The sequence below is a fragment of the Terrapene carolina genome, unplaced genomic scaffold, assembly GCF_002925995.2.
Source record: "Terrapene carolina triunguis isolate 2854851 unplaced genomic scaffold, T_m_triunguis-2.0 Scaffold67, whole genome shotgun sequence".
Classification (NCBI taxonomy): Eukaryota; Metazoa; Chordata; order Testudines; family Emydidae; genus Terrapene; species Terrapene triunguis.
The window spans coordinates 21,640,086-21,744,794 of NW_020664418.1; the positions used below are offsets into that span (position 1 = coordinate 21,640,086).

Below are 104,709 nucleotides of genomic sequence, written 5' to 3' on the forward strand. Positions count from 1 at the left end.
CAAATTTTGTGAAACTGAAGCACAGCTCTCAAGGCTGGCTGTTCCCCAGGCACCAGCTGAGATGGGGAATCAAAATTAGGGAAACAGGCATGGCTCAGGGTTGCTACAGCCAAGCTCCCAGCAGATATTGAGAACCAAAGTCAGGGAAACTGAGATGTGACCCAGAGAGGCTGTAGCCAAGATCCTAGCTGAAACTGGAGCACAGGCCAGTGTTGCTGCAGCTAAAACACAAGACAAAATTGGGGAAACTGAGGCATAGCATCCAAGATACATAGAATCATAGAAAATCATAGAATATCAGGGTTGGAAGGAACCTCAGGAGGTCATCTAGTCCAACCCCCTGCTCAAATCAGGACCAATCCCCAACTAAATCATCCCAGCCAGGGCTTTGTCAAGCCTGACCTTAAAAACCTCACTAGGTAACCCGTTCCAGTGCTTCACCACCCTCTTAGTGAAAAAGTTTTTCCTAATATCCAACCTAAACCTCCCCCACTGCAACTTGAGACCATTACTCCTTGTTCTGTCATCTGGTACCACTAAGAACAGTCTAGATCCATCCCCTTTGGAACCCCCTTTCAGGTAGTTGAAAGCAGCTATCAACTCCCCCCTCATTCTTCTCTTCTGTAGACTAAACAATCCCAGTTCCCTCAGCCTCTCCTCATAAGTCATGTGCTCCAGCCCCCTAATCGTTTTGGTTGCCCTCTGCTGGACTCTTTCCAATTTTTCCACATCCTCCTTGTAGTGTGGGGCCCAAAACTGGACACAGTACTCCAGATGAGGCCTCACCAATGTCGAATAGAGGGGAATGATCACGTCCCTCGATCTGCTGGCAATGCCCCTACTTATACAGCCCCAAATGCCGTTAGCCTTCTTGGCAACAAGGGCACACTGTCGACTCATATCCAGCTTCTCGTCCACTTTAACCCCTAGGTTCTTTTCTGCAGAACTGCTGCCTAGCCATTCTGTCCCTACTCTGTAGCAGTGCATGGGATTCTTCCGTCTTAAGTGCAGGACTCTGCACTTATCCTTGTTGAACCTCATCAGATTTCTTTTGTCCCAATCCTCTAATTTGTCTAGGTCCCTCTGTATTCTATACCTACCTTCCAGCGTATCTACCACTCCTCCCAGTTTAGTGTCATCTGCAAACTTGCTGAGGGTGCAGTCCACGCCGTCCTCCAGATCATTAATGTGCAACAACTGGGAGACTGTGGCCTATAACAGAAGACTCTTTACAGAGGTGACACCTCAGTCAAGGGACCCTGACTTTTAGCACACTTTGAGGCAGGGCAGAGAGAGGAAGCTGTCCCTGAAGAAGAAACATAGTGTTTACCCAAAAGAGGGAAGATGGTTTCCTCATAGGCACACAGCCCAGGGGTAGAGGCAAACCCCCAGGAAGGCGTGCCATAGCAAGGGATGGGGGTGGGGGGATGAATCCTTTCCTCACTTGACACTTGGTAATTAAAGCCCAGGTGTAAAAGCTCACTTAAAACCAGCTTTGCATGTGGAGGGCCACCTGAATACAGGTTTGTTTGGTTTGGTTTGGTTTGGGTTTTTTGGGGGTTTTTTTAAGCAAGTATGGATTCTAAAGAAGATACAAGCCTGTTGATTTTGTTCCACACTTGCTGATAGGTCTTTTGTTAGATTTGCTTGTCTGGAGACAAATTAGAGACAGGCAGGTGTGACCGAATGTACCCCGGTGTTCACACCCTACACACTATTGTAATAATTTTTGTACAAGGCATGTCTTGAAAGGTATCATTTAAAAACTCATTGTTTGCTGATCAGTAATATCATGGCAAAATGCACGTAGCAGCATTATATGTGAAGTTATAAACCTAAGGTGAGATCATGACTAGAAGTATGTTTTCCAGAGAAGTCTGGGAAGCCACTAAACCAGTTCCTCAGAGACAAAGAGAAAGTTGACACCTCAGCCAGGTGTAAACAAAGCTGATTGACCCTTGCCTGCTTAGTGGTCATTCTTTGATGGGAGAGGGGGCAAGGGCAAAAAAATCTACATTTTAGCAAAGAAAAAGCATGGAGTTCCCTTCCACGCAGACTGCCTGCCTTGCTCCCAGCTGGAAATGCTTCTCAAAGGGGGGAGAGGACTATAAAAAATGGGCAGACACCCGAAGAGAGCTCCTCTCTCTCTCTCTGCCCATTGATTCACTGCACCAGAAGGGACAAAGGAAGCAGCCATTGGATTGGGGGAGGGATCATGACCTAAGAAGTTTGGTCAGTAAGACTGCTGAAAGTATATGATGAGAAAACTTTGCTTTGAATTTAACATGGCTTTAAGTTAGGCATCAGTAGCATTTTATCTTTATTTTTGTAAGCATTTCTGACTTGTATGCGTCGTTACTTGTACTCACTTAAAATCTCTCTCTTTGTTTTGTTGTTTTATCTATTCCAGTGTTTTTAAATTGAAGGTGTCTGGGAAACTCCATTCTGGGGTGGCAAGTTGTGTGCATGTTACTCCTTTTAAAGAAATAACTCATCTAACTTGTACTGTCCAAGAGAGAGCTGGGCAGTACAGGACATACATTTCTGGGGGGGGAGGGGGGAATCTGAGACTGGGCGAGTGTTGGGGTCACCCTGCAATATAACCAGGGCTGGTGAGAGCCAGAGTGTAACCCAAGTGTGGCTGGCAGGCTGCAGTTACACACAAACGCTCAGGATGTGGCTGGCAGGCTGTTGAGCAGTCCAGGTGGGAGCTACTTCAGCAAGGCATTGTAAGGCACCCAAGGTTGCAGGGCAGGGATTACACAGCTGCTCATTAGTCTGGATTATACCCTGGTATGTCACAGCAGGTATCTCTATTTCGTTAATACACTGGCGGGATCACAGGGCTGCGCCCTAAAGGCAGTTTACTATCCCTGCTGCATTACAGCAGAATGCCATAGGAAATGCAGGACACTATGGTCAGCTGTCTTTAAATTTCCCCTCTGCGATCATAGAATCTGATAGATGTAAAGTAGCAGCGTGCCCCCAGTTAGAGACTCTCACCACTTACTCTGGGCTGCAATTCACAGGCAAACGTTCACCCCAGTGGAAATTAATGGGTGCACTGAGTGTGTATGTAACCTATCCCCAGCTAACAAGCTTGCAATCTTTTCTGAGGCATCCATGATTACTTTGCATGAATGAAAAGTTTCACCATCCACAATTTCAAACGCCAGGTGGTGCCCTGGGGTTGGGTGTTTTATACTTGGCTGTTGTCAGCCTCCTTCGAGCCAATTAACTGAGGGGAAATTAAAAGATGGAGGTTTTACTGAGTGTTGGACAATCCCTGAGACAGTACGATAGGGTTTCCTTGAAGAGAGGATTGGGTGCCAGAGTCAGACCTGAAAGCTGAGTGGAGCACAGCCCTGCGGGAGCTTTTTCCATACCTCATGGCGGTGATTACCTACAAGAATGAAGTCGAGTAAAGGAGGTAATTCAGGCAGGAGTTGGTAATGGGCAGTTCTTCAGTCACTCAGAGTATGAAGTGGGCAAAACTTAAGACTTGGTACAGGGAACCAGGGAGGAACCCATTCAGGTGCAGTGAAACCTCTGAGACGTCTGATTCTCTATTGACCGCTTTTGTTTAATGCAACACAACTAGCACCTTGAACATCCAGGGTTGTACTGGGAGTGTGGGAGTGACCCAGTACAACCCTGGAGCTATGTCACCATCAGGGGTAATACAGGGTTCAGCAAGGAAGCATTTAGATAGGGCTTTGGCATTTGGGGATCTGCGGGAGGGAGCTGACTTCCTGACTCTGAGTGCCAACAAACAAATTAAGGGATGTCAAGGAGAGTTATAATACTGCAAGACCATGAGAGAGCCTGGGATTGGTGTCAGATAGCAGTCAGACTTGCGTAGATACTACTCTTTTTTCATGGGCAAGGGAATCTCTTGCAGAATGAAATTTCAGTTCATGGCAATGTCTAAAAATGCATACCGTTGACGCTCCTCTGGTGAATTCGTTCAGGGTTGCACGGGCTACACCCCCATCACAACTTGGAATGGGAGCCTAACAAATCGAGCCTATTGATGGTAGCATCCCAATGTATACAAGGTTGAAGCCCCCTGTTGAGGATAATTCAGTAGTTTATGTGCTAAACTTTTCATGTTTATTCCTTCCTTCAGGATCATGTGAACAAGCCCAGGAGTTGGTGACTGGATGGGTGGGCATAATATTGTGCATTTGGCCCACAAATTCACTTCTGGGCCTCATTAGTGAGGCATCTCTGAGTTGGCATGGATGGAGGGGCACTCTACAAGAAGCAAGGGAATTAGTCGAGGAGGGGCATGCTCTGGGACCTGCTGATGCCCCTTGTACACTCTTTGGTAGGCCGGGAGCAGGCCCTGGATGTGATTATCGTTCACGTTGGTGAAAATAATTTGGGAAGGTGTAAGGGGGTTGTCTTGATAAGAGGGATTTGGGGCAGATCCAAGATTTTTCCGGGGGTGGGTGTGGCAACTATTTGGTCTGACATGTTACAGCGTAGGGTGTGTCAGGGAGCAGTGAAGCCTCCAGGGGTAGTGTTAAGACCAAGAGGTATACAAATAAGGAGATGGCTAAATTCATACATACCCAAGGGGGTTTGGTAATTTCACATCCAGACATATCTTACTTGGCAAGCAAGTTCTTCAGAGGATGGGGTACACCTATCCGACTGGGAAATGGGGTTATTTTTGTCTGCTATTAAGGAAGGAATCAGTGAATGTGTGGAGCCTGGTTGCAGGGTTGGGGGGGCGGGGAGGAGTTCACAGCCAAATAGAATTGCTGGCACCTCCTTGTGGCAGATGTTCAGGGCAGATACTCATTATGGAAGGGATATGGTTATTGGATAAAATGGATTGGAAAAGGATGTAAAATAAAGCATCCCTTTAAGGGAGCTGAGGAAATGGGGGTGGGTTCGGGCTCCTACGTCTGTTTTAGCAGGGAGCCAACACCCCCTCCTTTTCTAGCTCCCTTAAATCTCTTATGAGATGGCTGGGACCAGGTTGAGGATTATGTGGAAAGGATTAAGGGAACAATGATGACCTGCACTGTACAATTTATTGCCAGGTACACCCATATATTTTAAGTGGCTAAAGTTGCATCTAAATAAACCACATCCATGTTTCTTCTGCCATGGCCAGACAATGGACCTGCCTTTAAGGAGTTTCTTCCTAAAGCCAAACAGTTAGCATTGACTTTTGCTGAAGTACGACAACTTAAAATAATTTTAAAAGTTTATCCTATGCAGCTGTGGATAGACTTTTTATCCATATATCCATGTCTAGTCTTTTAGTTTAATGCTCCCAAGCTCTGAGTCTCCATTATGTTTTATGGCTATTAGTTCCACAGATGGCCTCTGTTATGTTTTTAAAAATAGCCTTTTATCAGTTTTATCGAATAACTCCTTGTGCATGTATTGGGAGAGGTAAATTAGTGCATGATACTGACCTTCTCTTATCCAGTCTTCATTTTCTAAAACTCTCTCATTTCCTCTTTAAACCATCTCCATCTTTTCAATGTCTTCTCATACAGAAGGTTTTCCATGCCTCTAATCTTTTTTTCCTCCCACCTTGTTTTTGGGCTTGTTCTATTTCTGTCTTTTTGGAGATAAGGTTACTGGAACTGAACATAGTGTTCCTGGTGAGGGTGTGTCGTCTAACTATAATATTGGCATTATAATATTGTCAGTAGTGCTTTAGAGCCCACTCTTTGTAGATCCCTATGTTTTGTTTACCTTATTGACCTCTCCCTCTATACATTGAGTAGATGTTTTCACTGTTCTGTCACATCAATAGCTGGCCCTTTCCTAACACTAGCAACGTGTATGAGTTCTTAAAATTATTCCTTTCAGTGTGCATTAGCTTGCACTTGACTACATTGAATTTCAATAAAGATTTATAGCAAAATAGGACAAAAGTTTTTTTGTTTGTTTGTTTTTGTGGTTTTGGTTTTTTATAAAATAAGGTTCTCCCTTAATATAGGCTTGCAATATTCTTCATTCTTTGTGAACTGCCTGTTATTCCTAGGATCGGGCATATAAAGTGAACTTGTCTTTATAGCAGAATAATGATGTTGAGATTACTTCTGAGTAGACTTTTGAGATTAAAGCAGAATGTGGTATGTTTGATGTTTGGAGTGATGTGAGATAATGGTTGTGTGCTGAATTTCATTTGATCCATAACAAGTTAACCAAACTTAGGGGTTTGAAATATATAATAGTTATGGTCTGTCACAATCTACTAGTATATATTTCTTCAAATAAATCCTTGGGAACACAATTCTCCAAACCCCAATTCTACAGAAACACTTCTCTTTTACCATTCATTATTTTAAAAGTTAATCTGTCCAGTCAGAGCCACATTCATCTGTGATGTGCACAACTTCAGGGCAGGAACCATGTGTTCTTTTATGTTTAACAATGCCCAGCAAAATGGTAATAAATAACAATAATAATAAATAGTAAGTCCTCAAATGAAGGAAATGGAGGTGCATTTGGAATGAGTTCCTTTGTTAACAAAATACAATCATAGGAAAGACAGGGAGGCATTGTTCCTGGTCTCATATGTCAATTGTACCACCGCCTTCCAATTGCCTATTGTTAGGATGAAGAAAGTATTGTCATAAAATCATGACTCTTTTTGTAATGTTCTTACTTTCCTCAATCTGTCTTGGGTTCCTCCACAGAAAAACGACTCTCCAGAGGTATTTCTCATGCCAGCTCAGCCATTGTCTCCCTTGCTCGATCACATGTAGCAAATGAATGCAGCAATGAACAGTTTCCTTTGGAGATGCCTATATACACATTCCAGCTGCCAGATCTTAGCGTGTATAGTGAAGATTTCAGAAGCTTCATTGAACGTGACTTAATCGAACAGGCAACAATGGTTGCTTTGGAACAAGCAGGTGAGTGAATGCTCTGGGTGTCAGCGTGATCTGACACTTGATTTAACATTCTTCGATCACACTTCATTACTGCAGCTGGACCATCCTGCACCAGAAATAAATATGAGTGAGCAAAAACAAATATTGTGTTCTTTGGAATATCGCATGCAGTTCCCAGCTCCATCTTTAAGTCTCTGCAGTAATTAGTGGCAGATTGGTTTACTAGAACAGGGAAACTGAGGTAGAAAAGAGGAGAGGAGGAAGAGGAGGGGAAGGAGAATGATAGGCCAGGAGAGTGAGACTGATCAGGTGGAGGATAAGGGGAGAGAATGTTGTAACCCATTGAATGCCATCAGTCAGTAGAGTTTGTGATCATTTATAGCACTATCCTCAGTTTCCCCATCTATAAAATGGGGATAATGATGTTTATTTGCTTTGTGAAGTGCTTTGAGCTATAAAGATGAATTGAAGCATAAAATAGTGAGATATTTATGATTTTATATATATAAATATTAGTTAAGCCCATATTAAATCTACATTTAAAAATTGCACGTGAAATTGAATTTAAAACTAGCAAAAAATGTTTAAGAACATTTCATTGTAAATGATATTTAATGAATGAGAGACTCTGAGATGGAAGTTAGATGGCAACTTCCTGTTGAAAGACAGCCAGGGTTTCAATCCTGGCTCTGCTGATGACATTTGGAGGTTGCCATAATTTGAGAGACAGTGTGCATAGCTGCGAACTCCAAGGAGCCCCAAAGACCACGCTCCTTGTATGAGCTCCCTGCATCTCCTGCTTCAAATGCCCAGTCCCCCCACCACCTTGTGTCATTCTTAGGCTCTAATGAGCTTCCAAGTAAATTGCTTCACTAGCCACAATAAGAGAAGTGCTTGCTCAAGTGTACTCCTTCTGCATTGGCATAAATAGAACATCCGTTTCACTCATTGCAGCTATGTCTCTTATCTTTCCTTAATCTTACATCAAAACCTTTACATTTTGAAACGCATTTTGTCAATTGGGTAGGATTTGCCCCAGAATTTAAAGGGCATTGTATCAGAAACAGTTAGTGTAACGTTTTTTCTTCTTCCTCCCCTACATTGAAAATTCTGTCATGCTTGATTTGCTTACATCGCAGTTTTACAGGGTGGTGTACATGGTGTCATGTCAGTTAAAAAATGTGTAGTAAGCCATCTGTTAAAATATGGAGTTAATTGATTCTATAACATGTGTGCACTAGAAGAAAATTACTTCTGAAAATCAAGAGAAATTACATGTAATAAAGCCTTGACCTTAAGAAAGCCTCGAATCTGCATTGAGCAGTACTGTCTTCTGCTGATACAGCACCTTTTGCATAACATAGTTAACATTTTCCCCAATACAACATTTTTTTATAATGGATCTATTTGCAATGACTTATTTTAAAATGCTATATTTTCATTTAATACACAGTTATTGGCTAGAGATGGAGTGAGCTGGAAGCCCAAATCCAAATAGTACAGGAGCGTGGGGTATATAAAATCCAGACCCAAACGTGGATCTAAATTTCACAATTACAGATGACCAAGTAATGAGCAAAACCCTGAATATGAACACCACTGAACTTTGGATGGGGAATGTTGAAATCCAGACCTGAATTTTGCAGCTCAGGTCCATGAATAGTTTTAACTAAAACTTAAAGAAAATAGAGATGGACAACCATTACAGTAGAATAAAAACTGATTCAAATTGTTGACCAAGAGTCAAACTGAATCCAAACTAAAACTGTTTTGTGAAGTTCAAAAGTATTTAACATGTATTTTTCTTATATCTCTGCACCCCTCTGGGTTTGGGCCAAAAGCAGAATTAAAAGTTCCAGTTCAATTTTTATTCAAGTGAATATTTGTGAATAATTCTTTGAGTTATTTCTCCAGCTCTAGTCAACCATAAAATCAGATCACTGTAATTAGAAGCTTCCATATGGTGCAAAATAGCAGCCATACTAAAGAAAGAGTTGCATTTCACTCATTGCATTCAGTACATTGGCTCAGTTAGTTGTTCATGACACACGTGGTATTTATTGGCTGCAAGAAAACAAATGATCTTAGAATATGCTCATCCTTTTCCACAGCTCCATTTTATACCTCTTTTTAAGTTAATATAGAAATTAATTATAATTAGACTGATGATTAAAACTATGTGCTACAACTTAATACAAGGGGCAAACAATAGAGGAATAAACAGTGATTTCTAGATGGACTGTTAGGGTTTTATGAATTTTTCTGTAGCTGTAGGAAATGTTTAACAAATAACCTGCTCTTCTATGGAAGTTGTGAGAATTATCTCTGTTTTCAATAAATTGTTATCTTTAGTATTATAATTCAATATATATGGTTTCCTGACAGCTTAAGCTTCATTGTGATCAAAGTACATAATTGTCCTCCTGGGTTTTTAAGTTCCAGAATAGTAATTATTTCCCTCGTTGCCATGGTGAGAGGTAAACAACGGACCCTCAAGAAACAAACAAATCATTCATAGTAGGCTTTAAAAGTCCAGGCCAGTCATTTTGTGATAATACCTAGGGCAAGGTCACAATCCTGCACTGAGTACCCGCAGATGCACCCCGGCACCTTCATAGTTCTCAGTGCACAATCAGGGCCACATTTGGTTCATATCAACCATTTGTGGAGGGGCATAATGAGATTTACTCACACAATTAAGCTTCCACGTCTCGTGATAAATCTATATTGTAGTGGGTCTTTGAGCCTTTCTTCTTGATTAATTCATGAAAGTACATCTTGAAATTTGGTCTTATTTTATGAGACAAGTTTATATATTTTTCATAGACTGACTATAACTTTGTCTAATAAGGAATCTAAACCTTGAAAAGCAGCATTTCATAACTGCTGTGGGGAAAAAATTAAATCTCTAATTTTAATTTTAATTTGACTGGTTTGGACTTGTAAGTCAGCCATGAAAGTCATTTGAAAAAATATACCTAAAGTAAATAATATACTGTGGGGTTTTTAATAAACACATTAATCTGATGAATGAAGCATGAAATGAGTACATCTGTACTGGTTCTATAATATTTAATTTAAACTTTTACTCAGATTTTAAATGAATGTAATGAATGTTTAATAAATATACACAATTTTATAGAAATATAGGTAGCATCCATAGCATCTAAGTACAATACATTGAAAACTACTGCAAGAGAAGGCCAGATCCTCAGTCCTACCACACTGTCTTTGCCCAACTCTGGTGACATAAAGGGCCCATAAAATCATTTCTATTTGCCACTTGACAAATACCCATGTATGTACAGCCACCACTGCTGCTCTGCACTATAATCATCTGCTGTACAAATTATATGATAATCTATTGTTGGATGTACATTTTCTTTGTTTGTTGTTACAGTTAGTAGGTAAGACAAGGGGAAGAGGAGGAGTGGGGTTATCATTCAATCAGTAGCAGCACTCAGAATTTTTGCCACAAGTCCTTCATGTGAATAAACAACATTAAATGGTTAAATAGCCTGCTTCCCTAGCCGAGTGTGGGTTGATTTCTAAGTACCAACTACCAGGGGAAGGGTAGGAAAAGCAATTTAAGCTGGCTCCTTCCACCATCAACTCCGTAATCCACCCAGTTCCATAGGCCTCCCATATAACAGCAGAAAACACCATTGTCAAACTTTCGCAGTGTTTCTTAGGCACTTTGTTTTAATTACTGTTTCTCTCTGAAAACCAAATTGAGACCCGGTGTAAGTCTATAAGTCTGGCCACAGAGTATAAAACCCTACATAGGGAACAGAAATTTGATGATGTAGCAAAACTCCCGCTGACCTCAGTGATGCAGCACCAGGCCCTCCAGGAGAGAAATAGATAAGGCCAATACTCCCTACTACAGATTAGTGCTATTCTGCCATACTAGAATGAGCTTTCCACTGTTCATATCATTACTTTCTAAACCCCACTCTCAGACAGAACTCCTTCTTTAAATCCTCATGAGACTTTAGGACTTCCTCGTCTATACTGCAAAAAAAGACCCACAGCAGCTAGTCGCAAAGCCCAGGTCAGCTGACTTGGGCTTGCGCTGTGGGGCTCAAAATAGCAATGTAGTAGTTCAGGATTGGGGTGGAGCCCAGACTCCGAGACCCTCCTCCTCTCGCCAAGTTTCAGAGCCCGGGCTCCATACTGAACCCAGATGTGTACACTGCTAATATTAGCCCCATAGTGCAAGTCCGAGTCAGTTGACCCTGGCTCTAAGACTCATTGCTGCAGAGGGGTTTTTGCTGTGTACCCTAGATACAAAGGTTGACATTGTTCTTCTATGTCTTATTAACTCAATTATTGTTTATAGGTAACTGCAGAATCTTATTTCACAAGTTTGGTGACAATTCACGCTCGTATGTTTGAGCGCAGGTCTAGTGCTTTATATTAAACAGTGGCTACATTGCGTTCCATTATCATTAAAGGAAATGGGATTTCTATCCTGAATTGCAGAAAAGTAGAACTGCAAACAATATGGAATATAACCCTGGAATATTTCTTTTGTTGCAGTCCTGAGTGCAAACCTCCAATGGCTGACAGTTTGGATAACAACAGCACTATTTTCCAAATGTGGACTAAATGATAGGAATCAGATTACACAACAAATGGAAGATTTTTCACATACAAACATACACAGATGCATACATGTGTGTGTCCGTCCATCCATGTCTCTCTCTATACCTAGGTCCCTTCCCTATTGGAGTAGGAGAGAATTGCTACAAAAACCACAACAATTCTTGTTATTGTTTCTGGGACCATTATTAGGCTGGGACTGAGACACTGAAATGAGGAAGGGAGTTACTATGGGGATGGGCTCTAGAGAAAACTGAAGATTGATAGGCAGGATAGTTAAGATTAATGTTTTTTAATTGAACAGAGGCAAAATATTTTATTACTATGCTTCACTATAACCGAGTATAACAACAATTTTAAACCCCTATGCAGGCCAAGATATCAGTATGCCTAAACTTTAATAACTCTTAAGTGCTGAGCCTGTGTTTTCTGTGAAGAGCCTAGCACAGTTATTTTGGCCTGGGTTGCAGTGCTCATATCCCAAGAGCAAAGCCCAAGGAATTCTGAAACTTGGTCCTTTCAAGCAGTTGATAAAAGTTAGTCTTCATTAAGCCAAAAATATAATTGTCTTTTGGAAATTCTACAATGTTTTACTTTTCTGGGAGCAGATTTATGCAGAAGAGTGTGCAGGGAGAAAAGCGAAACCCATTCATAATTCTGGGAGATCCGCATTCATTTCCTGAGTACCAGGCTAGAAATGCATACTTGCATAATTTAATTCTAATATGAATGATACAGTGATGGACAGTGCTGTAATTTCTTAGAAAAACTGATGTCTTAATTTTGTGAGACTGTATTAAAAAAAAAAAGCCGAAAAGCAGTATATGGCAACTCACATGTCAAAGTTATATGCAGCCGTTTGATCAAGGCAGATCCTCCTGCCTCATTTTATTTTTTTAACATTTTTGTTTTCATTTGCATTCTAGTTGCTGGATTCGCTGACTGTCTGTAGCGCTTATGCACCAGGACAAAAGAGAAACACTTAATTTGATTGTGCAGTTTTACGTGTTCCTTCATGCATGGCCCAATGCTGCACTTCAAGGACATAAGTAAATGATGAATAGCCTCTCAGGCACTGCTAGGGTGTGGATTTCATATCACCTAAAATAAAGGAGAGAGCTCCTGGGTGAAAGTCCTTTCTCTGAAGGACATAATGTATCTATGGATATACAGCACGATCACAATGCTGTGTCTGAAAAATACAACAGGTCACTTAATGATTAATGTTAGACTCTGGAAAGCTATCTTTTATTTTGTTTACATCAGTACTTATAGGTAAATATTTATAATCGGGAAGAACCAAATCTAAAAACTTTTAGATGCACATAGAATACACAATTACATTTCAAAACCTATAGCTTTACAAACTGAAGTATGTAGTGGTGGTGTAGCCATGTCGGTCCTAGGATGTTAGAGAGACAAGGTGGATGAGGTAATATCATTTATTGGACCAGTAGTTGGCTCTCTAACACGCTAGGACCAACATGGCTACAACAATACTGCATACTTTTGAAGCTTTTAAAGCTGTATGTTTTGTTATTACTTCACCCACCTTGTCTCTCTAAACTGTAGAAGTGACTGATGCAGAGTGGCTTTGCTGAAATTTGGATCCAACATGCCAGCTATTAAGGAGTGCTCCTAGCACATTGCATGACCCATCTTCTAATTCTTACGGGACTGAGTAGTTCCCCACTGATTTAAAGAGTTTGTACTGTACACATTTTAGAATAACTATTATTATAGGATTATGAAAGAAAGACAGTGATTGTTTGATCAAGTCCTAACTCTGCAGGTCTCTGCTCTAATTGTACAAGTAGAGAATTATCGTATTAATCCACTGTTACAAAAAATATTTCCAAAAGTTATCCAATCCCAGCTGCTTAAAACAGTCTTCAGACTATGAATTGTAATTGTCTTTTGTTTTTTCCTGTGTGTGAAGTTGTTCCCTCATTCTATGTGTATTTTAAATTGATCCACTCACCTAATCATATTTTAGAATAATGTATATTTTTAATCATGACAGAGTTTAAATTGGCATTGGCTCCTACTATCACAAAGATGAAAAGCATATACATATACAATAGGCAACATAACCAAATTTATTTAGGAGCAGAGCATCATCATCCTTCAAAATTCATAGCTGATTTGCATTCATCAGGAAATCAGATTTTCCCATATCAGACTATCCTAATTTTTCTGATTTCAGCATGTAGAGATTTAAATGATAAGAAATGGCACTTTTCAGGTCAGTTGTGCTGCAATAATAGAACTAATAGTAGGATGGGAGAGACTCATTCTACAAAGTATGAGCAGAGGAGGAGAGGTGATAATCCTTGAATTAACACTACTGATTCACTGGATAAAAAGTGAACCACTTCTGTACTGTCTCATCTAAGATTGAAGATGTCTCTCTGGACTGTTTTGGTTTGTTTTTCTAGTTTAAGAGAAAATCATGATAGGATTGGCTGATAGAAAGTCATAGAAAGGCTGCCAAAAAAGCTGGGGGACATTTTCAAAAAATTTAGGATTTTTACTGATGTCAATATTCAAAACATTCAGCCAGCTGTTGCTGTTTATATATAATCTTATCTAATGGGTAAAAGTGGTGGATGCCAGCATTTGACTTGTGTGCCAGGTCACACAAGAATTTGAAGAGGATTATCAGTAGTGGATGAGAGTCCTTTTGAGGCTGGGAAGAATGTCCAGTACTAGACTTGTTTTCCAAGCGAAAGGTATTATTTTGGGGCTTACTCTTTTGCAGGGGAAGGTGGATCACTGGAGAACTAACTTGTCTGGAGAAGTGAAAGGAAGACAGTTTTTTCATGGGGTGAAAGATCTACTATTGCAATGGTCTGAAGGGGCAGCCTAAAAGCAGATTATCTAGAAGTTTGAGATAGGTTGCTGCAAATATCACAAAGCAAGAGGGTTTATTAGCAGACAGTCACCGGTCAACATTATCTAGAATTATATGAGAATGCTCTAGACCAGTGGCTTTCAACCTTTTTTTCATTTGTGGACCCCTAAAAATTGTCAAATGGTGGTGTAGGCCCCTTTGTAAATCTTACACACAGTCTGCAGATCCCCAGGGATCCGCAGACCACAGGTTGAAAACCAGTGTTCTATGGTAACAACAACCTTTTGCAGCCCCCTTAGACGTAGTCTACGGACCTCCAAGGGTCCGCGGACCACTGGTTGAAAACCATTGCTCTAGACTGAATTGCCCACTTTTACCCCTCTATATTATTCTCCCTATGTACTGCCTGTTTCTTGAAATGGTTTGTATTAATTTGCTTACTGTGTATGTGTAGTGGCTTTACATATCTGGGAGCCCATATTTGCCCTGGAGGGACTCATGGTGCGATCTAGCTCTACTGTGAAACTGTGTCCAGCTAGGTTTTCCAGAGCTGTTGAGGGCACTTCAGGAGTAATTCCTCCTTTCCCCCTGCTGAGAGACATAATTAATAAGTGACTATGCATCAAGTCCATGCAAGCTGCATAAATAAGACTGTAAACACATTTCATTTATTGGAAGGTGAAACCAGAGCAAGAAAATATAAAATCAAGAATAAAATAGGGCAGGAACATGTAACTAAGGCATAGTGTACACACACGCACACACTCTCTCTCTCTCTCCACAGAGGTTCTTTAATATCACACATTCCAACTGTTGCATTGAATTAGGACTGCTCTTATGTGTAGCAATGACCTTGCAATAGAGTGGGTAAGGGATATTTCCTAAGTTGAAAGCAACAGCACATTAGTCTTTGTAAGGGACAGTCTTTTAACATAGTCAATTTTGTTGCCGATTTTGATCTTGTGTCTGCATTTTTATTGTAGTTTTGTATGAGAGGACATTAAGGATTATGATTACACATCTAATACATTCTTGCATTATGTAGTCTACAGTATATCAAATCATGGGATGCTTCTGTGGCCCAATCTTTCCAGCTTGCTGGCCAAACATATTTTTTCAGAAAGTTGAAGAGCCTCCAAATCAATACTGTGGAATGCACGCCCTGCCTTGTTCTGCATTTGCTTTGGACCACTCAGGCAGTGCAAATGAAGCTAAAACCATCCACATGTCTCCTGCTGCTGATTTCCCCTAGCAACGAGGGTCCCAGTAGGCACATATCTCGGACGTAGCTAGTCTGAACGTGTCCCTCTCTGCAGCCAATGGTGCAACGGGCATTTTGGAAAGGGGTGTGTTGGAGGTAAGAAGGCAAGGGGCCAAAGCACACTCAGACTATCCCTGGCCCATGTGTGTTCTCAGGGGTCAGTTGGTAGCTGGTACAAGTTAGAACAGTCCCCAAGCAACTTGTTATTGCTTCTCCTCTTTTTCCCCTTTACTCAGCTGCCTAGGATAGCTGTATGGGGAAGAGGTACTTTGCTAGTCACTCCTCTAGGGTGACCAGATATCCCGATTTTATAGGGACAAGTTCCAATATTTGGGGCTTTTTCTTATATAGGTGCCAATTACCCCCCACCCACGTCCCAATTTTCACACTTACTATCTGGTCACCCTACTAGGCTCAGGCAGAGGCAGTCAGTTCTTGTCTCTCTCTCCCTTGGGTGCCTACAGCCCAGCAAAGAATCAGGAACCAGAGCAGCCAGAATAGCCTTAGGTTATGGGTAGGGATTGCTTTTCAATTCATAGTCAAATATACCTTTTCTTCTTCACACAGTCAGCTTTGAGGGTTACAAGTGGTTGCTGGGCCACAACTTGGACACCTCTGTAATTCATATGATAAAATTTCAGGAATGTCACTGTGTGTGTGTCTCTGAAGCCTACAATATCTGTAGAGTCACCTGATCTGGTCCAGGGGCCCTGTGCTTAACCTGTCCACAGGGACCAGCTACCCTGTGACAGTTAGTATCCAAGATACAGTTTTAAATACATCTCTACCCCGATATAATGCAGCCCGATATAACACTAATTCGGATATAACACAGTAAAGCAGTGCTCCAGGGGGGCGGGACTGCGCACTCCGGCAGATCAAAGCAAGTTCAATATAACGCGGTTTCACCTATAACGCGGTAAGATTTTTTTGGCTCCCGAGGACAGCGTTATATCGGGGTAGAGGTGTATGTCATGAAATGAGCAACGGTCCTGTAAAGCTGCTACTGAGCTCTCTATCAAGTCGTGTTAACACTCAAGGAGTTAGTTTCCAAAAGAGCGGTAGAGGTATTGGTATAATTTTTGCTATTGCACTTCATCAGATAGAAGTTGCTTTTTAAGCAGAACTATTAAGCGGTGCTTTGTATCTTTAAAAATTAAATAATAAAAAGTCAGAGGCAAAAGAGGCAGGATTCCAGAGGCAGGATGACCATAGTGGCTGGCTACAATCATAGGTGCTGAAACTAGGGGGCTGGGGGGTGCTGCTGCACCCCCTGGCTTGAAGTGATTTCCTTATATACAGGGTTTACAGTTTGGTTCAATAGCTCTCAGCACCCCCGCTATAGAAATTGTTCCAGCACCCCTGGCTACAAGTGAGTCAAGTGTGCCACTACCACAGCATTTAACTGCCCCTCTCAAAAGCAGCAGCGTATTATCGCCTAGGCCAACAAGGCCTAGGCCTAGGGCGGCAAATTTGCTCTTGCCCCCTCCCCAACTCCGCCCCTTCCCCAAATCCCTGGCCCGCCTCCTGCCCCAGGCGCGCCGCGCTTCACTCCTTCCACCTCCCTCCCAGGTTTGCCGCGCTGGGAGGGAGGGAGAAGCGAATTGCAGCGCGCTCGGAGGAGGCAGAGCAGAGGTGAGCTAGGGCCCGCGGGCGCGGGGAGTAACAGGAGGCCGGGAACCGCTCCCCGGCCCGCCCCAGCTCACCTCTACTCCACTGCTGCCGCCATCCCCCAAGCGCGCCGCAACTCCCCTTCTCCCCCCTCCCTCCCAGGCTTGCCGCGCGAAAGCGCTGGGAGGGAGGAGAAGCGAGTAGCGGCGCGCTCGGGGGCTAGCGGAGGTGAGCTGGGGCCGGCGGGCACGGGGAGTAACTCTTGGGGGGGGGGGCAGGGAACCACTCCCTGCCCCAGCTCACCCCTGCTCCACTGCCGCCATCCCCCGAGCGCGCCACAACTCCCTTTCTCCCCCCTCCCTCCCCGGCTTGCCACGGGGGAGCGGAGGTGAGCTGGCGGGGGGAGGGGACGGCAAATTTGTTAATCCGCCCCTGCTCAGAAGATGTGTCCCACTGTGAAGATTTGAGAAAGGGGGAGCTGAACATCTAAAACATCTATTATGAAACCAATAAACTGTGAAGGTGCAAGTGGTGGCATCAGGTGGTGTCTGAATGGAAGACAAACTGAATATATTACAATAGAGAGAGAAAAGTCGAGCTTGTCCTTAATACTGTCTTGCAAAAACAGAAATAAACCAGTTTGAAAGATACCCATTTCCATATGGGACTTCACTTAAGCTGCTTTTCTAACTCCCTCCCCCAAAATCCATGTAACTGGTAGATGAATGTAATGGTTAGGTTGAAAGGGGGGAGGGATAGCCTGCTAAACCCAGGGTTGTGAGTTCAATCCTTGAGGGTGCCACTTAGGGATCTGGGGCAAAATCAGTACTTGGTCCTGCTAGTGAAGGCAGGGGGCTGGACTCGATGACCTTTCAAGGTCCCTTCCAGTTCTAGGAGATAGGATATCTCTATTTATTAAAAAAAAAAAAAGAATAGCAGTGCAGTGGTTTCTATGAAAGGCCACATGAAGCAGGCCTCTTTGTTGCCAATGCAGATGTGTCAATATTTTATAAACCACAGACTTGTTAATATCAACTGAAAAATCATAGTAGCCACAAGCTGGCTGAAAAGCAAGAGAGCACCTCGTGCTCCTAGAAGGAATGGCTATTGATGGATGGGAATGACTATCGATCCACAGAGATGTCCTCCTATGGTAATCAAATGCCCCTTGATCTACTGTAAACATTTATGAACACCAAGCGTTAGGGTTTTAAATTAGCGGTTTCCTGGTCTGTGTTGAAGTGCAATTGAGCCGTCCCTTAAGAAATACATAGGTCTTGCATGTTTTAGGTGTTTGTAAGTCTACTTGAAGTGCTTTAACTTATCACTGTTATATTAGTACCAAAAATATTCTGTACAAGGCAGGTGACAGGTTGTTATTTCACAGCCCATAGAAACAGGAGTTGCTAAAAACAATAACTCGTTATTTCCAATTTTATCTCTCCCAAAGCTATCCAGTGGCTCTTTAAATTAAGCTATTCAAATGCGTATTTAATTTTGAAAAGACTGGTTTGGGTTGTTAAGCATGTACCAACTGGCTATTGAATTCATGTAGTATTACCAAGTTAATTTAGTAATCGATCTACAGTACATTTATTGCATATTGTACAATAACTTTTAATCCTGAATGACTGTTTTAATTGAAATTTAATGAGACAATTATGGTCTGATAATGAAATAATTGATTATTAAAGACACATTTATTGATGCTCACCAAAACTATTGTATGTGGTGTTTGTATGCTTCTACTACTGCAAGCAAGCTTCAGTATATTTATTTGTAATAATAAGCATTAACAGGCAATAACAGTCTGATTACACAATATCAAATTTGTATTTGAGAGCATTAATTTTAAAGGCATTGCCAGCTATCCTAATACTATAGATATTTTTCATCTTCTCTTGCAAATGGATTGTGTGTATGTAGTATTTTTAAAGAAAGTTATTTTAAAATAGCTATACACTGTTATAACATGCAAAAATAGTGGTGTGGGAAAATCATGCCACTGATTTGTGCAAACGAATTTCCTTATCCAAATTGCTGCTTATCTCATCAGTATCATTTCCAAAAGGAGGCGAGGATAAAGCCAGGAAAAGACATTATAAGTATATGTTAATTGATTGATCAGCCACCAACTGCTGACTTCATTAACTATGGTATTAATTGCAATTTTCACAACTGACAGCCTTTCAAAAAGGATGTGGGGAAATGCACAAACTAAACAAACTATTAGTAATCACCTACCCCATAGTGTTTTTACAATAACTAGTTCTGATCCCTTTGTTTACATAAAGAACATAAAGGTGCCCATTTAAACGCAAAAGAAATAATATCTGAAAACATGCTCCACCCAGCTGGCACACACAAATCTGTGAGCCAGGAATTCTGAGTCTCTAGTCTTGGCTTTGACACTGACTCTCTCTCTCTCTCTCTCTCTCTCTCTCTGCTTTAATTAGCTCACTTAGGGGCAAATTTTCAAATTTTATGTAGGTCTCTAAAGATGCAGGTGGGTGCCTAGTGGGATTTTCAAAAGTGCTTGAGCAGGTGCCTAACCTGCTTGGGTGCTTTTAAAGATCACATTAGGAGCTTATGTATATTTAAGTGCCTAAATACCTTGGACAATATGGCCCTTAACATCTCTGTATCTCATTTTCACAATCTGCAAAATCTACCTCATAGGGTATTGCAGGGATAAACTAGTTAATATTTGTAAAAGGTGAAAAGCTAAATAAAAATACTGACCGTGGGCTGGACTCTGCTCTCATTTACAATCATTCTACATTGGTATAACTACTGATTTTAATTGACTTATCCTGATTTGCATTAGTATGAGAGAGAGGATAATCAGGCCTGAAAACATTCCACTAATTCATTCTCCAGTATTTAGTCAGAAGTAAAAACAGAACCTTTGTATATTGGAGCTGACTTACCTAGGATACATGCTTTGTCTGAGTAACACAAATGGAACGCTTTTGTCTTATTAGATGTTTTTTGTAACGATGTAGTCTGTCTTCTGTTTATATAGTGCCAATGATCTTTAAATTAAACACAGTATTTGAGAATAGCATAAAAAAAATTAATCCAAAGTACTCTTGCTGTCTTTCATTTCAGCCTTGGGTATATTTGGAGAATGTTTTCAATGTGATTTCCCCACCATCTCTTCCTATCACAACTGCTTCATTTCTTCAACTTCTGGTTTTGCGAGTAGTGTTACATGGGGAGGATGGACTTGCAATGGGCTCTGAAAACCTCCAGAGTTATCCATCATCCCTGTATCCTCCTACATATGTGCGTTCAACCTGCCTTAACACATACTCTCCTGTTTTAACAGACACTTTCTTTTCAGGTCGACTGAACTGGTGGTCCACAGTGTGTACAAGTTGCAAACGTCTTCTTCCATTGGCTACAACAGGTGATGGAAACTGCCTCTTACATGCTGCCTCATTAGGTAAGGGAAAGTCTGGATTAGCTGCTTCTGGTATATAAAACCTTTTATTGAAGGTTTGCTACTTTTCTGTATTTCCATCAAAGGTTTATGGGTGCAAAGGCCTTTTGCTAAAAGGGTGCCTCTTTGGGTACATCCACTCTGCAAATAAAACCCTGCAGCAGCTAGTCTCAGAGTCTAGGTTGACTGACTTGGGCTCACGCTATGGGGCTAAAAATAGCAGTATAGACGTCCCGCTTGGGCTGAAGCCCGGACTCTGAAATCCAGCAAGTAGGGAAGGTCTCTTTTTAGCCCCATCATATGAGGCCCCCAGCCTGAGTCAGTTGACCTGGACTCTTGAGACTCTCTCATTGTTTTTTTTCTTTGTTTGTTTCTGGAGGGGGGTTTTGCAGTGTAAACATACCTTTATATAAGCTTCTCTATTCTTCAGCTTCTCCCTGTAGCAATGTTTGCAATAAGTATCTATCTATACAGCTTGCATGATGAAGGTAGAAGTTTTCAGCTTGCTTTCTAAGGTGGAGTTGAAACAGCAAGATAAACCCTAGCCTCTAAGCTAGTGTACATTTTCTATAATCGGCCTGATCCTGCAGTCCTGGTGCAGGCAAAACTCCTGTTGGCTTCAATGGGATTTTGGCTGCATCATAAACACAGGTTCAAGCCCATAATCCTCTGATGTTTGTTAAATGTGCATCCTACTATCATTAAGAATACAAATGCAAATATTTTTGGTGTGTCCAGCCTTTGGGAAGGATAATTGTATGGGTGAGAGAGATTAAGGTAAATTATACTCTTTCCTATGTATTTACCATTGATTTAAAGCAATGTTTTGTACAACTGCAAAGTTTTGTACAAAGGGCACCAAAAGAAAGCCCTGCGACTACATACTTGAAAGTGTAATATGCTGTTTATTTCCTAATAATCACTTTTGTGCTGAAATATTGCACCAGTAAGACTCCAAAAAGTGACCTTTCTCTTAAAAGCATGGTTATTTTGTAATCATTTTGCGTCACTTTGTTTTTGAAACATAAAGTAAGAAATAACAAGAAAACAGATTTGAATACTCTCAAAGTATCTTTTATAAATAGTGTTGTTTATCCAATTCATCTCAGCTACAAGGGATTGTAAATTATTTACAGCAATTGGTCAGGGCATTTTGACTTGCACACTTTGGAACAAAAATATTTAATGCCAATGGCTGGCAGTATAATAAATTAAACATGGCTGCCTACGGGTGCTTGTCATGGTGAGATCTCTGATTCTCTTTTATTATAGGTTACTATTCTCACTTACATGAAGACGTATATTTTTGTTATCTTAAGAGTTTGGAAGCCTGTGGCTGCTTGTATTTTTAGGCTTCCAATAGTCATGAGTGCCTGTCTCTTTACTGGGACTTAGATACCAATGGACATGTATCATCTCTGCTGCATGACAGTGCAAGCCTGTGGGTGTCTGTGCTTGAGATAGCCACAAGTGCCTGTCGTTATCCTTAGCACTCTGATGCCTGCACATTCAATTAACTCTGGAGCTAAAATGAAGACCTGTGCATTGAATGTTCATTTCCTTAAAGCAACGTTGAAGTCATGCAAAAACAAAATTACCAGACAACTCAAAGCCATAGTCAATTCTTAACCAGACTTTAAACTTTGCTAGAATTCAGCATTATTCTTCATTAGCCTATTTATGCTGACAGTTTTCATTAGGAAAGCTTGAAAGTAATGAATAGGAATCATTAGCTAGTAAGATTTATAATGTGCACTGCTTTTTTTTTTTTAGCAATGTTATTTATGTTTCATGCAACTGATTGTTTCTATTTCATAACTGGATCTCTGTTACTCGGTGCATTTTTGCACTCTAGGGATGTGGGGATTTCATGACAGGGACCTTGTGTTACGTAAAGCACTCTACACCATGATGAGAAGTGGAGCTGAAAGGGAAGCATTGAAGAGAAGATGGAGATGGCAACAGACACAACAGAATAAAGAGGTCTGTGTGGCCTAGAGAGTTTAAACCATTGTGTAACTGATATCATTTAGGGCAACATTTTTATTCCTACCTCTGAGGTTCTATGAAAAAGCTTTTGCTCTTACTGAATTCCTTGTGCATCTATTTTGCACATGTAGACAAATATTTCTGCATGAAAATCAGGCATGTAAAAGCAGATGAATGTTTACACCCACAAAGTTACATATGCATAGCTTTACACCTACAAAATCTAGGGCTGGTTTGGGGCCACCTGAATATTTGGGGCTCCAAATTTAAATATATTCTTTATAGAGGTGTTAAATGATTAAAAAATAATCACAATTGTAAGATTTAAAAAAAGTTTGGTTTTTTTACATAACTGCACTCAAAAACAAAACAATGTAAAACTTTAGAGCCTACAAATCGAAGAATGAAGGGACATACGAATGTTTAGCACATCTGGCACATAAATACTTTGCAACACCAGCTACAACAGTGCCATGCAAATGCCTGTTCTCACTTTCAGGTAACGTAAATAAGAAGCAGGCAGCATTATCTCCCGTAAATGTAAACAAACTTGTTTGTCTTATTAGCTGAACAAAAAATAGGACTGAGTGGACTTATGAGAGATAAATTGAAAAATACTAGTTCTTTTGTTTCTTTTTTACATTGCAAATATTTGTAATCAAAAATAATAATATAAAGTGAGCACTATACACTTTGTATTCTGTGTTGTAATTGATATCAATATATTTGAAAATTTCAACATCCAAAAATATTTATAATAAATTTAAATTGGTATTATATTATTGTTTAACAGTGCAATTAAAACTGCGATTAATTGTGACGATTCTTGTAATCTAGTTAATTTGTTTTGTGTTAATCGCATTCATTAACTGTGATTAATTGACAGCCCTAATTATCTACTGAAAATTACATTACAAAAAAATGAAGACTGTAGATTAAATCACAAAGGAAAAGAAAATGTCAGTTAAGGACCAAATCTCTATGCTGAGAAAATTGACCCAGATTTTGAAATATGTATTTTTAACTGTAATCCTCAAGTAGCCTAAAATTAGACACCTCACTTTTTTCCCCAAAAAATTTCATATCCAAATATGTGTTGGAAAAAGCTGTGTTTGAGGGCAAAGCCTTCCCCCATTGATATGGAGGACCAGCCTGCTGCAGATCCTCTAGCAATGGGGCCAGATATCTGGAGATCTCACATGGGCTCCACTATTGCAGAGAGTAGGGGTGATCAGCAGTGCAGTTTGCCAAGGAAGGAGTAGGGCCTGTGTTTTCTGCAACTATGCAGATCCACCAGCTGTTTTGCATTCATACCTATACAGCAGAGGCACAGAAACCATAGGGGCTACTGCAGTCTCTGATGCAGTGGTTGCTGTTGAGCAGCTCCGCTTTTATCCCCTTCCAAAGTTCCCATGGAGCCGTTTCACACCCAGTGCTCAAACCTTTCCAGCAGCACCCAACTTAGTTTCCCAGGCTGTGTGCAGGAGCAGGGTTTGCCCTTTTGTGCATGTCTCTGCTCACCTGATCACAGTGAGGGGGTTCAGCAATTCCTCCAACATAGTCATTACAAATGTGAAATCATGTGGCCATTTGCTTTGCAGGCAGCCAATTGTTGAACACAAAGGTAATTGGTTTTAGGATTTAGTTCTTGCCTTTATCTACACACACCCAAAATTTTTAAATAGAAAAGCCCTTTCATTTAAACAAAAAGTCATTCTGCCTGTGGTAAGGGGATACAGAATTCTTCTTTTATACCAGCTCATAGGGGAGCTGCTGGCATTGCTTCGCTATCTGGAAAGCAGAGGGAAGCAGAACTGGATCTCACCAGCACCAGTTCTAGTTAGGCTGTTGAAAGAAAATACTCAAATTTCTAGAGTTTTCTTGATTAACAGCACCTTTGGATAGCTTAGCTGCTGTTGTATTCAAAGCTGTGATGTGCTGTTCTGAGGTTCGTTCTTCTTTTCTCTCAGTGTGAGAATTTATGCTTCCATCAACGGCAAGACATAGTGCAGATGAATTAAATCAATAATTTTCCAAGTACTCCAGCATAAATGCTGGCTGTACACAGCTAACTGAACATGACCAAAAAGCTTTGGCTGGTAGTTGTGCTATTCATATATGTATTTTCCCTGCTTGCTGTTGGCAGCAGCACTAATGAGAGCAGCAGAACTGAATTACAGCACTAATAAGCCCTTCCTGACCCTGTCAATGGGAGACAGTTGAGCTGTCATTGGCTGGGCATTCTCTAGTCTGCCTGAAAACACAATGGACTGAGGTGCCTACCTGCCCTTTGTGCCTTTGGAAATCTCACCCTCCAATCTCCAGGGGAGTGGGACAGAAGGTATCACAAGTACTGCTGTCCCCGGCCTATCAAGGAAGGTCTGCAATGTAGAGCAAGGGGGAAAAAATTCAATAATTTAGTCACCATGTCGGTCGACCCAAAACTATTTGCAAATTTGTGTCAAGTTCATGAAATAGTTTTGACCAAACTGAAAAAAATATTAGTAATGCTGAAACAAAACATTTCATTTTGACCTGACAAAAAATTTCAGGCATTTTGACAAAAGCAAAGGAGGACTAAATTCACAAAATGTTGGTGGAGGGAAGAAATTGGTTTTGGTACTCTCCGGGGATGTGGGAGACCCAGGAGTCAACTCCCCCTCCCCCACCTCCTTTGTCTGATATGGAGAAAGAATTTGAACTTAAGTATCCTATGTTACAGGTGAGTGCCCCCTCCACTATGAGAGATTTTGGTATGTGGCTTTCGCAGTCTCTCCTGTTAAAGCTGTTCTATGTTGTATCAATTATTAAGTAGTCATTGGCGTGAGGACTTGAAGTTGGATTTCCTATACACTAGCTGAATTCCTTATCCACCAAGCTATAGAGTTACTCTCACCCGCTCAGTCTTTCATTGGCCCAGTGAGCATTCATTGTCATCATGAATTACTATGAATTTCCACTATGAGTGACAGTGAATAGTCATTGCGTCAGTAATAAGATCAAAGATCCTCAATGGCACCGGAACCTGAGAACCAAAATGGAAGGAATTTCACATGCATGTGAGATGACTGGATGCCCAGCTACCCAGTTAAACAATTGCATAGGGCACTTTTGCAGAAGCAAATTGAGAACCTCCAGCTGAAAATTTTATCCAAAATGTAGTAGCCGTCTTTGATCTGTTTTGATAATTTGGTGCTGTTTGATTTGAAAAAGTAATACTGTAATAACCCAGGGCAATTGCATGTCTTATTCAAATAGCACTATAAATGAAACACAACATATGTTAGTAGGACATGATGTCTACTATCTGATACTGGTGATATTTTTAACATCATATCCTGAAATATACTCTTCTCTCCCCTAGTCGGGTTTAGTTTATACAGAAGAAGAGTGGGAACGGGAATGGAATGAACTGCTTAAGCTGGCTTCAAGTGAACCTCGCACTCATTTTGGCAAAAATGGAGGCACTGGTGGTGGGTAAGTTGCCTTGTAACAGATTCTTATATCCTTTGCTTCTGTAGGATGGTTATACTAGCACATGCCCTAGAGTAGTACAAATAAATGAGGAATTTCGTGGGACATCATTCATCTAACTGTTGCATTTTTCATGTTGTATGCTAGAATACTTACTCTGTAATCGTGCCCATCATTTTATTGCAGCCTCCGAGTACAATGATTGATTCGAGCTGGTCAGATAATTCCAAGGTACCTGTCTCTGCAGCCATGCAGAAGAACCAGGGCTCCACGAGCCCCAGTTTCTTGCTCTCTGGAAGTAGTGTGGTGGCAGTAGAGTCCATAGCCAGGGAGATGGAGGGTGTGTGCCTTTCATCATTCAACAATGACTTCCCTGGGTTATTAAACACCAGCCAGAAAGATAGCCATTACTGGGACCTTGGACTTGATGCATGGAAAGTAGAGGTGGGTAGAAAATAAAAGATCTTCAGGACTCCATCAGAGAATCCCTCAATGTTGTTTTAGAAGGTGGTAAAGTGGTGCTCATTTGTCATCTTTTCACAACTCCTTATGTCAGATTCCTAATGATAAATTTGTTTTACAGCAATGGCTTGTCTAATAAGTGAGATTATATGACGGGTTTGCCTGTGATAGCAGGGAACTGGACTCAACCCAGGAGGTGTCTTCCAGTCCTATGTCTTATGTTCCTATGTTTGTCCATAATACTGTGCTGTCCAAAACAGGGCAAGGCCTTTGACTTGCACAGAACTTGAACTAAGTGAGATTTGGATGTGAGAGGTGCCAGCTGGTTCAACAGGTCATTAAAGGGTCTTGGTCCTATAGTGCCCTGCTGAGATGGCTGATCTGGGGGAAGTTAGCCAGCACTTATGTAGGTTACTTTCACCACAAGCAAGCGTAATCTCATCAAAACAGTGCATAGGAGGCTGTTAATAGGGGAATACATTCTAATATGAAAATACCATATCCCTGCCACTAGGATCAGAGCCAGAAGTCAGAGTTACAGAGGACCTGCAGAGTGAACTTCTTGGGGTTTTGGGAAGTGGGCTAGAGAGCCTCGTTTGGCTGCCTATTTGCTGATGGAAGGAGACTGAATTTAATCCTATAGTAGTAAATATGAAAGACATTTGAAATGAACTTGGGATGCCAATAAAGGATAAACCAGTGTCCAGTACTGGCACATTTCTTCTTGCAGATCTCTCTTGCTTTGTAGCTCACAGGCAGCAAACCTTCTAAGAGCATTGTTGGTAGTGTACAATGGTCATTAACTGTCAACAGTGTCTACTTTTAGAACATTGCTTTTCTTCTAATACAGTCTATTTGGAAAGGAAATACCGAAATCAGACTGAACTTTCAGCTGTCCAAATGACATACAGATATTTTACATGTTCAGATAAGCAATGAACAATAGATTTTTTGGACATTAAATTTGTGTGTATTCTATACAATGCATGTCAGGCTAAATCCTTCCCTCATTTATACCTGTGCAAACTCCCAGTGCAGTGAACTGGGTTGCAGAGAATTTAACTCAATACAGCCATGTGCTATCACCAGGGCCGGCTCTAGGATTTTTGCCGCCCAAAGCAAAAACAATTTTGGCCGCCCCCTCCACCCCCCGTTTTTTAATTACCCCCCCCCCCGGCCCCGCCTCAACTCCGCCCCTTCCCCAAATCCCCAGCCCTGCCTCCTCCCCCCCAGGCTTGAGAGACTGGGAGGGAGGGGGAGCAGCGGCGCGTGAAACAGCTGTTTCTCGCACCGCGGCCACTCGGAATCTCCCCCCCCCCCTCCCGTGTGAGAGCCTGGGAGGGAGGGGGAGACTCCGAGTGGCCGCGGCGCGGGCGCCGCTTCTCCCCCTCCCTCCCAGGCTCTCAAGCCTGGGAGGGAGGGTGAGTAGCGGCGCGCGAGCGGCAGCGGAGGTGAGCTAGGGCGGCCGGGGCACATTTTTAGGGGCGGCATTCTGGCGCCAGCCATGCCGCCCCTAAAAATGTGCCGCCCCAAGCACCAGGTTGTTTTGCTGGTGCCTAGAGCCGGCCCTGGCTATCACAAATGAAGCAAAGTATTATTACAGAGCATGACACACTTTTAAAAATCTAATTATGTTCTGAAGGCAGTTGGGTGGCACAGGATATAAGCCAGGGGCAGAATTTGGCCCTACAGAGAAAAAGTCAGTTGTGACATTACCACAAAACATATTCCAAAGTACCCAGATTTTGGGGGTTTTTTTGGAAGAACAAAAGGATTTTTTTTGTGTGTATATAAGAAAATACACTACAATAGATAGTTGTAGTCTCATAAGGCCTTTTGAAATCTACACACTACTTGAACTTTGATTCCATGTTGTTGTGCATTGTGTTACCAAAAGCCCTCAATGAAAATAATGAACCTTTATATTGCAGAGCTTGGTATAGTTTATTTTTTTCTGTCTTTGTAAACTGTTATGATTCGTCTATAATATAAATAATATTATCAAGCCAGAAAATTATTTAAATATAGTTTTCTCAAATTGAAATTGATTCGCTCTTTGTTCTGTTGAAGTTAACAGTGGGATTGTTGCTAGAGAGGTCACATCAGAGCATACACATCAATTTCTAAGGCCTTATATGATCTTTCTTACCTGATTTCCAAGTCTGTTCCTCTGGATTCGTTCTGCAAGAATGTGGTAGATTGCAGTTACTTTGATTAAACTCTGGAGGTTGTAGAATGAAACTGTGTAATGTCAGATGGGTAGTTATTGGGAAATATTTTCATTACAAGGCAATGAAAGTGGGTACAGCCCTCACACTTTGGCTCCCTGGGTGGTCATCTCTGTCAATATAATTGTGTACATTTTAATTAAATTAGCATATTGGAGCATACTATGGTACTTGATGAGGTTTAGGGTAAGACCAATTTCTGTGTAACTTACTACGAGCATGTATTTAATTTGAAGTATAAAGAGGTCTCCGTAAAAATGGAAAGAATAAATTATATTTTTAGACATTACTTAAGGAAATAAAACCATATTGTTTGTATAATAATTAAATATCCTTACTGCACAAATTTAATTGGATTCCTTATAGCTTTAGGACTTAACATGAAATAGCACTGAACGCTTAATCAAAGTGCACTTGTTCATGAAGTGCAGTATAGTTTTGTTTGCAATAGACCGGCCCTGAGAATACAAGAACTTTAATTTTCATACCTGAATAGGGGGGTGTTATAACTAAAGTCATTTATTCTCTATTCATTCAGTGCATTCTTTTCTCTAGTTGCTGTTTCCCCTGGAGAAAATTGCATGTTATAAGTAATTAGACAAAGTGGAGGCGTAAACCACAGTAAGGATAAAATATCTTTAGAAAAAGTGTTCCTACTCTCCACTGTGCTGAAGCAGAATATGACATTTTCTCAGCATTTTTAACCTTTAGATGTCAGGACTAAGGATTTCCCTGACACAACATTTTTATTTTTATTTTTTGCAAAATGTTTACTGACCATAGTGTGTATATATATATTTGTCCTTATATATAGAAGATAACAAAGAATAATTTTGCTCTTTTGTCTTCTGTGTTTCCTCTAAATCTGCCACAGTCTTTTAAAATGTAGTTCAGTACACATTTCTACTACATGCAGGTACTCAACACCAGTTCCCACAATCTCATTTTGTCCATCTCATGCTGTATGTATCTCATGGAGCACACAGCTCCAATGTATTCGGTTAGAGATGTGCTGAAATGGTGGTGGTTGTATTTAACAGAGACACACACCCCTTTTAAAAATTCTCTTTTCAGTAAGCTTCACCTCCCTCAAGTTTTTTTTAAAAGAAGTCTAATACCATTTGTTAAATCAAATATAATTTAGTTCAAATTGTTGTTAAATAGTGACATGTACTAGGCTTTTCTCTTGTTGGGGATGGGAGAGTAGCAATAGGAAATGGTCAACAAATCAGATGTGAATTACAATCCTAATATACACATTAAAAGAATAGTGAAGACTAACCAAAACTAGCTGAAGAAATTAACCTGTAAAAGTGTATAATTTTAGTACTCACTCTAACCATTCCATTGCAAGGAATATTGACTGAATAAATGATTCTTTTCAATGTACCATACCAAAAATTACTTCTTAAACTAATGCATCATCTAAAAGGGAAAAGAACTCTTCAAAGAATAATATTTTTGTCTGACAGTGTAGTGTACTTACCAGTTATTTACTGTCCTCAAATAATGTGCAAATCAGCCTTTGAATTATAGATGAGGTAATCTCCTTTGGTGCCAGAACTAACTAAAGCATCAGAAGTCACGTACCCATCAAAAGAAAACCTCAGTAACAAATGTGTTTTGATTTGTCACCACATCCACCTGTGAGTTAGTTGTATTTATTTATTTGTTGTGAGTCAAATGCATTATAAGAAATCTGCAATTGTCTGTGAACCTCCAGAGGTTCTTTGAGAATCTTCTTTTTGTCAGAGCAGATGCTGAGGAATTGAAGTCACTGAGCAGGAAGAAGATAAAGAGAATCGAGGAAAAGCTATGACTTGAGTTCTTGCCTCCTACACAATGAATCCTGCAGCCAGTTTAAATAGGATAATTAACCATGAAACAGTCATTGTTTCAGAAGTGATTTGTACACGTTGTCCTAAGTGGTCCCAAAAGGAATCTCAGATCATCAAAATCGTTTAACCAAAAGCAATAGGACTGAATGGAAGATCCAAAAGGGAACTGCTTCAGTTTGAGAAAAGGTTCTTACATTTTTTATTTTATTTTTAAAAAGGCCCTCACTCCCCTTCTCTCTCCCCAGCCCCCACCTCCACCTAGGTGCCCCTTCATAGATAGTTTTCAGTTAAAGGGCTTTAGTGACTAATTGGATTGTTATTATGACAGTTCCTTCACGGACAGATACTGGGGCCAGCCAAACGCTTGTGATGTGATTACATTTTCATACCTTGCTTCTTGCAAAGGGATGAGAAGATAACCTGGGAGAAGTGTAATGATTTCTTTTAACATCTTCGTCTTTCCATGACTCAAGTAGATTTACACTTAAAGCAGATTCTGTAGATGAATAGTATTTTGGTTTTAAGACTAACAGGAATGTTAGCTTCTAATTCAAGACGTTGTGTGCTAGATATTGTTAATGTTTTGTTGTCACTATTCTATAAAACCAAATGGTTTTAAGGGGTTTTGTTTGTTTGTTTTTAATCACAACAAGATACTCAGAATCTTCCCATGTGTCATCTTCAACACAAACATGAAGAGGGAAAGTAGGGAAAAATCAGACACCTAGTTAGGAAATAATCCTTAATGCACAGATGACTCAACTCAGGGGGCTTCAAACTTTAAGTCCTAGGAGTATTTCATCAATGTATAGGATGAGCTGCTTGCTACAGCTCGACACATTTCATTTGAAATGGAATTAACCTGAAAAGGGTCACTAAAATAGAATTATAGGATTGGAAGGGACCTTGAGAGGTTATCCTTGCACTCATGGCAGGACTAAGTATTATCTAGACCATTCCTGACAGGTTTTGTCCAACCTGCTCTTAAAAATCTCCAATGATGGAGATTCCACAACCTCCCTAGGCAATTTTCCAGTGCTTAATCACTCTGACAGGAAGTTTTTCCTAATGTCCAACCTAAACCTCCCTTGCTGTAATTTAAGTCCATTGCTTCTTGTCCTATCCTCCAGAGGTTAAGAAAACAATTTTTCTCCCTCCTCCTTGTAACAACCTTTTATGTACTTGAAAACTGTCATGTCCCCCCTCAGTCTTCTCTTTTCCAGACTAAACAAACCCAATTTTTTCAATCTTCCCTCATAGGTCATGTTTTCTAGACCTTTCATCATTTATGTCGCTCTTCTCTGGACTCTCTCCAGTTTGGCCACATTCTTTCTGAAATGTGGCGCCCAGAACTGGACATAATACTCCAGCTGAGGCCTAATCAGCACAGAGTAGAGTGGAAGAATTACTTCTCATGTCTCGCTTACAACACTCCTGCTAATACATCCCAGAATGATGTTCGCTTTTTTTGCAACAGCGTTACACTGTTGACTCATATTTAGCTTGTGATCCACTATGACCCCCAGATCCCTTTCTGCAGTACTCCTTCCAAGGCAGTCATTTCCCATTTTGTATGTGTGCAACTGATTGTTCCTTCCTAAGTGGAGTACTTTGCATTTATCCTTATTGAATTTCATCCTATTTACTTAGACCATTTCTCCAGTTTGCCCAGAACATTTTGAATTTTAATCCTATCCTCCAAAGCACTTGCAACGCCTCCCAGCTTGGTATCATCCGCAAACTGTATAAGTGTACTCTCTAAATCATTATCTAAATCATTGATGAAGATATTGAACAGAAACGGACCCAGAACTGATCCCTGCAGGACCCCACTCATTATGTCCTTCCAGCATGACTCTGAACCACTGATGATTACTCTCTGGGAACAATTTTCCAACCAGTTTTGCACCCACCTTATAGTAACTCCATCTAGATTGCATTTCCCTAATTTGTTTATGGTCATGCAAGGTCATGCAAGACAGTATCAAAAGCTTTACTAAAGTCAAGATATAGGTCTACATTGACCTAGCTCTGACTGTACAGACTTTGACAAGACTTCTATGTGGCAAAACTACTTAGAAAAAATTGTAATAAAATACTGGTTCACAAACTTTTTCATTGAATGTCCACATCTTCATGGAGAGATTTCCTTGTGGCCCACCTTCCCTCCACACCCATAGTCTCATACCACTGTTATGACAACTATGGTAACCAGGAGCGCCGCCAGCTTTTCTGCCGCCCTAGGAGGTGGAAGGTCCCGCCCCGAAATGCTGCCCCCTACAGAGGTGGCGGAAGGTCCCGCCGCCAAAATACTGCCGCGGTCGCTGCCCCCCAAATTGTAGTGCCCTAGGCGACCGCCTAGGTCTCCTAATGGGTTGCGCCGGCCCTGATGGTAACTGCACACAGTGAACAATTAATATTAAGGGAATATTTAATATATTTGTAACTGTCTGATAATAAGGGAAACAATGAGGTGAGCCATCACCATATGATCAGCCATCCATGCACAGATCATCAGCAAGTGCTGCATAGACCACAAGTGACCTACAAATGCATTTTGAGGACCTCTGCAATAAAATATGTAGAGCTGGTCAAATGTTTTGACAACTTTTTCTTAAAAAAAAAAAAGTTTAATTTCAACATTTTTCTACAAAAATAAGTTCGGTTCTGAACTGTAAATACAAACACAGAGAGATTTTTATTTCCTCCCTAGCCTCTGCACAGGACTCCTGCACTATATCTGTGCCACCAGGCACTGAGGCACAGTGTAGGGCAGGCTGCCATAATCAGCCCTACGCAACTCCCTTTGCAAGCCCTGTCTCAGGGGGCAGGTGAGGGGAAAGGACCAGGAGGGGGATATTCCAAACTGCACACACACTGGAGATTCTACATGGCTCCAAACAGTGGATTGGCCTATAGGCAGACCTCAGGAGGCTACTATAAATTAAAGTACACTTAGTGTTGCTCTGATTTATATCAGAAGCAATCCAAAATCTCAAGGGTATACAGGTGACTTAAAGCCACCTTTGTAGCTTCTACCCCTTGGCTGCATGTACTTGCTGCATTTCCTGCATCTTTACTTCCTTCTGTGTAAATTTGAATAAAGGCTTCATTGGTGTCTAGGTTCCTAATAGTCACCAATTTTAGGAGCCAGGATAAGTCCATCACTAGGAAAGAATACACAAGTGATGTATTTGAGTAGCTTTAACAGAGCTCGTACTCAGTGTGAACACCCATCTCAATCCAGAACAGCAGCCATTTTTCCATTCCATCATTTCACATGTGCACATTTTTTAAAATTCAGGGTCCAAGCATTTCTTATGATTTTTCAGGACTTCTAGTCCGAGACAAAACAGGGAAGTGAACCAATCTTTTTTTTAATATGAAAATGTGGCAGTTTGATTTTTGAGAAAAGCTTAAGGTCATGTCTTATTTTATCAGAGAATTTTTCTCATCCACTTGGTTACACAAAGTTCTTAATTACTGTAGTAAATAATTATCTTTTTTATTTTAATTGAGGCATTAAGGGGCAGAAAATCATGAAGATCATGTTGGTTTGTTTTGTGGCCTAAAGTTTAGTTGATGATTTATTGAAAAGCAGTTTAAAAGCAAATCTATAAAATGTATCCACATATTTACTGATCTGAAGAATGTGACAGTCATGAAGAAGTGCCCAGCATATTTTAGACATAAAATATGCATATACTGTATGTCAGACTGAGTAAGAATCATTCAAACATCGCTGCAGGGAATTCTTGCATCCTCCAGGGTGACAGGATCACATACACAGCCACTTAACCAGGGTATTGTCAGTAGGAGTAGTAGCAAGTTGTGAGTTTAAAAACAATTTTTTTTTAACTTTTGTTGATGTTGAAGAGAAAACAAAGGAGTGTTTAAAAGTGTAGGTTAGCATAAGTGTTTTATGTAGAGTCAGCTCATGTCCTTTATTTATTCTGGAGAATATGATAAACATCTCGTCCTTCCCCAACCTCCTTTCCAAATTCTTGTATAAGTATGTCATATTATTCTGGTAATTTAAAAAGGACTTAAGGGGAATTATCTCATTGGCAAGACAACAAGACAGAGAGGTCACTTTGCTACAGTCCATGTCGTCTTGTTTAATTTGGGAAGTTGCCTCCTTTGTAATCGTGTGTGTGTGTGTGTGTGTGTGTGTGAGTGAGTGAGTGAGTGAGATATTGGTTTTCTCCATTGGGAGATGAAGACTCCCTGAAATGCTAAGTAACAATCCAAGCTATTAAAACCTCCAATACTCTTGCTGGTCAGGAATTATGTTTGCCTCCCACCCCTGTGCTCTAGCACACCTGGCATACCTAGCCATATCAGATGCAGTTTAAAGCAACTCAGCATGTTCTAGATTTAAATTTACTATGATTGATGTCACACAAGACATTTTTTCAGTTTTAGTTGAAAAATACAAAAAACTAAGTGATTTGTTAAAAAAAAATCACCATTGATGGACATGATAGAGACTTAACTCAGAATACCAAAGAATTTAGTAATCATGAGGAATTAAACAAAAAACTTGTAAAATAAATGCATCTTAAAAGAAATTTGGTGTCGAGTGTGTTGTCTATGAGGGTTTACATAATGGAAAGATCATTTGGATGTTCCTCTGTCATGTTCCTGAGAAGGCCAGCCTGGTAATGCTTCTGCAAACAGACACATTACCCTGATAATGGTCTAAGTATCCAATCATTTTTTAACTGTTAAATGGGGAGTGACCACAATGACCTTTGATATTTTTACATTTTCTTTCATTGGTCGGATTAGTTCTGTAATTCATACATATGAGTTTCTTTCTATCCCTTGGTATTTGGAGAGCAAATGCCAATGGGAGATTAGATAAAATAGCTTCAGAGGGAATAGATATTTTAGTGCTATATTGTATTTCCTAGGCACTACTGAAATTTGTATTTGAAGTTTTGTATTTTGCTAGAAGCAAAATTTATAAAACAATCTAATTATGGTCTGTTCAGTTTCCTCAGAAAATTATACACTTGATATTCTCAAAGAATACATGAACTTCATGATCTATATTAGTGACAGTAATATTAGTTGTATCCGGAGGCCTCACTCATATTGGAGCCCCACCGCACTAGGTTCTGTTCAAATGCATAAGAACCAGCTATGGCTCCAAAGCTATTACAATCTGTGTAATGTTAGAAATAAGATGCAGTAGAAGAAGCTCTCTCTTTGGAGGATGGAAATTTGGATCCAAACCAAGCAATGATGTACCCATGGATTATGGTCCTATTGAAACTGAGTTGTATAGTCCTGTTGTAGTCCCATGCAAATGTAAGAGTCTTTTCAGGATCAGGATATTGATTAGTAGGGTGTTGCTGTAAGTCACAAGATGTTGTCTTTCAGTTCACACTTATGGCTGGGCTGAAGTCTGTAGTGCAAGATCATACTCTGGCTTATACATTTCAGGTGGGAGGTTGGGTGCATGATGTAGATCTCACCAAGGACTCCATTTTGGAAGAATTATAGAAAAAAACATTTGCTGGTTCCTGTGGGTAAATTTGTCGTCATTTCTACACAGTCCCTAAACAGCTAGACACAGATCCTCGGCCAAGGCTGAGGAACACATAATAGAGTTTAGAGGAAGTGAGGGAGTGGACAAAGGTTGCCATTTAACTCCTCTGATTCAAGGCCAGCTGCAAGCAAGGCCACTTCCCTGGCATAATTTAGAGCAATCTGAAGGCTGAACAAAGTGATGCCAGCAATCAGTGATCCCCAGAGACCAATATGGCAGCCTGGAATCAGGAGAGCATTAAGAAGCTGTGCAGATGCCTTCTTATCAGCAGCCACGCCCCTTATGCTGGCAACAGGGGTGGATTGGTGTAGGAGCCATTACACTGGATGATCCTCCCAGGACAGTGCTGGCTGTAGGACCACTTTGCACCAGCAATTTGGCATAAAGTAACTGCAGTACAGCACAGGTGCCAGGTCTGAGGGCCACATGCTGTGCGGTTGCTGAGTGCCCTCAACACCCATTGAAGCTAATGGTAGTTGAGAGTTCTTAGCACACCTCTCAGGATAAGGTGCTAGTGGGCTATAGTATAAAGAACAATAAGTAATATGATTTCATGAAGAAATATCTTGTCAACAAACTTGACTGCTCTTATTTTATAGAATTATAAAAATATACAGTATCTGCATTTTAGTGAAATATTTGATACATTATCATTCAAAAGTTTACTCTCAACTACCTTTAATTGGCTTGGACATAAGCACAGTCATATGGACTGAAAATTAATTGAAGGACCTTAAATAAAATGTAATGATGAATGGCAATGTATCCGGTTGAGAGGATTTGGCTAATTGAGTACTACATGGATTCTTGTTAGGCCTAAGTATTTTTCAGAATCTTCATTAATCTTCAGCAAAATCATGAAATTCATGGCTGATGGTAATGAGGAGGAGGAGATCTGAACACAGTAATGACCCAGAAACAATACAGTGTGGCCTAGAGAACTTGGAGAAGTGTGCTGGCCATGACAAAACAAGACTGAATGTGGAAAAATGCAAGCTGGGGGCTGTCACAGATCCATGGGTCTGCTCTGTGCCCTAGCCTGTAACCAGTCCCTCGGGAGTGACCCCTTAAGTGTGCCAGGCTCCAAAGCCCCATGCAGTTCCATAGGGGCAGGACTCCAAAACTGAGCCTTCAGGTGCCAGTGAACCCTGTCTACCTTTGTGGCTCCCAGCAGCAAGTCCAGCAGAGCCAGACTCCTTTGGGAGGCTTGTCCTTTACTCGTTCAGGGCACAATGCTCCCAGTAAGTATTTGCAGCAACAGCAGGCATCTTTTTCAAAACAAGATAATTTATTAGTCAGCTGGCATACAGAATCTGAAATTCCTCAGGTTAGCGTGGAGTAACAAAGGTTAAGACGGAACTCAGCCTGGCCAATGTCAGGGCTCTACCCAGCCAAGCTGCTGTAGAATTTTGGCCCTGTCTCTCTGTCCCTTTTTCCATGTGTGCGCACATGCATATGTGCTGTGTCTCTGTGAGCTCAGCTCTTAACACAGCCACCTGACACCTTTCTCCTTTGTTCTCATGCTTTGCTCAGCTTCCTTGCACAGGTAAGGAGAAAGAAATCTCCTTCCTCTTATGTGTTTGTCGGTAGGTGTATGTCGTGGCCACTGGGGTTTCCATTTGTCTCTTCGGCGCCTCCATTCAAGGTTTAGACTTTATTCAGCTTGTTAATGATTCTGGTTTCCAACCAGGCTGCTGAGTCACCACCTCATCCCTTCCCTGTATGCTCAGTGCATAGCAATGCAAAGCCCAGAGGAATACTGAGGCCTGCAGAGGAATCATAAAAATATTACCAACATTTCCAGATTTGTCATAGGGGCAAATAACAGGAGAGAGAAATCTGAACAGCATGAATGGGATTGTGAATATAAATTTTGAAGAGACTTAGTGATGTGATATTGAAGGGGGGGAAAGGACAGTGGAATTTTGATCATATATAGAGACATCATATCACTTGGCCAAGGAGGTCACGGTCCCTCTCTACACAGCTCTAGTGCAACTGCACCTCCAGTATTGCATTCACATCTGGGGACTTCATCACCTGGGAGATATTGACTAACTGGAGGGAGTTGAGAAAAGAATAACAAAAAAGATTAGGAGACTGGCAATATTGTTTTATGAGGAAAGAGACAAAGAGCTAAATACCTCTGTCATGTTGTCCTAGTACCAATGAATCTTTGGTTCTTTTTGGCTAAGCAATGATTATGGAAGAGACATAACAGTCTGCAAATATTGGAAGGCAGTAAACACCAAGGAGGTAGAGAAGTAAGGAATAATGAGAGGAAATTAAGAGCGAGAAAATGTAAATGGAATATCAGGGAAAGCTTTCTGACAGATTGAATAGATGCAAAAGAAAAGTGACATCCCCATTGCTTGGTACACTTATAAATGGAGTAGATAAAATACTAGCGTATGTCCTGAAGGGAACAAGCTACACTGGTAGGGAGATGGACTAGATATGTTCTGTGATTCTGAGGTTTATATAATACCAGCCCTTCAGCTTTAGTCTGCTCTTCATACATTTTCATTCTACTGACACTCCCTGAATTAGGTGTGAAGATTTTATGTGAATGTTTTCAGAGGGGATGCAAGATGCCAGGACTTTGGCAAGGTTACAATATTTGGACTGCACCTCTTAGTGCAATGCCCCCACACAATAGTCAATTATTCTCTCCTGACAAATATAATATAATGAAAATTAATATTAAAATGTGTATCTGAATCACTCTGATAAGCTCATGATTCAGATTTCCTCTGGAAAGAAATGAGCGAGTGGGTGCCAAAGCAAGAGGGAGTCGTGAGTGAAGAATACATGCTGCTCTTCAGAGTTTTATAGCATGCAGCATGTGTCAATAGCTTATAGACTGATCAGATGTTTCTTTTTTTCTCTGTTAATGCTACTTGTTCACATTGAACTGTTTGTAAATTTTCCTCTTCTTGTTCTATTACAAAATTCTATCTTGTGTTAAGTTAAAATCAGATTAAAACTGGAAGAAATTTGGCCTAAAATAGTGGTACAAGTCTAGTGCATCTATCCTCAGGGTTTTACGGTGAAGTCATTTTCTGGCAATGCGTTGTATGGTAGTTCAGGTACTGTACATGGCAATCTTACTATCACTCTGTCAAAATCAGACCGTAGCATGAATTTGAGCCACGCGTGTTGAGCCCTGATATTCCCACAGATATGTGATGTATGCTATCTAGACTTCAAAGAAGTTTTTTTTCTTTTGTGACTTTCTGTTTCCATGAAACATGTGGAAACAGTCCTAGTGCACACATGAGTAAAAACCAGAAATATGTGACCCTAAAGTTTGATGGGAAATTCTAGACACATTAAAAGAGAAAATATCTCCTCCTTACCCAGAGAAGAATATTCCTTGCCTTTGAGAAACTTATGATGTTACACTAATTCCTTCTGAACTGGCTTTTCAGGAGCATATGTAAACTCTAACACTGATTCGGAGGAAAGAATAGTGATAAAAATACTTATATCTAGTGCAAATGGTAGCTGATGATCTTTGTAGATTCATCCAAAATACTGATAGGGGAAATAAAGGAATATTTAACTGGTACTGCTAGAATTTAGACATTTCATTTACTTCTCATCCTTTTGGAAATGCTTCCGCAGATTCCATAAAATTTTACGATATGGTAAATGTGGTTGCTGTATATTGAAAACATACCTGAGCTCTTAGTGTGCTAAAAGTTTGTTTTATGTATTTGTAAGCATTTTGGGGCAGGAGCTGTCTTTTTGTCCTGTGTTTGTACAGTGCTTAGCACAATGGGATCCTGAGCTGGGACTTCCAGGTGCTACTGAAAGACCACTTATAATAATAATAATAATAATAATAGATCATTTAAAATAATAATCTCCATCTCCAGCCCAATTGTGGGCTCAGAACTGGATTCTGATTTGTTTGGTTATCATATTTAGATTGTTATAATGTGGCTGTTACCATGGGATCTAAGTACCTTTTTGTGTAAATAGATGCATTTATTTTTGGCACTTCTTCCAACTGACAGATGTCTTTTGCAGACTAGCTAATCTCACTGTAAAAACAACCTGAATTGTGAGAGCAATATTAAAACGGTGGCATATTTAATCATAATAAGGTTCCTGCACTGCATGTTATTTCCACATGATTTTGACTTCTGAGCTCTATATAGCATACGACATTGATAGTTGTGGAACAGACCCTATTACCAGTTCAAAATCATTTCTGTTAGATTTCCTTGTGTTCTTAGATCACCGGTGAAACTTCTGTTAGGACATTCAGTGACACTATTGTCTGTGGTCTGTTCTCTCCTTTACACATGGAGATTAATGCATTTAACTCCCTTTAATACTAACAGGAATTATGGCTGAAGTCCATGTCTTCAGCACCAACCATACCAGGAAATGGGCTTTTGCTTAGTGGACCAAAGTGACCAGTATGGAGATTGTAAACTCTGTGGGGCAGATTCTGTCTTTTGGTCTATGTTTATATTCTATCTAGCACAATGGGGTCCTGCTCCACAACTGGGGCCCATAGGTGCTGCCACAAGACAAATTAATAATCATAATAATGATTAATAATAACTAATAATCCATTTTCTCTCTCTTGCCTCCACAACCTGGATGTCAGGCAAGGGGCAGCTATACAATTGATTGCAGCCATTACTAATAGCCCACAACATTCCCACAACCCCACGTGGGATTAGTAGCCAATGAATTCACACAATTTGGAGATCCGTTGGCTACAGACACCCATAAACTTCCTTGTCAAACAAAGGGTAGAGAGTCTACCTCCATGGTTGTTCACCTTTTCACTCCACCCCCACATCAATCTACCAGTTCCCACAACATTTTGGATTTCCCACCGCATGATGATTTCATCCTAGCTGTGTAAATCCTCACAGATTTAGAACGTGTTTTTATGGTGGTTCTAGTATTTGTTAGTCCCCTTTCTCTTTTCCATCTCTCCCTGTAATAAAAGGTCAGACTGGAGTATGTTCTTGACTTGAATCCTAACTCAGTACTGTCTTCAGAGTATAACACTGTGATCTTTTTGGTCATTTTGCCTCATTCAATTATGAGAGGAATCTCCATGTGCACGTGTTTCATTTTGCTCCAAGCTTTTTGGTGTTTTCACGTTAAGATGTAAAAAAAAAAACAGTATAAAAGAAAAGATGTAGTATATTTTTTAGCCTTTGTCATCTAAGTCCAAATACTCATTCACTCTTTGGAAATAATATCCAAATTCACTGAGTTAAAGTGTGAGGTCAGCCTAAGAAATACTGAAGCAGGTTTAAAATAATCTTCTGGGAGAGACAAAGAGAGAGACAGTTTGGGGAAAATGAATAATGGGAAATTACATGAACTGGGATCTGTTAAATCATATACACTGGGAACAAATAACTTCTCAGCAATATTCACTTTCCCTTTCAACCTCCTTCAATTTTCACAGTTTAATTAGCAATCACAGTAGACTGGGAATCGCAACACTATCGCAGGGTAAATTGTGAAGTAAAAAGTGACTTTTATTGATGTAAGAAATATTTTAATATTTAAGATTAAATTTCTAGATCCTTTCATCCTAAAAGATAGTAAAATGCTTCACAAATGTCATCTATACAGGGAACATTTCACCTACTTTGGAAATGCAATCCCTCTAGAATAATGTGCACCCACTCGTTAACAGCTCATAGAGCTGCTAGTCAACAGTTTAGGACAGAAAGTGAAGGAAAATTCCATAGCATGAAGTTGATGAGGGAATTTTAGGTAGAAAGAATGTATCCAAATTATTACTTGATCAGGAAATCAGTGTTTACCCCCTGAGTCTTCTGAGGTGTCCCTGGGATCTTTGATTGCCACAGATAGTAAGCACTTCTTTGTTGTCTCATCCAAAAGAAAACACATCCAGCAGCCTAAGGTCTCTGAGTCCACTCCTAACCGCATGCTGAATCATTGGTTCAATACTAACACAAAGCAAGGATTGCTACTTCCTGAGTAGCCAGCACCACTTCCTGCTGCATCATGGTTTTTCCCTAGAGTTCCCTTACCCAAGTACTAGGAGTAATAGTAGCAGCAGTATTACATAGCACACACATCACATCTGTCCCTTATGGAAGGTGATTATAGAATGGTGTTATAATTTTTGAGGGAAAGGGCAGCCTTTACAGTCATAGGATATGTGCATAGGGTTGGTATATGGATGAAGGAGACCCTCAAAATATAGAACTGGAAGGAAAAGTCTTTGGACCTCTACTGATCTGACAATTGAAATTGCCATTAAATCTTTTGATGAAAAAAATGAAACATTTGCAAAAACTTTCATTAAAAATTTGTTTTGATTTCCCCCCACAATCTCTACCAACTAGCATCTTGTGTTGCTACCTACCCTATCTGAGGTCCTTGTGCATCTTCATCCCAGTGGTGGCTGCATTTCTTTGTGGCTGTGTGGATGTTCTTGTAAAGCATGTTGAGTTCCATAAGGAGGAAAGTACACTATCCTGTCAAAATATATGAACTAGATGATTATATAATTCATGGTACAGAGAGGATAATTCTGATTCCCCTCTTTTACATTAATGTGTGTTCAAGTTGCCATATCACTGAAAGACAAGAAATAATCTGCCAATTAAGCAAACGTGTATTGCTTAAAAAATTGAAAATATGCATTTGAAAAAAATAGATCTAATTTCTGTGAATTAGTTTCATATATTTCTTTCTCTTTCTTTTGTATTGTGATATAAATTATTTTCTAAATTCTCAAAAAAAAATTTAAAATATGCAGCCGCTATATATATCCTCACCTTGGAGATTTGTTTTTTTGCTTCAGTTTTCTCAAAAAGTCTGTAATAAGGAAAGAAACCTCTTCAGTGAGACATGTGAAGAATAGACAAACAGTGAACCATTGCTTCTGGCTACCCATTTGTCTGTATCTTTTGGATGGTCGCTTACGGTCACAGATTTCTATAAAATGTTCTTTTAAAGAAGGGCACTCAAGGTTCAGTTCACTTCCACTCTTTGTATTGCTTTCTGAAAACTTTCAAAGCCGCTGTCTCAGCAGCACTTTCTATAGACAGTTGATTTATTTCACAAGGTACAGACTCCTAGTCAGTGGTTTTTCTGACTTTTTCTGTGTTTTACAAAGGCAAGAGGATATAGCATTGCTTAGGAAAAATCCATTTTCTCCAAGTAAGGCTCTATAAATGGCATTTATTTAACTGAATATTGATCACAACATAAATCTCATAGGCTTATCATTCCTGAGGTGCAGGAGAACTGGAGGGTGAAGTGCAGAAATTGTCTCAGTAAAAGATATGGACGGTACAATATAAGAGTGATGCACTGGAATTGTTCATGCACTTCCTATACTTCTAGATAAGATTTTTCAGCTAATTCCTCACACACAGTTTAAATATTACTCTAGAGAATTACACAATCTATAGAAGTTTTGCATGCTAAACAGGAAAGGGACAGATATTCAGTTATTTGTATGTCAGCTAGAAATCTGGACCATGGCCCTTATGACAGAGAAAAATCTCTCCTTAACTCACACCATTCCCTATTTTCAAAAAATGACAATATTCTGCAGCTATCTGTACCTGTACCAAAGCATTTGTGCAAGATGTAGCATTTGGGGCCATTGCTATAGAACACTGAAGTGCTACTTTTTTTCCTGGTATGTGAGAGACAGACAACAGAGAGACTGAACACAGAAAACCTTTATTGATCCTGAATATGGGATCTGTTTTCACCATGACAAAAGATTAACAATGGAATGCTGTATCCTGTGTAATAGGACATGCGTTGGTTAATACATTTCTTGGTGAGATGGAAAAGTGAACAGTGATGCAGTAATATTTATAGGCAAAAACATTATTTAGGTTAGTCAAGACTAGAGAAAACTGTGAAGAATTCTTGTAGGGACCAAACAAAACTAGGTGAATGGACAGTAGGATGGCAGATGAAATGCAATTGCCAATGCAAGCTAATGCACACTTAAATAATAATTTCTCAGACACATTACTGGGATCTAACCAACCAGGAAAAAGAGCTGGTTATCATAGTGATAGCTCAATGCAAACTTTTTATCAATGTGAAGCAGTGGGTAAAAATACAAACAAAAATTCAGTGTACATATAAAGAAGATTGAAAACAGTACTGAAAATATAATGTTGTTATATAAATTATGCTTATTATATTAATTATTATACTAATATTATACTACTATTCATATTATATTTACAAGTTACACTGTATTAAATTCTAATTATTATGCTAATATTTGTATATTGCTTTTATATACATCAGTGGTACAGTGTTCACTCACCTGATTAACTGTGTTCAGTTCTAGTTACCCTATCTCAGATAAGATCTAGCATTGACAAAAGGGGTTAAGAGATGGGTGACAGAATTATTAGAGGGATGGAAAAACCTGGAACAGATATTGAAAAAGATTAGGGTGACTGAAGTAAATGCAACTCCCCACCAAGTCACCCCATTGACTTCAGCAGGGCAAGGATTTCACCTTAGGAATGTTTTTCATTTGGAGTTAAAATGAATCAATGAAGACAGAAAGGGGCTTTGAAATAATGTTGTAAATAAGTAAATCCCGTTGTACATAGATTTGTGATTCCACATCCTTCAAGATATGAACCAAAAAGTTCTATTTGTGCATAACAATAAGAAGGGCATATGTGTCACTGTTCACTTTTCCATCTCACCAGGAAATATATTAAACAATGTGTGCCCTATTACACAGGATAGCGCATTCCACTGTTAGTTTGGGAGAATGTCTAGGCTGCAGTGCCAATGTTAATTTGTCATAGGTCTGACTCATCATGGAATCTATATGCTGTGTATGTTTTAAATAACAATCAATTAGCTGGGTATAATTTCCTCTCTGACTGTCTCTCTCCCTTCTTGCCTATCATCTTCAGGTTTTTAATGTATTGTGTTATTCCCTTCTACCTCCATTGCTGACAACTTCTCTGCCCACTAATGTGCCAGACATAACACAAGTCGAGGATTCAAAATGACTTAATGACATGAGGGTTAGTAGGGAGGAGAAAACAACAATACTATTAGAAAAACTGCAGACGGAGGAAATACAAACTTATGTAAAATTTTCAGTAGTTTTTACTATTGTGGTGACTGAATGGCCTCCAAGACAGAGTTCAGCCAAGTCGAATAAAGGGCTTAGTTTATCTGCAGAACAGAACATATGATAGCTTTGTTCTTGAAGTCTGGATCAGAGATTAATCCATGTGTACAACAAATGAAAAACCTTTTTGGCCTTATTTGCGAAGGTGCTGACCACTTGTAGCTCCAACTTTTGTCTTGGAGAGACTAAAGGCCTGATGGAAAACTCACTGAAGTCAATGGGAGGCTTTTTATTGACTTCAGTGGGCTTTGTATCAGATCCTCAGTGCTAATTTAAGGGAAAACCAGATGTCTGTGGCATTCGATGACTGGCATTTTAGGGCAGTATTAAAGATCTAGAAGATGCTGGCCCCTAGTCTTTAATATACTATGTCCCTGTTGCTGCTGCAACTTCTGGGCTGCTAGATGCCAGAATATTTTTGGTTTTGAGTGTGCTGTATACTTTCCACCCTGTATCTCAATACGATGAAAACATTTGTGTTTGTGTACACATACATATGTACGGTATATATACATGTATGTGAACAATGTAGAATCTTTGAAAATATGTATTTGGGGGAGTCTAATTCATTTTTGGTACCACAAATCTTTCTTTTTTTAAAAGTAATTTTACAAAGTTGTTTAGATTTCTGAAATGACATTCTCAGGAATATGTATGACCCTCTAGATGTAGATGTTGGTTTAATGCTTTCTATTTGTCATGTTAACTTTTGTCCTTGCGGCACTTGATACTACTAGCTATCAGTATATGGACCTTGTATGAATCTTATAGGTACTGACCTGGGTGCTCGATTGAGCAATTATAAATTACAAGTCTCACCTTATGTGTCACAAGCATTGTAGATGTAATTTTTGCTGCTTGCCTAAGCTTTGTACTCTATAATTCTCTTGGGTAACAGTGATTAGGAAATTTAATCTAGGTTTTCACTGCAATGCACATGGCACCTAGATTCCTCATTTGTCTCTTCTAATGGATGTCCAGCAGTTATGGCATTTTCCATTCTCTGTCATTGCTGGTGCCTTTCAGACATGAGATTATGAGTAGAACAGAAACTGTCTGAAGATCACCCCAGATAGGATTGACATCATTCTAATTTGCTAACAGTATCATCTGCGTACTTGTCTTCTCCAAGATCTTTTTGTAGGCAATTTGTTCATTTTGGCCACCTTTGAAGTTAAGGACTCTGGTCTAGTAATGGATATGATCTGATGTACAGAATTATCTTCTTACTTAGACACAAAATGTCATATCAACAACAACTGTGAAATATTACCAAATAACTCCCCTTTCTTGGGCAGCTAGATGTTAAAAGGCCATTCTGCTCTTTCATCATGTAGAGAAAGTATTATAACTTTCTTTCTGGTATCATTAAAATAAGCTTAATTGTATATAAAATATGAAAGGAGAAAAAGCTGACATGTAGAAGTCTTTTCAAGTGCTCAAGAGCATAAATTGACCTCCAATTAAATTTTGCATTGTTTTTCTAAATTCCTTTCTTTTCATGCATGACATTTTCCAAACTTTATTTTAAGTTACTTTCTCATTATGATGCTGGATGAGTTTTAGAGCTACTTAGGCTATTGTTGAATGTTCAAAATATAGACTGGGGAAAAAATTGGTTAAAGCTGCATTTTTTAAAAAATTTCTGTAAAAGCAAAAACATTAATGACCAGATATTTTGACTTAAGAATTGCTCTTAGTTTGATATTTGTTTTATTCTGCTAGTGCAACACGAGGTTTTGTCACTGCACTGTATATAGTACTCCGAGCTCAATCTAGCTCATGTCAAAGTCAATGGAAAGACTCCCATTGACTTCAGTAGGAGCTAGATCAGACGCATTACGAGGTCACCATAAATGAAGGAGTCAGATGTTCAGTAGTTTATTCTGTAGTCCTGTACAGCATTTTGACTTTCATGATCTCTTGTCTTAAATGTGAGCTGCTTACATTGCTTCTTTTTTGTATGACTTCAGAAACAAATGTCAAAGCTGGTCAGTAAATGGACAAGAAAATTAATTTGAAGGAGATTCCTCATCTCTTCCCGACCCACACCCTAGTTTTTTCTTTGTTTTTATTTTCTTTTTTGTGCATATTTTGATACTGATTAAAAGACTTAGAGGCACAGGTGTAGACACTGAAGTCCTCTCTCCACAAGGCAGGTATGACATTGGTAACAGAAGTGCCAGCTTCCTACACTGCCGTACCAATGTGCCTCAACCTTTACCTTGGAGGTGTGGGGGAATACTTGACTCTCCAGCCTTGGCTTCTCTACAGAGGATGCCAAAGGTGATGGTAATTTTAGTGATAGGGACGACCATCCACTAGGAGCTTGGCTGAGAATCACATGAAACTGGTGGCTACCAAAATATATCAGATGGTAAAGATTTCAATCACTACTAATCTAACCTGAATTTGAAATGAAGACTGAAAGAGAAAAGGTTCCATGTGTCATTGCTAGTTCTCTTTCTATTTGTCTATTATAATAACCTTGAGGGGGGGGAAATCTTCATTTGTAAGTTGATCAGCTGAGGTCATTGTGCTATGTTTTCCAGAGTTGATAATTCAGAAGATCCAGTGTATGAGAGTTTAGAAGAGTTCCACGTTTTTGTCTTAGCACATATATTGAGAAGACCAATTGTTGTTGTAGCAGACACAATGTTAAGAGACTCAGGGGGAGAAGGTAAGTTTTTCATTAGCACTTTATGCACCTAGCTAAAACAAATAAATGTAGTAGCAAAAGAATTTTAGAGCACAACACATTTGTCCATTATAACAGTCTTTTTATTATAATGTCCATAAACGAGGGGTACCAGTGCAGAGCATTTCAGGGATTTTAGGTCTGTGGAGCCCATCATCTTTCATGTGACTTGATTCATGTGTCTAAAACCATATACAGCACTGTAAACATTTGCCCCATTTTAAAAACAATATTGAAATTCAGGGAATCCATAACAGATTTATAGGGCAATCAAGCTCTGTTAGCAAAGTTCTAATTCTGCTGTATTCTTTTCTCCTTCCATACTCTGCAATCATCATTTCTCTATCAGTGTTTATGCTTCTTTTTAATTTTTCCTTCGTATGCATTTCCTTCTAAAGTTTAAGCCCTTGTTTAATATAAAAGTCACCGAATTTAAAAACACATTCTATAGTTGTATGGCTTATCTGAAGCACATTGAAGTCATTGACTGCAATGGGCTTTGGATCAACTCCCGGGTCTAAATACATTTTTAAGGATAGATCAACTTTTTATATTTTCCTATTGACTTACTAAAAGAGGGTAGGCAAATATTGCAATTCATGTGGACTGTACCATGTGAATTAGGACACCAATAACAAACCACTAAATAGTGAATTGTGCAATGTATCATCAAATCAAATAGTTTGCAAACAATTCGTGCACTAAAATGTGTTCTGAGAAAGTAGTTTGAACCATTTCAAGTAATGAACACATTTATAAAGTTCAATTTGTTTGCACATAAAAAAGTGAAGTTAATCCAATAAACTATTCACTATGAATAATTTGCGCAGTTCCTATTATAGTCCTATTTTTTTCTGAATGTTTTTGCATATGTTATCCCATGATGGGTCTTTGTATGTAGTAACACTTATTATTAATGTCATCTCAAAATTCCCACTATAAGCCCCTGTTTACAGTTGCTTATAACTTTGCCAAACTATAACCACTTAGGCTAAAATTTTCCATGCTGAGTGTCTGCCTTAGGCTGAATTCTTTTGGAAAATTTCAGCTAAATTTGTTTGGCTGTTTCTGAGAACGAAGCTGGGCGGACCTGTATTGTTTGCCCATGTTAAAAAAAATTCTAGTGATCTCTTCTTTGAGAAGCTCTAACACCCTTATGCTTTGGAGCAGGGATTTGAAATTTGGCAGGGCTGGCCTTAGTGTCAGAGAAGTGCCTTTTGCCATCCCCATCTAAATCCACCCAAATTTGGCGAAGTTCTAAGCCTTTGAAAAATCACTGTTCACACATGCCCACGGCCAGACAACCTTAATTATGGTATTTCCTAACTTGCAATCTTAATAGTGTTCTCTTAACATAGTTTTCAGAGCAGAGCTAGAACCTTTAAATCCACCCCCCAAACCTCTGCCACTTGAGGTAACAGCATAAGTGATGGCAGTAGCAGGCTGTCATTCTCTATGTGGACCAGCACTGGGGAGAGGGAGAGGGTATGAAGCACACACTTTGCCATGAGCAAGCATGAACTGCAATTTTTGTAAAGACTTATACACTTGGATAAAACTATATATATTTTCCCTCGCCTCATTCTTGGAAATTTCTGAACCATTTTGGCTAAAATTTATCAAACATCTTAGCCTGACAGTCACCCAGCATGTGAAATTTCAGCTCAAATGATTATAGTTTGCCAAACTTATAGGCAACCAAAAACAAGCTCTTATCCTGGGAAGTGTTGGTTTAATCTTATGAATAGGCAGTGCTAGCATCCCTGCCTATATTGTAAAGCGAATAATGCACAGTTAAATAGATCATCACATAAAAAAGTATTTTTTTCCTGGTGCAGATTTTTCCATACTTTTTCCCACATTTTTGTGTTACTAATGTAAAACAAGTGTTGAAATATGAGTTTAACTGGGGCAGGCTTGAAAACTAACAGTGTTTAACACGTAGATAGTACTTTCCTCTTCAGAGTGCCTTGCAAACATTAATTCATCTTTGCTGCCTCCTACCAAGCTGTGAAGTAGGTAAGTGTTATTAATTATCCTCGTTTTACAGATGGGCACACTGTGGCAGAGATAAAGTGATTTTTCTAAAGTCACAGAGGGAGTCATTCTCAGAGCTGGATTTAGAATTCAGGAATTCCTAGCTGCTAGTCTGTTACTCAGACCAATAGACCATGTTTACCTTTCCATGAGAAATGATTTGTGGTTTTGTGGGGGCAAAAAAAGGTGTTTAGTCACTGCTTAATGGGATATTGTTCTGAATGTTATAGTTATATGAAACTTATGACTTGCATTACTGTCTCATGTATAGTATAAGAGCCTCTGTAAAATAACGAGGCTCCTGTATAATAATACATTAATTGGTACTGTGACGTTCCCCTCTGGTGTTATCTGGACCGGTGATCTGCTAGGTCACTCCAATCCTTGACTCTGGGAGCCAGCCTTACCCTGCTCTGCTGTGAGAACCCCCACTCCTGGGCTGTTCATGCACAGCCTCTGGCATGTAAGCTGCCCCTTGGCTTATGTAACCAAATGACACTAGCCAATATCTCCGGTCCCAGACACAACCCTAGGAACCTCCGTCTTGCAGTGTCCAGTTATGCCTGCTCGACGCTGCAATCTTATATGAGTTTGTCAATTTAACAAAGAAATTTATATGTACCAGGCTTGTTATCCCAAGGGGAGTCTCTGACATGCTTCAAACCAAATGCGCTGCTTCGGGTGGAATAAACAAACAGATTTATTAACTATAAAGATAGATTTTAAGTGATTATAAGTCAAAACACAACAAGTCAGATTTGGTCAAATGAAATAAAAGCAAAACACATTCTGAGCTGATTTTAACCCTTTCAATGCCCTTACAAACTTAAATGCTTCTCACCACAGGTTGGCTGGTTGCTCTTCAGCCAGGCTCTCCCCTTTGATCAGCGCTTCAGTCGCTTGGTGTGGTGTCTGTAAATGTGGGTGGAAGAGAGTGAGAGAGAGCATGGCAAATGTCTCTCCCTTTTATCATGTCCTTTCTTCCCTCTTGGCTTTGCCCCCTCCCCTTCAGAGTCAGGTGACCATTACCTCATTGCAGTTCCAAACTGACCAAAGGAAGGGGGGTGACTCCCTCGAAAGTCTAACAGATTCTTTTGTTGCTGCCTAGGCCAGCGTCCTTTGTTCCTGTGAGGCTGGGCTGGGTTTGTCCCATACCTGCCCTGATGAGGTGTGAACTGCCTCTTCGTTCTTGGAGAGTTTTTGCCTGGGCTTGCTTTAAGCCATGATGATACATTTTCAGCCCCATAATGTATACATGAAATTATAACCTATAACATTACTGTAACAATTACTATAACATCACTATAACAACCAGGCTCAGTGCATCATGAGCCTTCCAAAGACCACACATGACAAACTTTGCATTGAATACCACACAATCATTTTATAAAGATGAACATGGGGGTGTAGGATGTTCCCCGAGGTACAGAGAGTCACAGATACTTTAAATTTTCAGGCACCCATTCTCTAAAACCTCTGCCACTTTAACAAAAAAACTAGAAAATGTAATATATGATGATAATAAGTTGGCCAAATCAATACATGAACAGGGCTTAGAAAAAATCCTTCCCCAATATACAATAATTGAATGAAATATCAAAGAACACAAAGGAAAAAGGAACACAAACACTTGAACTCTCCCCTTGCAGAGACAATACTCATAACAAATTGTAAATGAGCACTACATATGCAACAGTAATCAAAGAAAATCTGTTTGGCAAAGAAATCTAGTAGCCAAGGATATAATCAGACTACATTGCCAAAAAAAAAAATTGATACCGCATGTTTGGTGCCGATAATGAGAAACTTTTCCTTGTAACTAAAAATATTCCATGGAAAATTCAATTCTGCTCATGTGTATCAGACATGAAGATCCTGTTGTTATACAGTTACATCTTCACTAATAAACCATTGCAATTAGGGGAGAATTTGGGACAGGAACAGAATTGTTTCATAATTATTTCTAAATTGATAATTCCTTTAAAATTTTACCATGAGACTTAAACTGTTCTTTAGACTATTTTCAACACCAAAGAATTAGGTTTTCCCCTCACTTAACACTGCCTGCTGAAACCCACATGTAGCTCTGATAATGTTGAGTAGTAACTGGTATAAATTATATAAATAATTTCAGGGTCCATTTACTCTCTCCATCCCATTTTTTATTGTTTGTTTATTTCAAGAAATCTTGCATCTGTCTTTGCAGCATTTGCACCTATCCCATTTGGAGGAATTTACTTGCCATTGGAAGTTCCACCTAACCGATGTCACTGCTCACCTCTTGTCCTGGCTTATGATCAAGCGCATTTCTCTGCTCTTGTATCCATGGAACAAAAAGATCAACAGAGAGAACAAGGTATGCTGAGAAATTTCCTATCTAGTCAATATTTTGTGGTGGAGTGGAATGCAAAGTGCTAATTGCTGGTTTTTATCTATCTAAAAGGAAACTGCACCCATTGGATTTTACTGGGTAGACTCATTTTAATCATCTAAGAACAAGACTGGAGCCAAGAGCTCCTGAGTTCTAATCTTTGCTCTAATACTGATTTTCTCTCTCTGACGTGCTCTTAACCCCTTTGTGTCAGCTTACATATATGGAAATGAGATACTACTTACCTGTCTTACACTAGGGATCCTGAAGGCATTCATTAATTAGAGTTAGTAAAGTGTTCTGAAGATGAAAAGTGGGTCACGCGGTTGTGATTGAAAGCTTACATAGGGTATGTCTACACTGCGATGAGGAGATATGATTGCAGCTCATGGAGGAGCTCATAGCCAAGTTAGTTTTGATCTAGCTAGATCAAAGCTAGATCAAGTTCCAATAGCAGTGTAGTCAGGGCAAAATGGGTGGTGGCCCAGGCTAGTTTCCTGAATACAGCCCTGCCCAGGACCTTGGGTAAATGGCTAGAAGCTGGACCATGCTAGTCATGGCTACACTGCTATTGTTACTGGAGCTAGCTTTGGTCTTGCTGTGTGCTAAAGTCACACCTCCCGACTGAGGTGTAGACATACCCCTAATGAAAAGTATCTTTTGAGTTGTGTATTAAACATATTTTTCCTTTAAAAAATCAGTTAAAATTTTTATTTCTGATCCACTTGCTGACATCTGTTCTTCTGCAAAAAAAAAAGTGATAGCAGCTGTATAAAGATATTTTACCATACGTTTGTATACTAGGTTTCAATCTGTTGAAATATTGGGCTAAGAATGAGAAGAATCTTAGTGCCAGATTCAATCCTACATCAAGAGTTGAGGAGCTGGTCATGGCTCCCTGACCCTGAATGCCAATCTGCACCAGCCTCAACAATGCTTAGGGTATCTGCTCAGCTGTTCTAATGCAAGTCTCTGCTTTTCAGGTTCCCTCCCCACTCTGAACTCTGGGGTACAGATGTGGGGACCCGCATGAAAGACCCCCTAAGCTTATTTCTACCAGCTTAGGTTAAAAACTTCCCCAAGGCACAAATCCTTCCTTGTCCTTGGATGAGTACTGCTGCCACCACCGTGTGAGTTAGACAAAGATTCAGGAAAAGAACCACTTGGAGTTCCTGTTTCCCCAAAATATCCCCCCAAGCCCCTTCACCCTCTTTCCTGGGAAGGCTTGAGAGTAACTAAGGTGGGCACAGACCAGACCCTTGGGTTTCTAGGACACTAAAAACCACAATCAGATTCTTAAAAAACAGAACTTTATTATAAAGAAAAGTAAAGAAGCACCTCTGTAAAATCAGGATGGAAGGTAATTTACAGGGTAATCAGATTCAAAACACAGAGGATTTCCCCTCTAGGCAAAACTTTAAAGTTACAAAAATAGGGATAAACCTCCCTCTTAGCACAGGGAAAATTCACAAGCTAAAACAAAAGATAATCTAACGCATTTCCTTGCTATTACTTACTAGTTCTGTAATATTAGATGCTTAGTTCAGATATGGCTTAGGGAGCTGTATTTTCCCTGCCCTGGTTCCTCGCTGACCCAGAGAGAACACAAAGGAACACAAAACAAAAACCTTCCCCCACAGATTTGAAAGTGTCTTCTAGGGGAAGTTTTTTGTTTTGTGTTCCTTTGTGTTCTCTCTGGGTCACTTCTATTGGTCCTTTTGGTCAGGTGCCAACCAGGGTTATTTGAGCTTCTTAACCCTTTACAGGTAAAGGAAGGATTAACCCTTTACAGGGTAAGGAGGGATTTTATGCTACCCTTAGCTGTATGTTTATGACACTGGTGTAGGGTCCTTAATGGACCATATGCTAGTGGAGGATAGGCCTAATTCCACCACATCCCTCTTTTCCACAGCACAAACCCTATTCTTGGGGTGATGGGATAGCTAGTGCAGACCTAGATGTGGCACATCTGTGCCAGCTGGGATTTCTCCTGTGCCAGGGTAATTCTCTGCTGACTTTTTGTAGCCATTCTCCTGCTGCATATGTGTTTCCCATTACAGTTAGAAATAGGAAGATGGTAAACCCTTTCAGTAGTAAAATTCTTAGGTTTCTTTAACTAGAGCATCCTAACACGTTGCAGGCTCAACCATCTAGCCTAAACCTGAGGCCCTACTGGGCCCATGTTATTCCAAAGCTTGTAACTTCATGCAGGGTGGTGCCCAATGAATCCACCCAGTCTCATGAGTGCTCAGGCCTCCTCACAAGTCCATTCTTCCTCGGTACTGATGGAAAGGTAAAGCTTAATTCAGAGGAAAGACCATTAGTGCATCCTGATCTCTGCAGGTTCAGGAAAGCCTTTCCCCACAGACCCCAGTAATATTGTCCCCATTGAGGGGAATCTAACCCCAGCTGCAAGGACGACTCACCAAAATGTGTGATCTTGTGAAACAAACCATCAGTTAAGTGAATCGCAAAACTCACACTTACTCAGCAAGTGCAGACATTTCTGCTGATTGAGACTGATACCACACCAATCAGGAACGCAAATGATGGAAGAGAGGGTGGGATTTGCATGATGGTGAGGGGTAGAGCAGAAAGACGCCTGCTTCCTCCCTGTTCTGCCTTTTATGGATGGCAGTCCACTGGCCAATCCCATGGACTTCAACAGTCCCGTAGCCAGGAAGGGCTGAAATGGTCCAGCCTGCACTTTGGTGTGGCTCACCCTCCCAATCCAATGCCATCTGTAATAGCCAGCGCCTCTCATTGACTGTTTAAGTTACGCTTTTGGAGGGTACCATGTAGTCTGAGGAAAATGTATAGCACGTCAACAGCAACTTTCTGATTGTTAAACCAGAATGGAAATTGGTTTATGGTTTGTGACACAGCTCACGTATGTACGCAGATGTTGCAGATGTCCATATGGCAAAAATACATGTCATCAATCAACTTATATATCCCTTTGCTGGGGAAAAAAAGTGGCAGCTTTCATTTTGCTAGTTTACATGAAATTATTTATGTTGCCTTTGAACACTGTGTTCAAATTTTCATACATGTGCAAGCTGTGTGCATGTGCGACGACAATTACCGTGCTTCTGCATGTAGTTACAGCAACTGTGCGTGCAAGGAACATTTATGCAGATAACTGTTCATTGGCTTGTGCACACATAATCACCTAAATCCATATGTACAGGCAGTTATAACCACTTGGACATGTATGTACCTTGAGAATTTCTAATTGAATTTTGGGGGGGGGGGAATGGTTGGGGGAGTTACAATACACTATCATGAATAGGAAAAATTGTGGTAAAACATTAAACAATTCTAGTTTTCCCCAAACAGCCACTAGATAGAGGCAATATTTTATACTGAACTATAAAACTTTCATATGAAATCAGCTCTTATGAAAATATCAAGTTGCTCTTCTACAGATGGTAATTATTTCTAAACATTGAAAGTTTAACCAGTTAGCCACCAACAGCAATTCTTCACCATTCTAAGTGACATGTACAAAGATATCCTCCTGACATTAGTACTACAGCATTCATTTCAGACCTCACTTCGTCTGATCCCTGACGATACATGTTAGGTGCCATTTAATTGTGCAAGATGCAGTTTTCCTCAAAGTTGATTGTTACGCTATCTATAGTGGCTCATGACCATGTCTATAGTGGCTCATGACCAGGGCAGACTGTCAAAAACAGGACAGACAACCCAAACTGGTTTTAGATTTCACCAAGCCAGTAACATATGTGAACTCCTAGATCACTTTAACAGTCTCGCCATGCAGTTACAGACAGTTCCCTTAGACTCTTCAGTCTATCTTGCCACCAAAGCAAACTGGACTTAGTGATAAATGTTCACTTACATCAAAAAATCACACAATATTCAGGTTGCTTCCAGTGTTATACTTATAAGAAGCACACAAGATCTTTTATAGGGGAGAAGGGAAAAACGCCCCATTTATTGAGAATACAGCAGTTAGCATATGCTTTTCAGTTACACACACACACACACACACACACACACACACCATGCACACAGTCCTGCCAGTTGATGTTTATAGTTACCAGTCCAGAGTCTGGATCAATCTAGTGGCCAGCCAGATTGGTCGCAGAGGGGAGCAGGGCTCTGTCGGTCGCGATCCGATGCTCCTGGAGTGTGGCAAGACGAACCCAAACCCCATGGCAAAGCACTCTGTTCTTATAGTCTTTTTTCTCTGTTGAAGTTTATGGATTTTGCTGTGTCAGTTTATGACCGGTTACTCCTTAATTGGTGTTATCTTTTGATGTAAACATTCCAAAACACCTCCGAGAGGGTCATCATGTCCCCGATTTGATTTAATCCATTGTCTTTAGGTGTGCCAGCCTCCACCTCAGGGTCGTCAATCTGCCCTTCCTCAATCATGGATGCTCGTTGATGGTTCTCTGGCATCAAGAAGTCATGATAAGTGTCTTCGCTCCTCCTTTCTTGACCATCTGGTTAACAATGGCCTTCACACCTTATCTTTTCCTCATGCATGCATTCCTCATTCACACAAACAATCTTTTACAGAGACCTTTGAGAATACAAACAGCAGTATTTTATATCGAGCAAAAAGACATTGTAAATTAAACCTTGCTAAGTTTATAACCAAAACAATTCACATTGAGGCCCAGGCCTTCAACGTTCCCCTAATCTACTTAACATAGACACAATACAGGATCCTGCCTCTTACTAACTAAACCTTAAAACAAAGAATTAAAAAGGGCCCAATTTGTAATCCATATGGGAAACAGAATCCCATAGTTCCAGAGGGTCATTCCTTTCTGCTCAGGGGCGGCTCCAGGCACCAGAGCAGCAAGCGCATGCCTGGGGCAGCAAGCCACAGGGGGCAGCCTGCCGGTCCCTGTGAGGGCGGCAGTCAGGCTGCCTTCGGCGGCATGCCTGCGGGAGGTCCGCCGGTCCCGCGGATTCGGTGGCAATTCAGCGGCGGGTACGCCGAAGCCGCAGGACCGACGGACCTCCCGCAGAAATGCCGCCGAATCGGCGTGACCAGCGGACCGCCCGCAGGCGCGCCACTGAAAGCCGCCTGACTGCTGTGCTTGGGGCGGCAAAACACATAGAGCCGCCCCTGTTTCTGCTATTCAAAAAGGGTGGCTGGCAGGATGAAATCAAATCATAGATTAAATTCTCATAGTACAATTATAAAATCCTGCTCCTACACCAGTTCAAAAAGACCAGTCATTTACTCTAGATCAATTGATACCCTAGATCTTACACCAAAGACAACTCCTGTAGGCAATCCTGTAGTAAACTATCTAAAGGTTTATTAATTAGGAAAAGAAATGAGTTATTTACAGGTTAAAGCAAGCAAACATATACACACAAATGAGTTATCCTCTAAATCCTAAAAGTGACAGAGTTGTAGTGAACTGTCAATTCAAAGTGTCTTTTAGGACAGACCCTAGAGGAAACCCCCAGGATCTCTGGCTTCACTTTGGCTTCTCTGGCCCTGTGAGAGTTCAAACAGCAAGGAGATGAAAAATCTTCGTATCAACTATTTTTATTTCCCTCTTCCAGCGTTGAAAGCGATAGGACAAGGCCTTCTGCATGTACTTCTCCATGGGTGGATAGGGCAGTTAACAAAGTTTTTGTCTTATAATGGCCTACTTAAATTTTGATAGTCCTCTTGGATGGGCAGGGGGGACGATTCCAATGCCTGGGTTCACGAGTTCAGAGCAAACATTTTGCAAAGCTATAAAGCAAAACTTACATATTTTCTTATAGCATGGAATACCGACATTACAGGTGAGATAAATGCATGCAGCAACTTACAAGCATATCATAGAGTCTGAACACTGAATACATTATTATAAGATAATACCTATTTTGAGCAAAAACTAACATCTAGGTGAACTGATTTGGTCTTCAGCTATGAGTTGGCAGTTCTTAGCTAATGCCTGCAGCCTGGACAAGAACTGGCATCTGGTTAATGGTGCAAATGCAGTTTTCCTCAAAGTTGATAATGGATACCTGCTTTTGTTATAATGAAAAGGGACTCTGTTTTTGTAAATGCCACATGGATTACAGCTTGACAGATCAGTACAATACAATTTTACAAATATCTCTTTGTACATATAGAATTTTCACATGCAAAACTCATCTATGTGAAGAGGGTAAAATTCACCCCCGTTCAGAAGGTCAGCATAATGCCAATGTACTACTTACTCCTACTTAAGTCCTCAAATATGTAATAAAAATGGGGATTCTTTTGTTTATGAAATAATATAAATGGTTTTTCCTCCAATGGGAGCCATCAAACACATTTTAATGTCTTTTGCAAAATGTACAGAAATTATTTTGAGTTATTCTTTTTTATAAATTTTGGTCTGAACTATTAAATCCTGGAAGCTAAGTCATCCACAGATAGAGGCCACTTTTGAAAATTTGGGCATATTTTCTTCAATCTTTTTACTGGACCCAGAAACATTTGCTGCTGGCTGACAACAGAATGGAGAGTACAGGTGCTGGCAAAATCACTAGAAATAAACAATGTGACAAAAGAAGTTATCACATTAAAAGTCTAAGACAACTTAGATTGGGAGCTCTTTGGGGGAGGGCCTTTTTTTTTCTGTTCTGTGTTTAGCACTTTACACAGTGGGGTCCAGTCCATGACCAGGGATCTTAGTCATGATGGGTGGTACAAATAATAACTAATAATAATAATTACAAAGTTTTGTGGGAACATCATGACAATTAAAATTGCTTCCATTAGTGTATACTTGCACTATTACAAATTGCTACATATGTGTATTAAAGAACCAATCCTGCAAATACTTGCTATTGGGCATAGCACTAGCTATTATGAATGGTCCCACTGAAGCCAAGTCACAGTAGTCAGCATTATGCCCAGTGGCAAGTGTTTCCAGGATCTGCTCCTAGTACTATGCAAGAAACAATATGATATTTTATTGCATTAATTGAAAAAGAGTATGTTGTATAATTAACATTATATCATACAGAAACACAAGGGCAGAGTTAAGGTTGTGTGTGAAATGTTCATTTTGTCATTTTCTGACTTTTGAATGCTTAAACAGGCCCACTCACTGTACACTTATTTGTAGACACGCTTGGATGGAATATAAAATAGAACAGTTGCCTTTTCTACTATGGGCCAGATCCTGGCCACTATTCCAGGTGCTTTGTGACATTCCATCAGCACAAAGCAGCTGGTCTTGTTCACTTGAGGATTCTTCCTGTGCGGAAGTCTCCAGTAGCATAACAGCTCCTACACCAGTTCCCATAGTGGCCACAGTGTTGGGAGCATTGATCGATCAAACAGGGTATGGCAAGAGTTTCCCTATGCTCTAGTAATTCCTGGCTACTGTAATGATCCCCTACTGCTCTAGCTTATGCGAAGTACCAGACCAGCCTGGTGTGTCACCAGCCGTACTATCAGGGGAACATAAATGTGGCTTAGTGGTAGACATCTTTGCTCCCCACCTCTTTGGTTCTGCATTTAGTAAAGCTCTGTTCTGCCACAGAAGCGAGCCCTTAGTGATTAGTTGAGTCAGAATTCCAGTTAGTTTCTTTTAGTAGATCTGAGTGCAGAAGAGGTTATCATCCTACTCTACATACAGCTACCTGGATGAACACTATCTCATTCAGACTCATGACAGACTTGGCACCAGGTTGTAACTGAGCTATTGTGCAATTTGAAAGACACCTCTACCTGCAAAGAAACTGTCCATGAAAAGTTTCATTGTATGAAGTTCAGCTAAATACAATCCATTACTCTAGAGGCTTACTGTTTCGTTAGAACCACCTCCCCCTCTTATATTCTTTATCAGTGGTGGGAAGAAGCATTTCTAACTAGACAGGTCAAAGATCAGAGAAACAAACACTGATTCACTACTGGTGGAATAAATAGTAGTTTATAAATAGCAGTTCAATTGTGAATAATTAACCTAGGATGGCAAATATTATTTGTTCAATGAAGAATCTACCCAGAGTAACAACCACAAAAATCTGTTTATAATGGTGATAGCCTTTGTTCTCAAGTGGCCAAAATACCGTCTGCCTGGGGAATGGGCTGTGTCATTCACCCCTTAAGATGGTTCACTTGGAGACCTCACAGAGCAGATGGAGGATTTCAAGGGTCTGATGACTGACTTTTGAGGTAGCTGGTGGATGTGATTGTTACTACAGAGGGCTCTCTTTCCCGTCTCCTTTGATCTTCACACAATAATATTTTGTGTTAGGATGAGACACAATAATAACAGAAGATATATACAAGCCACAAATGTGAAGTCAAACGCTGGGGGCATTTTTGTTTGTTTTTTATTTGAATGTGAAAGCCCCAGTGCTTTTGTAGCACAGGGGTGATAGAGATTCCCATCTGAAGTTGATTCCCTCTCTTCATCAGATCAATTTCAAGTTATTTGAAGATACTTTTCTTGGGGGAGTCAGGAGGAGACAACTAAAAATGTGTCTCTTGATTTTTAGACTGTTACTGTGAAATAAGCAACTGTCACATTGAAATTCTTTTAATCATGGGTGTTTAGCTGATTATTCCTAAAAGCCTTTATTCATGAATTTGTCAGTTCAAAGGCACAGTAACTCTTTTTATAAAGCCTGATTTCCTGTAAATGGATAAATGTAATGGCTCTACTCCCAACATAGCTCAAAGCATCCTTTGATTTAAATGTTACAAGGAGACACTATGAAGTAAATAGCTCCTGTGATTCTGTGTAGCTTACACCCCACAAATTCTCTGATCAGTTTAGAAAGATTAGTGTTAATTACTTGACAGGGTCTGTGAACTTTTGGGGAAACCAGAAAAGTGGACAGTTTAGTTTATTTTAATTGATTTGCGGTTGCTTTTCACATTAGTTTGCTAGCTATAATTGTGTTTGTTTTTCTAAGCTTTCCAATTGTATTTATTTACCAGTGATCCCTCAACAAAAGAGAGACCAAAACAAAAAAACCTCCAAAATTTTGTTTAGGTCTGGCCTTGGCAAAGGCATATATGCTGTAAGTGCAAAAATGTCAACTATATAAAGGTTTTAATGCAGTTCTCTTAACCAAAGCAAATTTCAGTCATAATCCTTTAAAAAATATTACAGATTAAACTGTCAAGATGTAGCCACTGCTGCTGTCGTATAAAAACATCGCCTTTCTGAAATTTCTCTTCTACATAATTTAGTTCTGCTGCATTGATTCTATACAGCTTTGCTGCTACTCTCTGTTTTGGCTAATTCTCAAGGATGAGCGCTCCAGTAGGCAGCTGCATCTCACTGATTAGTGTAATCACCTCTGTGGAGGCTCCACTGAATATGTATAAAATTTAAGGGGAAAGAAACTGTCATTGCCTTTCCCCTATTTCACTCCTTCCCTTCTTCCTGTCCCTCTGCCTCCAAGCTCTCCCCCCACAAACTCACTCCTCACTCACTCTTCTTTCACTTGCTCTGAAAGAGATGGATGTCAAGAATTTGACAGAGTTTGGAAAATTGTCCTTGACATTTACGGTTTCTAAAAAAAAAAAAAAAAAGCAGCACTAAAAAGTGAAGAATTATAGAGGAAGCACAATAAATGTTAAGTCTGCTTTGGTTGATGTTAATTTTGAAATGGTTAGTTAAGTGACAAGAAGTGAAGGGGAAGCATGGCTACGAGTTGATTGGAGTATAGATGAAAGCCTCAGAGCTCCAGGATATTAAGCGGAGGATATTCAGGTGCTCCTAAGCATATTATTTTTAAACATATTTTTTAAATGTAAAAGGATCAAAGTTTTCATATCTTCCATGAGATTTTGGTATTAAAGCTTAAATGTTTCACTTGTGGATAACAAGTGGCCCAATAATAAATTAATTGCAAAACCAACAATCCTGCAGGTTGTGATTTGTGGCAAGCAGACAATGTGGATTTACAGATACTCATGTGGGAGTGTTGCCTAGTAAGTACAGTAGACAATTGGAAGCCGAACTCCTGGTTCCATTAACACCTGACTCATCTTGTGACTTTGGTAAAGTCATGTAACTATTTTGTATCTGTTTGCCAATCTGTAGAATGGGCACAATAATACTTACTTCCCTAGTGTTGCAAGATTTAGTTAATATTTAGGAAGAGCTTTGAGATCCTTGGATGACAGGATCCAGTCCAACCTCCCAAAGTGCAAATTATTTTCACTAGAATTATTATACCTCAGCAAACAAATACATTTAGGCTGAAATTTTTCAATGATGCATAGGGGATTTTGGAGTTCAATTCACATTAATGCATCCAAATTATGTAGGCAGTTTTGAAAATCTCAGTCTAGGTTTTTTTAATACTTTATTTCAAAAAAAGGAGTAAGTTTAAAATTACTATTAAAATGATGCATTTTTACACTGAACTTGGTGGCTTTCAAAGACCAACACTCTTCTTACAGAAAATTTCTATAGACAGAAAGCTCTTACCTATATTTTTTAAAGGATTCCTTTCCATTTCAGATGCACCATGTTGGAAAGCTGATTTAAGTCTGTATAACCATTGATTTAAAATGTATCTTGTCCAGCTGTATTCCTGCAAACTGCTGCTCCAGCACCATCATTGAAGAAAAGATGCATAATTTTGAATTTCTTGTGCATAAAATCAAAGTTGTAGCTCTAGCCTGCTGTGAATAAATCATACCCAATTAAGCTTCTAGTTCTGCTTTCAAATCAAAATCACAGCTAATCAAAAACATATCAAGTTAGGCGGAAATCAACTGAACTCAGATTTGTGTTTGTTCCTATTGTGTTGGAGGGAATCGTATTTACTAAGGAAACAGGGAGAGTTATACGGTCAGCTTGGTGCTCTACAAGTGATATGTGCTAGGAGAAATGAGTTTGAATCCCAGACACTGTTTCTCATTCACCGACAAAGCTGCAGAGGTGTTTTAAACTCCCAAAGGAAGGCATATACCCCTGTTACACAACAACAAAACCTGCTGGCTTTTCAAGTCTCTAAAGTCTTTCTGCTTGGAAGATAATCATGCTACAAAAATGCACAAGGTTGCAGTTAGAGAGGAGGATGTTTATAAAAAGGAGGGTGAGGAGGAAAGAAACTTTTATAACACACCTTCTTCTAACATCTTCATCCAAGACTTGAACACCCAGTCAGGTACTCCTGTGTAGAAGTTTGGATGAGGTTGTACAAAAGGGGACAGTGTCATACGGTGGCTTTGTGCAGTATTGAAGAAACACTTGGTATTAGAGAGCAGTGCTAAAAACGTAATACAGAAATGAAAAAACTGAATCTAAATGTCAAGCGTATGATGGGAAAATCAATTCAGTAAAACCATTGAGCCTTAAGTGGCACCTATCTTTGATTTCCTTTTTCTCCTACATTGAGCACCTGCTTTCCAACGGCTTATGTTTAAGGGATTTTTCAGGTAGGTGCTTGGCAACCAGTTTGGCCTTTGCAGGGAATTGCATTGTGCATAATGGACATGGCAGCTGTCTCGCAGCTCACCAACAATAACAACCAGTAGCCAGCCAACCCCTGTGAGAATTCTTTTCACAAAGGAGCCATTTCCTAAACAGTCCTAAGGTACCATTCGAAAATCCTCTCTGAAATGAAAGTCTGCAAAGCAAATTCATACAATGAGCTCAAAGATGCAAGTTTTGAATATATCTTTATGGTACATTTCATTACAGAGGTTTGTAGGAGGTCTGGTGTGTGTTAGCCAGTTACTGACTTCAATGGATATTTGTATAAATTACCAGTTGTGGTGCAGCTTCTGGATTTTAATACACACCTCCATCTTAAGCTTTTTTTCTTTATAGTTTTTTAGTTCTTGCATTGATGATTTTATCTGATACATGATGAGGAGCAGAAAGTTCCTGAGATAAGGGGACTCTCACCCATTCAGGGCTTTAAAGGTGAGCTTGAGCGCTTTGAAATGGACCCACTGGCAGCCAATGTACGATACAAGATACTGGTATGAGGTATTCATACAGTCAGCTCTGCTTAGAACAAGGGCTGCTGTATGCTGCACTATCTAGCTGCAGCTTCTGAGCTCCTAGGATTAATTCAAGGGGGAAAGAGTTATATTCGTATGAGGGTAATAAATATGTGGGTTGTGGTTCGTAGATCTACTTCCTAGAGGAATGAACACAATAGCTGAACAAGCCAAAGGTGAGAGACATCCCTGTCTGCCGTTACTCCCTGGGTGTCTAGAAACACTGAGTTGTGAAGCATGATTTTGCATCTGTGTGCCACTTTGATCCAGGTAACAGACTCCTGCAAAGGAGGGGCAGGTCACCTTTTCAGCTAGTTCCTCAAAATGCTGCACTCTTCCCAACTCATATAACTTCTGCCTTTAGCCTGCAGCTCTTGACCCTTTCCCCACCCCCACTCCCCTTATTCAAACACTGGATCACTAGGGAAATTACAGAGTGCACATTTATTAAGATGGGGCATAGAGCTAAGTGTCATCTACATACTGATGGCAACATCAGAGCCTGTAGAATCTTTCCTGATGGCCTTAGGAAGATCATGAATAAGAGAAACGATAGTTCCTGTGGGATTCACCATGTGAGGGTCTTTGAGGGAAGAGGGAATAATTTCTTCTGAAAGAAGAGAGCAGAGTCAGGTCTTGTAGATGGGTAAGCAGCACCTCGCAGTCCATGGTGTCAAAGGCTGTCACATGGTCCAAGACGGCTCACATTCACATTTGGCCTCTACATAGTTCTGACTAGGTCATAGCCACGTCCAGCCCTTTTCCGCAAGATGAAAGATGCTAAGATGCAAAACCTTTGAAGGACAGGAAGGGGAAGGGTAGCATGGGAGAAGAGAACCTCAGCTCTCCAAGCAGGACATGACGGGCCCTGCTAGGAAAAAAGACAAGAATCTGGCTTAAAATCCACTGCCTGAAAGCCAGAAATTCTGAGCCAGTGTGAACCTTGGACAGAATGCTTCATTCAGAGACTTACCACACTGAGCACCAAGAGATATGACAGGTGAATAGTACAAAGAGATGACATTCTTTGACATAAAAATATGTCAGCATACTCTTTGGTTACCAGTAGAAGCTGTTTCTGTTTTCCCATTATTTGAAGACATATTTGAAGTTTTCTTAATAAATATCAGTTTTAATGTCATCTTTTGTGTTAAGTACAAACGGAAGTCCCTCTTGCCAAATGCTCTGGAGAATTGTCGTGTGTCACATGTCAAGGATATTTACTGTTACCCTTTTTCTTCTTCCTGAAGCAAACTTGCTTAGGGATGAAGCTGTGTAAAGGGGATCAGTGGGTGGTTGTACTTTTGAAAGGAAATTGATCCTTCCCAATAAGTTGGTCCAATAAAAGATATTGCCTCATCCACCTGGTCTCTTTCTCTATTCATGTAATACTGCATTGTCACAGATTTTATAAGGGCCTCTCTGTTGAGGAGAGCTAGATTCTCGGTGATTGCCTGTTTTTAGCAGCTATGTATAAACATATTGAGTGTGCAGTGCTTAACTACCTCTCAGGGATATTGTAAGACTTAATTACATGTTTGTAAAGTGCTCTGAAATCCTTTGATGAAAGACGCTATGTAAGTGCAAAGGAGCGTTATTACTATTATTTATTACTTCTAGGCACAATAGTCTAATTCTTGTAGTTTTTAGGGTTCATGTGAAAATGACCCCAGTCCTTTCCCAGTCAGGATCTACAGTGTATAATTTAGGATATTAGGATTTTTCCTGAAAACAATCCAGTAGGATAATAAGGATCTTTCATTGAAGTAAATGCTAAGAATGAGTGGAAATTTTTACTTCTCAATTCGCACTAGGTAACGTGATGCATCACAAAGTTAATTTGGGAAAAATATTTAAATTAATCAATCTTTATAATGTTACCTTTATACAGACGTATTTTCTCTTGAGTTTATCTTCATCATCATAGTTGTATTACTATTAAGCGTGTTATATATTGTAGCTAATCAGAAAAAAGTTCATTGGTTAAACTGGAGACCATCTTTTTAATAAAGAAAGCTTGTTGTGCTTGTTCGAAAGCTGCGTTCTTGTACGCTTGTACGTTCTTGTACGCTTGTATTCCCGTGGGTAGTAATTGTACTAGAGAGAGAGTGAGTTGTTGTACGATTAGAGGCCATCGTTAGGAAGCACAAAAAATAGAGAAGCAAATTGAGAAAAATAGAGAAGCAAAAAATCCACAAACCAGAAGCACAGTGTGGCCTGGTTCTTGGTACTCTGTCAGTTCCTGCAAAGTAGAGCATTGATTGGACAGCAAACTCAGTCATTTTAGGAAACGTGTTTGTGTCGCATTCTGATCTTTAGAGACTACTCCCACCTTTTCATGCTCTCTGTATATGTATATATATCTCCTCAATATATGTTCCATTCTATGCATTCGAAGAAGTGGGCTGTAGCCCATGAAAGCTTATGCTCAAATAAATTTGTTAGTCTCTAAGATGCCACAAGTACTCCTGTTCTTTTTGCGGATACAGACTAACACGGCTGCTACTCTGAAACCTGTCATTCTGATCTTTGCATTTCTGAATGGGATCTCCAAAGGCTTGTAGCATAATTGGTACATGGCAGGATGGGTGTGTAGTTTTATGCATTTGACTGTTTGAATATTGCTTGGTCAATGCCACTCTGCAGTTATAATGCCTCATGCATGTGGTTAACTAGCAACCACCAGAATTTTGTTTACTGTAGTGCCCAGTGGTGGCTGAGGGAGCCCCCAAAATTGCAGTTTAAAAAGGGATGGGAGGAAGACCCTAGCATGTACTTGTCACAGCTCACTTGAGTAAATTCTGCAAACAGGCTTACTCTCCTCCCAAGCCCTTCACCGCCATGACATCCACACACTCAGAAGGGTGATGAATGCTACTGTTCAAATAAACTCCATTCTCTATGCACTAATTACAGTACTCAGTAAATTAAACCCTTTAATGCCACCTAGTGATATATTGCTATTATTACAAGCTATTATATGTTCCTGTTATTTATTGTACATTGCCAACATATTTTATTTTTAATAATTAGGGAACACACTTCCCTTGGTGGTGGTGAATATAATCTTGAATGATCAAAATGTTGGTATTAGAGATAATATAAAATACTTTTTTTAGAGATAAGTAATCTCCTCGGGGCTATTTCATGTAATTGTATTTGCGTGCAAAAGGTGTGGGATAACTGAAAGCTGTTGAAGATCCCTATGGGCATCAATGTAATTTTAAATATTGGGTTTGCTTGTATATTATTTCCCTCTGAAAAACTTCTTAGGGATTTACTCTTTCTTATGCCCTAGACTGCTTCACTTAAATTGAATCATACAAGCAAAGACAGTGACAGGCTAACCACAGGGGCAGTTGAATCAAAGTAGTATTTCGTGTGACCTGGTTTTGTATTGCATGCTAGTGCAAGTCCACATGTGGTTCAGCCAAGCAATGTTTGGCATAAATCTGGGGTGGTGGGAATGCTACACCATTCAGGCTCCAGCCTGAATGCTGATAAATAGTACAGCAGCCTCAGGACTAATGTAGTATATGCAGCTGCCAGTGCTCTTCAGATACTATTAGGACAGCCAGGAATTAGATGGACAGAGAGATGCTCCACTCATACCCATTTTTTCCTTGCCACACTGGCAGCTGGGGCAGGGAGTGAGTGATAGACACAATGATGTACCATATCACCACAGGAACGCCCTATCTGAGGTAATCTTCCGAGGGTCAGATCCACCAGGCCGTATTATCCCTAAATAAATACCAAAGAAAAACATAAAAATTGTTCATAGTCCTATTGAGAATAGAGGGGATTTGTGCCTATCAACGTCTGTTAAGAATTGGGCTTTTTTTTTTTTAAATAAATACAGTGTAATTATAGGCAGTAATAAAGATTTCTTCTCCATATACGAATAGCATTGATCATGTAATTTGAGAGCTTTGGAAGAAAGATAGCTTTGATTGATTTTGTTTTACTTGGACTATGTAGTCTCACCAGATGAAATCTGGAGCTTTGACTTATAAGTAAAACTCCATTAGCATTTATAGGTGAAACCCCAGTGACTTATCATTTTGCCCTCATATACCCCATATCTAAATTTGTTCAACTCCTGTACATATATGTCGCAAAATTTGTCAGTTACTGAGGAGATAAAGGTGGGTTACCTTGCTCACAGGTCCTCAGGAGGAACCCTGTTTGTCTGGAGAGGATTTTATAACATATTTGTCACCAGTGGTTTCCTTGAAACACATTTTGACATGTCCTTGAGTTTTATCACTTTGATCAACACATTGGGTAGTTCCATTAACTGTAAACTGGGTCCTATAGGGTGAAATATATCAGCTGGCTAGAACCTGCCAATAGTTTTGTCTCCTCACAGGCTGCTTATCCAGGTTTTTCGTCTTTGTTCATATATTCAGAAAAAAAAAGAACATTTGCCAACTGGGGCAGAGACTGTTTCATGAGGCTTACCTAAGAGCTCCCACACTACAATGAAGTGCTTTGTCAACCAGCCAGCAGTGAAATGACTCCTCATAATCAGGTTGAAATAATAATTGTGAGTTGTATGACAACAGTCCTTTGACCATAATACATTTATCATAAAGGTTCACTGGAGAGAACCTATTTGGGCATGTTATTTTGCAAATAGCTTTAGAAATACTTTTAAAAAGTACACTTGGTGGACATTGAACGCTGTCATTCATCGATAGCTGCAATGACTTTTGACCTGTCCAATCTGCAGCAGGGCTTGTTAACAGAGTTATAGCAAGGTTTCAGCTAGGACTGTTCAAAAGAAAATCCTTGACCATACTCGTTAACCATACTCCATGACCATTAACCTCGTTATCTCCATACTGATTTATACCTGCCTCTGGAGATTTCCATTACTTGCATCTGAAGAAGTGAGGTTCTTACCCACGAAAGTTTATGCTCCCAATACTTCTGTTAGTCTTAAAGGTGCCACAGGACCCTCTGTTGCCTTTGACCATACTGAAGCAGCAAACAACCACAAATTATGCAGGTAGGCAATTGCAGGGTACTTGGACCTACCATGTTCACTCTAGAAATTAGTCTGAAGTGTCTTACTTACCGTCCTTGAACTTTACAATTGCTTCTGTCATACCGGAAGGTGGATCTCACCTACAGGAAATCAAAGTTACTGAATAGAATGTACCTTACGAAACAGGCAGCACAGTGAAATTTTAAAGATTCAAGACTTAGCTATTAAACTGTGCATGAAGAGAGTAATATTCCCTCATCCTAACCTCAAACTACCCACAAGAATCAGTTTATGGTTTATATTCTCATCACAGGGCTGCAAAAAAATTCAGGTGAAAGGAGCTTCAGAAGCTGTGCATATTTATGGAGATGGTACAATATTATAACCCTTAATGTATCTGTTTACTGATTAAAATATATTAGAGGGCCTCTGTCAGGACAGTTTAGGCCAAATTTATGATTTGTACAAATAGCTTTTACAAATATCAATAAAAATGTTATATATAAAAACAGCTCATTTTAATGGATTTCTCTGAAATCTGTGTATGAAAACTGTTCATTGTAACCTGTCATTTTCTCTTACAATGAAACCAAACAAATCTAAATGTTTTTGTTTCTCAAGGTGCATTTACTTTCCGGGGAGGAACTAAATGACAATAGTAAAGGGCTTTTGGTTTCAAGCCATGTCGTGACGTCCCAACTCACAAATCACAGTCTGTGCTCTGCAAGAGCATGCACCACCAGGACTGGGCATGTGTTTATCCTTGGCTTAGTTGGGCTCTTTTCTTGCTTGCTTTCTGTAACGTGCTGATTTAATATATTTGTGAGGAGTATAATAAAGCCTAAGTCCATAACAGTTGCTTAATTAACTTAATTTGCATAGGTTTAATAAGTTCTGACTGCACTTTACTTTTTGGACTGTAAATGACACTCAAAACACATGGGACTTGATTTTGTTTTCACTCCATCATTGATGTTCCACTGATATAATGCCATAGAATTCAGTGGAGGTACTCCTGATTTACATCAGTGTACATGAGATTGGGATCAGGCCCAGTAATCACTTCTACTTGGTACTGTTGCCCTTTGGAGTGCTCCATAGGGCAATGACTTGGTGGCTCTGATGCAGAACTCTCCAATTAATTTTGAATTGCAGCATCATATACTATACTTGTCATCCAAATGACAAAATACTTGTCATTCAAAGAGCTAAAGTCTCTAACAATACTTATTTCCATACCTGAACCTAATGGCAATATATGCAGCTAAAACTGACTAATTGTCCACAGTTTTATATTTCATACAAGAACAACCTGGACAAAAAAAATGTACTACAGTATAAAGAATTGTACTCTATTGCCAGTAGGGGGCAATCTTGGCACAGAATTTGTACACAATTCTTGCTTTCCTCCTCATTCCCTTTCTTTCCCCCCCCCCCCCCATTCTTTTGTGTAGAAAATCAAATTAAACAAGAGGCAAAAAATAGTTTTATAGTGGAGTCATCATCAAATATGTCTAAATCAGGCACAATTAATAGTTGATTTCAGCATGATTATTGTTACAAGTGCAGATTATACATCCTGCATTCTATTCTGTGATCAACAATAATTATCCAGAAATACTCCATCTTCCAGTGTTGCTAATGTATATGTCTGTGCTGCTGGAAAAGAACAGTTAAGTATTGTTTATGGTAAAGGTAATAACCTCTGAATTATTCATTGCCATGTGGCTGGCTGGCTTTTCGGAGTCCCTTTGCCCTTTGGCTTTCCTTGGGTGAATATTTACAGTAAGTCATTTAGGCTAATGTTAAAGAAAATTAAATTTCTTGATTGGATGTCACTAGAGCAGTAATGGGCTGCAGAGATCTGAGAAAGAGGAGTCCCCTTCCCAGCCCCCCTTCAACAGCTTTATATTAAACGTCATCATACAATATGTTAGCACAGAGACTAATCTTTTAAAAAAAGTGAAACAGAAGAAAATTGCCAATTTTAATTCAAACCTCCATTACATTTCTCACAATGTATTCAATTAAGAATCTATAAAACGTATTGTAGTAGAGTCTTCAGCATGCTCAGTACGCAGCACAGCTGCTAAACTTCATTCCTGAGGCAAACACCAAGGAGGCAGAACAGCAAAAAGAAAGAAAACAACAGTGGGGGATAGCCCAGTAACAGTGATCCTTTCCATGGGCTTGAGCAGTCCTTAAATAGCATGCTGACTGGATCATGCATTGAGCTTTGCCTCAGGCTCTTAAATACCTTAACTGGCAATCATTGCCTGAGTCAGAAATCTCCAGACTCCCTCTCTGCTTCATGTTTCAATTTTGAATGCTCTTATCAACTTTATGGGCCATAAGAACATATTGAGAACATGCAAAGAGTGGCTCAGAATAGACAGGGATGGCAGAGCCTTGTTCATGCCCTAAGCAACAGTTGAAGAATTTAGATTCAAATTATCAACCTTTTATTTCTTTAGCAGTGAAAAATGAAAAGGTATTAACTATGAAAGACACTCACACGCACATTATGTATATTGTATATATAAGGTGTGTTTGTATATATAATCTGCATGGTGCTAAAATGGGGGGTTTATTTCAGCTATTACTGATACTTATAATGTAATATATCCCTGTAGATGTACATTGTGCATTACAAAATGTCAGGGTCCTTGCTCCAAAGAGCTTCCTTGGTCTGGTCTACACACAGATTTTGTTCTGCTATAACCATGATAGCTTGTGGTGTCAGACAGGTATGTTGGTAGAACCCCTCGTGTGGATGCAGCTATACCAGAATAAAGGTCCTTGATACCAGTATAGCTCATTCCCCTTCCCATACATGAATAACCTATACCAGTATAAGCCTGTTTATACAGTATAACTGCATCCACACTAGAGGGGGTTGTATTGCTTTAACTGTACCAGTAGAGTTAAAGTTGTACAACTTTGTAGTGTAGACAAGGCTTAAGAGGCTGATCCTTCAACTCTCACTCATGGCAGTAGCCCTAGTTCATGCCAATTAGTCTCATTAGTTGCAGTGAGACTACTGGCATAAGTACAGGCTACAGCACTGAATGCAGTGTCAGACAAATACAGAACCAGAGATTATGGATGGGGGGGGTGGGAATCAGTGTCAAAATGCTTCACAAAAGGCCTGGGTTTAGAGGAGAGAGGTGGCACATATCACACAGGAATTGGGAGACTGTTTTGAGTATAAGAGGCCTTTGCACCATATTCCTGTACTGGTTCTTTCCTTCAGCCAATTATTTCTTCTATGCTTTTCCCAGCTAAACCCATTTCTTCACTCCTGATTTCTTCTTCTCTTCAGCGGTGATCCCTCTGACTGACTCTGAACACAAGTTACTGCCTTTGCACTTTGCGGTTGATCCTGGGAAAGACTGGGAGTGGGGGAAAGATGACAATGATAACACCAGACTGGCCAGGTAAGAACTCTCTGTAATCTTAACAATAAGGTGTCTTGAACCCATCAAGCCTGATCTATGTTCCGGGACACTCACTAATAGAGAGCTTTATTGGGGAAAAAGAGGTGGGTGGTTCTCAACCTTACTAACATGCCGTGAGCTGCAGTTAGTCTGAACAATGCAAATTCTCTCCTGCGGTGAAGTGTGAGTATTGATTTTCCTTGGATGTATTTTTAACGAATTAGTCATCTGTTCTCTTTCCTCTGTTTTTCTTCAGCTTGATTCTGTCTCTGGAGGCAAAGCTTAATCTCCTGCACAGCTACATGAATGTAACTTGGATACGCATACCATCTGAAACACGGGTAACCCTTCCCCCCGTCTAAACAACAGAAGAGAAATAAGCCACAACAGGGCATGTTCATAGCAGAGATTGCAGGGTTCGGCTACCTGCCTTGTGCCACCTCAGGAGTGAACCAATAGCCAATAAAGGCACACAGACTGGTGTAGCTCACTGATTTTGGAATAAGGCTTGTAAATTTTCCATCTCATTTTCTTTAAAAACACACACACACACATACATATACATACACACACACACACAGCTGCATGGGTGTTTTTGCAGCATGCACTCCACTTTGAAAAGTAGTTTCTAGTAAAACTCAACTATTTGGAATTATTTTTCTCTAGTTTGTTTGTTTGTTTAATTCTCTCTTTATTTTTAAAGGTTTCCTGAACTATTTAGGCCCTTCTCTGCATTATGCTCCCATATTCCCAGAAGGTCAGCTGCCCTTTCAGCAGCATTTTACTGTCTAAAAATCCAATTTCAACTCAGTTTCTCTTATAAGAACTAAATTTGGACCACTGGATAGCTCATAGCTCCACTTTTACATTAGAAAGTGGCTGACAGGGCCACAAACTGCTGCTAAAATGGCAGCCTGGCACCTTGGGAGGAGGAAGCTATTTAAAATGGTGCACAGCTGGGACCTCATCGCTGAATCTCTCTCACACAATTCCCATGCAAATCATATTAAAGGAGATGGGGGTTAATCTAGTGTCAAAAAGTTGATGGGTGAGGACAAAGGTAATTAGGCACCCAGCTCAACCGGGGGTTGAAAAGAGAAATTGAGGGTTCAGGGGAAACAGCGAAGGTCTGCAGGAGAAAAAATTAGTTTTACAAGGTGCAGTGTATGTTCATTGAAGGCGCCACTCCTAGTAAGAGACTTCCAGAGCCTTTCTTCCCTCTGTCAGCTCCAATTCCTCCCACATACTCTCTGCCCATCCCTTTCATTAACAGATCCTCATTTCCCCCCCTTGTTCGTGAATCATGTCTGGTCCCATTGAGGTGTTACCTACCACCTCCCCTTTGCTTCCACTGAATTAATCTGTCTGGACAGACAAGCCCCATCTCGATTAATTATTATTATTATTTATTATTGTATTAGCTGACAGGCTTATGGGCTGGCTTTTCATTCTTCTGCAATGTGGGGTGGACATTGTTTTATAAAGCAACTGTGAACCTCGTTTTTAACTGAACTGAAGAAAACTCCTAGAGGAAAATCCTGGACCCATTGAAGTCACTGGCCAAACTCCTATTGATTTCAGTAGAGCCAGGATTTTATCCTTAGTGTTGGAGAAGATGATAAATTTGTCCTTGTTCTTGCATCCAATATTCATCTGTAATATAATGTGTATAAGTATAGAGTACTGCTGCGCCTTCTGTTGTTTGTATGGGTGTCTTTGATTCAGTGTCTATACCAGAGAAGTAGAGCCAGTTCTTATTGAGTCACAATGTATAAGTAACTCTGCTGAGAGCATAATGTTGTCTCACTTGTGCTTTTGCACATCTAGATAGTAATAAGCTAATTATTGACAGGTTTATTTTGGATGGGCAGAATGGCATAACTCATCGTAATTCCCCAGCAGAGCTGAAACTTTTCCCCTATGGAATGAGGGTGAAATTGCCCCTTTTGCAGAGGGCATATAGGTGCTGGTGCTGGGGGTGCTGTCACACCCCCTGGCTTGAAGTGGTTTCCAATATATACAGGATTTACAGTTTGGTTCACTGGTTCTCAGCACCCCTACTATAAAAGTTATTCCAGCACCCCTGGGGCCAGCACAAGCATATGCACCACTTAAGCCTTATTTTGAGGAATTAATTGAGACATAGTCCCAGTACTGGCTTTTTGCACAGGGATGAATTTTGCTCTGAAGGATTTTGGTTAGTTAAACTTCTCATATTTGCTGTTTGGCAGATGTAAAGACGTGTTGCTTCCTGGTGCTGAACATGCTCAATATCCATTGTAGTGAGTGAGTGGTTTGGGCGCTCATCATCTCACAGGATCAGCCCTCTACGTTAGCAAGAGTTTCACCAAAGAGGCCAGCTGTTGCAGTAGTTTTAGAGTCTCTTTTTCCCAGTTCTGGAGACTTATTTTTATCCCGGTGGTCATAAATGAGCTTATGATTTCAACTTAGACCCTAATGAACACTGGTCTCTATCCCAGACATGTCTCACAATTTAGTATGATTTGCAGCATCTGTTCCGGGGAGGCTCAGAATTGAGAGGGTAGGGGTGTTGCCAGCCAGGACTGAGCTGTATTCATAGTTTGGGAACCTTGCAAGTCACTTAACTGTTATTTTCATAGCATTTGCTAGTGCTGTTATTGTCCGGCTTTCATGAATCCCCATAAAATTATTATAGCGATGTACCTTGAGAATGGTGTGGTAGCCTAGCTACCACAGAGCACAAACTGGGCAAATATCTCACGTATGAGAGAGGGAGTGCAGATTTGAACTAAGTGTTAATGTTGCTCTTCAGAACAAAATTGACACTAAGTTAATAGTCTTGCAGAATTGTAGTTAAATTTACTAGCCCTGGCATAAAATCAGTTACCAATCCTTTACTTTGACGGTGATGATAATGAAGAACTTTACTCTCTCACCCAGCAAAAAATGTCACTTACTCTCAACAAGTGGGTGAGTAGAATTTTGCAAATTAGAATGAACATGTGCAAGTTTTAAAGCTGCAAGAATTTGTAGTGTCCCATTTGGGATCCTTTTGTAACTATTCTGTGCAAACTGTTGTGTAGTTTCACCTTCAAGCATGAACCAGAACTCAGATTTCCAAATAAATGTTAACTCGTCCGCATTTTGTGATTGACAGTAGTGTATTTTTTTTATAAACTAATATTGTTGCAGAATATACACTTATCCCTGAAGTAATATACCTTCTGTTTTGTTCATTGTAGGCCCTGTAGGCTACAGAGGTTAATTAAAACTTTAAAATAGCTCTGTGTAGATTTAAAGCTACAAGTTAGAGCAATTTGATGGGGGATATAAAACGTAATCCTTGTGTAAAACTGATTTTATTCTATCTAATCATAACTAATTTCCCCTAACAGGCCCCTTTGGCCCAGCCAGAATCGCCCACCGCTTCAGCAGGGGAGGATGTTCAGTCTCTGGCCGACTCAATGGACTCAGACCGAGATTCCATCTGTAGTAATTCAAATGGCAGCAATGGCAAAAATGGTAAAGAAAAGGAAAAAGACAAACAGAGGAAAGATAAAGACAAAAACAGGACGGATTCAGTTGCCAATAAACTCGGAAGCCTCAGTAAAACTCTAGGAATTAAGCTGAAAAAGAATATGGGTGGGCTGGGAGGGCTAGTGCATGGGAAGATGAGCAGAGCAAACTCAGGGAATGGCAAAAATGGCGACATCACAGAAAAAGTCAAAGAGAAGAAGTCGAAGTCTCGCAAAGGGAGCAAAGAGGAGTCCGGACAGTCTGCGAGCACGTCTCCATCTGAAAAGACAACTCCCTCTCCTACTGACAAGGCGAGCATTTCACCTGCCGAAAAGATAAACACAAAATCCCTCTCTGACAAACAGTCTGACCCGTGGAAATACAGCACCGATGTAAAGCTCAGCCTCAACATTTTGAGAGCTGCCATGCAAGGAGAACGCAAGTTTATTTTCGCTGGCCTTCTTCTGACTAGCCATAGGCATCAGTTCCATGAGGAGATGATCGGCTATTACCTGACCAGTGCCCAAGAGCGCTTCAATGCCGAGCAGGAACAGAAGCGAAAGGAGGCTGAGAAAAAAGCTGTTCTCAATGGGTCATCTTGCAGGAAACTGGAGCAAGAAGCATATTCAAAAGAAAAGTTAGAATCATCTCCTCAGGACAGGGCATCACCAGTCTTGCCTCAAAGCCATACAACTCAACTGGTTTTAAAGTTTAAAGATCGCACTAGTCCCACTCCAGGGTCATTTTCTTCACCAAGTAATAGTGCTAAGAAAAGTGGACCCGTTCCGGTATCTGCCCACTATAGCCATACTCCACCTGTTCAAAGGCAAAGCGTTATCCATTTGCATGATGTCAACTCCAAGCCATCAAGCTTCCAAGATGATAGCTATAAGCCAGTGGTTGGCACCTTAAAAACATGTGCCACTTATCCCCAACAGAATCGATCACTGTCTTCACAGAGTTATAGCCCAGCGCGGATATCAGGTATCCGTACAGTGAACACAGTGGAATCACTGACCTACGCCATGCCTACCGACCACAAGTCACAGACATTTACAAATGGGTTTAATACTGGTGATATTAGAGATTGCTTAGAATATGCTGATGAGGAGGCTCCTCAGATCTGGTTGAACAATGATAAAAACCGAGGCAGAAGCACAGTTTCCCCAATATATTCCATCCAGCAGAACCGTTGCAAGAAAGAGAACTGTTCCTTTTATGGTCGTCCTGAGACTGAAAATTACTGCTCATACTGCTACAAAGAGGAGTTAAAGCGTAGGGAGAGAGAAAGTAAGGGACACCGGCATTGAGGATTGTGAGGATCCTTCCCTGACTACTTAGTTTAACCATTTTCTTACTTGCAAAGTAAATAGCAATGGATTATGGAAAAAGGAATCCTAAAAAGGGAATGATGGGTAAATAATGTCTAGCTTGTCACTTTTCTGGGGCAGTGCAGAAATAAGAGGATTAATTTATCATAAAGAATTTATTATTTTCCATTTTGTCAGTGTCTTTTTTACATACACTGGTAAGCTGAAAGGTTGTTTACTCCTTTGTCAGTGCTGTGTATATGTTTGGTCAAAAATGTACTAATGGTGCCTGAATTTACACTGACATCACTCAGGTAGTAGAATGACAGGGAAAAAGTCATAATACTGGAGATGTGGTATTGTAATAGGATAGTATCTGCCTCATATACATTTGAAATTCTATAGCCATCATAGGGGTGATTTTTTTCTCAATAGAAAGAACATTTTTCATAGCCCCTTTTTTTAGAAGAGTAGTCATTTTGCATACTGCAAATTTTTAACAGTGACATATTACATTACTGTAAACATTTTGTATTCATTTAGTGTGAAATGCAGTCTCCAGAAATATGTGAATGAAGGTCTGGATTCATGAGGACTGTATCTCCTCATAAGCGTAGGTGGTTGCGGATTTTTTCCTCCCAGTTCAGTAAAAATCTGAACTAGTCAATCCATTTGTTAATTGGTTGTGAATTGCAAGACAGATACTGGACGTTGTTAGAAATATACTGTGGCCCTATTACATGCAAGATTTTGCATGACACACAAATCCCAGCAAATAATCTTAGTCACATGAATTTCAGCAGCATTTTTATGGCTGTGAAGGTGGGGAGAAATCTATAAAAACTACCTTAAAGGACTTCCAGAACTTGCTCACCAGCCAGAATTTTTTCCACAGTCTAGGGCTGGATGAACTGTTCAGCACAAATAATATGTTCCACGAATTTAATTCCCCTATCCACAATCTGACTTCTTTCTGTTATTAATTTGCTCATTGTCCAAAATTACTGGATGAATGGTTATTGTGAAAATATTTCCATCTAAGCACTACTTGCAATCTATTTGTTGCAACTGTTGTTTTGAGTCTTTTGGACTGAATGACACCCCCTCCTCCCCCCCCCCCCCCCCCCCCCCCACACACACACACAAAGAGTTTTCAAGATATCTGTGCAAACACTTCCAGCATGAATACTCACGCAAATGCAGATTTGTGCAAGTCTTCATATCCAAATATTGACATAGGTATTTGTGATACTTCCTTTCCCCTTTAGGAATAAAGTGTTGTTCTAATGGATGTTTGTGAAAAGCAGATAGAGGGGGGTCACAAATACCATCAAAATACATTTGTGGTTCTTATTCCAACAAGTTTTCCTGAATGTTATTTGCAGTTTTCATGCCACCAACCAATGCAAGTATGGCAATAAAACAAACTCAGATTTTTAATATTGATACACTTGTAAACAATGGCTGATTTTTCTGTCTGTCTACATTCATGAACAATAGCTCATTACCTGCAGGTAGACAGAAAAGCACTTGCCTTCAGGACTCTCTTTGCTAACTGGTAATTCTCTGCCATTCTCAGGATCATGAGTCCAGTTTTATTCAAGTATTGAACAGCATTTTTCCTGGGCCACAAGTGGCTCAGGGCCTATTCTCACCGTACATACTCAGATCTTACACATGTATAACTGTTAATTTGAGTACAGTTGCTCCTACTTAGCATGGTTGTGAGCTCAGTCAGTCCCTTTGGCCCTGATTCAGCACATACTTAAGTCCATTTATTTTCAGGAAAGCATTTAAACATGAGCCAGAGCCCCCTTGAAATCAGTGGGACTTTGGCACATTCTTAGTGTTAAACACATATTTAAACGGTTTGCTGAATCAAAACTTTATTGAAATTTTTATTAATGAATCACCCCCCTATAAAGATGAATTTGTGAAAAATTGATGGGCAATACCTAGCTAGCTCTTTCATGAATTCAGACCTGTATTGAACTGATATCCATTTTTTCATGAAGGGAACATGTTATCAAGCTGAATGAGTTATTAAAGCTCCCTTTATTGTCTGACTCCCCCTTGTGAAGCCCAGAATCATGTTCTTGGTTTTGTATGCTGGTACACAGAGTCTTTTTTGGTTAGCTGTGGTGATTGAGTATATGTTCTACTTGCCAAAGAAATCTGTGATTTCAGATCACCTTACAACAAATCAGACATACCTGATTGCATTTGTTATAGAGAGAGAGACAGAAAAACAGAAAGGACAAAATTTCATGAAGGAAAGAAATATTAAATAATTATTAGAGTAGCAGTAGCATTTGATATTCCTATAAATGCTTCTGTATAAAGTTAAACTTGAGAAAACTGCACTTAGCATCCAGTTGCTCCTGTCCATTTATTTGATTCAGCTGCATCCTCTTTGAATAAGAAGAAATGTGGTCACAGCACATACTTAAAAAATACATAATTTACTCGTTTTAAGTTTTAAAAAAATAATTCATTTCGTAAGGTTTTAGATGCAGTACTCGTCAAAATAAGAGGTTTACAAAGTCAATATTTTCAGAAGTAATTACTATAGTCCAAATTACTTACCTAGAATATTTTGCAAAGTGTAATTGATCTGCTGAATAATAACACAATTGTGTCAGCATACCCAATCTTCACAATACGCAATGTCATACTTAGTTTTCTGATAATTTTTCATAATTTATTTCTTCAATTATTTAAAATAAATCTATTGTGTGATAGTAGTGCTATTACGCAGCCGCCCCTTTCCTCAGTTTCTTTAATAACTTATTGGGCCTTACTAAATTAGCTCAACACACGGTTGCCCTCTTCTGAGAACTTTTTCCCAGCATCCCCTTCTCATACTGTCCCTTTACATTTGGTAGAGATAAGCAGGTGCAGCCCTAAAGTGGCCATTTTGCAACTGGCTGCTGCTAGCTATATCTTCCTCCCCTGCTCGTGAGTCTTCTTTATTCCGGTTATGCATGCACCCAGTGTTCCATATCTGATTCCTGAGCAGAACTGACACTTATTCCCATTCGCTGCTAGTATTTATTTTGTACTAGCATGGTGCTTGGCACTCTGCACTCCAAACACATAAAGACCGTGCCTGCTCTGATAAACTTATAGCATAAGGACTCAATCTGACAAACACTATGGTGCGCACGCCCTTTGAACTGAATTTGCAGGGTCCAGCCCTAAAAGGGAGGTTCTTGTCTATCTTTCTTCAGAGATAACTAGAAAATGCTCATGGCTTGAGTTCACCATCCGTAAAAGAAAATCTTCAGTTGCTCCTCATCCAGCACTTAGAGACCCTGTGCCCCATTTTTGCCATTATAATGAGTAATATATTTGTAACTCCTATACTTTTTATCTTACATCAAGTGTAACCCACTGGTCAGTGTGTTATATGTACCCCTCTGTGCCTGACCAAGAGAGAAAGTATACCTCTTAACAGCTTTCAATTAGAGGAGCTTGCTTTTTAGCTCATGCTGTAGTAGAGACTCATACTTTTAACTTTGGAGGTCTCCAGTTTGATCCCTAGTGTTAGCCAAGTTGGTGGCCAATTATACAAATCCCATCTTTTACTTTTTCAAACCTGTTTTTGTTTTGTTTTGGCACTCTCTGATCATGGCACAGCAGCTGTCTGAATCAGCCCATCATTTCTCCTCCTTATGCCACAGCTCTTGCTTTTAGATGCATGTTTGCAGTATTGAGGAAATTGTGCTGTAAATGTAGAACACAAAACAGTGATAGAATATCATCACTTCTGCTCACTCTTCATTGGAAGCCCCAATTTAAACAAACACTAAATGCACACACACGCAAGATATATTCATAGTCACCAGAAGAAACGTAGGTTAGAGGAAGTAGGTATTGTTTAAATTTTTTGAATGTGCAGTTATTTCCGCTAATCAACAAAAAATTTTAAAGCAAAAACCCTTATGGAAATATTTTACCTTGCTCACGAAATCTGCTCACAGTAGAGGAGGCATATAATCCATAATAGACTTTTGATCACACTTTACATTGATTCCATTTATAAATGGTTCATCAAGGGTTTATAAATGACTGCTAGATGTTGTAAGTATGTTACAGACACGAGTTTGCACATGTGATAGTAATAAGCATATCCAGTAGAAGGGTGTTGTAGATGGTCATAAGCAACTTAGGGTATGTCTACACTGTGATTAAAAAAGCCATGCCACTGAGTCTCAGAGCCTAGGTCAGCGGGCTCAGGCTGTGTGGCTTAAAAATAGCAATGTAGATGTTCAGGCTTGGGCAGGATCTCAGAGCCCGGGCTTTAGCCCAAGCCTGAATGGCTACACCGCATTTTATAGGCCGAGGCCAGCAATGCTGCAGGTCTTTTATTGTATCCCTGTTGACATGTTGGACTCTATAACAACTGATTAACCATTTATTAAAAATCTATTAATTTATTAAGCTTTTTAAATTATTTATAAGTGCACCAGTTATATAAAGTGTGACCAACCTTTCTTTAGCAATTTGCTCTTTTTAAATTCAAAGGTAATGTACAAAAGGGTTCTGGGGGAGGAAAGATGCTCCATTTGGAATTTTGTGTGTTGCTCATTTATTAAGAACTTTAAATAGTCCCTCAGATGAAGGCTGAGAGTTCTCTTAAATACAAAAAGTTCTAGGATATGAGCAGTGTTTCATGATGCAAGAAATGTCAAAGGCATGGCTAGCATGGTGTGATTCCAATTGCTTACTTAGGCATGCTGACTGATTGCAGATCAGTGCAAACTGCTGTAACAATCACAGCCTTTGTCCTTCTGTGATCTGCGGGCACATCCCGGTTCGTTTTATTTTTATTGTGGTGAATGTGTTGATATCAAATAATGCACAACTGGCAGAATATTGCTCTTTAAGGCCCTGATCTTGGAAATAGTTACACATGTACTTCACTTTATGCATGTGAATAATCTCCCTCACCCCAATGAGACTGCTCATGTGCAAGGAAACATGTTTATCAGTTTGCAGGATTGGGCCTAACCTTTCAGCCAAATTTGGTCCCCTTTAGGGCAAAATGCTGCTCATTTTCCTTAGACAGAATTTCCAATGACATCAAGGAGAATTTTTCTGGAGGAGCAGCAGACAGGAATTTGTCCCATCAGCCAGATCCAAGGGCCAGCAAAGTTAATGGAAAGAATCCCACTAATTTCAGTGGGCTCTAGATCAGGCCCTTTGTGCACACAAAATAATAGAAACAAGCTGACTAAGGAAGCAATGTCTTCATAACCTTGGGAATGTTTCATGCATCATTAGATATCCATATCCAAATGGAAATCGCAGTAATTTGAAAAAGACCAAGATCCAGAGAAGCTAAATACCTGACCCTGACTGTAAGTGGCTTTTCAGCTTAATCCATTTTAACTCTTTCAATGTACTGCAAGTATATTTGTTTGAAGCTATGGCAACTTCCATAGAATACCACCAAATAGTATACAGCATAGAATTTCAATTACTTCAGTAAACTACACTACTTTAAATTTATTGGCGCATTAATTTCCTGTGTATATGATTAAAAAAAGAATAGTATATTGTTAAAAAAAAAAAGGTATTTGTAAATGTGTTCTGTTTGTAGATTTAAGGCTGTATTATGTTGGAATTTTACAAGCCAAATTTAAATTGTAATATAGATATTATTTTTATATTATTTTCAAAATATGCTACAGAGCAATATTTTGCGCCTTTATTATAAACTGGGTTGTCGTTTTAGTAGGTTAACTTTGGAAATGTTGGTAGAAATTAACCATGAAAAGAAAGCTTTGTAAACATTCTCGTAAATTCTGAATGTTGTTTGTTGTTCACTCCAATGTCTATTGAAAGTTGGAATATATGAATGTTTTTTATTGAAAAGCTTTACATTTTTGTTTATATATTTTGGTACAGTACTTCCCTCTCCCCACTCAACCTCTCCAACGAACACCCTTTTTTATGAGCAACTTCAGAGTCATTAATTCATCCAGAAGGTTTTCTTACCTGAATAAAAAAAGAAGTCCCTACAGAGAATGTGGTTGGGATTCATAACAGTTTGAATCCATTTCAATAGATTTATTTGTTTTTTTAAATATGTTTATGGAATTGTTATTCCTACCAAAATGGAGAGTGAGAATGAGACACTGGTGTAATAAAATAATACCTGTAGATTGTAAATCACTCTAGATTGTGGAAATGTCAACTTCTAACTGGTAAATGCATTTTATCCTACTGTGTATCTCTGCCCAGCATGCCTACACGTACACCCATGTTTGCATATCAGCTTCTTGCAGATTACATTATTCAGATTTTATTTCATAGTACTTTGCACTGTACATATCAATATCTGATGAACTGTGCAAAAAAAAAAAAAAGACTGTTTGCTACTAATGCATATGTAAGTCACAAAACAACAGGTACAATTTTTCAGATGCAGGAATTGTTGGGTATTTTTAAAAAAACAACTACTACTGATTGTATTGCAATCAAAATTTTCAAATTTGGGTGCCTGAAATTAGGACCCTAAATCCATATTTGGGCTAATAAATGAGTGGCCTGGTTTTAAGAGGTGCTGAACATTGACTTCACTGGGAATTGCTGTTGCTTGATGACTTCAGAAAATCAAGCCAGTTGTTTAGGTGCCTATAGGTGATCTTTTTTGCCTGTGTGAATTCAGGTTTTTTTTTTATTATTATTATTTTTATTGCTCTCTCTTTTTTAACTCAATGAAAACTATATGCCCTTTAGTGATTTTCATTTTCTGTGTAAATAATTATGATTATTTATAAAGTGATCACTTGGGTATGGAGAACCTGCCTTGGTGTACCAAAATACAGTATAATTGTCCATTTAATAACAACCTACTTCTTAGCAAGGCTAGGATTCCTCAGACGTTAGGGGAAGTGTATCTTTATTTATTTTTCCTTGCAAAGCCTGACCACAATAATTTGCTTCTCTTAGGTGAACATGCTGTTTTGACCCATCTGTTTTACCTCCCATTACCTGAATGCATGTACTGTACCAAGGGAATCTAAATGGCTGACGCACATTTGCACTGTGGAACACACAGCGTGGGTAAAAGCCACCATGTTCCAAACAGCCTTAAAGTTATGACTCTCTGGGGACCGAGAGTCATTTAACTGGATGCAGCCTGTGTCCCCACCTCCTCATTTACCCATGACTGTAAATTGCTGTAGTCTGCTGTAGCCTGCATAATTATGTGGTGCTGTAAAACTGTCTCCTCTGTATGTTAATTTAAATCATAGGTAGGGTTTGTTTGGGTTTCTTGGAATAAAAATGGTCTTGAAAGTTCCAATTCTTTGATAACTGCCAGTGTGCTGGAAAACCTCAATGAAAAGGAGGGAAAAGAGAGAAAAAGTAATTGGGCAGGTAAATGGTGAGTAACATAGTAACTACGGCAACAGAATGTTTAGTGGAGTACAAAGTTCTGGATATCAAAAATCATTGTCTGCCTAGGCTTGTGGATCATCCCACATAAACTCAGAGAACAGAAGCATGTTGCTTTGCCATTCATCTGTTTAATTGTCCAGACCTGTTCATTGACAATGCTCATTCATTGCTTTTCTCCCCTTGTGGAGAGGACTTTATTTGTAACATTGCCTGAAGTTACAAAGGCATGGTAAAATGTCAGAACTAAGTCAGTGCCTAACATTGCTCCATTTATTAATTATAATTGGCTTTCTTTTGACTCTCTTAATGCTTTTCATTAGAGTGAAATGCAGTTTGAAAACTGGTGACCCCATTCTGCTCTTTCTTACGCATCAGTTTTACATCAGTGCAGCGGCGAAGTGATGCCAGATTTGCATAGGTGTAACTGAGGAGAAGGCCCTGCGTGGGCTCTCATATAGAGGTGTTACTGCTTTGTCACAGAACCAAATTAGAATGTGGCATGGGCCAAATTTTGCCCAAGTGAAGTGGTAGTTTGCCAGGAGCCGGGGACCTGTGCCTAATTTGCTCAAAATAGAGCAGACTCCGCCATAGTGGTCTTTTAATATGGGCACTGTCCCCTGGGCTCTTCTGTTCCTGTGAACAGCATCTCTATATCACAGACCATGGCAGTGGAACGAGGCCTTGTAGAACTCTGTTCGCCTGCACTTTGGCCAGCTTGGCTTATGTCATTCAAAATAGGCTTTTCCCCATTTTTATTAAAATATGCAGGATATCCAGTAGCAAAACATAACATCAGTCCCACACAGTCTGAGGTAGTGTCCTTACGCCGCCTTTCTTTTAACTACATTAAAATGTTGACATCTGAGATGAACAGAAAAACAGCTGTGCAGGGACAGTAAAGAAGCTGTTGGGTCTCAGCATTGCAAATTGTACGTTTATGCTCTAATATTAAGAGAAATGTACAGAGGGTTTTTGACAGCCTGTCTCTCGTTCAAGATGCTGCGTACTGTAAATGCAGTAACTATATAATGCACATTGTGCTGCTACAATAGACGGAAAGCCCTTTTCCCATGGAGCTCCTCGGGGAGCTTTGCATGCACATAATACAAAACTCAGTTCATTCAGCATAAGCCAAGGAGAACAAATAGGATTTAAGCCTAGATTAAATAATAAATGGAATTAGCCACACAGACTTCAGTAGTCAGGGAAGTCCAAACTGTAGTATTATACAATGTTAACATTAATAATTTGAACAGGACTTTGCCCCAATTAACTAGATTAGGTTCATACACTTTCCTCAGGGGAAGAATGAATCTTTCCCTGTTGTTTCCCAACCCATCACTTATTCTAACGGTAACCCTCCTGTTACATTCAGACGGTGTTTGTCTTCCACGATTTAAGTAGAGACATTTTGTTGTGAGCCGTATATGGCTGTTGTGTTTTTATTGTACTCTTCAGTTCAGTTTTCTGTTAGTATTTTGGTGGCAAAATACTGTTATAAATATGTCATACTGCCCTTCAGTTGATGGTTGCATGATTGGAAGAATTTCTTCTCTTTAGAAGGCCACCTTCTCCTTCCTTGACATTTGTGATTGTACATTTTTCTTCATGGAGAAAGATGGATCAAATTTTCAAAATCTGCACACTGTTTACATGTATTCTTGACCTTCAATATACATTTTCTATTGCATAATTCTCCATGGTTTAAGCCAGATGCATCTCAAACAAGGGCAAGTTTCTTTAGGATCCACCCCCAAGAGAATCCACCATATAGGAACTATCTCTAACTCAGATCATTCGATTGTCACCTTATTATCACCAACTATTATATCACCTGCCGCAAAATTATCTGTACATTTTCATATCTACTGATAACTTTCTTCCTTTCTCTCTTTAAACTCTTGGACAAATTCTGAAATTCTTACTCCGTCCTCTGTATGCAAAATTCCCATTAGAGTCAGTGGGAGTTTTCCATGAGTAAGTAAGATTTGGTCCTCGCATAGAGAATGCTTTGTCTAAATATGAAAGTATTGAAATAGCCCAGGGTCCCACCCATTTGATTTTTTTAAAGTCCATTCAATGGTCTTCATGCAATTTTAACCAAAGCTAGTACAATACAATTTTTTAAAAATCAGAATAGGTGATGCAACTCTTCCTAGTAACCTAACCAACTCAGAATTGTAAGAACTCTATATAAATGTAGAGTAAATGTATTTATACAGGACTGTCAGCAATGTTTAAGCAAATGTTAATGCAGAAAAAAGCAAACTTCACTCATTTCTCTAGGGCAAGCATTAAATTTCTTGGCAATCAACCCATTCTCATTTTTTTGGAGCTTGAGCGTAGTTTATTGTGGTCTCCTGTACATTTCTTAAGAGTTTTAGCAGAGGATTGTTTTAGAATTAAAAAAAATAATATGGATATAATAAGCATATCAAGGCTTTATTGAAAGCTGAGGTGACTTTCCAGGTTTATTCAATTTGATCATTTTCATTTAAATGTTCATCCCCTGAGAAACAAGATGATTTATTTTACCCCTACCCTGTTAGTAATTGAATGATGTGATTGCTTTCCATCACTTTGGTCTGAAGAGAAAACATTTGGTCATTTTTAACCTGCCTCCCATATCATGTTTAAATTGATTGTTCCAAAGAAATGAAAGCATTAAATAATGTTAAAAGGTAATGAATATTTTTTGCGGTGGAAAGTGCGAGTTCTTGAGAACCTTTTTTACATGCAATGTTCATTCTGATTCAATTTAAATGTTATTTTTAATCTGATCCATTCTTTGACAAAGATGATGTAAGAACTGTTTTTAGCAGTTGGATTGTTACTTTGTAAAGTATTAAAGCACTAAACCAATTTTTGCAATAGATAGTAAATCTTGCTTTCGTTTCGGAAAACTTCCAGTTATAACTGTCGCACTTTTTATAGCAGAACTGTATTTAATTTCTTTCTTTTATGAAAGATTACTATAAGTAACTGATAGCTCTGTAATCTGTGTGAATTGGCTTCTCCATTATTTGAAACAGAGAGAAGCTATAATGCCTATTCAATAAAATTAACTTATTTGTAAAGTATCCATTTGTCTGAATTTTTGAGCAAGCCTTTCATGTATTGTACTACTAATTATTATGTCGGGAAAGCGATAAGACCTAGAGGGTGAACAGGCAGGGAGCATGCTACAAGCCTGTGGGATATCAGTTAGCTCACCACAAGACTTCCTTCTGGTGGCACAAAAGTCACCAACATTGCATTTTCAGGATTAAATTGCCTAGATTAGAACGTGCTCACAACCTGCTGATTAAGCTCAAATAGGCTTGATTTTTTTTTTTATGTGAGAAAACAATATATGTATTTCAATAGATCAATGGTTCCCAAACTGGGATTCGCGAAATGTTACAGGGGGTTCTCGGGAAAAAATTTCCTAATGGCGGACAGAGCTGTCCCTAGGGACCCTGGGCAGAACGGGGCCAGGAGTCCAGAGCCCCTGGACTTCCAAGAGCTAAGCAGATCAAAGAAAGCAGATCTATCACACTGAGGAGATTTAAACTTCAAGACTCCTTATAAGAAATGGAAAGGGAGGTGGATATTTTTTGCTTTTTTTAAAATTAAATAGGCAGCTAGTATTGTTTTTAAAATTATTATGAAGAACAAGTTTAAGCTTTGTTGTAACGTGTGTTGCTCGCCTGGACTGCTCAAGACCTGAATGCTTGTGTAAGAGGAACTCTTTGAGCTGGCTACTTAAATACCTTCATGCTGTTTCACATCTGATATTCCTTGATGAAATATAGGAGCCTTGTCTTAGGACATAGGAGCTTATTCAAAGTGATACAGGCTACGAAAGGGAGATCTTGGAAGAGTGTTGCCGTTTTCATAATGTAATAAAAATACTGTAATGATCATAAATAGTGTGTAATAAGCATGTCATAACAACACATTTTATATTTCCAAGATCACTGCTTTTATAATTTATACTCAGGTAAAGGAGAAAATCCCTGGAAATATTCATTTTTAGGAGGGGGTTCGTGAGACTTGAAATTTTAGTGAGAAGGGTTCACAGGTTGTTAAAGTTTGGGAACCACTGCAATAGATGTTCCTAATGTATATGTACCATACCCAAGGAGAGAGGGGAATCAGAAGAGCCAAAGCATTGAAGTCAATGGGACTTAAGCACACGTTTAAAGATGAGCACCTGCTGCAGTGCTTTCTTGAATCGGCGCATAAGAGATTAAATCTAGTAGAGACTAGAAGGCCTCCAGGTCAAGGCAGAAGAATAGTATTGACAGGGTAGAGTGAAGAAGGTTGACTTCATTTCACAGGGCTGTAAGGCACAGGGACAAAAGTAGGGACTCATACAGCAGCTTGGAGAAGAACTCTGGGTTGAAGGAACTGATGAGAAGGAGATAGAGATGGGAGACCTCAGCAGGAGAAAGGTCAAAAGAGCACTAGGGATTTCCAATATGCCATTATAATATATCTCCTCCTGACCAATGTATAGAGGGAGCAGCGTCTGCTTTGATCAGGGGGCAGGAGGAGAAATTGCTATCTTAACTGAGGCTAATGTGGAAGATGTGGTGGTTAAACAATAGCTTCAGAGTGAAGGGGGTGGAAACTTTAGTACCATATTTGCTGGATGAACCTCAGGGTTTGGGTCAGGAGCTGCAAAGGGGAGTCCACAACCTCATGCAGAAAGCAGGCTTGGCACTGCAGAAGCAAACCGTACAATCACAGAGAGGGCATAATTTCTAAGCATCTTAAGCAAAATATGCCTCTACCTGAAACTCAAGTACTTTGAAATGTGCAGTCATCTGTAATGAGTCCAGTCTCTACTCCAGTGAGTGTCCCTAGCTGTGAACGTGGACCAGACAACAGGAGAAACAAGCTGTTATTTTAAGAAGGAATCCCTATGGCTTGATATTGCCTTCCTTCCTCATGCAAGCAGTATCTTACTATGCATACAACCCCATTGACATTAGTGGAACTACTTACAGAGGAAGGTACTGCCCAAAGTGACTAATGCTGGCAAAATCTGTTGTTTAGTTAAGATTCTGTAGAATGGATTGAAACAATTTGTAATATTGCAGAAGACACAAGTTGCTGAGGTTTGTGAAACTTTTGGGGGACTGTGCCTGGACATGTCACCAGCAAGGTATCATTAGAATCCTGGACTTGGGCTGGTATAGAGAGGTAAACAGCACAGCAGAAATTCAGGTGGGAAAGGGAGTTCAAGACAGCTGGAACCTGTCAGGAAGTCAGGGGCAATGGAAGAAGCAGAGGGGCTAAAGAGAGAATGGCAAAGATGGCCCTGAGCTTGGTGGGAGAAGACTGGTTCAGAGTGGATCTCCGTGGACTTCTCAGGTTGTTTGTTTGCTGAAAGCTTTTATTCTCAATTGGTGTTCCCCCTAAGGGGGGAAACTTTCTATAGGTGGAGTTTTGCATCTGGGAAGGTAGGGTGTTTTAGGGCCGAGGTATGAGTCTCTCTGTCATACTCCTGTATCAGATATGGACTGGTTGCAGAACTTGCTTATTCCCACCAGATGTGTTCATCATAAGATCCTTTACACATCTGCCAGTTATGGGCGAGATTCTTTTAAATAAAGTCTTTTACACACAGTGTCACCTACTGGATGAACAGGGTAATACAGTTTAGCATGCCATTACACCCTCTATGACAGGAGAATGGGCTAATTTTTGGATGAAAAAGTACACAGTATTCATCCTTGGCTCTTCACAACCAGACATCAAGGCAGCATTCCTGCATGGATCAAAACCAGGATCCAGGTTTGTGTAAATCCCTGTAAATGGAAACTACCAAGCTGGGCTCTGTTCTAGGCAGATTGAGGCAAGTTTAAAACAGAATAAACTCAGAGTCTCTTTGCCTTTGGGGCTTTAAGTCATAACCTTGGCTTTCTACTACAGCTTAGTGGTGAGTTTGCATTTACTGTAATTGCAGACCACAGTGGGTGGGGTCATCCCCTCCTTCAAAAAAACAACCTGGGGGCAGGGCAAGGAGTGGGGAGGCAAGAAAATGTCCCTTCTTGGAGTGTTTCCCTGATTATTTCAGGAGGGTGCTGGGCTTGCCCCCTTCAGGATAGGCCATGGGACCTGTTCCCAAACCCCAGGGATTCACATGAGGCCAGGGATGAGAATCATGCTAAGGTTTTTAACCTTCCCCCACCCACCTCACACACACTGTCCATCTCCAGCCATGGCTGCTCCTGGGAAGAGGTTCTCTGGGAATGATTAAATAGGCCCACTCTGCATTACCTTTACTAGGGAATCTCCAGGGAACCAGAATGGGAACAATGTGCCTCTACCCCACCTGTGTTGTCTCATGCCCCCTGTCCAAGACTTGGGGGTAGGTTAGTGTCACGTAAGTAACTGACTGTCCTCCACCATGATACCTGTCTCAAGGGAATGGTAAATGATGCTGTGCTTGCCTTATTGAAATTCTGTGAGGTGTGCAAGCCCACCCACATCTAAAGAACCCTCCCCCAACCTTTGGGGAGGAGCTACTAGACCCGGGACTCAGCTGAAAATGGGGGACAACTAAGGAAGAGCAGAGCCAGGAGTGGAGGTCACAGGGTCAAAAGTAGGAACCCAGAGAGGGACACCGAGCAGAGAACCCTGGACAGCCTCCACTGCTCCTCCAAGCTGTCTAGGGAGCCAGGAGATGCCGCCCAGAGGAACTCTGCCCACATGCGTGAGACAACGGAGGAACACAAATAGGCCCCACAATCACAGAGCACCTCCCCGTCCAGCATTCTCCTCCTGGTGTTATAGATGGCTACTTTGGCCAATGCCAGGAGGAGGTTAACAAGGAGGTCTCATACTTAGTGGAGCCACGGACAGGGTGTGTATATACGAAAAGGTGTGGAGAAAAATGCAGCCAGAACCTCAACAGGAGGTTCTGGAGGAGCCAGAAAAGGGACTACAACCTGGCGCATTCTAGATAGACATGCACCAGGGTCTCCCTCATGCTACAAAATGGACAGGTGTCGGGGATGGGGGTGAACCACAGCAGGTACGCACCTGTGCTCACGGCTTCATGAAGGAGCTGCCAACCGATATCCCCAGCGGGCTGTGGGACCAGGGTGGAGTACAGGCTGGTCCACCGGGGTTCCTCACCCTCCACAGTCAGGCCCAGCAGTGTTTGAAACTGGGCCCGAGTTTGTCTGACATGTTCATAAGCCTTAGAGAACCACGGAACTGGTATGAGATTTGATTTTGCAACAAATCACCAAACCGGGTGAGTTCATGTGTTTTCTTGGGTACCATTGCAATTATTTGCCGTAGCTCTACTAGCCTCGGGAAAAGCTATAACAAAGGTAGCATGGTGAAAGTTAACATGAATCATTCATCCATAAACATTACTTGCTCACCTTTTTATGAGAAAGCTACATTTGGAACAGATGCCAGGATTCAAAAATGAGTTGAAGTGCAGCAATCTCTTGGTACAGTACTGAGGAGGTCAAGATCAGCTGAGGCTCTTGATTTAACAGACCCTTTGTTTAAATAATAGCAACACATTTTCATCTAGGAGTCCTTGACTCTGGAAATTATTTCCCCTTCCTTGCTTGGTCTGGCAGATGCCAAGTTTTCATGACACTATTTCATGTGAAATGAAGCAGAGTCACAAGATTAGCCTGGCATCTGATCCAGTTGTGAAGGCCTGTCTCTGATGTTCCATCTTCCATGCTGTGTGCCAGGAAAATAGAATGCTTTGGACATCCAGAGGTTTGACGTGTTGGTAAGAGATTCACCTCAAAAATGTTTGTTTTTCTTGTTTAACCAATGTTTTTGACTCAACAACAAATTACAAAGTTTAAAAAAAAAAAAAAAAAAAGTATCCTGACCCAAATTCAGATTATGGATGTGTGACTATGAAAAATAACCTCTCCCTGACCTTTTGCCAAAATCAAGCAGATTCAGATCCAATCCTTTGCTGAAGATTGAAAATATGGTACTTCATTAGTGTTAATTTTTAATACTCTCTCCTGCTGATCTGGTTCCAGCTGGGATTTGAAATGGAAGTGGCCCCTACTATGCATTTGTGCAGCATTTTGGACCTGACTGGAACAGGAAATACTGAACATGGGTCATCAGTGCCCTGTCAATGCCGTAAGATGTCTAGAGTTTGGGAGGGGTAAGGGCAGTGCCTGTCCTGAAAGAGGCCAGTCCTTCATCTTGACAGCCCGAGAGACTGACATTTTCTTTGTACACAGAATAGGTGTAACACAGGCCGTGGCCGTGCAAACTTCCCCCACAATTCCCACATGAGGAAGGACACCTAAAAAAGGGAGTTTCTAGTTCAGTCTTTATGCCCACTCAGCCCTTACCTTGTCTGTTGAGGTATCCCAACAACGGGTGCCAATTTAGTGGTGTGACAACCTGTCACCTGAGAATTGGACTGAGCCCACCAAACTCATTTCCCATAGGCCGCTGAAATCGGTCATAATCTGATGGCTTTTTAGTTACTGCCTTATCTGACCAGGTTTTGAATAGAGAGGACGTTATACCTCTTTATTGGTAAACTTGTATCACATTTCTGCCCTTGAATATTGGTGTTAGGAAATTGTCACAGAAACCAGTATTTTATTAGTCCTCATAGGGGTGGGGTACCTTGAAAATCTGGGTTTTAAAGGTTTGCAGAAGAATTGAGATTTAACATTTTATTATCAAAGACAATTGAGTCCAAATAGAAAATACAAATGACATCCAGCTCATTTGTATTGTATCATACTGTATGTCATTTTACTGTGGCCTGAACTGATGGCTCCAAAAGCTCATTATGGATATAGCTGCAATTTAAAAAAAATCCAGAACATTATTTATTGGGGGGGAAATTAGATGGCATGTAATTATTACATCCGTTGTTTTATAACCCCTTTCAACTAATACAATTATCTGTCTACATGCTTAGAAATAAACAGATCCTGAAGTAGAGGGTTTGCAAAGTGGTACTGTCTGTCTAATCAGTGACACAGGGGCAAGCATTTATCATTCAGTAAAGGTAGGAAACTTTTTGCATTTAATAATTCCCAGAGATTTTTCCTAGCCACAATTTTTTTTCCAGATCTCAGCCATGCATACAGTAAATGACAGTTCCAATTCAAATATGGAATTATCATGAAACTCTTGAAAAAGAAGCCTGACAATTCTCAAAGGTGTTTTTTCATACGTGCTCATAGGGCATGGTTGCATCTTTCATGTGAGAGAGGGGTTTTACGTTACACCGCTGACGTTCTCCAATTTGATATGATAATCCTTGCAACTGTTCCTGTAAAAATGTTGTGATACCTATTCTGGAAAAATCTTTATTTGTGTAAGAGGCAATTAAAGATGTTTTGGTTTGGAATTTAACAGGGTTCATGGTGTCTTCTCCATGGTGACAGAAGTTGTTCAATTATATAGTGCTGGATGCTGTGTAGACAAATGAGATGGACCTAGCATCTACTGTGAATAGGTTGGTGCTCGGAATGAGAGCATGACCTGGGGAATCAATACAGAAACGGAAGAGAAGTGGGTTAGGGCACAGAGATTATAGATACAGGTTCCTCCTTTTCTCTTCTGCATTAATGTTGATAATACCAAATGTAACATAAGGCTTGGGGCATGCTGAGAGGCATAAATCGAGTCCATTATTATCAGTACAATAACAGTTTAATCCTATTACCATAGCACGCAGTATTCTATCATGCTTTAACCTCTCAGTCCAAGAGTTTCTTTGGTTTCCACTAAGATCCCTCCCCTTCAATCCCCACTTCTTTAATATTTTTTTTCTATTTTTATCAATAGGCCTCAGTCCCAGACAGATTATTTTAAGGCTCTGCTTTTGGTATTTTAAAAATATATTTAAACATTCTCATTGCTTAATTCCATCACTCAGAGAAGCCAGGCTCTGTGATGGATTTTGCATGTGGTTGAAAAGGATTCCTTGTTGATGATTACATTTGTTTTTTGAATTCTTTTTTCTCTGGTGAATAAATTGCCTTATGGATCTGGAGTTTTTTGCCAGTTGTTCTGGAAGTCAGAGCCAATCCTACCGAGTGCAGAATTACAGTATGAGGTATGCCAGCAGTAGCACTGCAGATGAACAGTGTGCAAAATCAAAGACAGAGCTTAGATTTATTTTCAACATGGCTCTTCTGCCTTTCCTTAGTTCATATTTAATAACAGTTAAGTGGTGAAGTGCTGTCTTGTGGAAACTCTTCAGCTCCCTTAGCAAACACAATATAACATGCAATTTTTACAGTTTTGTAGCATATTTTTACTCCTGAAATGTAATCTACCGTTTTCAGCTCTCTTTAATCATAGTGATTTTGCAGAGAATACAAAATGTTCCTTTCTGGGACTTAGAACCTAACTTTATTTCCTTCCTTGATTCCCTTCTGCATTAATTATCTCTCCTAAAAGGGGATAGGTGGAGTCCAAAAGTATCCAGTGGAGTTTTTCAGTGGGAAGTTACTAGCCAGTCTTGTTTTATTCACCACATGCTGTTGTTCATCCAGTCCTGTGTCCCACAAGGTTCCTATGCCCTGAGTCTGCTGAGATTTCAGTTTACTCCTGCTTCCCGTAGCAGTTGTTTAGTACATCTGCTTTTGCGATAGAAAGTTCAGCAGTGCCTTAAGGGACAAATCATCCCATTATCTGGTCCCAAACAAAAGATGCAAGGGTTATGTCCGCCCTTGGGTACTGAGTCATGTTGGGGCCATTTCTGCACTTCCAGGAAAGTAGCTTGATTGACCCCTGCCTTTCTCTCTGTGTGTACAAATGACTTAGCTCTATGCAGGCAGATTAGGGATCTAATAATTTAGAACAGAGGTTCTCAAACTGTGGTCCATGGACCACCAGTGGTCTGCGAGCTCCATTCAGGTGGTCCGTGGATAGTTCCCTCTAAGGAGCGCGTTCGGAAGCATACAAGAGAATGAAGGGCCACCCACCTAATTAGTGGAGCCACGCAGACGTGGCTCCACTAATTAGGTGCCTGGACCCTGGAGAAGATGCACATGTAAGGTGAGGTAGTGGCCTTGGGGAAAATAGGGGGTAGCTGGGAGGGGGAAGTGGGGTGAGAAGAGGAGGTGGGGGGAATTTGGGATGTGCAGTGCTGCAGTGACCAGAGAAAGAGGCGACTTTCCCCCGCTCCAGGGCTGCGGCTGCCGGGGAGAGATGGCCCTCGTTCCCAGCCTCAGCTCTGTGGCTGCTGTGGTGGGGAGAGACCCCCCTCCTTCCCAGCCCCAGCTTGGGGGCTGCCGTGGCAGGGGAGAGAGGGCACATCCATCGCATTAGAAAGGTAAGACTACTGATATTCAAATATGAGTTGTGTCTTTTATTTGTAGAACAAACAAACGTTAATTATTAAGGGTTTTTTTATATAGCACTTTTATCCAAAGCACTTTAGAATAGTTAGCTAATGGTACAAACAACATTTGGAAAGATCAGTGGTCCACTGAGACCCTCAGCAATTTTCAAGTGGTCCACGAAAAAAAGATTGAGAACCACTGATTTAACATATGACTGAAGACTGCGACTTTTGTTGTTATGAGACTAGAAGATCTGGATGTGTGCCATGTCTCCATTACTGCATAAAGTCCACGTACCTCAGTTATTCACAACGTTGGAGGGATCAAAGTTGCTATCAGTATAGGAACAATCATAAGACAAAAAGGGGGGACACTTAACACAAAGAAGGAAAAATATTCTCTGTCGGGTCCTGATCTGTGATGATTCAGCATTTTGGCATAGGAAACTTAGTTTAATTATGGTTTGGGTCTGGGCACTGAAGGGAGTGCCCATCCCATCCCCCTTGGCTATAGCTGGTGGCTGAGAGGCAGGCTCTTAAATACGGGATATTAAAGTGAGGTTGCAGGCGGCCAGGGGAGTGGAGGGAGAAAGGAAGTGGGTAGGAGTATTGTCGCAAATGAGTGGGATTTCCAAATATCCATCTGACTTGCTAAGGAAAAAACAAAGCCTGAGGGGAAAATCTAGAGCCTTTGATGTTTAGAAATAAAAGCTTGCAAACTCTCGTCACCATTTATTGTATGTGGCAATGAGTAGGTAAAATCTTCTTGCCCCAAAGAGACTCAGGAGATAGCCAAATAGTTGTTTGTCTGTTTCTTGTTTCTCCTCCACTGGAAAGGTTTTGGTATGTTTGGATTGTTGGTATAAAGGGCGGGGGGAGGGGAGGAGTGTCTCTCTTTCCGTTGCTGTTATGTTTTGTTATGGTTTGTATCTATTTTGTCTCCAGGATCTTACAGAAATGACTCACTTAGTGAGTTAGCTCTGCAATAAGAAAGAGAGCCTGGGAAAATGCAAACACTCACTTCTTAAAGAGGCAAGATCCATTTACTGAGGAATGACATGCTGTACCCTCCAGACTGTGCAAAGTGTCACTATCAGAGCCATCTTCCTCCCCACCACGTCACCCCTTTCAAATCTCTCTCGATTGCTATTTCTACTCATTGTCACCCAGCCTTATTGTTTTTTCTGATGTACATGCGATCCCACAGAGAGGTGAAGCAGTCCGTGCAGTACATGCAGTAGAGACAGCATGGCATTCATTTCCCTCCTGCCCGTACGTGGCAGGCTTGCTTCCATAAAGAAATGCACATAAAGTGCAAAAGAAGAATATCCTGGATTTAGATGCTGCCTGAGGGCCTGTAACACACCCACTGAGCTGGAGAACAATTGCTTCTGGCTTTGTTGCGTTTTGGCCTGCCTGTGAGTTTGCCTCAGCCCGGCTGGCAGGCTCAGGCCCACTCTTGCTCAGTCAGTAAAGTTTATTCATTGACACAAAGAGAGCAAATGTTAGCTCAGCAAGGGGCACTGCCAGCAGCAGAACCACAGTAAGGGCTTCTCTTAGCCCAGTCCTGATAGCACCCCCTCTTGTCAGATGGATCTTCACTCCAGCCAGTGGTAGTCACAAGAATAAATTTGCCTCCTGCCATCGCCAATCAGTAGGGCAGGTTGATCCTTTATTTACAATATGATGAGACAACAATTACATTTTAGAGTGTTTTTCTCTTTGAGTATGTAGAGTAATTAGCAGGTTATTATTTAGGCCTCTCTAGCAGAACTTCACTTATAGGCCTTAAGGGCCTTTTTCCGTCTGAAATCCCACGCCGGAGTCTCTTCCTAGCCTCATTTAATCTGTTCAGTGAGTTGCCCAAAGCACTATCCTGACTCCCAACAAATGCTCTCTCTCTCTTATTCTCATGCTTCCTGCACCTCTCCTGCTGTAGCCTGCCTCTCAGATGTTTGACCTCCAGACTCCCCTCCCATGTCTGGAATATTGCTCAAGAAGCCCATTAATGCCTTCCCCCATCTCAACACTTATGCCCTAATCATTGCCACAAACTCACTGCGGTTAGGCACATCTGCCTCCCCTGTTTAATTGGCATATGATATAGCTCCCTACTTTTTTGCTCTATTCCTTGCTGTTAGCAAATAGCACAATCTGGTATTTGAAAATACCAGCTAGCCAGCCCTGAGATTTTTGAGCCCAGTGGGTCTAGGCTGTACCCTTTTGGCCTGCTCAAATGTTGGTTGGGCTTTCTGATCCTTTTGGCCTTCATATTTCTCCCATCTTTTTTTCTGCTACAGTCTCCTTTCTCTCTGACTTCTCCTCTTTCTGTCTCTATCTACACTGCATTTATATTTTTGTAGTTCTAATTAGTCTCCTGTGATCAGTTAGCACATATACTGTGGGTTTGTTTCCTTGAAAACCATGAGGAATGAACCTTAAGGAGGAGTATTCTGACACTTAGAGATTTAATTGCAGGTAACCGTAGGAAAATCCCATTGTAGATCCAGCTACGTGATCTATTATCTTCTGAACAGATGGACATCTGCCAAGGTTATAAACATTTAATGGTAAAGTGTTGAGTCATAGGCAAAGCAGAAACCTCATACATTTATCAACCTGACAACAGCAGTTTCTTCTATGAATTAGAATGTGTTAACATATATATTTAAACATGAGGGTGTCTGGGTGTGTAGGCATATAACATTATAGTATTAAGGTAGCAACTCAGTACTTATGGTCAAGAAAGCACTTTTATTCTAAACCAGTATTTTCAGTGGCTTCTAATTTTCCCAAGAAATGACCTTTAGAAGGGAATTTGGGGTTTTTTCATCCTACTTGCAAGTTTGAAGAAAATCTATTCATGTACCCCTGCATTATTCAAACATATGGGGGAAATGGATGCACTTGACTGTCTAATGCTGCATATGCAACACATTTCACAATCATTACATTCCCTTTCAGCATTAATGTGCGCTTTTCTGTTTTCTCTATAGTTGGTGGTAGTTAATTTCTGAAACTATATTTTTTAAAATGTGTATTTCAAGGCTTCTGCATTGTAGAAGAACTTTCAAGTTAATGGACTATAGGAAATGTCTGTGCACTCGCTTATTTGATTTACACGAGCTCGACTTGGGAAAGCTTTTCTTTCCCCCAGGGCCAAGCCACTGAAAGATGGTAGTAGACAGGGAATTGAAGAGCTCTTGAATGTATCAGGCCTTAAAATTTGAATTTTAACCACTCTCATTGAAGCTATTGATCACCACTTACCCTTCACGGACTGATCATGCTCAATAAAACCGCTGAAGCCAGCTGCCCTCACTCTGCTGCCCCTCCCCCCACTATCAGCAGGCACGGATCAAAACAACAAAACTGAAGCCAATGGGATTATTGGGAGCATAAAACTTCAGTAAGGACTTCTGGATTTGACTCGGTAATCATAAAATCCCAGTAAAAGGCAAAACAGAGCGTATATATGTATCAATCTCATGCATAGAGTTTGTGTTGATATTAAATTTACTCAGTTTTACAGTAATACTATGTTTAGTTTCATCAGATCTATGACATTCAAAACCCTGTAAATGAAATCAGTATCTCAAAGCAAATCTCTGTTTCCACTAAGGTGGGTTTTTTTGTTCTTGTTTTGTTTAGATGTATAATAAACCTTCCGTTGTTTTTTGTCCAACTGAAAAGTAATTATTTCAGTTTAGTAGAAAAAATTCCTAGCAGCTGAATAAATGCCTTTACTCTAATGCCCAAGGAAAGGAAAATGACAGAAATAACAAATCTTTTTTAATTATAAATTTTATTTTAAAATGTAAATGTCATTAACCATGCGTACAAGTTAAGATGGTATTTTACAACTGGGGTTTTTTTATTTTTATTAATTTTTTTATTATTATTTTTTTTTTTTTGCTTAGGACATTGTTACAATATATACTCTATGCAGTACAAAATACATAAAAAGTTACAGCAGAGCAAGAATAGATCAGCATATAACTGTACAACTGTAATACTTCAATGTAGTGATTTAGAAAGGTAAAAAGTGACCCAGGAAAGCATTGAAATGCTGTTGATAAAACTGTCCAGGTAAAAATGATGTGTGTAACATCAAATTTCACCAAAAGTGAAAAATATGTCTATAAAACGTGTGTCCGCGCATGAACATGTGCGCGTATACACACACACAATGTACATACACAACTAACTATAGTTGTAACTAAAGATGGGTCTAAACCCCAAAGTTCAGATGGAGATTCAAATTCTCCCAAAGTCCCAAGATGTTTGTTTCTATGATTTTGGGTCAGACTCATCACTAGTTGTAACCAAATGGATACCTATCATTGCTCTGTCGACATTCCCTCAAATATTGTTTCTTGCACTGTATATTTTTTATTCTTTTGGGGGTAAACAAGCACTATTTAGTTATGTTCTCTTCCACCTGCTGGCTATATAGTCATCCCCAACACTTAAAAATATATAAACCCATTATACTGCTCACTGTCATAGTCTACACATGAGCATCTATACACACAAACATGGGGCATATGGGAGTAACAGAGCACCAGAAAGTCAGTTTGTGGGCATCAGTTGGTGAAATTAGCAACGCAAGTGGCTATGAGAAGGCAAGCTTTAAATATAAAGAGTCTTATTTTCCTTATTCTTTGTTCATAAAGCATGTCTCAAAACATAACACAATTCACGCAGTACAAAACTTAGAACTCACATCAGATACTCTGACTGGACAAAGCCAGGTGTGAAATCAAATGAGGACTTCATGAGCTCTCACATGGCCATTTCCTATACCTGATTCTATACTGGCTATATAAAACATACAAAAAGCATTGAACTTCTTGATACAAGGTAATGAGGGTTTAAAGCTGTACAGAAGTTGCAGGGCTAGAATTTATTGCAAGTAATAATGCGGTAAAAAAGGTAGGGTACATAGAGAAAACACGTCATCTTACACAGAAATTAGGTGTTCCTATCAAACATAGGCTTTTGTTGTTTTGTTATAAATATATACCTTTACCATTGCCCAATGTAAACAAAGAAATGCTATAAAAGCAAGGAGCCAACTAGTTTGCAGACTTTTAAGGATGTGGGGGCACCTCATATGACACAGCCCGGCTGCCTAGAGCTTACCATGCTGGATTCCTTTCCAGGAAGCAGGACAGGAAACTGAAGTTTTATGGCCATTAATGCACTTTGGGTTTTGCACAGAGGAAAGTTAAATTATGTCCAATGGATCATATTGCAATTTTCTGGTAACTAGAATAAATTTGTATATATAAAAGTATCTGAGTGGAAACCCATGGAGGGAACAAACTATTGTCCTCAAATCGTGCTGGTTCCAGCTCAACAACAAAATTAACTCCTTAATGTTGATAAAACATAAAGCAGAGTTTATATCAAACTGTGTATAGTTTATAGTCAATCAGACTTCAGTTTGTTTTAATGGTCGTTTAATGGAGAAGAACAGCAATCTTTACAATTTCCAAGAAAACTAAAATGATCATTTTCAATGTTGTAGGCTCTTCATACATCATGACACTTCAGTTTAACTAGAGCAAAAGGAGCTAGGACCTGGGCTGGGGACAACTGTAAACAAATCCTAAGGGTTTTATTGTTTGCTGCTAGCCATATCAGCTGAGTGCTTGGGTCGAAGGAGATAAGCACTTGACATGAAGGAGTGGGCAGAATTTGTACCTAGCCAAAGCAGTGTATCCTGATCTTGCAGTTTGGGTGTAGTAATGGGAGGCTAGTTTTTAAGTCAGAATGTTGGATAAAACAATAAAAGGTTTGGCATTTGGGGTCCGTGTGGATAAGCATCCAGATTTCAAATGCTTTATCTGAACAGTTTAGGCTACTTGAGTCTGCAAAAACTGAGGAATGAGAACGGAATCTTATGATATTGCTGCCACTTCTGCTTCTGGACAAATGCTGGAGAAACCAAAACTGTGTCTTTAGCTAAGAGAATCTTGAGAGAAGTGCTGTTCAGATTCAGTTCTAAAACAACCAATGGATTGGATTGTGGGGAAGGGATTCTTCATTGTGTCTCTGAATCAATTTACTGATCCATTAACAGATGCACTAGTGTGGGTCGCTATTAAACTGGCATTAACAAGAACCTAAATGTTCATAATATTTATGGCCACTAATGTAGAAAGCATTTAATGTAAGTTTTGAAACTCTAGCCAGGGTCTTAACGCATGACAGATCTGAATATTAACTATAAAATTTTATCTCTGAGGTAGAAGAAATTCAAAAGTTTTGAAGGTTTGACACAGATACTGCCCCAGTTTAAGAATAAAATTGGTCTCATGGCTTTTCTCATGAGATTATTTGGTTGAGTTGGGAATTCCATTGAGAACAGCTTGCATTCAATATTTTTGCTTCCATCTAACTTTACAGAATGAATCCAAATATTTTTGGGAGCAGGCAGATAAAAGCTACAGTTTGTTGTTTGGGTAAAAGATTTATTCAGAACGGTTTTACTATCCTCTTCCAGTGCTGCTAGAGCAGCAGGGACAAACTTTTGCTGTAGCTAGACTGAGACTGTCAAAGCATTTTGCTTATAAACTAATCCATATCTTTACCTGAGTTACATTAATTCATAGTATACCCTATAAACTTGAATTTTGCCTTCAGAGATAGGTCAAGAACCTGTTTTAAATCAATGTCACCATGTATTATAATGGGTGGAATTGAATTGTATTCTGCAACAGAACTAAGAAGAAAATAATGCTTTCTTTAGAGATGATAAAGCATACCCGATTGAAGCCATAACATATAAAGGCCATCACTTTTTTGATGAGTACTTTGTAATCATCCTTTGTTTTCAGTTTTGTTTCCTGTATCATTATCCCTATAGTAAGATTTATTCATGATGAGAGAAATATTTTTACACTTAATGAACTGATTTAAGAGTGTGTGCACTAGGCACAACTGACGTGTACAATTCTCTAAGCTAGTTGTCTTTTTTGTCCCTTTACTAACTACAGCACAAAAGCACTCTTATGAGCTGCAAAAACTATTGGAAAGTGAATTCCTGCTACCTGAATTGTATTAAAATGTTAACGTTGTGTATTTTATCAGAAGAGATTACAACAGTTGTAACTAGGGAGGTAAATGAACATGGCTTTTCCTAAACCAACAGTGTTCAGGCAACTCATCACACAAGTTAAACAATAATCGGACTTCTATCAAAAGGCTTTTTCCATCCATCATATGAAACCAGAATGTCCAGCCTTATGTGATTTTACAATTCAACAGAAAAAATTGTTTTTGTAAAGGTGAAGTTTGAAACAAATATACACAAAAATACTGAAATATCTGCACTTTAACCTGTGTTTAAGTAGTTACCAATCATACAACTGAAAGAGCGCTTGGATTTATCAACAATGTAAATGGTATGCAAGTACCTATGAAACTACTTACAAATCTATAATGTAATAGCCTCTCGCAGTTAATATACAGTACAAATTTTTTTTAAAAACCTAGTAAAATTGGATCATTGCAAAGCAGCAAGTAAGATATGGATCAAGACTCCTTTGGAATGTGGAGGCATTCACTTTATATCAAACAGCAGGTTTGGTGTATTGAGTTTCTTTTCACTGTGCTACACTTGACTGCATTTATTCTTTACAGTAATGTGAAAAAAATCCAAAACCAAAAGCACCTGAATTTTTAATATGCACCATCTGAACCAGCCAATCCAAACAAAGTATATTTTCTGACAATGAGGTCTCTGTGACATCACAATATTCTGGTCCTTTGCTATATTCTATACCATTTGTAAAGCACAGATATATACCTGATAAAGTGGTCTAGTATTAAAAATTAATAGAAAAATCACAACTCCCCTTTTTAATATACAATGTCTCATAGGTGAAGGGGATATTGCTTTATAGAATGCTGCACTACAGGTGAAAGAGAAGCCTGAAGTATTTTTTGAGTTAAAACACCATTTTTGTAACACTTTTTTAAAAATGCATGTTTTTTTGTTTCCTTTTTATCGGTGACCACAGTTATGATGCAACAGTGTACAGAAACTTTGTCTTAAGCAATTTCTTTGCGTTAGCATCCAGCTGTACAGTAGGTAAGTACCTTGATAAAAGTTTTGATGGGCATTGGTTCAGCTACAAGGTTTTCTCCGTTCTTTTTTTTTTTTTTTTTAAAGTGTGTGGGGGGGGGGAGAAAGTTGTTCAAGTCAATGTGGTTTGCTTTAATATTTCGTTGGTCCCATATTCGATAGGCAGTGCAGAGAGAGCTTATAACTCAGAGAGATAGAAGACAAAATGCCTCCAAAATTCCATACCACCTTGCTGGAAAAGCTGTTACCCAG

At 39.8% G+C, this 104,709-nt stretch overlaps 1 protein-coding gene across 1 annotated transcript; it reads left to right on the forward strand.

The window, feature by feature from the left end:
• Positions 1-3,411: 3,411 nt before the first annotated feature.
• OTUD7A (OTU deubiquitinase 7A) lies at positions 3,412-77,834 on the forward strand. The gene is made up of 10 exons (XM_029910746.1): positions 3,412-3,430; positions 6,672-6,890; positions 20,547-20,648; positions 22,501-22,628; positions 25,999-26,111; positions 47,897-48,024; positions 52,286-52,435; positions 72,725-72,839; positions 73,096-73,180; positions 76,217-77,834. The coding sequence occupies exons 1-10, from the start codon at positions 3,412-3,414 to the stop codon at positions 77,645-77,647; spliced, it is 2,490 nt and encodes an 829-aa protein (XP_029766606.1). The 3' UTR covers positions 77,648-77,834.
• The last annotated feature ends 26,875 nt before the right edge of the window (positions 77,835-104,709 follow it).

Excerpts from the sequence above, each read along its gene's own strand:
- OTUD7A (XM_029910746.1), top strand. Across the intron at positions 72,840-73,095 it reads GATAACACCAGACTGGCCAG|CTTGATTCTGTCTCTGGAGG; the intron begins GTAAGAACTCTC and ends GTTTTTCTTCAG. Across the intron at positions 73,181-76,216 it reads GCATACCATCTGAAACACGG|GCCCCTTTGGCCCAGCCAGA; the intron begins GTAACCCTTCCC and ends TTCCCCTAACAG.